General features: G+C 32.7%; 2 protein-coding genes across 2 annotated transcripts; one reads left to right on the top strand and one right to left on the bottom strand.

The window, feature by feature from the left end:
• Window positions 1-40,969: 40,969 nt before the first annotated feature.
• Window positions 40,970-41,440, bottom strand: LOC126883782 (uncharacterized). The gene has a single exon (XM_050649449.1). It carries the CDS (start codon window positions 41,438-41,440, stop codon window positions 40,970-40,972), a length of 471 nt encoding a protein of 156 aa, XP_050505406.1.
• A 20,846-nt stretch (window positions 41,441-62,286) lies between these two features.
• On the top strand, window positions 62,287-87,765 carry LOC126884055 (KH domain-containing protein 3-like). Its single transcript, XM_050649842.1, has 4 exons — window positions 62,287-62,451; window positions 67,777-67,867; window positions 71,975-72,306; window positions 87,423-87,765. The coding sequence occupies exons 1-4, from the start codon at window positions 62,437-62,439 to the stop codon at window positions 87,594-87,596; spliced, it is 612 nt and encodes a 203-aa protein (XP_050505799.1). The 5' UTR covers window positions 62,287-62,436; the 3' UTR covers window positions 87,597-87,765.
• Window positions 87,766-144,179: the final 56,414 nt, after the last annotated feature.

The raw sequence follows: 144,179 nt of genomic DNA, 5'->3' as shown, positions 1-144,179 counted from the left end.
TTCCAAATTGTTTTTGGTATAGAGTAAGATTGAATAATTAAATCACTTTGAACGTTTTTTTAGTATTTATTGAGGTATATAGACCCAGTTGAAGCAGAGTTGTAGATAATGAAAAGTAGGTTCTTCTTCATCAAATTCCAAATCGAATATTTCACTGTGAAATAACCCAAAAACGAAGCTCTTTTCGGGAAAAATTCATTTCAAGGTTTTTAAAGTGTTTAAAAAAAGGTTTATTTTTGTTTTTTAAAATAACTTGTTACATTAAAAGTAAGTGAGTTGCGCTCAAAATATTGTGGGTCCCTTTTATTTTTGGTAAAAAAATCGCGCAAATCACTTCCTAATTAGCATCACAAATAAATTTTACCATTACCACTTTACAAGTTACTTTACTTATGTATTATTTATATGATCTGTAAATTTTATTTGTTCAAAGTGCTCATTTTTGAAAAAGCTGTAGTTAAAATGGCTTGAACGAGTAACTAATCACAGAGTTTAGGCAAATTTTGAACAGCCATAGCATAACCAATTTTTGTCTGACAAGAAAACAAAACTGCAAAAATATTCAGAAAAGCAAAACGTACATTTTATTACTCCTTAAGATTTTTGGTATTACTAATAATTTTTAGGTTAATTCCATGAAAAATTCCATTTTTTTTCAAATTAAAAAAAAATGTTTTATTTTAAACTTATAGATAATAGGCTATTGATTATGTATTTTGGAAAGGAACTACAACGTTAATGGGATTTTATTGTTTCATATGCTCAATGGACCTCTAAATAATAAAAACCCGTGGAGTGCTACCATTTAAAGGAGTGCGTTTTTGAGAAAGGGGTGAATTAGTCCATAGGCACAGGGCGGATTAGGGTGAGTTCTATGCACTTTTGGTACAAACCTGTCTACAGGAAAATTGTTCAAGGTTAAATTTACTATCGAGGCATCACCTTTTAGAGTCAAAAATATTTTTTTTTACAAAAATATATTCAAAAGAAAAGCAAGAAAAAACACAAATGATAGCAATTTTGGTTTTTGCCCCATAACTTTTTTCCACGGGGTGTGGGTATAGGCATTGCTTCACGGAAAAAAATATTCCATCCTTTTTCTTTAAAATGGCGTTTGGTAGAAGTCTCTATGATTTATATTTTCCAAAATATTATTTTTCAAATTTCGCCACTCACAGCTATTTTGGCCCATTTTGCTTGTTACTTATCAAACATTGTTCTGTAACTTTTTTCTACGTAGCTTTAGGTATATGCATTGTTACATTTAATAGGAAGAAAAATTAATTACCCTTAAAATGATCTCCTATAGAAGGCTCTATGGCTATTTTTAGGCAAGATATAGTTGTTCAAAATTTTATACTTTTAATGAGTTTTGATATATTTTACGATTATTTCTAAATTTCTTATTATAACGTTTTTTATGGTATATTTAGGTATATACATTGTACAATAAAAAAGAAAGCTTATTTTCTTTACTTTAAAATGATGTATCGTAAAAAATTCTAGGGCTATTTTTAAAAAAGATATGCCTTTTCAAATTGTGACATATACACATGCAAGAGGTCCCACTAAGTCGAGACCACATGGAAAACTTTTTTATTATTAACTTTATAAAAAAATATTGTTTATAAAATGCTCTGCATAGTCTAAAACCTAAGATGCAATCATCAGATATAAAATTGTTTTAATAGAATATGAGGTATATTAAAAAATATGAATTTCGTTCAAGAGTAAAGTACCTTTATATTGCACAATATCGAAAAGTGTTATTAAGAAAAGTTATTTGGGATTAAAAATTATGTTATAATATGCAATTATATTCTTTTAATTGAAAAAAATAAAAAAAACTTAAAATTTTTCTCTAATTACGGATACCCTTGGATATCCTACGAAGATCTTGTTTAAAATAGTCCTAGAATTTTTTGCAATACACCATTTTAAAGTAAAGAAAACAAGCTTTACAATGTACATACCTAAATTTACAAGGACAATAATCATTAAAAATATCAAAAATTATTAAAAGTAAAAAACCTTGAAAAAGCATAGCTTGCTTATAAAGAGCCGTGTAACCTTATACAATAGACCATTTTAAAAGTAATTGACTTCTCTTTCTACTAAATGTACCATTGCATATACCTAGAAATGCGTAGAAAAAAGTTACAGAACAATGTTTCCGAAATAATTGGGAAAATGTCCCAAAAATGATGTTAGCGGCGAAAAATCCTATTGCAGAAACTATAAATCCCAGAGACTTTTACCAAACTTTATTTAAAAGAAAAAGACTAGAAGTTATTTTTCACTAAAGCAATGCCTATACCTATATTCCTGTGAAAAAAAGTTATGGGGCAAAAACCAAATTGCTGCCTTTCTTGTTTTTTCCTTGCTTTTCTTTGAATATATTTTTGTAAAATAAAATATTTTTGACTTTAAGAGGTGACGTTTCGATAGTAAATTTAATCTGGAACAATTTTTCTGTAGACATATTTGTACCAAAATTGCATAGAACTTACCCTAATGCACCCTGTGCCTAGGGACTAATTCACCCCTTTCTCAAAAACGCAACCATTTAAATGGTATCACTCAGCGGTTTTTTCAAATTTAGAGATCCATTAACCATATGAGACAATAAAATCCCGTTAACGCTGTAGTTCCTTTTAGCTCTCTTATTTTGAACATTATCAATAGCCTATCATATAAACAATAGATAAGTAAAGTAAGTTGTGAAGCGGTAACGATAAATTTTATTTTGGGAAGCTAATAAGGGGGCGATTTTCGCGATTTTTGTACCAAAAAATGAAAGAGACCAACAATATTTTGAGCGTAACTCACTTATTTTTATTGTTAAAAGTTTTTTTTAAAAACAAAAATAAACCTTTTTTAAACACTAAAAAAAAGTTGCAATGAATTCTCCCCGAAAAATGCTCTGTTTTTTTATTATTTCACATTGAAATATTCGATTTGGAATATGACGAAGAAGAACCTACTTTTCATTAGCTACAACTCTGCTTCTACTGGGTCTGCAGACCTCACGCGTACACTATTTTTTTCAATTTTTTATAAGCTATATTTTTACTAGGAATATTTTTTCGCTAGAATACTTACTTTTTGAGTTATCTGAGAAAAACCGATCAAAAACATGTTTTTTTTTTGTTAAAAATGAACATATTCACTCGCAAATAACTCGACAAGTATTGACTTAGTGAAAAAACTATAGAACAAAATTTGCTTAGAATTAGTAATATTATCCAATTCCGGGCCTATTTTGAACGTATATTATTTCACTTCTGAGAAAATATTTTCCACCCCGTATTTCCCAATTTTTGTAAAATGGAGGGGATGTAGAATTGTAAACCTTTTCTTATATAATAATAGACAATTTCAACTACCTTTTCCCAAATTTTCATCCTTCCTTTATTTTTTTGGAGGTTTTCGTAAAATTTTGTGTTCCCTAATCGGGCTAAACGTGTTGTGCAGCTCCAAATTTTATAATGTGAGAATCGAAACAAATTTTTTATTTTAATTACGGTAAGTGGCGATATACCCGCAATACCTAAAAACAAAAGTCTTCAATCAATGTATACTCCCTGTTTTAATATATGGCTCTCAGACATGGACGTTTACAAAAGAGAATATGGAAAAAATAGCAAAGACAGAAAGAGCCATGGAAAGACAAATGCTGAACATTAAATTATCAGACAGGAAAAGAAACGAATGGATCCGTAACAAAACAATAGTAAAAGATGTCTCTACCCAAGTAGCAAAGCTTAAATGGAAGTTCGCCGGACACACCCTACGGCAGAAGGATGAAAGATGGACTAAGATGGTAATACATTGGAGACCATGGAACCACAAACGAAAAAGGGGAAGGCCACAGATGCGATGGTCAGATGACCTGAAGAAACACACTGGGTCAAAATGGATGCAAATTGCCCAAGATAGAGAGGCATGGAAGAAGGAAGAGGAGGCCTATATCCAAGGATGGATGTTTAGGGCTGATTAGATAGATATAAGTGGCGATAAGTGACGATAAGTGGCTCGACAATCCGTTGTAGATCTTGGCCTGCTCACAAAGAAGTCGCCACTCCTGTCGATTCCTGGCAACTTCGCTCAATATTCTGACCTCTAGAATCTTTAAGTCCTCTTCCACATCATCAATCCATCTTCTTCGTGGTCGTTCTCTACTTTTTGTGCCCTCTGGTTTTGAAAAAACATAAACATAAAAACAAATTGATAAAAACAATAATCATTAAAATTAACAAATGACGTTTTATTAAGTCCAATCTATCAAATTATTATAGTTTAATAGGGGAGTGCATATAGATTTTCACTTCGGAAAAAATCAAACAAGATAGAACTTTTTGTAATTTCATTAAGGTGAAACAGTAGCGATCAACAGGTAGCCAAAACGCGTTCCAAGATTGCGGCTGTAATTTTGAATATTTTTTCGAGATATTTGGCACACGTATTCGCAATATAATAAAGAATGGCGGTAGAGAGCCCAATTTGAAAAATATATTAAAATGTGGAAATTACTCTGTAATTAAATACAATATTAAAAAAACGAGCCTGTACCGCCATTAAAACCCTTTCAGCACCAGTGGACGTACGACGTACGTCCACTTACTATACTTCAGGACGTACGACGTACGTCAAATTTATTTTATTACGTTTGAACTGTTTTTATTTGGATTTTTTGCTTACACTGAAAAAAACGTTTCAAAATAAATAAATAAATACTGTGGAACCTCGATAAGTCGGATTAATCGGGACCGCGGCCGATCCGGGTTATTGAAAATCCGGGTTAGCCGGAGAATATGGTAAAAATTAATAAAATACGGTACTCTTACAGATAAACTTAATTATAATTGCCAAAAAAATGAAATACTTATGTCCAGTACATCTAAATTACGTACAGTTGTATACATTATTGTTTATTTCTTGGTAAAAAAACTCAGTCAAAGTGAAAACATTTTTATTTTATCTGATAAAAATCGATCCAGGTTAGCCGGACTTCCGGGTTATCGGAGGCCGACTTATCGGGGTTCCACTGTAAATAAATATTGAAAATTAGTATCTGTCTTCAATTATTTAGTTCAGTCACAGTTTAGTATATCGTGGGTCGCCCCCTTTTCAAACAAACAATAATTTTGTCCAAAGATTAGACAGGTAGAAAAGACCGTTATATTTAGTAATAGTTAACCAGAATTAGTAAGTACATTTTGGGAAAACCTATTTTATGATTGATAAATACTGTGTCATTAGATTTCAGGTATATTTATCCAAAATTTAAATAAAATTAAATAAACTTTCCAACAGGTAAACACTGAATTAGTTCCAGATAAGAATGTATATTTTGCAGGTACACAGTTTCTTGAGGATTAAATTAATAATCCGGAGGAAAGTTTATGTTAATTTATGAAAATTTTTATAAAATCAGGGTTTCCAGAGTTACGGAGGGTGAAAAGTGGAGGTTTTCGATACTTTTTATATTTTTTGGGCAATTTATAATATTACTAATGAAAGGAATTTTCTTTAACACGATTTTGTTTTGTAAATAAAATTTGCTATTTCAGTGGCCGATGGTGATAAGCCCTTGAAGAAACGTCAACATCACCACCTAAAATCATCATCAATTGCCAAAAAAATATAAAAAGTGTCGAAAACCTCCACTTTTCACCCTCCGTAACTCTGGAACCGTTGATTTTATAACAATTATGCATAGGATCTTTTTTGTTTTAAAATTTATGTAGAACATTTTTGTATAGAACATTGTTTACGCTAAAGCGTAGTTTTAGAAATATTGACGAAAACGTAAAAAACTACTAATTTAACGACTTCTCCCCCATCTTCCCCCCCCCTAAACCGGACGCTCAAAATGGTGTAACTTTATACTGAACAATATGTGGACCATATAGAACAATTTGGTGTTGGAGGAAAAAATTTTACTTTGGATGTCTGGGTTTGGCCTCTTTTTGGACCAATAATTATACCATACTACCTCCGTAACTTTGGAACTGTTCATTTTAGAAGGATTATGCATAGAGCCTTTTTTATTTCAAATTTAATGTGGAACATTTTTGTAAAGAAGGTTGTTCATGCTAAACCGCATAGTTATAGAAATATTAACGAAAAACGTAAAAAACTACGAATTTACCGATTTCTCCCTCCTCTCCCCCCCCCCCAACCCGACGCTCAAAATGGTGTGACTTTTTCCTGAAAATTATATGGACCATATAGAACAATTTGGTGTTGGAGGATAACTTTCACTTTGGATGTCTGCGGGTTATGCCATCTTTTGAATCAATTGTATCATACTATTATAAAACAATACGCCACTGAATCTCTAATCCAAATAAGTAAAAAGTGTGGGAAATCCTGGAGAATCCTGTACAGGTGCCATCTATCCGTGAGAAAAGTTTGGCACAAATTAGTACATTTGGTTGCGTCTCTTTATACTTTTCACTCAACGGTATCATGATAGAAAATATCTTTTTTTGTACAAGTTAATACATTTTTCAGTGTAGGTTCGTTCCTATGACGTACAACGTACGGTCGTTGGTATATAAGCATGGAAACTTATGCCGTTTGTCCAAACTTAAAATCGCTGGGATTATTGACCTCAAAAAAATTAGTAGCTGGGGGTGAAAGGGTTAAGAAGAACAAAAAAATACACTTTCTTCAAATAAACTTTTTTATCCGATGCCTAGATTTTGTGTCATTTTGGAACTACTAATGAAATAAAAAATTTTAGTAGTTCCAAAATGACACAAAATCTAGGCATCGGATAAAAAAGTTTATTTGAAGAAAGTGTATTTTTTTGTTCTTCTTAATGGCGGTACAGGCTCGTTTTTTTAATATTGTATTTAATTACAGAGTAATTTCCACATATTAATATATTTTTTAAATTGGGCTCTGTACCGCCATTCTTTATTATATTGCGAATACGTGTGCCAAATATCTCGAAAAAATATTCAAAATTACAACCGCAATCTTGGAACGCGTTTTTGCTACCTGTTGATCGTTACTGTTTCCTCTTAAGAAATATTTAATAAACAACATATCAAAAAGTTCCACTCGAGAAGTGGGTGCTTCCTTTTTTAATAAACAAATGAACTGCGAAATTAGAGGTTTTTTTAATAACTCCGAAAATATAAATTTTAGAAAAAAACTGACTTGACCATTGTAAAATTCAGAAAATTAAAAAAAAACCTTACATAAAGATTTTTATAAAATTAAATCTGTAGCTTCTATAATTTTATATTTATAACGCTAAAGTCACCCTTCTCACAAACATTGGCGCACTGTAAACTAGCGTATGGCGAAGTGCACGGTTGAGATATTTTATTGTAACTCCTTAACTGACCGATCAAATAAAATTTTAGAAATGGACATGAAAGAAGAGTACTTAAGCTATCTTATGGTTGTAATAATAACAAATAAAATATATGGGCATAAGTACGGTGTGGGCTGAAAGTGAGATTTACATAAATTTTGTTTAAAAATGATTCAAAAATGTGTAATTAATACAATTTTTCTTATAAAACTTTCAATTTTGCACAAATTTCCTTTCAAACATCTTACTAAACGATGTTTTATTCAAATAAATTCTCAAAAATTTAATTCAAATGATACGACGTCTCAAAAAATGTAATTTTTGAAAATTTAATTGTTTTACAGAATTAACAACAATTTAAGATGGTATTACTCAAGTTTGAATAGGTCTATCACAGTTTTATAAGTGATTTTTTAAAGCTTAGGATGTAGTCTTTAAAATGCATTATTTATTTTACTTTAGAAATGAAATACACTATTTCTTTTTGAGAAAATTAAGAAAGATAACAAATATGTAATACAAAAACCGAAAATTACCAGCTAAAAAAATGTTTATACAAAGTGATCAAAACTTTTTTCTGTAAAACTTACCTAAAATACATTTAATAATAAGCTTCAACAATAATAAATGTTCAACAAAATAATTTTTTTTTAGCTCTTATACAGTATGTCCATGTAACTTGGAACCTATTGATAACTTTTTTATTATCAGTCGTACGAAAAAAAGTTATTCTTTATAAAATACTCTGCATCATATATAATCTAAGATTCAACCATCAAATATAAAATTTTATTAATTTTATTCGTGGTATGTCAAAATGAATTTTACTCAAGAGTAAAGTACTATTATAATTCACAATATCGAAAATTCTTTTAAAGAAAAGTTGTTTGGAATTAAAAAATATGTTTAAGTGTTCAATTACATCCTTCCTATTAAAATATTGTGAATAATAAAGGCACTTAACTCTTAAGAAAAATTCATAGTTTTTACATACCTCGTATAAAACTGAAAAAGTTTGATATCTGATGGTTGTATCTTAGATTTTAGACAAGGTGGAGCATTTTATGAAGAATAACTTTTTTTCGTAAAATTGATAATAAAATAGTTACAAAAATTGTAATAAAATGATGATGGGTATTCGTAATGCGAGAAAAAAATGAATTTTTTTTTCGATTAGAATGATGTAATTGTATATTCAAATATAGTTTTTAATTTCAAACAATTTTTCATAATAGCATTTTTTTAAATTCTGGAATATAAAGGTAACTCTTAAAGTTAAACTCTTAAATCTGGTACTCTTTAAAGAAATTCATATTTTTGATATAACTCTTATAAAATTGATAAAATTTAGTATCTGATGGTTTAGTTTTAGATTTTTGACTATTCAGAGTATTTTATGAAGAATAACTTTTTTTCCGTAAAATTGATAATAAAAAAGTTTTCCATGTGGTTCCTAGCTACGCAAACATACTGTATAAGAGCTTCTGTATAAGAGCTTCTGTATAAGAATTTTCTTCAAATTGTAATGCCATATTCGGATTCAGCATAACCAAAAACAAAATATAAACATATTTGGTCAAAGTGAAATGATAAATTCAACGATATTTTTAAAATAATTTATACAAAATAATTGTTATTGTTTAAACAACTAATAAATAATTAGCCAAATCTGCGAGTAGAACTTTTTACTTTAACATGTATATAAACTAACAAAAAAAGTTTTAGAAAAATATAAGCTTGTTTGAATTATTCCGAAACAATGCATATTTTTGTTCTAATTGCACTCCCCTATAATACCTAATCGGAGTTTGACTGGTCAAAGCCCGATTTCATGAAATTAAGTTTCGACGTTTGCCTGACCGAATTAGTCTCTCCTAGGTTTGACTAGTCAAAGGCTGAAAATGGAATTTTTTTTGGTTTTTTTCTAAGCCCATTAGTTAGACCTGAGGATTGACTGGTCAAACCTAGGAGTGCCTGAATTTCGGGGTTTGACTATAACATATACATAGAATATATATTTGCAACTTTAAGGGTTGTTGACCTGTTTGCTAGTCCAATAGCGATAACTTTGTAGATGACAAATACTTGTCCCCTTAGCCGGATACAGGCTAGTTGTGTTACCACTAAGAATCTGGTTTTTGAATTTATTACTTTAATTTATTGGTGGAATTTTTAATCTGTATCTGATACCTATGGTTTTAGAGAATACCATAGACGTGCTCATAAATTGGCAATTTTTTGTGTTTTACACTCAGATGCAAAAAGGAGAAAATTTTGGTTAAATTCAACATATTCCCGTTTTTTATTTTTAGCCCTATTTTTATTATTTTTTTAGCACACTATGTAAAAATTTATAAATTTTAATTTGCTATAGCGAGTTTTTTTAATAAAATTCTGTATTTGACTTATTATACGGGGTTAATCGAAAGGTGGTTTTTTATTCTAATTTTAAAACATCCTGTGGAATAATTCCGTTAGCGTATTTTCGTAAAACATTATTTTTAGGTTGCAACTATGTCTCTTAAGTATTATGTTTTTTGTTTCATGTGAAAATACGGATTGGTTCATTTTTTAGGAGCGAAATGACTTTGCCACCCACAATTTACGACTTTTCCTATTATTACCATTATCTTTTGTATTAATTTGTAATACGAAGATGGGGCTTTGATGATGATATCGAAGGAATGTCATATCGACATCCCAGAAGCACTATATTTAAATAATGATTAAAAGCAACGACAGGACCTTGGGTTTAATGAACAGTAATAACAATAACAAAACATAACAAACAACTTAAATGTAACTTAACCTAAGTACGCAAACAACAAAGAAAAACTACTAAAATATAACTTAATACTTTTTATTGCCTCCCCTAGCCTCTATAACTGCCTGTAGACGTCGGCTCATGATGTCTATGAGGTTGCGAATATCATTTTTTTTGGATGTTTTGCCATTCCTCTTTTAGAGCCATGCGAAGTTCGTTAATTGAGGCTGGTGCGACTTCGCGACCTCTAATATTTCTACCAAGCCGGTCCCAAACGTGCTCTATTGGGTTCAGATCTGGCGAACACGCTGGCCAGTTCATTTTATTAATTCCAAATTCCTCTAAATATTGCGTTACACACATTGCAGAGTGGGGTCGCGCATTATCTTGCATTAATAGAAAATAATTTTTGCGCTTTCTGCCACTTCCTGCTTTACGCTTATTTGTTCCAGTTCATATAAAACGTTCCACTATCCTTTGAATGGTAGAGCGATGAGTGTGACTCTAGCCACATATTCATAATTTCGCCCATCTTCAACCAGAGCAACGGCTTTCGCACAATCTTCGACACTAAGAACCATGATCAAGCATAGGTAAACAAAATGTAAGTGTTAATATGACATAATGACAATAGTCACTAAAACCACCATTATCACAAAATAACTCCAAAATAATCATAATTAAAAAAGTCCAAAATTGTGGGTAGCAAATTGATTTGGCTTTAAAAAGTGAACCAAGGCATATTTTGGCATGAAACAAAAAGTACAATGTTTGGAAGACATGGTTGCAACTGAAAAATAAGGTTTTACGAAAATTCGCAAACGAAATTATTCTACAGGATGTTTAAAACTTAGGATAAAAAAGCACCTTCTGATTAACCCCGTATAATAAGTCAAATAAAAAAGTTTATTAAAAAACTCACTATATCAACTTAAAATTTATAAATTTTTACATAGTGTGCTAAAAAAATTATCAAAATAGGGCTAAAAATAAAAAACTGAAATACTTTGAATTTTACCAAAATTTTCTCCGTTGCGTTTTTTTGCATCTGAGTGTAGTTTACTAAATTAGTTCTTCAATTAGTATATATTTGGGATTTTCTATTTAACACTTTGACTTTTATACTGGAGATCGTTTTTGGTTGTGTAAGTGGAAACGGTAAATATAAATATATTTATAATTATATTCTCGAAGTTATTTTTTGATTAATAAACGACTAAAACGTAAAATACTTACACAAACGCCAAAACAGAGATACACACATAATATATTACAACCATTATTTCTATGTGGTGGCACCCAAAATCCCGACAGCCAAAATCTCGACACCCAAAATCCCGACATGACACAATCCCTGCATAAGTATAAATCCCGACCACTATATTTTGAATATTTATTGTTTTCTTTTCAAATGCAGTACCAAATCACATATAGAGTATTGAAATTGAAAAATTAATTACTTACTTACTAATGAGTACGGGTACTAATTATTATGTATTTTAAAAGGGAAAATTATTAGATTCTTCACGAATTAATAAGTTTTATCTTATTTCCAAGTAGATGATGAATATTAGTTAAATATAAATATAAATAAAACTATAGTTCTGAAAATCTGGCGGGATTTTTTATTTGTCGGGATTTTGGCATGTCGAGATTTTAGCGTTTCAGGATTCTGGCGTGTCGGGATTTTTGCCGTCGGAATTTTGGCTACCGGAATTTTGGGGTAGACCCATTCCTATGATTTGCGTGAGTGATGATTGATGCCAGACTTAGTTTCAAGCAGCAGGTGAGGCATGTCAGTGCTAAACTTAGTAGTGCTTAGTAGTATGGGCAGCCCTATCACGTCATGTAGATGGTCCAAAACGAAGCAAAAAGCTGATGCTATCGTCAGTAGTCAGTCCAGTATTAACATACGGAATATCCATGACACTCTCGGAAGCCAGGACCAAGATAGTCTGGATGCTACCCATTGAAGTGCCAGCTGAAGAAAGCAACCCTTTCATCTTCTTCTTTTGGTGCCTATTCGTTTTGGATAGTGGCGATCATTCTGACTATAATTATTTTATTAACTGATTATTTTATTATTTATCGTATTTTATTATCTTTAAATAGATTAGTTGTTGTTGTTGTGGAGAACCATTTCCTCAGGATCTTTAACCATGATATTCTTTTTCTCTCAATTCCTCGCTTTCCGATTTCTTTGCCTTGAAGTATTATTTTTATAAAGACTAGTTTGGCCTAGGTCAAACTAGTTCATCCTAACGGGGTCAGGACAAACTAGTTTGGCGTAGGCCAAACTAGTTTATCCTAAAATCGGGTTTGGACGTTAACATATATACTAAGCGGCAAAATTAGCGGAACACCTTAAAATGGGACATGTTTCATGCCTCGAATTTTCTAAACCGGTTGTCCGATTTTAGTGATGTTTTTAGTATGTCATAGCATTATTGCTTGAAAAATCGATGTAGGTAATAATATTGTTACTAGAAAGGTAAATTTAATTTTATACCGGGGGTAACAGTCATACTGTGTTTTTTCCTTAAAGTTCAGAACAGCCCGTGGAATATCCTAGCATATATAAAATATTAAAACTAAAACTCAAATGTAGCTTTAGGCTTTCTTAACATTTTGTTTTTTGATTCATTCGCTTAGGTTCGATAATAAAAGAGAGAATATTATACTTTTATATTACAATTGATGTATGCTGATTTTGGTCTTGATCAATATCATTCCAAATCTCGAGAGCTACTGTTTCTACCTCTTGTAAGGTTCTAGGAGGTGGCAAACGCTGTCGTAGTCTTCTGCCAATTATATCTCACATATGTTCGATCGGGTTAAGATCTGGACTATGCGATGGTCAATTCAAACTCAGGAGATTTATCTGTTGTAAATATTAGGTTACACATTATTCGGTTATTTGCTCGTGAACGTGAGCTGTTGCATTATCGTGCATTAGAAAGAATTGTTACCAATATGAGGAGCCGATAGCATGGTAGCTATTACTAAGTCCTTTGCTATGTAAGATCACTGCTTGAACACACTTATTGCGGATCAAATTCCTTGTAGTGCGTTCCATTTTCATCAAAAAATATACGGACTTAATTGAAACTTTAAATAATAAATCTACTAATTTTCACAGCTAACCAGACACTTTTTGAGTGTTAACATTTTGACATCTATTAAATTGTTAATTTTTCATAGCCTACTTTAGCTTTGTTTATTAAACTAAGCAAAAAATGAGGATTTATTGGTGAAAAATATTGCTAGTTGTTAACGTACCTAACTTTTCATTATCCATTACAAGCAAATGAATCAACAAAAGAAATGTTAATAAAACTTATATATGCTACAATATTTCACAGGGTATTCCGAATATTAAGGAAAAAACACAGTATGATTGTGAGACTCGGTATAAAATGAAATTTACCTGTTTAGCAACAATATTATTACACAGATTTCCTTAAATAAGAAAACATACTAAAAAAATCGTTCAAATCGGACAACAGGCTTAGGAAATTCGAGACTTCTTACATGTCCCATTTTTAAGGTGTTCCGTTAATTTTGCCGCTTAATGTAATTAGAAGAAAGTACATGGACACTAGCTATAAGACTCTATCCCATAGATCCAACTCTGATTACATAATCTGTGACAAATTTTAATGCAGTTTATTGTTTAAAAAAATTTAAAGCAATCATGGGAGTGCCGACAGAATTGAAAACTTGTTATAGTAGGTATATAAATTACGAGCTCAATTCTTTTTCCCCATCCAAAAAGAAGTGCTATACCTATATTATATACGCGTTTCGTACGTTCTATGCTACTTATATATACATACATAATATGATAATATAAATAAGCAGATATCTTATTAGTTTTATTTTAAATCGTAAGCATTTATTATTAATATTATTAAGTTTAGAATTTATTGTAATTGCTTTATATATTCAATTTTTTTTTATTTAAGAAATTTAAATTATGAATATTTTTTTCTATAATTCTCTATACTCTATACCGTACCCTGTAACGGAAATACAGGTCATAAATTAAATCACATATTTTGAGACCAAAAATAGTTCGAATGAACCTAATTTACCTTAGTACAAATATACACATAAAAAAAGTTACAGCCCTTTGAAATTACAAAATGAAAATCGATTTTTTCGAATATATCGAAAACTATTATAGATTTTTTAGTGAAAATGGACATGTGGCATTCTTATGGCAGGAACATCTTAAAGAAGAATTATAGTGAAATTTGTCCACCCCATAAAAATTTTATGGGGGTTTTGTTCCCTTAAACCCCCCCAAACTTTTGTGTACGTTCCAATTAAATTATTATTGTGTTACCATTAGTTAAACTCAATATTTCTAAAACTTTTTTGACTCTTAGTATTTTTTCGATAAGGCAGTTTTTATCGTGTTACGGCTTCTTTTTTAATATGTTTACATAAACATTTTATTGGGGTTTTGTTCCTTTAAACCCCCCGAATGTTTGTGTATGTTTCAATTAAACTTTTACTGCGGTGCCATTAGTTAAACACAGTGTTTTTAAAACTTTTTTGCCCCTTTGTATTTTTTCGAGAAGGCACTTTTTATCGAGATATTTCTTATTATTTAATATGGTTCAAAATATACCTAAAAATGTAAATCATAAATAAATTTTCATATTATTACAAAGTCTCCATAATCGTACTTAGCCATATACAAAATGTGGTGGATTTGACAAATATTCAAAATATCTCGATAAAAACTGACTTTATGAAAAAGTACTAAGAGGTAAAAAAGTGTTTAAAATATTGTGTTTAACTAATGGTACTAAAATAATAATTAAATTGGAACGTACCCAAAAGTTTGGGGGGTTTAAAGGAACAAAACCCCCATAAATTTTTTATGGGGTGCCCAAATTTCACTATAATTTTTTCTTAAGATACTACTACCATAAGAATGCCACATGTCTATTTTCAATAAAAGATCTCTAATAGTTTTCGATATATTGGAAAAGATCGATTTTAATTTTGTAACTTCAAAGGGCTGTAACTTTTTTTATGTGCACATTTGTACTAAGCTAAGTTAGGTTCAATCGAACTATTTTTAGTTCCAGAATATGTGATTAAATTTATGACCTGTATTTTTGTTACACGCTGTATATATTGCGCATCCTGAAGGGAGGGGGAGTTGTGACGCAACTGGAGACCGGCACGTTCGTAATGGTTCGTAACGTCCGATTAGTTTGAATCGTCCGCGGTTGTAAGACAAGTGTATTTTATATTTTATTTTTGTAAAATGAGATGTCTTTTATAAACCGATAACACAAATAAGTCGTTTAATATTATTTTGCTAATTGAATAATTTCATGACAAAATACATACAAATCCCATTTACCTTTAACAAGAATTCAAATTCAAATTGGTATAAATTTTCATATTATTACAAAGTCTCCATAATCGTACTTAGCCATATACAAAATGTGGTGGATTTGACAAATATTCAAAATATCTCGATAAAAACTGACTTTATGAAAAAGTACTAAGAGGTAAAAAAGTGTTTAAAATATTGTGTTTAACTAATGGTACTAAAATAATAATTAAATTGGAACGTACCCAAAAGTTTGGGGGGTTTAAAGGAACAAAACCCCCATAAATTTTTTATGGGGTGCCCAAATTTCACTATAATTTTTTCTTAAGATACTACTACCATAAGAATGCCACATGTCTATTTTCAATAAAAGATCTCTAATAGTTTTCGATATATTGGAAAAGATCGATTTTAATTTTGTAACTTCAAAGGGCTGTAACTTTTTATATGTGCACATTTGTACTAAGCTAAGTTAGGTTCAATCGAACTATTTTTAGTTCCAGAATATGTGATTAAATTTATGACCTGTATTTTTGTTACACGCTGTATATATTGCGCATCCTGAAGGGAGGGGGAGTTGTGACGCAACTGGAGACCGGCACGTTCGTAATGGTTCGTAACGTCCGATTAGTTTGAATCGTCCGCGGTTGTAAAACAAGTGTATTTTATATTTTATTTTTGTAAAATGAGATGTCTTTTATAAACCGATAACACAAATAAGTCGTTTAATATTATTTTGCTAATTGAATAATTTCATGACAAAATGCATACAAATCCCATTTACCTTTAACAAGAATTCAAATTCAAATTGGTCTCCAGTTACGTCATCATGCGCGAATTCGGACGTATTTGGGCTACGAGAAGATAGGTACATCTGGTTATTTTTAATATCATGTACATACACATAATATATATACGTACGAAATTTAGTTCGGCAAAGTTATGACGGTCGCAAACTCAATACTATTTCCCCATCTAAAAAGTGCACAACGTCCGTAAAGAAGTTTTTACTTCAAAAATTTATTTCGCCGAAGCGATGACGGTCGCTAAATAAATATTTTTTCCCCATCCAAAAAGTGCACAAAGTTCCTCAAGAAATTTTCATTTGAAAAATTTATTTCGACGAAGCGATGACGGTCGCTTATTCAACACTTTTTCCCATCTAAAAAGTGTATAAGGTCCCTAAGAAAGTTTCGCTTCAAAAATTAATTTCGTGGAATCAATGACGGTCGCTAATTCAATACTTTTTCTCCATCTAAAAAGGGCACAGCGTCGCTAAAGAAGTTTTCACTTCAAAAATTTATTTCGTTAAAGCAATGACGGTCGCTTATTTAATACTTTTTCCCCATCGAAAAAGTGCAAATCGTCTCTAAAGAAGTTTTCACTTCAAAATTTTATTTCGCCGAAGCGATGACGGTCGGTAATTTAATATTTTCCCCCATCCAAAAAGTGCACAACGTCCCTAAAGAAGTTTTCACTTCAAACATTTATTTTTGTCGAAGCAATGACGGTCGCGATGACGGTCGCTAATTAAATACTTTTTCCCCATCTAAAAAGAGCAAAGCGTCCCTAAAGAAGTTTTCACTTCAAAACATTATTTCGTCGAAGCAATGCCGGTCGCGATAACGGTCGCTAATTCAATACTTTTTCAATATCCGCACAAAATTTATTTCGCCGAATAGATGACGATCGCGATGACGGTCGCGAAATAAATCCAATTTATATATACATACGCATAATATACCTATATATTATGTACAAAATTTATTTCGCCGAAGCGACGACGGTCACGATGATGGTCGCGAAATCAATCCTTTTTCTCCATCCTAAAATAGGTTTTACATTTATTTAAAATTTAAATACATCTCTCTCTCTTCTGTCGTTTCCCCATTACTGAGGATCTTGATTTCTTCTAATATTTCTAACAATGTTTCTCCATTGGTCCCTATCTTCAGCTGCTCTAAGAGCTTCGCAGAATGAGTTTCCAGCTGAATGCTTTATTTGGTCAGACCATCTAGTTGGGGATCGTCCTCTTGATCTTCTCCCCGGAACGTTTCCATAAACAATTAATCTCTCCAAACTGTCGTCACCTCTGCGAACCACGTGACCAAATAATTGCAGAATTCGTTGCAGACATATTGTGGACAGCCTTTTTTTAATATTGAGTTGGTTTAGAATGGAAACGTTTGTCCTATGAGCTGTCCAAGGTATGCGCAGCATTCTTCTCCAGCACCATATCTCAAAGGCATCAATTTTTTGGCGCTCGCATGCGCGAAGAGTCCAAGTCTCTGCTCCGTATAGAAATATTGAGAATACAAGGGTATTCACCAGTCTCATCTTGATATTTTGAGAGAGAGATCTGTCTTTCCAAAGTTTAGTTAAACGACTCATCGCATTTTTTGCCATACCAATACGTCTCCGAACTTCTGCTTCACAGTTACCGTCGTTAGTTATACTAGACCCGAGATAGACAAAGGTGTTTACTATCTGGTATTCCTGTAATATGTTAGTCAGTTGAATAGTGTCAAATCTGTCGACCACCATTATTTTTGTCTTAGCTTTATTGATTTTCAGACCAACTTTATTGCTTTCGTACTCAACTCTTCGCAGAAGATCAAACATTTCTTGCTCATTTGCTGCTATAAGTGTAGTGTTATCAGCAAATCTTAAATTGGAGATTTTTCTACCAGCTACTGTCACTCCACCGGCCCATCCTTCTAAAACCATCCTCATGACGTGTTCACCATAAATGTTAAATAAGTCAGGTGACAACACGCATCCTTGTCTAACACCTCTTTCGGTCTTGAATTGGTTTGAGAACTTCTGATCTAGTCGTACTGTCGGTATATTAGACTGGTACATATTTTTAATAAGTGTCACCAGGTGCATTGGTGCGCCCATTTCTATTAAAATTGACCACATATTGATCCAGCTTACACAATCAAATGCCTTTTGGTAGTCAACGAAGCATATAATCATGGGTACTTGAAATTCTCTAGACTTTTCAATGAGTTGTCTCAAGTTCAGGATTTGTTCCCTTGTACCTTTACCCTTTACAAACCCCGCTTGTTCCTGAGGTAATGTAGATAGGTTTTTAATCTGTTTTTGATGATATGCAACAAGATTTTACTAGCATGTGTTATTAGTGACAGTGTGCGGTAGTTTTCACATCTGGTAGTAGTTCCTTTTTTGTGTAGTGGGATATAAATTGAGGTACACCAATCAGATGGCCATTTTCCTGAATTTCAAACAGCGACACAGATAGAATGAATGATATGTAATCCTTTATATGGATGGATGATATGTAATTTAAATACATACACATAATATATTATAGCCTCAGCGATGACGGTCGCAATAACGGTCGCGAATTTAATGCTTTTTCCCCTATCCAAAAATCGCACAACGTCCCTAAAGAAGTTTTCACTTCAAAAAAAAAAGAATTATTATTTTTATTTCTTTAGTCAAACCCGACACTGCTTTAAGTGATGTTCCACAAAAGCGTTATATTTTTGTAGTTGATATAAATTTTTAATATAAAAAACTAGTTTTTATTATGAAATTGTCTTAAAATTTAAGGATATAGATTAACATTAGCATAAGCAATATTATATAAAATGCCATCAAGTATTATCGAAAACATGAATGTAAACTAACACATTTTGTTTGTTTACCTGAAAATAACTTTACGGTGATGTAATAATACCATGACAAGGTCACAACACCAATATTGACCGGTCAAGATATTTATGGAAAACACACTAGGAAATCTATTTGCAAATAAACAAGAGTAGATATTTGTTAATTCCAGGATCTGATATAAAGTTTCATTTTAAACCAATCAGGTTTAATAAATTATATTCAATAATTTGCGAAACGATTAGAAAATAAATTGAAATTTTATCAGTTTATAGAACAGGCGGGCTTATGAAAAATGGACGGAGCATAATAAACCACTAGTTTTAATATTTGTGGACTATGAAAAGGCCTTTGACACCATGAATCAACAAAAAATGTTGGAAGCCTTCACAGAATGCCGAATAGACTATCGGTATATAAATACAAGAATAAAAAACCGCTAAACGCCGTAAAAATGAATGGCGCATACAATATTCCAGCTACAAAAGAGCTGATGTGAATATTAGGTGGCGCAAAAATGTAGTTTCATTTTGATGCAAAATAAAATTCTAGTTTTATTTGAAAGATTTTTTCCAAAATATTTGCTCAATTTGAAGTAAAACGCGCCAAAAAAGAGCAACTTTGATACAGTTTGCATTTTGAGGCTCTTTTTTGGCGCGTTTTACTTCAAATTCAGCAAATATTATGGAAAAAATCTTTCAAAATAAAGCAAGAATTTTATTTTCCATCAAAATGAAAATACATTTTCGCGCCACGTAATACTCATATCAGTTCTTTTGTAGCTTGAATATTGTATGCGCCACTCATTTTTACGGCGTTTCGCGGTTTTTTATTCTTGTATCAGGAGTTTTTTAAGTTTTTTAATAATTTAATTATATGAAGATGAATGTAATGTTTCTAGGTTACACCTTAAGCGTTATAAATGGTCGCCTTTGTCGCATTCTCTCCCAAATGATCTAGTAGTTAAGACACCAAACTTGTGATAAGACAATCCGAGTTCATATCTCAGCCATCCTAATAATTATGGCCGGCAAATGAACTCGCATTGCACGATCAATCTTAGGCGTCGTAACTATTACAACTACATAAACCATTTCAGCGATAATGGTTAAATGGAGTATACATTTGGAGCTCGATTACTTCTGAACGGCTTAACCGATTTTGATCATTAAACATGAGTTTGAAACGTATTGCCAAGTAGTATCTGACGTATCCAAGGTCAAGTATGATAACTGAAGGTATTCCAGGAATTATTGAACTTGAAAAACCGTTTTCCCCATAACAAATAGATTTGATCATACTTATGAAGCCTATAACTTCAAAATTCGAATTTTACCAGATATGAGGTATACACCGTTAGATGCGTCTAGAGTCCTCCTATAAACGCTCAGTTATTGGCGAAATTCGTAGGTTGAAATTTTGAGTAATTGTCAAAAAACCAAAATTTTCAAAGATTGGTTTTTAAGATTTTCTGCTATAATCAGCCGTGTGTATGTCTGATCCTAACCGCTTAGGCACCATTTGAAAGCTTAACTCAGCGCTATTGCCATGGTGTACCTGCGGTTTTCTTGTCTATTCTTGAAGCTAAGATATATACGCCCAAAAATATGCCATTTTGTATCTACCAACCCTATAGCTGGCTTATGGGTGGTCAAAAGTCACAAACTACACCGGTTCTGAATCGGCCCTGACCGCCTCTTAAAACACAGAAAAAAACTTCAGATCGGTATAACTTTTCCACACACATACATACATATCCACAAACATTTTTCCCTTTTTAAATAAAAATTGAGTCATACTTCTGAGCTCGGTAACTTTTGAATCGGATAACCGATCGAAATTAGACATGCGCTGGAAAGGTAATGATCAGTACTATCAGAATCCCTAAAGGACGGACTTATATTATTGAAATTTTGGGTAGTTTTGGGGACGAGAACGAAAAACAGACCCTAAATGGGAAGGGCCGTAAAATGCACACCCTTGGACCAAAATGGAGAGTTGACATATGGATGGACGAGTCTTTTCCTAAACTTTAAGATGGGATTTGGTCCGATTTTCAATTCAGTCAGATTTAGAAAATCGAAAATTTCGTGTATATATAGTGTCGCATGACGGAACTGCCGTTCTCTGGTGTTAATTAAAGACATATACCAAAACGGAATAGCCAGTGTTAGGGTGGGTGATCGTCAAACCCAGAAATTCCCGATACAACGTGGAGTACGTCAGGGGGACACCATATCGCCGAAACTCTTCACTACGCTTTTGGAATATCATCATCATCAACAGCTTTTCCATCCATCGTCGGATGTAAGCCTCCCTTAGGTGTGTCCATTCATATCTGTTTGCTGTTTTTTGCATCCATTCGTGGCCAGCCATTCGCTTGATGTAATCAATCCATCGTGTTTGAGGTCTGCCTTTACTTCTTTTACTTATCCTTGGTCGCCATTCGAGAATTCGCTTTGTCCTGCGATTGTCTTCTATTCTTCCTATGTGTCCTGCCCAGTTCCATTTTAACATGGCAACCTTCTGGATCACATCTGTTACTTTTGATCGCCTTCTTATCTCTTCATTGGACTTGCGATCACTGAGCTTAAGCTGGAGCATTCTCCGTTCCGTAGCTCTCTGAATCACTTGAAGTTTGTGGACTATGCTGTTGTTAAAAGCCCAAGTTTCGGTTCCGTATGTCAGAACTGACAACATGTACTGACCGATTGTTTTTGCCTTTAAAAGTGTTTGGAAAGTTTAATTTAAATACTGTTTGTAGTCGACCAAATGCTGCCAATGATAAGTAATATCTTAATAGCATAGCAAGTAATATAAAATAGCATATTTTTTGGGCGTATATATCTTAGGTTCAAGGAGAGATAGGAAAACCGCAAATACACCAAATCAATAGGGTTGAGTTAAGCTTTCAAATGGTGCTTAAGCGATCAACCTGAGACATACACACTGCTCACCATAGCCGAAAAACTGAAAAATTAAACTTTGAAAATTTTGGTTTTTCGACAATTACTCAAAATTTTAACCTACGAATTGCGCCAATAACTGAGCGTTTGTAGGAGGACTCAGGATGCGTCTAACGGTGTATATCTGATATCTGTAAAGATTCGAATTTTTTAGTTATAGGCTTCATAAGTATGATCAAATCTATTTCTTATGGGAAAACCCGTTTTTCAAGCTCAATAATTCCTGTAATACGTTCAGTTATCATACTTGATCTTGGATGTATCAGATACTACTTGTCAATACGTTTTAAACTCATGTTTAGTGATCAACATCAGTTCAGCCGCTCAGAAGTTATAGAGCCCCAAAAGTATAATTAGGCCAGGAACTGAAACTTTTCACTTCGCAATTTTTACAGAATGGATCGATTTGCTTGAAAATTTGACAATAAGTAGTGGATAGTCCAAGGATCAAAATCTATATGATACCGAAAGACGCTTTTACCATGGGGTGGTTGCCACCCCATCTCGAGGGTGGAAATTTTTTATTATATTTTGACCGCAAATGTTGGTAAAAACATTAATTGTAAGCAAAAAATGTTTTATATTTTTTTGATAAAATTAATAGTTTTCGATTTATTGGTTATCGAAACTTAGTTTATATCGAAAAAATCAATGTTATTAATCAATCATGCATTAATCAATCACACCTAAATTTAAAAATTACCAGAGAACGGCAGTTCTCGCCAGTGGCGCACAACACCCCTACATGCGACACTATATTATACACGAAATTTTCTATTTTCTAAACCTGACTGAATTGAAAATTGAGCCAAATCTCATCTTAAAATTTAGGAAAAGACTTGTCCATCCATATATTAATTCTTCATTTTGGCCTAAGGCTGCGGATTTTACGGCCCTTCCCATTTAGGGTCTGTTTTTCGTTCTCGTCCCCAAAACTCCCAAAAATTTCAAAAACTTAAGTTCGATCTTTGCGGCTTCTGATAGCACAGATTATTACCTTTCCAACGCATGTTTAATTTTGAAAATCGGTTATACGGTTCAAAAGTTACCGAGCTCAGAATTAGAACTCAATTTTTATTTAAAAAGGGAAAAATGTTTGTGGATATGTATATGTATGTATTGTTATATTTCTATTTGATATGAAAATTAAATTTTGATAATTATAAACAAAATTCACTTTAATATAAAATATTTTTAATTTTCTCAACCTCGGGCATATAAATTTAGAACAACCTGTATACAACAAATTGTTATATTTAATTTTAAGAAGTGATTAGAATAAGCGTACGAAACTCGGAACAATGTGCTTAGATAAACAAAGTGAATGACGCGTACCATTATCGTTTCTTCGCGGAAGGTCGATCATTAGCCTATGCTAAATAAAACTCAGTGAAATAGATGATAGTTCATTATCGTTTTTCGCGGAAGGTTTCGATCATTAGCCTATGCTAAATAAGACTCATTTGAAAGAGAGAATAGGTCATTAAAATTTGTAAATAGTTAGAAAGTATTTTAGAATGGGAATTAAATATTTTCTTTTGAAATCCATTAAGCATATTTAGAAAGATTAAAAATTGGTTTTGAGGAATATTACGAATGAGAGTTGGTGGTGGAAGATTGATTTGTGAATCTGGAAGGGATATTTAGAAAGTAGGGGAATGGATGAGAAAGTGAGATCAGAATGTTTTGAGCTGTCGAGAAGTGAAGTCGAGTAGTAGACGGTAGTGTACGGAGAGTGAGAAAGCCGATGTAGTTCCGTGAGTGTGGAGTATCTATCGTGGAACGAGAAGTAGGCCAGGTCGAGAGTAAAAGAACCTCCTTGAGCCAAGAGTGTCCCGGTAGCTGATAGCAGTTTCGAGAAAGGTAGAACACAGCATCACGACAGACGCAGGAACGAGAGCTATACGAGCTAGTTTTTCAAAGGAGAACATTACTGGAAGCCAGGACGAGGTTTGATCGCAGCCAAGGATAGCAGGAAACGGGTCTTGTGTGAGGACATTTTCAGTTCACCAGGAAAAGGTCAGTCTCATTTGTTTGGACATGAATGTATGGGTTTTTCGTATTAAATTCCACATAAAAAATTGAATAACATAATCAATAATATCAGAAAAGCTTCATCAAACTTAAATAGAGTTGTTCCTAATAACTCCTAATAGTTAAATGTTAATAAAAACTTTCAATTGAAAACCAAAAGGAAATAAGATTCCCATTTGTAAATGTTATGTTTAAGAATAATAAGAAATAGCAAATATTAAGCATTGATTGCCTTTTAAATAAAATAAAAAATATTTTGATTATAATTGTAACCCATATGTGTATTTTTTTTACTCTTTTCTTTTCTATCCCGATTAGGAACCATTAAGAAATATTTAGAAGCCACGAAAGTAAGTAATTAATTTATAATTCGCCCTGAGATTGAAAACATATTGATATGTGATCTGGTTAATTAATTAGATTAGTATTAATACATTGATTAAATTAAGTGACATATAAGAATATTATCTCATATCAATAATCAAGATCACATCAACTGTCGTCCAACGTAGAAAGCATTGTAAAGTATTTCTAGTGGCAAATTTGAAGGATAGAAAGAGTAAAGCCGGTATTTGAAAATTTATATGCCTGTGGTAAAAAGGGAGATACTTACATTTGATAACATAAAATTTTAGATCTCTTTAGGTACAAATTTTACATAACTGATTTAATATTTTATTTTACGATATTTACATTTGATATATTTATTGACAATTTATAATATTTGGGTGAGAAAAAGGCGTCTTGGTAACATACTAGTAAAATTTCATATTTGGCGGGGACAGTACTTCTTGAAAACAAATGTCTGTGACAAGAAGCCAAAGCAAAGACAACAAAAAACAAAAAGAACATTCAAATCAAGAGAATAATTCAGACCAAGAAGATATTTTAGACAAGACAATCATGGCATCAGAACAGCAAGAATTATCAGGAATAGATAAATTATTACAAATGATGCAACTCCAGTCACAAAGAATGGAACAGAAAATGGATGAAACACAACAAAAACTGGATGACAATCAAGGAGAAAACCGAAACAGATCCGACAGACCAAGAGAAAATAGAAGAGAAGTAAATAATACCCAGACAGATGAATATGACGGAGAGAGACATTATGACGAAAATATAAACAACGATGAGCAACCGGCGTCTTTTCACGACGGCGCTCACTAAAAACCAAAAAGCAAACAGGAATCTTTTGTCACCCCAAGGAGTTTATTAAATTGGCAGGAAACAACGAAAAGAAAAATGGAATTAATTTAAAATTTGTGGATGGATTTATCAACGAGAAACCAATTAAAATTATGATAGACACTGGATCTGAAATAACATTGGTCAACAGAAAACTAATAGAAGAAGTTAACTTAACAAATTTAATTTATAAAATACCTAGGGTAAATTTAGTGGGCGCAAACAAACGGACATTGGCAACTATAAATGAAGGCATACGAGTAATGGTACGACTGGGCAAGAATATGTATGCACTACAATGTGTAATAATGCCAAACATGTCACATGACATGATAGTAGGAGTGGACGAATTGGCAGAAAAACATGTAGTGATAGATTTTAAAAATAATACGATGAAACTAACAGAAGAAAAAGAAAAAGAACAGGACAAGGAACATGAGAAACAAAATACGGACGAATCAGGTAAAGAACAAACAGTGGAAATGAATTTGGCAGCGAAGCAAGGACAAAGAAGAAAAAGGAGAAAAGGTCAGAAAAAGATAAAAGAAAATGAAACCTGTGGCTCCTCAAAAGAAGAGTTGAGCCCAGAAGAAGAAAATTTGAGAGTATCAGAAACAAAGGAAACCTGGGATTCCTCAAAAGAAGAGACGGGCTCAGGAGAAGAAGAAATAAAGCTAAAAAATGAAAGTGAAAAGAATATGATTGAAACAGTGGTATTTGAAGAGGAGGTATATGCAAACGAGGATGCAGAATGCACGGTAAACTTGTGTGAAGAATCTGAGAAAAAAGACAGAAAATTGATATGTGGAGAAGGGAAAGAAAAAGAATTGCGGTTGATGTTAAGAAACTACGAAAATTTGATCAATGAGGAAAACAGAGTGGCTAAAAAGTACGAACATTCATTTGAGGTGAAAAACTTGGGAAATTTTCGATCAAAGACTTACCGATTCCATACAAGTATCGACAAGAGGTGAAAGAAGAAATAAATAAAATGTTGGAAGATCAAATCATCGAAAGATGTGATTCACCGTATGTTAACCCGATTGTGATAGTAAAGAAAAGCAGTGGAGAATTGAGATTATGTTTAGATGCCAGGAATATCAACCAGCACACAGTATCACAATATGAATCACCTCTAAACATCGAGGCCATTTTTGGAAGAATCACCGGGTCACACATATTTTCGAAAATTGACTTAAAACACAGTTTTTGGTTGATACCGTTAGCTGAAAAGTGTAGAAACTACACCGCTTTTTCTATTGATGGTATTGTCTACCGGTTTAAGGTAGTGCCGTTTGGATTGCAGAGTGCTTGTGCTGCACTCGTCCGAGCTCTACATACCATTTTGAATCGCCACGAAGATTTCATAGTTCATTATATCGATGATTTATTAATTTTTTCACAAGATACTCAGAGTCATCTGAAACACATAGAAATAATTCTGGAAGAATTGGACACAGCGGGATTGAAATTAAACATTGAAAAATGTCAATTTTTTCAAAAAGAAGTCATTTATTTGGGTTTTCAATTGGACACCAAAACAGTAAGATTATCCGAAGACAGAGTCAAGCTCATAGATGAATACCCAAGACCAACGAATTTGAAAACATTGAGAGGTTTTCTTGGCACGATTAATTATTTTAAAAAACTGATTCCCGATTTGAGCCAAAAGGAAATCCCTCTGATAAAGTTGCTTAAAAAAGGAATAAAATGGAATTGGAAAGAAGAACAGGAGGAAGCTTTCGAAACATTAAAACGAGAATTCGCAAAAGGAACGAAAATATACCACCCCATTTACAATTTACCTTTTATACTCCGAACTGATGCGTCCATACAAAAATTTGCAGGAGTTCTGTCTCAAATACAAAACGACCAAGAAGTGCCGATATGTTTTATATCTCGAGTGACTAAAACACATGAGAGAAAATATAGTGTTACAGAATTGGTGTTTGCCAGTGTACTATATTGCGTAAACAAATTGAGGTTTTACTTATTGGGAGCAAAATTCACAATCGAAACAGACCATGCAGCTTTAGTACATATCATGAAGAATAGATTAGTAAATAATAGAATACATAGAGGCATTCTATTATTACAGGAGTATGATTTTGAGTTCCGATATATAAAAGGAAAAGACAACATAATAGCCGACGCTCTAACACGGGATGAGGACACCGGAAAAAAGGAAACAATTACTCTACAGGTGGGACTAAATAGATTAATACAAGAAGAAGGGATATATTCGTTAAATGAGATAAGGACAAACCAAGAAGACCTAGAGGAAAGAGAGAAAAGAAGAGCGGAAATAGAAAATGACATATATTTTAAGAGAATAGACGGAAAGGAACTATATTTAGTGACACAGACATTGGCCGAAAAGATAATAAAGAAATTACATGAGGACAATGGGCATATCGGTAGCAGAAAAGTTTGGCTCGTTTTTAGGGAAAATTACATCAGCCGACAGGATTACCGCATTGCAAAGGAAATTACCCAGAAGTGCGATGTATGTCAAAAATATAAGAGTCGGAATTTCAAAAACGAAAATGTTGCCAAAAATATTGAAGCCCGAAACAAACTAGACATTGTAGCAATAGATATGTTAAGCGATCTAATTATGACCACTAAAAGGAACAAACATATTCTGGTAATGGTGGATGTGTTGTCAAAATACGTAAAATTATATAGTTGCCGCACCACAAAGGGGCAGGAAATATTAAGAAAAATCGACAATTTTATAGCCATAGTAGGAACACCAAAAAAGATTCTACTGGACAATGCAACGTATTTCCGAAATGATCGTTTCAAGGGACAACTTCGAGAACGAGGAATAGAGACAAATTTTGTCAGCATCAGGCATCCACAGAGTAATCCTTCGGAACGATTCATACAGGAAGTGACGAAATTTCTTCGCATTGCAACAGATGGTCAACATCGCCACTGGGACAGGAAAATGGTGGAAATAGAAAGGTATCTAAATACAATTCCGAGCACAGTAACAAAAGAGACCCCAGAATACATCATGAAGGGTGTACTGCCGATAAGGCCATGGGAAGACCAAGAGCCAAAAGAATATCAACAGGTGATTGAAACCGTACAGAGAAGATTACGGCGAAGCAACGAAAAATATATCCAAAGACAGGAGCAAAATAGAAAAAGAAGACCAGTGACTTTCCAAAAGGGTGAAAAAGTACTCGTGAGGGCATTACGAGTATCAAATCTTCCTGGGGGCATTTGCGCAAAGTTGATGCCTGTTTTCGAAGGCCCGTACATCGTGAATAATGAAAATGGGATAAATAGTTATGAGTTGAGGCACAGGAACTCGGAAAAGATCCGAGGAATTTATAATATTCACGATGTATACAAATATCACGAATAAAAGACAGACTTACATGAAGTAGATAGTAAGTTAGGATATAAGACGTAGATTAAAGTAAGGAAATATACAGGGAGTTGGTTTTGCCTCGAGAAAATTTATTTAAAAATGCAGATAAATTTTATCGAATACAAGGCGGGGATTTGTTACATTTCTATTTGATATGAAAATTAAATTTTGATAATTATAAACAAAATTCACTTTAATATAAAATATTTTTAATTTTCTCAACCTCGGGCATATAAATTTAGAACAACCTGTATACAACAAATTGTTATATTTAATTTTAAGAAGTGATTAGAATAAGCGTACGAAACTCGGAACAATGTGCTTAGATAAACAAAGTGAATGACGCGTACCATTATCGTTTCTTCGCGGAAGGTCGATCATTAGCCTATGCTAAATAAAACTCAGTGAAATAGATGATAGTTCATTATCGTTTTTCGCGGAAGGTTTCGATCATTAGCCTATGCTAAATAAGACTCATTTGAAAGAGAGAATAGGTCATTAAAATTTGTAAATAGTTAGAAAGTATTTTAGAATGGGAATTAAATATTTTCTTTTGAAATCCATTAAGCATATTTAGAAAGATTAAAAATTGGTTTTGAGGAATATTACGAATGAGAGTTGGTGGTGGAAGATTGATTTGTGAATCTGGAAGGGATATTTAGAAAGTAGGGGAATGGATGAGAAAGTGAGATCGGAATGTTTTGAGCTGTCGAGAAGTGAAGTCGAGTAGTAGACGGTAGTGTACGGAGAGTGAGAAAGCCGATGTAGTTCCGTGAGTGTGGAGTATCTATCGTGGAACGAGAAGTAGGCCAGGTCGAGAGTAAAAGAACCTCCTTGAGCCAAGAGTGTCCCGGTAGCTGATAGCAGTTTCGAGAAAGGTAGAACACAGCATCACGACAGACGCAGGAACGAGAGCTATACGAGCTAGTTTTTCAAAGGAGAACATTACTGGAAGCCAGGACGAGGTTTGATCGCAGCCAAGGATAGCAGGAAACGGGTCTTGTGTGAGGACATTTTCAGTTCACCAGGAAAAGGTCAGTCTCATTTGTTTGGACATGAATGTATGGGTTTTTCGTATTAAATTCCACATAAAAAATTGAATAACATAATCAATAATATCAGAAAAGCTTCATCAAACTTAAATAGAGTTGTTCCTAATAACTCCTAATAGTTAAATGTTAATAAAAACTTTCAATTGAAAACCAAAAGGAAATAAGATTCCCATTTGTAAATGTTATGCTTAAGAATAATAAGAAATAGCAAATATTAAGCATTGATTGCCTTTTAAATAAAATACAAAATATTTTGATTATAATTGTAACCCATATGTGTATTTTTTTTACTCTTTTCTTTTCTATCCCGATTAGGAACCATTAAGAAATATTTAGAAGCCACGAAAGTAAGTAATTAATTTATAATTCGCCCTGAGATTGAAAACATATTGATATGTGATCTGGTTAATTAATTAGATTAGTATTAATACATTGATTAAATTAAGTGACATATAAGAATATTATCTCATATCAATAATCAAGATCACATCAGTATATATGTGGAAAAGTTACACCGATCTGAATTTTTTTTCTGTGCTTCAAGAGAGCGTGAGGGTCGATTCAGAACTGGTGCAATTTTTGACTTCTGACTACCCGTAAGCCAGCTATAGGGCTAGGTAGATATAAAATGGCAAATTTTTTGGGCGTATAAGTTTCAAGGAGAGACAGGAAAATCGCAAATACACCACATCAATAGGGTTGAGTTAAGCTTTCAAATGGTGCCTAAGCGATCAAGCTCAGACATACACACGGCTCAGTATAGCCGAAAAATTGAAAAACTAAACTTTGAAAATTTTGGTTTTTCGACAATTACTCAAAATTTCAACCTACAGATTGCGCCAATAACTGAGCGTTTGTAGAAGGACTCTAGGCGAATCTAACGTTGTTTATCTCATATCTGGGAAAGTTGGAAATTTTAAGTTATACGCTTCATAAGTATGATCAAATCTATGTCCTATGGGGAAAAACGGTTTTTCAAGCTCAATAATTTCTATAACAGCTTTAGTTTTCATACTTGACCTCAGATGCATCAGATACTACTTGTCAATACGTTTCAAACTCATGTTTAGTGATCAAAATCGGTTAAGCCGTTTAGAAGTTATTAAGCTACAAAAGTATAATCCAATTAACGATAATTCCCGAAATAGTTTATGTAGTTGTAGTGGTTACGACACTAAATTTGATCTGCAACGGGCAATCCGAGTTCATTTACCGGCCATCCCAATATTTTTATTCAATCTATTTCGACTAGAAAAAAATCTAGTGTACATTCGATAGACACTAGACCCTTTGGGAGATAATGCGACAAAGGTGACCATTTATAAAGCTTAACGTGTAATCGAGAAACATTGCATTCAACTTCATACATTTAATTTGTATATAACTTGAAAAACTCCTGATACAAGAATAAAAAACCGCTAAACGCCGTAAAAATGAGTGGCGCATACAATATTCCAGCTACAAAAGATCTGATATGAAAATGACGTGGCGCGAAAATGTATTTTCATTTTGATGCAAAACCAAATTCTAGTTTTATTTTAAAAGATTTTTCCATAATCTTTGCTAAATTTGAAGTAAACGCGCCACAAAAGAGTTTCAAAATTCAAACTGTATCAAATTTACTCTTTCGTGGCGTTTACTTCAAATTTAGCAAATATTATGGAAAAATCTTTTAAAATAAAACTAGAATTTTGTTTTGCATCAAAATGAAAATACATTTTTGCGCCACGTAATTTTCATATCAGATCTTTTGTAGCTGGAATATTGTATTCGCCACTCATTTTTACGGCGTTTAGCGGTTTTTTATTCTTGTTGTTGCTTATACAGTATGGTGCAAATGAAAGGAAAAAATTCGTTATTTCGTAAACCGGCGACTTTACGGAAAAATCCCAAATCAAGTAAATTTTTATTTTTAACTTATGATATTTTGGCATATATATCACACAAGTGACGTCATCCATCTGGGCGTGATGACGTAATCGATAATTTTTTAAATGAGAATAGGGGTCGTGTGCTAGCTCATTTGAAAAGTTATTCGATTCTCTATTCAAGTGTTTAATATAAACACTAACACTGTTATTTATACAGGGTGTCCCAAAACATTTTTTTTATATTAAATTAATTGACAAAAAAGAAGAATGTATGTAATTTATTTAATTCAAAATACATTTACTACTATCAGAAAAAAGGACAAAATGTTTATTCGAAAAATTAACATTGCTTTTCGCTTAAATTAATTGTTTAAAATTCCAAAAAGCAGGTGCCTATCGGGAGCTGGCTTGAACATTGCATTTAAGCGAAAAGCAATATTTATTTTTCAAATAGACTTTTTTTCTGTTTTATGATAATATTCAAAAGTATTTCTTATTAAACAAATTACATACATTCTTCTTTTTTTGTCAATTAATTTAATTTAAGAAATTGTTTTTGGACACGCTCTATAAAAATTATGTTAGTGTTTATATTACTAAATAGAGAATTGAATAACCTTTTAAATGAGCTACCAGACGACCGGTACTCTCATTTAAAAAATTATCGTTTACGTCATCACGCCCAGATAGATGACGTCATGCGTGTGGTAGATATTGTTATATTTCTATTTGATCTGAAAATTAAATTTTGATAATTATAAGCAGAATTCAATTTAATATAAAATATTTTCAATTTTCTCAACCACAGGCATATAAATTTAGAACAACCTGTATACAACAAATTGGTATATTTAATTTTAAGAAGTGATTAAACGAAACTCGGGACAATGCGCTTAGAATAAACAAAGTGAATGGCGCGTACCATTATCGTTGTTCGCGGAAGGTTCGATCATTAGCCTATGCTAAATAAAACTCAAGTGAAATCGACAATAGGTCATTATCGTTGTTCGTGGAAGGTTCGATCATTAGCCTATGCTAAATAAGACTCATTTGAAGTAGATAATAGGTCATTAAATTTTGTAAATAGTAGAAAGTAATTTTAGAATGGGAATTAACTATTTTTTTTGGAAATCCATTAAGCATATTTAGAAAGATTAAAAATTGGTTTTGAGGAATACTGCGAATGAGAGTTGGTGGTGGAAGGTTGATTTGTGAATCTGGAAGGGATATTTAGAAAGTAGGGGAATGAATGGAAAAGATAGATCAGAATGTTTTGAGCTGTCGAGAAGTGAAGTCCAGTAGTAGACGGTAGTGTAGGGAGAGTGAGAAAGCCGGTGTAGTTCCGTGAGTGTGGAGTATCTATCGTGGAACGAGAGGTAGGCCAGGTTGAGAGTAAAAGAACCTCCTTGAGCCAAGAGTGTCCCGGTAGCTGATTGCAGTTTCGAAAAAGGTAGAATACAGCATCACGACAGAAGCAGGAGCGAGAGCTATACGAGCTAGTTTTCAAAGGAGAACATTACTGAAAACCAGGACGAGGTTTTGATTGCAGCCAAGGATAGCAGGAAACGGGTCTTGTGTGAAGACATTCTCAGTTCACCAGAAAAAGGTCAGTCTCATTTGTTTGGACATGAATGTATGGGTTTTTTCGTATTAAATACCACATTATAAATTGAAGAACATAATAAATAATATCAGAAAAGCTTCATCAAACTTAAATAGAATTGTTGCTAATAAATCCTAATAGTTAAATGTTAATAAAAACTTTCAATTGGAAACCAAAAGGAAATAAGATTCCCATTTGTAAATGTTATGTTTAAGAAAAATAAGATATAGCAAATATTAAGCAGTGATTGCCATTTAAATAAAATAAACAATATTTTGATTATAATTGTAACCCATATGTGTGTATTATTTTACTCTTTTCTTTCCTATCCCGATTAGGAACCATTGAGAAATACTTAGAAGCCACGTAAGTAAGTAATTAATTTTATAAAAAGCCCTGAGATTGAAAACATATTGATATGTGATCTGGTAAATTAATTATATTATTATAAATGCATTGATTAAATTAAATGACATATAAGAATATTATCTCATATCAATATTCAAGATCACATCAATATATATGCTAAAATATCATAATCTTAAAATAAAAATCGAACTGTTTCGGGATTTTTCCTTAATGTCGGCGGTTTACGAAATAACGAATTTATTCCTTTCATTTGCACTATACTGTATATTAAGGCATTAAGGATTGCCCAAATTTCTATTGAGTCAAATGCCTTCTCGTAATTTACCATAGCTATCCAGAGTGTTATGTTGTATTCGTTTGATTTTTCGATTGGTGTTCTTATTACTTGTAAATTGTCTATGGTGCTATAACCTTTTCTGAATCCTGCCTCTTCCCGAGGGTAATAACTATCCAGTTAAGTTGTTAGACGCAATGTAATTATCTTCACAAACAGCTTATACAAGACTGATAAGAGGCTAATGGGTCTATAGTTTTCTAATTATATTTCCATTTTTAAACGTGAGTATTATAAGAGCGTTTAACCAAGCTGTGGGTGCTTCACATATTTCTATACATTTGTTAAATATAATTTTTAGCATTTTTACGATGTGTTGTCCTCTATACTGTATCATCTCCAATACTATTCCGTCTTCACCTGGAGCTCTTTTATTCTGCATTGCACTCATTGCGTTTCTTATTTCGTCCTCTGTTATATCTGGTATATCTTCAGATCTGACATTTATTACTATTTTTCGGTGTTCTTCTTTAGGAATATACACATATGTAAAAGGGCAAAACTGACAGACAAGTGCATAAACATAAACGGAGAAAAGCTTAGCCATCTGAGGTTTGCAGATGATATTGTACTAATAGCTGATGGGATAGATGAGCCCAAAGAACTTTTAAATCAGCTCTACCTTTCCTCGTTAGAAGGGGGATTAAAAATAAATATATCTAAAACCCAGATGATAACAAATCTTGTAGTCACCGAAGATATATGCATAGGAACAAGATCCATATACCAGGTAACGGCCTATAAACATATACCTAGGTCATGATATTCGCGTAGGGAAAGACAACCAAATCGTTGAGCTTCGCCGTCGTATAAGACTGCCTTGGGCAGCTTTCGGCAAGCTGAACCATATTTTCAAATCGTTTGACATATCAATATGCCTTAAAAGAAAGACTACAATCAGTGTGTTTTGCCACTGTTGACTTACGGAGCGAAAACGTTGACTATGACAAGGAGAACAAACGACAAAGATCAGGAGTGACTGATGCAGTAGAGAGAATAGAGAGATATTGCAGAGCCTTTTTTGCATTTGCTGTATTACAGCAGGCGTTATTTTGACAGTAGAGCATGCGCAGATGTGATATCTGGCTTACGCTGCGTTATTGGAAATACGGCCTGCCGTTATTAGGGGAGTCGTTACGCTGTGCGGTATTCGTTGCGCTATTTTCTTTTCAGGTTATGTTTGTTGTTGATCTTTCATTTAAATCAAATTTATTCGTAATAATTTGCTAAAATGGGTACCTCAGACAGTAGCAAACGAATTAGATTTACGTCTGATGACGATTTGTGTTTATTAAAACAAGTTTTATGTCAAAATCCATATTGACTTCTCCAGAAAATTGGACGTTAGTTCAGGAAAACATGAAGAGTGCAACAGGAAAATGTTTTATTTGTAAGAACATTCAAGGATCATTTATTTCTCTTGCTCGATATTTGGAAGAAAATACAAACCTGCTTTCTTTCATCTACAATACTTTCTTCAATTTTGAGTACAAATTAGATAAACAACTAATCTTAATCGAGCCGTAAAATACCGCAACCAAAATGTTGAGCAATATCTGCATTTATGAAACGTCTGAGAAATGTCAATTCTGTCAAAATTACGCGGTGTAAATAGCGCAACGTAGGCTGGGTTAAATTTGCAATATCTCTCTAATAGCAACACTGAAATGGAACTGGGCAAGTCACGTAGCTCGAATGACAGATAACAGATGGACAAAGCGGATACTGGAATGGAAACCAAGAGATGATGCCTACGGAAGCAGAGGTGGTTGTCATAGTGAAGTGAACTTTTAAACTCCCCGTGTCTTCTTTCATTCATCGTTTGTTTGGTTTTCAAGTAATAAAAACCACGAATAAAAGTTCGACTTGAGAAAAAAATAATATAATTTGTACAATTTGCAATCCAAACCAAATGAGATACTACAATAAATATTTTTATAAAAGTAAAGATACCAACATTAAGAAGTCTAACAATCTAAAATCAGTTATTTTAAAGGCATATGCGCAGAATTTCTCGCCAATGTGTTTTAAATGCATGCATGTTTTTCGAATCCTAAGAGAACTAATAAGTCATCATCATTCTCTATGCCTTGTCCCTATGCGGGATCGGCTTCCCTAATTGCATTTCTCCACACAATTCTATCTTGGGTCATATCAATGGTAATACCCTTTACCAACATGTCCTGCCTTATGGTCTCCCCCAGGTCTTCTTTGGTCTTCCTCTCCTGCTCCTTCCTGGAAACTGCACTTCAGCTATTCTTCGTATTGGGTGATTAGCGTCTCACGTTGAACATGACCAAACCATCTTAACCTATGCTCTCTCATTTTGGCATCAATTGGTGCCACACCTAGAGTTCCCCTAATATACTCATTTCTTATTTTATCCTTCTTTGTCACTCATCCATCTAAGCATTCTCATTTCCGCCACATGCATTCGTTGTTCCTCTTTCTTTTTCACTGCCCAACATTCAGTTCCGTACTAGGGATGGGAAAAACCTACCGGTTTTAACGTGAAACCGGTTTTTTTACTTCGCAATAACCGGTTTTACCGGTTGTTTTTTTGTTCTGGTTATAACCGGTTTTTTCGTTTTAAAGTAAAAACCGGTTATTAGGTTTCTACGGTGATTAGGATTAGGTTAGGTATTATTTTGGATCCCAATCATAATTATTATTCTCAAGTAATTGTTCCAAACAAAACCATAATTCAAATTTTATTTTATAAATACAGAAGCAAACTGAAAGTGCAAACTCACATCAGCCAGAAATAATTAAGTTTTATTACAATATTTCGTTGAAAAGGTATTTGTAATCATACTATTTACATAAGAAGTGATCTGCTTGAAGTAGACGCAAACATTCATCTATTTTTCACACTTGACTCTTGACATTGAAGGTAGGTGAATGACTTTTTCTGATTACCAAGAGTAATGTTTTGACTATGAATATCGAATTACCGATTACGAATACGAATCTCCAAGGATTTTCCTACGTTTTCAAAACGATACACCCATACAGGAAGTAAATTAAATGAGTTAAAATGTGCCTATTACATGTAGTAAAAATAAAAGATAAAGTGCATATCCAATCTATTTTTAAGTAAAATATTTATGTTGATATTTTTTTTAAATCCCATTTGAAAGAGTCTGGGAAATTTTTTATAAGTTGAAATGGTTGGGTTAAATTTTATATTATTGCAAGATGTATATATTAATCTTAGGCTATATTATATTTAATAATAATCAATAAAGATATAATATTAATAAAATAATAAATAAGTATAATAATTAATAGAATAAAATGGTTTTATTAAAAATTGTGTTTTATTTATATTAATTTTGATGTTCTTTCGATAGTAAATACTAATTTTGATCATATTGATATCGAGTATCGAGTCGAGTGGAGTATCGCAAACTAAAGTGCATTGTAAATGTAACATTGTAACCTATTGGATTAAAAAAACCCGAAAACCGTTTGTTGGAAAAACCGTTTGTTTTTGACCGGTTATAACCACCAGGTTAAACCGTATGCAAAAAACCGGTATAACCGAAAACCGGTGTTTTGTCAAAAACCGCTATTCCTATTCCGTACATCATAGCCAGTCTTATGGCTGTTTTATAGAATTTTCCCTTCAGCTTCATTGGAATTTTTCTGTCACACAATACACCACTCGCTTCTTTCCACTTCATCCATCCAACCCTAATTCTGCATGCATCTTCATCTATTTCTCCATTACTCTGTAATACCGATCCTAAGTACTTAAAACTATTGCTTTTCACAATCTGTTACGTTGGGATGTCCACGAGTTACTTTACGCAAAGATCCCTAGGTTCGAAATTAAATTATAGAAAATAACTTCCGATTACAGAAAATTACCCCTATTAAAAATACGCAAGGGTAGCATAAAACAAAGTTTTTAATTGGATGTTATCGGATGAATGTTACAAACTCGACTGCCTTTAAAAACATATTACAATATCTACACATTCCTTAAAGCGGCAATATATTCTTATCAAAGGTTTCAATCTCAAGTGGGCTAGTAAGCCCAACCATCCCTTCACCTTAAAACAACGAAAACCAAGCCATATGGCCCGCCGTATGTATAAAGCAGAAATATCTTTTAAACACGGACACTGCAATATAATGACTCGACATTCTCCCACCTTGGGTAATTTGACAAAATTTCTCAAAAAATACAGAGAGTCACGAAAAATTACAACAAAATATCAAATAAAGTGAAAGGTAAAATATCAAAAAACAACAGGGTCATGAAAAAATCAAGTCAAGAAAATGTCACTTGAATCTTACAGGGGTTTTAACTACCCGGCCACTTCGCGTACATCTCTCATTTAAATCGAGTGCTCTGCTTTTTGTCACTCCCGCACTTATTTCACTTGATTCTTCCTCAGCCTGGAGCTGACAACCGTTCTATTGAGGCACTGTGTCTGGAGCCGCATCCCGTAGGGTGATACCCTGGATATTCTCGCCAGCAGTAACTGCCTCCACGACTTCCACTGGGTAAAGCTTTTGCAACGGTCTCAGAAGTTGGCCTTGTGCCGTCGCAAGACGAACTAACCGCACCTGATTATCTCTACCGGGTAAAAGTTCAATAACTTTTCCTAAAGGCCACTGAAGACGCTTGATGTTATCTTTGCCTACTAAAACGACATACCCGATAGACACTTTAGACACTTTCGTCTTCTTCGTTCGTGCTTTGAGTTGAGCCAGATATTCAGCACGAAATCTTTTTCGCAAATGATTTCTCAGCTCTTGCAAACGGCGTATTTTGCGTGTGAGAGAATTCTGCTCTACAAATCACAATCCGGCAACTAGTAACTGACTTGCTCACGTAAAAACATACCTGGCGTCAACGCTGCTAACTCAGTAGGATCATCTGAAATATACGTCAACGGCTGCGAGTTGACTATACTCTCAAAATCACACAACAATGTAAATAAGTCTTCATAATTGAGAGACGCTCGACCCAAAACTTTTCGCAAAAGTCCTTTCACAATACCTATTAATCGCTCCCAAAATCCACCCCACCATGCAGCTGTAGGGGGGTTGAAACGCCACTTAATACGTTGTGTGGAACTATATTCCGCGATCATGTTCCAGTCCAATTGCTTAAGCGCGTTCTCAAGTCCCGTAAAATTCGTTCCATTGTCACTATAAACCGTTCTCGGGCGTCCACGCCTTGAAATAAAGCGACGGAAAGCTTGAATAAATGCATTTGCGGACAAGAAGGTAACAAGTTTTAGATGAACTGAGCGATAAACGGCACAAGTGAACAAACAAAGCCATGCCTTCTCGCCCGATTTCAAGTAAAGAGGCCCAGCTAAGTCCACCCCGGAAATCTCAAACACTGCAGCATCTCGAACTCTATCGGCCGGCAATGAAGGCGTCTGTACTTCGAACGATTTCCCATATTGTCTCTTGCACACACCACATTCTTTTAAAATGGACCGCACAATCCGTCTACCCCCTAAAGTCCAATATTTTTCGCGGAGCAAACTAAGCAGTCCCTGTGTAACAACGTGACAAGAGTTTTTGTGTAAGCTCAAAATCAACTTGCGCACTATAAAATGTTCACCCGGAAGTAAGATAGGCAGACGAAAATCTTCCGTATCAATTATCTCGGTCACGCGAGTTTTTAAACGTATAAGTCCAAATTCATCGACAAACGTGTTTAGCGAGGAAATTTGTTTGGTATCTGAACCGAACGCTTCGTTCTGCACTAACTTCAACACAAACATTTCGGCTTTGTCGATTTCCTGCGCGACCAATTCGCCTGTAAGTTTTCCATTTGAATTTCTCATATTGTAACAAAATCGTAGCGTCCAAGCCATCATTCCTAACAGTTTTATGTACTGAGAAAAGTAACGCAGGTGCCAATCGTCGGACGTCATATTCAATAGTGACGGAATGGCTTTTTTCTTTTTCTCAGTGCCGACTTCTTCTTCATCAACCTCTACTTTTTGTTGGGTCCAATAATTTTCGTTTCTGTACAACCATTTCGGGCCTTCTCACCATCGAGATTCGAACAATTGTCGAACACCACAGCCTCTTGATGGAAGATCGGCAGGGTTGAGAGAACCAGGCACATATTTCCAACACTCAGCATTGGCTAAATTTCTAATCTCCTGGACTCTATTAAAAACAAAAACAGACCAGTCATCCTTACGTTGCATCCAAGAAAGAACCGTAGTGGAATCACTTCAAAAATAAGACTCAACATGCTGAGAAAATTGTCTTTTGACTGACTGATAAAATCTAGCACCAATAGTGGCTGCCAACTGTTCCAATCTAGGTATAGAAATCTTCTTCAAAGGAGCCACACGACTCTTAGCTGCTACAAGAAAAATCGAAACACCATCATTCCGAAGAACTCTCAAAAACACTACGGCTGCATAAGCTTTCTTACTTGCATCTGAAAAGGTGTGCAAACTCCAATGGTCAGCTTCAATGGGCCCCGCCTGGATCCAACGTGGAATCTCAATATTCGACAGTTCAGGAAGATGAGTAACCCATTGACAAAATTCCTCAGCCATGTCATTCTCGACTGGTGCACCCCATTCCTGGCGCTTTTCCCAAAGTTTCTGCAGCAACAGTTTAGGAAACAGAGATACTGGACAGGTAAAACCAATAGGGTCAAATATACTCTGAGCTACAGAAAGCATCAGTCTCTTAATTATGGGTTCTTTTCCGACCACTCCCTGAAAAATTTCACCATTGATTTTTAGGGTGTCTCTTAGGAGTTCCAGAGAAGATCAAGAACAGGGACAACTGTTTTTGTACTACCAGAAGATTCCCACCCTCTCAAATCCATCTTAGCTTCCTCCATGATGGCAGTTGCTTCTGATACGAACTTTCTCAACTCATTCTCATCGGTAACACTAGTCACACAATTATCTACATAGAACCCAATCATAAGCCTTTCAATTGTATTTTTAGAGTACGGCATATCATAAAAACATTTCTCCAGCGCCTTTATTAAATGAAATTCTATAGTAGCACCCAGAAGAAATGGACTAGAGTTGACTCCAAAAACAACTCTCCTATGTCGAAATACAAATTATTTTCCTTCATTGTTTACCCATAGGAACTTCAAAAAATCTCTGTCCTTCGAATGTACAGAAGTTCGAAGAAAAGCCTTTCGAATATCCGGCACAACACCTATTTTTTGTTGTCTGAACCGTAATAACACAGAAGGACTAAGTTCAATAAGATTAGGCCCTACCTCTAAAGACTGGTTCAAAGAAGGACGACTCTGTTCATGAGATGATGCATCAAAGACTGGCCTAATTTTCTTGGTTTCGCTAGTATTTTTAATAACGGGCCTGTGAGGCAAATAGTGCACACAATTATTCTCTTCGGGATTATTTACTATTTCGATCACACCCTCGTTCAACCACTCATTGAATATTAAATTATACGATTCAAACAAATTGGAATTTTTCAACTTATTTAAAGTAGTATCTAACCTTCTTCTAGCGACAACTAAATTATCTGAAATTAAAGGATGCTTGTTCAACCAAGGTAACATAACCTCATACCTACCTTCGTTTTCACATCGGATAGTCCCATAGAAAAAATTCTTAGCCTCCTTGGCCGCCACCTCTCGTGTCACTTTTCTACAGGATCGGTTATCCCAATAATATCAAGCTCCCGGAGTTTCGCCACAGAAAAACTATCAACAAACAACGAAATCGACATCATATATATGTGCTGAAATTAGAAGCAACTGCCGGCACCTTGCCCATAAGAGTCCAACCTAACAAAGTTTCAACTGCTACAAGACCACACTGTAACTGATATTTCCTCCCTGTATACAATTTGCCTACAACATCAGCTCCAAACAAAATCTCAATTGGTGCTATATGTCCGACATCTCTGAGCGAAATATTCATGTCACTAAGTTCCTCAACCCAAGGGCCGTGATAAACAGGAGAGAAATCTGCACAAATTTTTGGTTGATCTAAGGCATCAAATGAACAAGAGTAAGCTCCTTCACTCGCAGTTACCTTGTATAATTTATGTCGTTGTTCAGAAGTACTTTTACCGCCAAATAACGTATGTACCATATTTTCCGTTCCTTTAGCAGAAAAACCCATTTATTGTGCGGTACGCTGTAAAATATATCAGGAGCTTGGAGGAGTAAGGGCGAACTGCAAAAACGATGTTTCGGGAAAACTGAGTTAAAGTTTACAAACATGTTAGAATAGTAAGGGCGAACAAGTGATGCTACTAGATTATGCGGTTTATCGTCGCATCTCTACTATAGCGTGCGGTCTACCGAGGGATACGGTGTATAATCTGTATTATTACAATGCCGACAAAAAATCTTCAAAGTGAATAAAACGTGTAAATCTTATGAATTATTATTTTAGTTTTACGGCTTGTTCCCAACTAAAATGGTAAATTGATGTAATAAAGTATTAACTTGTAAAATTACTATAATAATCCTTATTTATGCCTTATATTCACTTTCTAAATAGTTTTTGTCGGTGTCACGTTCGATCGGTACATCGGCTCATCACTACAATATTGCTTTGAATAGAATAATGAAAGGCGCCTTTGAAAGCGGAAAGTTTATCTCCAAGTACTAATAAAAGTTACAATATACAATAAACTTTATGCAAATTTAGTTTCTCTACTGTTATGCACATTACACCCTAATCTTTTCCTAGGGTATGGTAATCCTTCAGGTAGATCTTAAAAACTTAAGGATTTTGCAAGATTTTTATGAAATAAAAAAAATGAGGTTTAATACTTTTTATTCTATAAAAGTAAACATCCCTAGTGTTTTTAATAAAATTCACAAAGAAAGCTTTAATTGAATTCAATTTGATTTTCATCGTCTACGGTTTCTTCGTCTTCATTTATACCAATTCCTCCACTTATAGCTTCTTGTAAAGTACACTTGTGTGGCATGGGTACATAATCAAGAAGATCTAGTAAGTCCTTTTTCTTTTCTTCTGTAAGCTTGAGAGCACCCTGGTATTTGAGAGGAAGTTCTATATTATCTAAATTAAAATTTGTGGTATCATAAAGTCTCTTTCGCCCCTTTTGGAGTATCACACTTGTAGAAATATCCGTGTTGTATGCGATTTGAATTTTAAAGCCCATCTTAAAATCTGTTGAAAATTCGAATATTCTGCCATCCTTGAAGTTAGCTCCCAATATTTGAGATTTAGTTGCTGCTTTTTGAAGAACGCTGAAATCCTTAACCATTTCCCTCGTCACATTAACAACTTGGAATTTGTTCTTCTTTTTCGTGTGTTCAATGAAATGGATATAGTGTTGTTTTGAAAATACCTCACACTCCTTGATCTTTAATTTAATTGAACCAAAATCTCGATCACAACCCATCATTGAATGCCCCGACATTAAAAAAACGTGCTTAATAAGATCAAAGCGATTTGCATGAATGTGGCGGAGGTTAGACAAAACAACGTTTATGTTCTTATTTTGACCGGCACAGTTATCACTAAATATTATAACTTTTCGCACTTGCTCGTTAACAAAGTTCTCCAAATAGTGACTGAGGAAACTGGCTATTTCACACGATCCGCGCTTGGCGATGGTTTCATCCCATACATACATCATGGCTGTTCCTGTTTTAATGTTGTGGATTCCTAAGTTGTAAGTCCACATTTTTCTTTTGTAATATTGCACGTTGCAGGTAAGTTTAGGCGTGGGTAATGCTTGTTGTAAATCAACACATACAACTTCAATATTTTCATCCTGGTTGTTTTCGTAGCTTTTCATCATTTGCTGAGCAGCTTTCTGCTTTGCTAAGTGAACCTTCAGGTCCGTATCCAATTTAATTATTCTGGGAGAATTCAAGTTACTAGTTTTTAACCCATCAAGTTCAATTTTAATCTTAGAGCAAGTATTACACTCATCAACAGAAGGAGGCTGAACACCTATATTGAATTCGTTTACAAAAATATTTCGATAGTAGGACTCTGTCACAGGCAGTGCTTCAGGAGATGTGTTTCTTAGCCATTCCGTGTAAGCTCCATATGCCCCAGTAATTGATGAGCCCGGTGGCATATATTTTCTAAAGGGACTTTTGGCTCTGTTGTAGTGACTGGAAACAGTAACAAGAGAATCAATGTGATCTCTGACCAACTGAGTTCTATACTCACCCATTTTATTGCCTGGACTTAACTTCCCTCTGTTATCACTCAGCACAGTTCCTGTGGTGGTCTGCTTGTTTAAACCAACGCGAACTCTTTTTTCACTTATGCCATGGATGCTGATAAAAGTATGACGACAAACACATTTTCTTTCACCATTGATTGAAACACTATATCCGATGGTCCGAAGCTTCCTACTTGCTCTGCCAGTAATTAAAGAATTTTTACAGTTACTGAAACTTAGCGCGTTTGAAAGATATTGGTTTTGACTATCGTAGTTGCCAATTTGCCAAAAATTATTGAAAATCATATTGATATTGTCCATGCCCAACATTTCAAAACACGTTTTACGACACTTACAAGGCAGTCCGATTGTGCGCGCAGATACAGGTTTCTTTGTATTTCTTGAAACGTATGCTTCACCACAGTTTCGTTTGGTTTTACATACGTTAACGACCCATTGTTCTGTGTTTTTTTGCTTCCGCCTTGTCGTATTCTCGGCGTTCATTTTGAAAATAAATCAGAAAAATCTAAGCAAGTTAAACGCTAATGCACCTTGGTTTTTCCTTAAAATACGATTAAAAACTACAAGCACAGGATCGTAAAGAAAAACTCAAGAACAATGCATCTGCATACAACGCAATCTGCATACAATGCAAGACTGTATCTCACCAACTAAAGCCACTAAGCTACAGAATTACAGAAACACCGGCGCCTTATACACGATCGTACAGGAAAACTCAAGAACAATGCATCTGCATTCAACGCAATCTGCATACAATTCAATCTGCATGCAACGCAATCTGCATACAATGCAATCTGCATACAACACAAGACTGTATCTCACCAATTAAAGCTACTAAGCTACAGAATTGCAGAAACACTGGCGCGTTAACAGAGGAGAAGGGCGAACGAAACGCAACGAAAGCCTGTGGATTCGCCCTTACTCTTCTAGACGATTATGCAGTTCAGCTTCTGACAGGAATGGATTGGAATATTATTTCTTACGAAATTTTAGGAGTCTGAAGGGCGAAACATGCTGTTATAATATACAGACGCATTCTTTAAAAGTATGTGAAAAATATGAGACTGTTTTTGAAATGACCATTTTTCGGGTTCGCCCTTACTCCTCCAAGCTCCTGATATGTTCTCTGCGATCCAGTGTCAATAAGTGCCCTTACTTGTTTAGTACCATGTGCACTTCTTATGTTTACTCGCAGAGCTTGTAAAAAACCTGTGTATTATTCAAATTCGCAAGCGTCTGATCCTTAGTCCTATTTTCTTCCGAGCGGCTAATACTTGAGGTCGATGTATCAATTTTGTTAACAGGTAAATCAGGACACATCAAAACAACATGGGATTTACAACACCAAATACAATTCAAACGTCCTCTACATTTCTTCGAAGAATGTCCCACCTTCAAAAATCGAAAACAGGCTTTCTTTTCTGATAATGTTCGTCGCTTCTGTTCCATAGACAATTTTTGTGCTTTAAAACAATTGATACTGTCATGCTGTCCTTCACAAAAAATACACCTGCCAACCTCATAATTTATCAACCCAACAGCGGTCGCTGATGGCTGATCAGTTCCTTGCTTTGGTAACTTTATATCCTTTTTTCAACCAGGTTATTGGATTTATATTTATTTTCAGTCGATAAACCAAAACCTTCCGTTGCTAAATTAATTTTTTGTTCATTTTGAACTTCATTTTGCAGAAAACTCTTTAGCCCACTTAATCTTGTCTCCAAAGTTAAAACTTCTGCAGATTCTTCGACATTGTGCATGGATACGGAACCAGAAGGCATTCAAAACTGTGAAGATCTATGCCATAGTCTGATCATATCCTCCGGTAAACGTGACTCAATAAGGGGATACAATATTGCCGCATATTTGTCAGCAGTTATGTCTAAGGTCTCAAGTGAACGAAGTTGACTTTCTATCATATCATATAGTGCAGAAACATTACAAGAAATACTAGAAACTCGACTCAAAATTAACTTTAAGAGCTCCCTAATATATACTTCAATCTGGAGATCCTCTCTGCCAAACCTAGACTTCGAACTCTTTATAATTTTTGAGTAATTATCGGCTACTGCAGGAAAACTCTTCACTAAACGTCTGGCCTTACTACCGTCTACAGTGGCTTGTCTCAAATAAGCTATTTTGTCGTTTAAATCAATTGATGGATCATCATGCACTACTTTGAACTGCGACCAAAATGGAAGCCAATCTATCAAGTCCCTAGAATATTTCTTGAATTAGATTGGAGGTAATTTAAAACTGCGCTTACCTTTTATTGCTGACTCTGAACTTACTAAACTGGGTCTGTCATCACCTTTGTACTTAAGTTCATAGTAGCGTGTGCTGTATCTATCCTTTGCCTCCATCTCACTACTTAATTCTGCTTCGGAAGCCTTTTCGACCATAGCTTCAAACACCGCACTTTCTACGACACAAAGCTCATTGTACTTCACTTGTAAAAGTTCCCACTGTACACTAATTTGTTGCCAGGGTCGAGTGTCCACCGTTTCAGATGACAAATTGTCCAAAACATTAGCAGTTATCGTAAAAGCAGTACGAAGCACTGTTCGGCGTTTTGTTTCTAATTCTAATGCCATATTTTCTCGCTTAAAAAGGTAATAGCTTCGGCCGAGCCTCACGACAAACGAATTTATTCGCCGGAAAAAAGTTTACCCTAAAATAAGCGGAAACAACTAACTTTTAAGCACACCCGTATAAAAGTCCTTATCGCGGTAGCCAAATGTTAAGTTGGGATGTACACGAGTTACCCCTATTAAAAATACGCAAGTGCAGCTTAAAACAAAGTTTTTATTTGGATGTTATCGGATGAATGTTACAAACTCGACTGCCTTTAAAAACATATTACAATATCTACACATTCCTTAAAACGGCAATATATTCTTATCAAAGGTTTCAATATCAAGTGGGCTAGTAAGCCCAACCATCCCTTCACCTCAAAACAACGAAAAACAAGCCATATGACCCGCCGTATGTATAAAGCAGAAATATCTTTTAAACACGGACACTGCCATATAACGACTCGACGCAATCATTTCACCATCCAAAGATACCATTTTATTTTTAGTAACTCCATCTTTAAATGAACATTCCAAATACTCTGTTTTTGTCCTACTCAGCTTTAAACCTTTTTCCTCCAGAGCTTGTCTTCACTGTTCCAGTTTGTGTTCTAAGTCTCTTTTACTATTTCCTACTAACACTACATCATCAGCATACATTAGGCACCATGGAAGCCTACCCTGTAGTTTTGCTGTTATCTGGTCCAAAACTTATGAGAATAAATAAGGACTAAGCACCGAGCCTTGGTGCAATCCTACTTTCACCTGAAATTTATCAGTCTCTCCCACACCTGTCCTAACACTAGTCGTTACGTCCTCATACATATCTCTCACAATGTTTACATATTCGCCAGGGACTCCTTTCTTGTTGAGTGCTCACCACAGAATCTCGTCATCATATCGTCGCCTCAAAGCAACAGTAGGATATGTAAAATAATGTAGTTTCGAGAAAAACGCAATTGAAAATTTTACGAAACTTCAGTAATTAATAACTTTTATATATTTGAATGGATTGACATGGAATTTTGTTTGAGTACCTAACTTTACATGCGTCACATAATAATTTATATTAATTGATAAAAAAGTCAAAAATAATTGGAAAAAAAGTTAGTTGGCCTACTGTTGCCCTCAAAGATAATCTGTTTTTTAACGATATCCGTAAATTTCTGTTATATAAACTTATATTGCACTAAAGTTTTGTTTAAAATTTTACACATTTCAATACAAAAAACAAAACAATTTTGTTGTTCAAACACGTTATTACATAAATTATAACATGAACATACTTGTTTTCCAAAAATTTAAAAATTTGACAAGATAATAAAGAAAATAAAATGAAAAAATCATCAGAATCAGTTTTGGTAATAGCGGATGCTGAAAGGTGTGAAAGTAAAAACTTATTGCATCTTCTTAAATCAGCCCGAAATTTGCAAAGGGGAATTTATCATGAATTTAACTTACTTAGCTTTTCCTGTGCTTGATAAATTCCAGATAACAACTCAGAATCAGTATTATTTTTGTTCGCTAAATACACTAAATGCTGACTTCTACATACACATAATTTTTACAATTTAAATTGACTGAATTATTCATTTTTACTACTCCTTTTAACATCAATGTAATAGAACTATTGTTTAAATTACTGAACTGAAGATAAAATTGTAACCGCGAGCTAGATGATAATATAAACACAGACATAATCGCAACTCAGCAATAACTACATGCAACAGTAGGATATGTACATAAGATAACTTAGTGTTGCATTAATATTGGTGACCAAAATTAGGTAAACGACAAAATATAATGGTATGATTAGTATATGTATGTTGTCTTAGTGTTACATTATAGAATTTGGGCTAAAAGGAATTAAGCTACACAAGGATATATGTAACATTATGAAAAAAGTATTATACTTTTTATTTATCTTAGTGTTACACTCAACAGAAGGGTTTATTTCGAATCATTTGTCATGGATATCACAAAACTCATTTTTCTTACATATCCTACTGTTGCTTTGAGGCGACGATATGCTTTCTCAAGATCAATGAATACCATATGATTTTAGTTTTGCAAATTGAAAATGAAAGGTACAGTACACTTATATAAGCAAAAAAGATTTCAACTTGCTATCTGCTTTATTTTCGGTCCTGTAACATTTTGAAAACATGCATTTTTTTTGCGAAAGCTGGATTGCAAATTTTATTTTGCAAAATATATTGAACCGATCTTAATGAAATTTACAGTATTGTTTTACTGTATCATAAAGTATTTCTGGGTGAAATATTAAGGTCCTAAGTGTAGCATAAATGGTTGAAAAACGTAAAATGCGAATACTTGTTTTTGTATGATTTTTTCGCAATTATTGCTATTTTGCAACAATAGTCACCATTTTTTATACTTTTAACCAACTCTATATTGTAGGAAATTTATTTACGCAACTTTTATGTTAGTACAACTTTTCTCGGAAATGAAGACTTTTAAAGTTATAATCAAAAACCAAGAAAAAATCGAATTTTTCCTTCATTTTTTGATATTTTGATTATTTAAACAATGTTCCGGACCTTTTTGAGAGGGAGGATAACTCAAATATTATTATTTCAGTTATTTTAAAACAGTTTCTGCAAAAAAATTTGAGTCACCTCTCAACGTCCAAATGTACTAATATTTTTACAGATGCGCCCTGGTCTATATCGACTTAAAGCAAGAATACCTTTTAGTACTAGAATACCTCACAATTTAATAATCCATAGTCAAAAATGCTTAAAAATTAAAGATAAAAAAGTTATGCGATAAAATAACCGTTTCCCTACCCAAAACGGTAGCTTATGACCGGTACTAGAAATTCGTAATGGATGGAATCGATTTATCTCTGAAAAATAAATACGCGTACCAATTTTCGTTTTTTTTTTAAATAGAAACGTTCTGGCGGTATTTAAGAAAACCTAACTAATTACAAGACGCCATCTTAAAATAGCTCTAGCCAGCATAGGAAGCATTTTAGGGCCAGGTGAATTGGGTTAAATTGTCTTGGAATTATCTGAGGAACCTCATCGGTAGAGTTTCTGGACACCCTGTATAAAACAGCAATCAGTTCTGTCATAACTTACGAGTTGAAGACAGTGAGAATTACAAATCGAAGAGCTGTATAATAAAGATGAAGAGAAGTTAAGGATAATAGAATAATAGGATCCTTAGAAAAATTCTTGTACCAAAAAAATTTAAGACAGAAAATTTTTAGATGAATATTTAAGATAAAAATAACCACATAAATGTACAAGATATAGTCAGACATATAATACACACATCAGAATAATCTAAGGGACACCCCTACTATTAGTTTTAAATCAATGTTAGCTGCAAATACAAAAATAAATTTATGTTTTAATCTTCTTTGTTGTTTTGTCGATTGTTGTATTAACTTGGACAGTAATGCTGATAATAATGGCTACAAAAAATTTAACAAATCTTCAGTAAGCGTTTTTTGTCTATACGATAAAAAATAATTCTTAAAATCCTTAAAATTTATCAAGGTGGAAGTGGAAAATGTACAAATTGTTTTCTGGTCACACTGACCATCATCAGTGTAAACGTCCAGTATACAAGTAATATTAGTTGAAACTAGCCACTTCAATAGGCGTAAAACCCTCTAAATTACATTATTGTTACATTAGACATTAAAAAGCTGTCGACATTAAATCGATATCTTAAGATTTTTAAGTTAACATGTGGATGTACTTCATCCTTGCTCGAAAATTACACAAGGTAATGCTAAAGTGAGAGTTTAACGACCAATTCTGGTTGGTTGGTTTTTTACAAATTTTACTAGCCATAAAACGAAAAATTAATAGATTTTGTCTATTATCAAGTTCTTCTCTTCATTAGCTATAAACTGTTAAATTTTTGCTCCAATTAAAATTCAAAATAAAATTTATTACTTGTTCCAGACAACGCCTATAAATAAATTTCGAAATTGATGTTCATAGCTCACCTCCAAATAAAAAAATACACTATTATGGAGTTGTTTAACCGTTTGTTGAAACCTGTCTATGTTAATCTATTTCTAACCAAGCGACTTTTAGTTTTACCTTAATAAATAATACAGGACCGGCTTTTATTTACACTAATTAAAATACTTGTTTTATTAACCTATTGGAATCATATTAGTTCCTTATGGATATATTACGTGGACGAATTTATTAAAACTATAAAAAAAAACAACTCACCAGTATACTTCTTAGATGTTTTGATAAATTAAGACAATATTGAATATAGAAAACTAGTACAGATCAAAAATATTTATTTTTTGAATTAGTACAAAAATCATTAACCCGGCACCTGCCACGTGGCTTGGCTAGACGTCAACTGCTAAGTGGGGTGCTCATAACACCCCTTAAAATTTTATCAGAATAATGTTAAAGAGTAATTCAAAAATATAAAAAACAAGTTTTATCAACTTATTAAAAACTAATATTATAAAAGTTAAAAAATAAAATTTAAAACTTATGTATAAGCAAATTACCAAGTACTACCAAGCCATAATAAAAGAAGTAAAGTAAAATATCTCACAAAATTAACCTTTCTGGAGTATACAGTATATATAAATAATTTAAATTAGTTATTGTAATAAAATAATGTAAATTTCACCTGTTTGTCGAAAACACAAAAAAAGATTAAAACTTAAACTGCCAGATGATGACCCCCAAGTCAACTTTATAGCTATAAGTCCAGAATTTCACTAAATAACCACTTCAAACACAAATAGATCTATGTTATACGCGAGTTCTAGACGCGTTACAAGTGACATGAAAACCGTCCTTCGTACTGCCCTCGTCATGCGCATTATAAAAAATGCGTTCCAAGCGAACATGAACGATGATTCGTATCGTACACCGTGTTGTTCCAAGCGATCCATGTACCGTTTTGAAATCGGTAACTGAACGGTCCTTTTGATACATGCCTTCAAGCAGAAACTATTTGTACTGACTTGCGCAGTTAGGATTGTTTTCATTTTTACTGGTCGCTGCTATGAGATCAGCTGATGATTCAATAATAGAATAATCCACAATCCATGCTATTAATAGGGCTTTTCATTCACAGTCATTTGTTTCGAGCTTCTGTCATGTGTCACATCTCTCTCTCGTTCCATCCCTCCTTGTGGAGTATTGGGCGCTTGTGCGTTTCTTGGCCAAAAGTGTAAGATTGCTGTCTGGCCGGGACAGCGCATCTTTTTTTTGTTTTTATTCTCTGGATAAATTGTGAACTAATTCCCTCCACTCTCTTCTATCTTTTGCTCTCTTTTTGACTTCGCCCCATCTTATTTTTTCGAGTTCTCTCATTGTTGTTCTTTTCCAGCTATTGTCTGGTCTGTCCCTCTTTCTGTTCCCCTCTGGTTGGTATTCAAGTGCTTGTCTTGCTATGCTGCTTTGGCCTTTCCTCAAAGTATGGCCGATCCATTTCCATTTTTTTCCTTGACTGTAGTAGATATGTTAGTTTGCTTTGTCCTTTCCCATAGTTCTGTATTAGTTATTTTGTTTGGCCAGTATATTTTCAGGATTTTTCTTAGAGATTTGTTTACAATTGTTTGTAGTTTTTTAGTTGTATTTTCGTCCTGTTTCCATCTTTCTGCTCCATAGAGCAGTATACTTTTCATGCAACTATTAAAGATTTTAATTTTTGTTGTTTCCAATATTTCGTTTGTTTGCCAAATTCTATTTAAAGCGTTGAATGCATGTTGCGCCTTTGTTATTCTCGTCTGTATATCCTTTGTGCACCCCCCGCTCCTTTCCAAGACAGATCCCAGATATGTATGTGAACTTGTCTACCTCTTCTACTTCTTTACCGTTTATCATTATTTTATTATTTGGATGGTTATTATTTTTTAGAAGTTTAGTTTTTTCTTTGTTTATTCGAAGTCCGATCGTGTCGGAGTACTGTGCCAATTTGTCAATTTTTACTTGCATATGATTTCGGTGTTCAGTTATCAGGCAGATGTCATCTGCAAATTCTAGATCTTCTAACTGTTTGAAAAGGTTCCACCTGATGCCTGTTCGATCGTCGATTACTTTTCTCATTACCCAATCTATCATAATAAGGATAGTACACAACCCTGTTTGACTCCACTTTCTATGGATATTTCTTCTGTTACTTCACCTGTATGTTCTAGTTTGGCTTTGTATCCTTCGTAGAAGAGTTTAATAAAGTTTATGGTTTTTAGTGGTATCCCATATAATCTAAGGATTTTCCACATCTGTGCCCTATTTACACGGTCAAAGGCCTTTTCGAAGTCGATAAAACTCACATATATATCTTTATTCTATTCATTTGTTGGTTCCAAGATAATTCTAAGAGTGCATATGTGATCAATAGTGGAATTGTTGGAACGGAAGCCTGCTTGGTTGTTTCTCAGTTTTTTATCAAGTTCCGGCTTCAATCTTTCCAATATGACTTTGGTCAGCACTTTGGATGTGGCACTTAGTACTGTTATTGCACGCCAATTATTGCATTTGCTCAGGTCTCCTTTTTTGGGTATTTTTATAATCAATCCCTTTTTCCACTCCTTTGGCAATTCTTCGTCCGTCCATATTTTAATCAAAAGTGTATGTAGCATCTCTACTGACTGCTCGGTGTATGCTTTTATTATGTCAATGGGTATATTGTCGATTCCTGCGGCTTTGCCATCTTTTAGTAGTTTTAGGGTGTTTCCAATTTCATCACTTGTAATTTCTCCAGTATTCACTACTAGCTCTGGTGCTTCTACTTCATCTTGTATGATTTGGGTTATTTCATGCTTAGCATATATCTCTTCGAAGTATTCCTTCCATCTTTGTATTATTTCTTTCTCATTTTTTATTCTATTTCCTTGTTTATTCTTTACTTCTCGTATATTTCGTTGTGCTTTTCCTGTTAAGTTTCGTATGATTGTATATTGTGTTCGTAAGTTGTTTTCTTTCGCTGCTTCTTCTGATATATTTAGCATCTCATTTATGTAGTTTCTTTTATATTTTCTGGCTTGTTTTTTTACTTCTGCGTTTTTTGCCTTGTATTTCCTTTCAAGTGCCCTCTCTTCTTCCGATCTTTCCTTTTGTAGAATTTCTTCTTTGATTTTTTTTCTTTCTTCCATCAGTAGTAGAGTATCTTTGGTAATCCATTTTTTATTTTGTCTTCTTTTTAGTCCGATTGTTTCTTTTGCTGTATTCATCATCACTTCTTTAAAATATTTCCATGTTTCTTCGACTGACTCTCCAGTTTGTTGTTTATTGGTATATAACAATGATACAAACCAAAGACGTATGGCGTAGATATATTAATATTATGTGACACATGACAGAAGCTCGAAACAAATGACAATCGATGAAAAGCCCTATACCTGTGAATCTTGATTTTCGTTTAAATAGTTATCAATTAATTTTTTTAATTAATCTTAAAAATATGGATAATTTATTATTTTTTTTTTTCATAGAAGACAGCGATTTTATGTCAGATATCGATTCTGAGGAAGATTTTGAAGTTGAAGTGATATTTAATGAACATGTTAGAAATGATCATTTCTAACCATCTAGCAAACTACTAGTGGTACTGTGGTACTTGTACTGAAAATGGCTTAGGCGCAACTTGAACTAGAAATGGTACACAAATACGTTCCAAGAGGGTTACGAACCGGTAATCGGTTCGGGATCGAAAGAAAACCGTTCAAGGGCGATTCTGCGCATTAACACAGTCCAATCGATTTCGTGACGGTTCAAGGGATCGTACAAATGTGTCGTCTTGGAACGAACCTACTGTTGCCAAATTTGAAAGACGAAATATTTGATGAAAATATGTTATTGGTTGCTGGTAGTGCCCCATCTGACAGATGCCGGGTTAAAAATGTTGTTTGAGGACATGCCGGGTTAAAAAGATTTTTTTCTTGGTATTTTTTTAGACAGTAACTTTAAATGGTCCCTCCATATCGATTTTTTAAGAAAGAAACTATCTTCAGCTTGCTATGCTCTAAGATCTGTTTCGAATGAACTCAATCTAGCATCTTCCAAAATAACATATTTTTTTGTTCGAGTCACATCTTCGTTATGGTCTTCCTTTTTGGGGTTCTGGTACAGCTGCCCAATTCGATGTTATTTTCACATTACAAAAAAAAAGAGCAATAAGATATCTGGTTGCCTCAGCCTGAGCCTCAGAAGAAAAACACATTGTGCTTTTTTTTTTCGATGGAAAAGTAATACTTCACAAAAGTTGCCCAATCAACTGTTAAGTATTTTGGTAAAATTTCTTTGAAATTGGAAAATATCTTCTGCCCCCCCCCCCAAGACAATTAAAAATTTTGAAAAAATGTTAACAGACGAAAAAAAAATTTATTTCGAAACGAAAATGTAATAGCTTTCAAAAGTTGCCTAACACACTATTTAGTATTTTAGTAAAATTGCGTTGAAATAAAAAAATATTTTCTGCACCCCACGGCAACTAAAAATTCGAAAAAATACATTAATATGCAAATTTCTTTTGTAAGGGAAATGTAATACCTTATAGAACTTGAATAAATAAATTCGGTTTAAATTGGAAAACATTTTCTGGTTTCACAAGGCAATTAAAAATTATACTTAAGAAAAGTATACTAAAATATTCTTTTTATAACAAAATAGCCTAACTTATCCGTCTCCCTGAGGTCACCCAAGTTTTTTAATACTAAAATAAATATAAAGCAAAGTACAAAATTAGGTATATAAACATTACAAAAGAAATATGGTAAAAGCATTCTATTCGAAGATGCCTTCCGATTTAGTATTAAAGTGAGGCATAGTTTTTCTGGAATCAATTCGAGTTTTTATAAATCCATCCCTCGAATACGCTCCACAAACTGCTAGAGGAGCTTGTGTCACAAGTTTGACACATCGTTCTACACATTGTTTGTGGCAGTGATATTTCTCAATCTTAATGTTACACGGGTCTAAGTTAAAAATTCTTAATAAAATCTCGCAGATTTTCACTCGAAAATCTAGAAAATATAGGTGGTTCTGTAAGGTGATATTCTTGTTAGTTAATTAATTCAAAGTAGTCGTTTGAACCAAATTTTTATAGGAGAAAGCTTGAAGACCCAAACGTTTTTTGATTTGGTCACTGGCAAACTTCTTTTGATGTCCAAGGGGTAGATCATTAGAATGTCGCAGACATAAATAAAAACCACTGAAGCGGTTTCTTAAGATGTTCTTCAGACAGCCGTATTACATCACCATTAACGCCAGTATTTACGACTGTTTCGTCACATGCAACAGCTGGATTTGATACTTTCTGATATACCAGACAGCGGATACCCATATCCGAAATATTTGCACCCTGGCTCATGCACAAGTGTTATGTATTCTTCCACGATCGATTAACCATAAAACTTGGTACTGTTTTTTACTTGAGCAAAAGTTTTTTCTTTGCGTCGGTAACTTTCTTCTTTTACCGTTGTTCTCTCTGATTATATTTGTTTTTGTTTTCCCTATCAAACGAGCTTATCACCATTTTTCTGGGACCTCTTTGATTTAATAGAAATTCGCGGTCATCCAGAGGCACTTTTTGAGATTTGCTACAAAGACAATAAATCAGAGTGTCACATTCGCCTGCTGCAAGCTTTACTTTTGTTCTTAAAGCATTGAATTTTATTTTTGTAAAATTTACTGCTTTGCATGTTCTTAAATGGTTTCATAAGTTTCATATATTTGTCATGATAGGCTTTTAAAAGCTGAATAATCCTTGTATATTAAATTATTGGAATTAAAGCCTTTTCCATATTTCCTCCAATTTAATTGAAACCTGTTCGGCAATACCAGAAAATTCTGGCTCTTTCTTGATGAGTTTTTTATCCTCAATCAACCAGAAAACTTCATCACTTGTTTATATTTCGGTAAAACATTTTCAGGTATATTTGGTGGTACCAAATATATTTTGTGGACCGCCCCAAAAATAAGGCGGTCCACAGCACATCATGATTTTACACCCCAAGGTCCTGGTTTATCTATTTTAAAAATCTTTAATTTACAAACAATAATAATAACAAAGTAATCCACCGCACCAAACATAAGCGAAAATTACACGCACGGACTCACAAAGCGGGAAATTTCAAAGGGGTTGGGGAGACTGAAAAAACAAATAAAACTTTAAATATCGTTTAAATTTGCAATTGACAATATTTTATGTTTTCTTTACTTGATCTTAGATCGAGTTAGCACATATTTTATTCCAAATAAAATAAATTGAAAGTTCCGTAAAAATCAGATATTTAATAAAATTCAAGGTCGTTGGGGGGCAGAAGATTCGTTTAGAAAAAAAATTTAAAAATACTTGTATGCTAAAAAATAACACTAGCAACTTTTTCACGCTATTACATATAACATTTCCAACTTTTATTTTTTCGATGCACCCTATTGATCATGTCGGTTTTCGATGGTAATCCGTAAATAATATAATATTATTTAGGTATTTATTTATTTATTACCTATTTATTTATTTATTATACTAATACGTCGCTAAAAAGTTCTAAAAGCAACTGTTTTTTTAAATAAACCTAGACTAATAAAAATGTAAAATTAAAGAAATATGACAGAAAATACAAAAAATCGCCGATATCGCTTAATTAACCTATGAATTTTAAATGTCATTAGTGTCAAAATTTTATAAATGTCAATAGTGACAAATTTTTATAATCTAGTGGTGTAAACTTGCCTGTGGTTGGACCAATTACAGATAAGCATTATGGCGCGGTAAATTTGAATTACTCCTCCTATTTAAAAAACAAGGATTAGTTATTTTATAGTCAATAGCGTAACAACATTCAATGTAAAACGAATAATGTTTAAATTGTTTTTATTTTTTTTTTGTTTTTTTGGTAGTCAGTGTTATCAGCTCTGGTCAGGATCATCCCGGCGAGCTTTAATTGATCTTTTGAGTATATCCCACAAATACTCTATAGGGTTAAACTCGGGTGAGCAAGCAGGCCACTGCAAAGAAGGGATATCTTCTGCTTCAATGATGTCTCTACTCAATCTAATGGTATGTGGAGGTCCATTATCATGCACGAAAATTAAATTTTCTCCTGTTGCACCTCTCCAAAGCCTAACTACAGGATTTCAATATAGCTGTGAGTAGTTAAAGTTGATTGGACGAAAATTAAAGGAGTTTTTGTATGGATCACAATGCCTCTCCAAAACATTACACTTCCCTTTTTATATGTGAACAGATCTGACAGTTTTCGTTCTTGATTGTCTTCCTCGGCCTGTAGGAACACGATATCGTGGGTCATCTGATTTTACACAAATCCTGTTTTTATCTGAAAATAGCACATTTTGTCAATAGGGATGTTCACTAATTTTTAAATATAGTTAAATTCAATAGATTACAAGGTATATAAAAACGTAACAATCATAAAACTGTTTAAAAATATATATTTTTTAAGATAAATGAGTTCATAATGTTGATTTTCTTGGAGGCTAGAAAAACGGTACCCTGCAGCGAGGCTACGGTCTGTGACGTCAGCAGTCGTAACTCTTTGATCGACGACTAGTTTTATATACTTATTTATTCAGTGTATTTGAATGTGCGCAGTTTTTTACATATTTAATTATTAAAAATAAAGCCAAATAAGTGGTGTTTTGTTCCTGGGTGTGTAAATACATCAAAAAACAGTTCTGACAAGATTTTTATTACCGTTCCAGCCAATTTAAAACAGAAAAAGAAATGGTTTGTTGCAGCTAGAACTTAAAATAACTAACTTAAAGAACTAGCTTAATAAAATAAACATTATAGAAGTTTTCCAGAGACTTTCGGCCCTTGGTAATAATGTAATTGTTCTTTCTGCATTTACATTTTTCAAAAATACTTATTAGTTTTCTCAGGATTCGAAAAAAATGAATGAATTTAAATAGCATTGGACCAAGATTTAGCACCTACCCCCTTAAAGAGTAAATGAAAAAGTTTCGGGACCTCAAATTTGTATTCCTTAAACTGGGATATTCCTAAAAACGGGATTCTAATAATACATACAGTAAAAGTAAACCTTGAAATAACTACATGTGGATGTAAGTATGACTTTATATTATATTAAAATAATTAATAATTTAGTGAAAAGATAGGTTGAAATGAAAATGTATAATACCCAAGTTCAAAAATATTTTTTACCTTGGAACAGTTGTCAACTCGAAATACGAAACAACCAAAATAAGATCTAGAGTTGAAAAGGACATAGCAACATTTAACAACATGCGACATAATATCTCTCCCACTAAAAATGCGTCTGCTAAAATGTTATTATTTCCGGTCTTGCTATATGGCGCAGAGGCCTGGACAATAATGGAAATATTAATGAAAAAGCTAGAGGCATGGGTGTACCCACGTATCCTCAAAATATCCTGGGCGACCCACACCAACGTACAGGTATTGCGTCGAATGGGAAAACAAAAAGAAATCTCTTTTACAATTAAGAAACGAAATCTTAAATATTTCGGTCATATCATGAGGCATGATAAATATCGTATACTCCAACTGATAACGCAAGGTAAAATAGAGAGCAAACGCGGACCCGGAAGAAAAGACACTCATGACTTAAAAACTTACGCCAATGATTTGGACAAAAATCGATCGAGTTATTCAGAAACGCCTCAAATGAAATTAAAATTGCCATGATGATAGCCAACGTCCACAACGGACAAGGCACATGAAGAAGAATAAAAATATTTTTAATACACCTAACCAAGGTAAATAATAACCAGCCAATGTATGTATACAATATGCATGCGTACAATGCATGTATACAACTTTCTCTATTTTTTTTTGTGGAGTATTAAGCATTTATTTTTTTAGCTTAAAGAAGACATGGAAAATTATATGGAATATACACTCAGTAAATCTGTGGTAGATTTATTTTTTTACAAGATGCCAATAAATCATACACCATTGTTACATCTACACTACAGTCGGTAGTTTATACGAATCGGCTTTCTAAAAACCTTCTTCAAAATATGTCCTTACAAACAGTCTATCCACTTTAAACTAAACAAATTCACTATAATACTCCACTTTAACCCTGATAAAACAAGAAGAGAACAAAATAAAATGACCTGAAACGTCAAACAGGTAAACAGTAACACTATGAGAATGGCGCGCGCTTGGGGTATGCAACTAGTGACGTCAGGCCAATAGAGAAGCGTTCTTGAAATTTAAAATAATGCTAGATTTCCAATAAAGATTTTTTATAGAAAGGCTTTTTCAATTTTGTTGAAATTTTGGACAATTATTCCTAGGGTGTTTCTTAATCGTTTTACATGTTTGAAATGACTTTTTAATTTTTTGTGAACATCCCTATTCCCAATGTTCCAGTTTTGGTGGTGAAGACACCAATTTAGGCGATCAATCCTGTGCTGTCTGGATAACTCGGGAACCCATAACTGTCTCCTGCTGTATACTTCTTGGCACGAATCTTTCTTCTTATCGTTTCAACTGAAGCAGTTGCACCTGTAGGTTTCAAAAGCTGCCTTTGAAGCTGGAGGTGAGAAATGGTTGGGTGCCTTCCAGCTGATTGGACAATTAAACGATCGTGGCGAGCCGTTATTACTATTTGGCGACTTTCCCTTTCTTTATTTTTGAACTTTCCTAATTTCTCTTACCTAGCGTAGGTTTTGGACAGTACGGTCTGTGTTACTCCTAGCTCTGCATCTATGTCCCTCTGAGAACATAACTTGCTCCACAAGACCAATAATATTTCCCCGTTGTAAGTCCTATAACCCCAAATAAGGCTAACGCAAAAGTTAGTTTATTTATTTTCCTTCAATTTGCAACTCATGCAAATAACCTATACCTTATCGAGCTGTACTATCTAATTGTCTTATCGATTTGTTTATTTTCAATAAAAACCTTTATTCTTCGCAACAATAACAAGTTTTTTCAAAATAAATAAATATTGCTTTGAAATACATGGCGATTCGGTATAAGTTTGGTTGTATATACACACCGGCAAAATTAGCCGAACAACTTAAAAATGGGACATGTTTGATGTCTCGAATCTCCTAATCTTGTTGTCCGATTTGAGTGATTCTTTTAGTATTTTATAGCCTTATTAGTTAAGAATATCGGTGTAATAATATTGTTGCTAGACAGGTAAATGTCATTTTATACCGGGTGTTACAATCATACTGTGTTTTTTTCTTAAAGTTCGGAACATCCTGTGGAATATTCTAGCATGTGTAAAATATTAAAATTAAAACTTGATTGTAGACTTAGGCTTTCTTAACATTTTTTTTTTGATTCATTTGCTTATGTTGGAAAATAAAAAAGTTATGTGCTTTAACAAATAGCCATGCCTCTTATCAATAAATCCTCATAGTAGGGGAGGAAAGTATGCTAAATTTTCAGTTACTCGAGCGTTATGGGGACCTATTGGATTGTGAAGAGTGGGTGCTAAAACCAAAAAAAGTTAAGTTTTCCATAAAGTGTGGGACTCTCCATTTTTTAATTTAATTTTCCATTTCCACCAATCGTTTTTTCCGATTATAGGAAATATAGGCTATAATCCATAATTGGAAAAAAAGTTGCGTATTTATACGTCAAGGATCCAAATCTGCAATAAAAATTGGGGGCTCCTATTTAAGATTTTAAAGTAACTCTCCACCCCACCTCCGTTGGGGGTCGTGTTTGGTGCCATTCGGTAGATTTTTGAAAAATATTGAATAGGTGTATTTTGTAGTTTTACGATCTGATGTTCATTTCTCGAAATATCGCAGGGTTCGTATTTAAAATTATTAATTTACTTCCCACCCCTCTCCATGGGGTGTCACGAGCCCCCACGGAGGTGGGGTGGGGGATTTAATTTAAAATCTTAAATAGGAGCCCCAATTTTTATTTCAGATTTGGATTCTTTACGTACAACTAAGCAACTTTTATTCGACACATTTTTTCGAATTATGGATAAATAGCGCTATAATCGGAGAAAAATGATTGTTTCAAATGGAAAATTAAATTAAAAAATGAAAAGTCCCCCACTTTATGGAAAACTTAACTTAAGCTTTTTCTGATTTTAGCACATACTCTTCAAAATCTAATAGCTCCCCATTACTCTCGAGTAACTGCAAATTTAGTATAATTTCCTCCCCTATTATGAGGATTTATTGATGAAAAACATGGATAGATGTTAACGCCTATAACTTTTTTATTGTCTTACATAAGTAAATGAATCAAAAAGGAAAATGTTAATAAAGCCTACAAAGCCTAAAGTCTACAATCGAATATTGATTTTAATATTTTAAATATGCTAGAATATCCCACAGGGTGTTCCAAACTTTAAGAAAAAAACACAGTATGTTTGGTACACCCGGTATATAATGATATTTACCTGTCTAGCAACAATATTATTACAACGATATTCTTAAATTATAAGGCTATAACATACTAAAATATTCACTCAAATCGGACCAGTGGTTTAGGAAATTAAAGACTTCAAACATGTCCAATTTTTAAGGTGTTCGGCTAATTTTGCCAGTGTGTGTATATTATACATCATCATATTATTATGGCAAAATAATCAGTAACCACTAATATTATGTTACACCGGTCCTGTCGATCCGGACCAGCGCAAAAAATTCCAGGCTCGGCGAGATAGTTAATTTTAACCCGTTTTCTTATCAAAATTCCAAATTAAATCAAAATTTGAATAAAAAATAATTAAAAAAATATTTAGAACGGCTAACCGGTCCGCCAAAAATCCGCAATACTGGACTTTTATAAGGAACGAATTTTTGACCAGCGTCGTCAGTAGTGAATTCTGCTTAGCAAAATGAAGTTCCTTTTGGTAAGTATTGTTACATTCATTATTTATACAAATCTATATTTTCTATTTTTTTTTGTACACTATTATATACACTTTGTTTTCTTTAAATAAATTCCCAAACCAAAAATTTTATAATAAGAAACAAAAGATTTTTAAAAAAATATGTCTTGTATATTTCTTTCATATTTAGGTTCTGTGAAAATTAATTTAATATAGGTGGATACTGATTTTAAATTACTATAGTGTTCTTACATTCATTATATACAAATCTATATTTTCTACAATTTTCTTACACTATTACATCTTCTTCTTTCTGTGAAAATTAATTTAATATAGGTGGATACTGATTTTAAATTACTATAGTGTTCTTACATTCATTATATACAAATCTATATTTTCTCCAATTTTTTTACACTATTACATCTTCTTCTTCTTCTTAAAGTGCCTATTCGTTCCGGATGTTGGCGATCATCGTGGCTATCTTGACTTTGTTTAACGCAGCGCGGACAGTTCAGTGATATTCGTGTTATACCACTTTCGTAAATTTTGAAGCCAGGAAATGCGTCTTCTTTCCGGTCCTTTTTTACCATTTACCTTCCCTTGGAGAATCAGTTGGAGAAGGCCGTAACCTTCTTGATTCCATTAAAACGTTCGTTTATATCGGCTCTCCGTTTAGACAAGGCGAAAACGGCGGGTTCGAAGGGAAAAATATTCCCATGAGATTTTGTTGCATAATTACATTCGTGAGATATCCCAGAATAAGGTTCAAGAAGTCGCCCAAGTGAAAAGTGGGCCAATTTTTTTTAACATTTTTTTTTAATCAAATTGCAAGAATCAATATTCTTGGCCCGAACAATTTTTTCTTTAATTTTATGGACCATTCTGGACAAAAAAGGTCTCTTATAATTTTTCTCTAAAGTTGATCGTTTTCGACTTATAAGCAATTTAAAATTGAAAAAAACGAAAAATGGCGATTTTCAAGGTTTAATAACTCGGATAAAAGTTATTATTATGAAAGTCAATATAGGACTAAAACAAAGTTTGAAGCCCCCCTACAAGATCCTGAAGAAATTTTTGTCATTATTTTATTACTAAGCTGTCATTTTTAAGTAATAATAATAAGCGTTATGCACGTGTGCGGGGCTGTAAATGCTGAGTGCGAGAGAGAAGCTATTCCAGCAGTCCAATTGTGCATCTTACTCGCACTCACATTTACTGCAGCGTCAATAGGATACAACCACTCATTGTTATTAATTAAAAATAACAGCTTAGTAGTAAATTAATGACACAGATTTCTTCAGGATCATGTAACGGCGACTTTAAACTTTGATTTAGTCACTTTCTGACTTTCAAAATAATAATTTTTGACCGAGTTATTAAGCCTTAAAAATGGCCATTTTCGCGTTTTTCAAATTTTAACTTGCTTATAACTCGAAAAAGATCACCTTTAGAGAAAAATTATAAGAGACCTTTTTTGTCCAGAATGGTCCAAAAAACCTAAAAAAAATTAGTCCCGGCCAAAATATTGATTTTTGCAATTTGATTAAAAAAAAAATTGGCCCACTTTTCTCGTGGGCGACTTCTTGAACCTTATTCTGGGATGTCTCACGAATGTGATTATGCAAAAATATCTCATGGGAATATTTTTCCCAACGAACCCGCCGTTTCCGCCTTGTCTAGTTATGGAGTTGTTATTTGTTTATGTTATCTCAGTTTTAACATTAGTGGCTTTTTAGCACTATCCACGGCTTATCTAGATGCATGGTTTCATAACCTTCTGTGTATCAGCAAATAGAAGATAAAGTTCATTTTATGCTAGCTAATGTCCTATTAGTTGATTAGTTGAGTAATTATATTTAAATCAATCGGCTCTTGCTCATTTTCCACTTATAAAACTAACTGGTTCCTTAGGTGTTCTAGTATCCATTTTCAGTTTTAGTTTCAAGAATATTTCCAGATACTCTACTTATTCCATTAGTGACGATAACGTCCTTATTTATCAAGTAAGCGAATAGCTTGTCGCTTTCATCCTTTACTAATTGTCCGTAGAGGTTTCCAAGCCCCAGCGCTCTATTGGCTTTTAGAAAACTGTATTACTTTTTTACTTTATCTCGTTATTGGTATTAGCGATCCTACTCTTATTACATTTTGCATACAGTGGGCACGTAAAGGTTGGAATAACTTCATTTCTTGGTGAATGGGCGATTTTGGAAATAAATCCCGAAACAGATTGATTTTTATTTTAAAATTATGATTTTTTGGCATATGTATCATACCAGTGACGTCACCCGTCTGTCCTTAATGACATATGATGATTTTCTTTAAAGATAATAGTTGTCGTGTGCTAGCTCATTTGAACGGATATTCAATTCTCTCTTAAGTAATATAACTATTAATAATTATTTATACAGAGTCCAAAAAATGTGTTTTTAATTAAATTAATTGACACAAAAAGAGGAAAGTATGCCATTTATTTAATTTAAAATACATTTTACTGCTGTCAACAAAGAAGCAAAAAATATTTATTTAGGAAATAAACATTACTATTAGCTTAAATTCAATGTTCAAGCTGCCACCCACCTGCCTCTTGGTAGTTTGAATATTTAATTTAAGCGAAAAGTAATGTTTTAATGTTTTTTTAAAATAAAACTTTTTTCTACTTTTTGAGAGCAGCAATGTGTATATTGAGTTAAATCAATGACATAAATGACACAATTATGATAATGTTTGAATTACTGAATAGAAAATTTAATAAGATTTCAAATGAGCTAGCACACGATTCCTATTCTTTTTAAAAAAATCATCGATTACGTCTTTACGCCCAGATGGATGACGTCACTAGGATGATACATATGCCAATAAATCATAATTTAAAAATAAAAATCGACCTGTTTCGGGATTTATTTAAAAAATTTCCCATTAATGAAAAAATTAATTTATTCCAACCTTTACGTGCTAACTATATAAGGACCCCGCAGAAACCTTATGGGAAATGGCTCTCTGTCAAATGCTCTGAAACTTTGGATTATGGTAGTCCTTGATGTGTAGAACAAAAGACTCAATGGGCACATAGCTCCAAAAAATAATTTTTTTAAGTTATAATAAGCCTCTGAAGTTATAAATATGTACAATGAATACGTTTGAGTTGGAATAAATTCTCGAGATTGGACGACTCTGGAGATAAATCCCGAATCAGGTCAATTTTTATTTTTAAATTATAATTTTTTGGCATAAATATCATACTAGTGACGTCATCCATCTGCGCGTGATAACGCAATCTATGATTTTTTAAAATAAGAATAGGGGTCGTGTGATATCTCATTCAAAAGGTTATTCAATTCTCTATTCACTACTATAAACTTTAACATAATTATATAAATATATACGTTGACCGAAAGCGTTTTTATCTATAATATCCGTGGTGCCTTCAACGTTTAATGTCCGACTAAATTCTTCTTTATATGCAAAAAATTTGAATGAATTTTGAATTAATTAGTTTTCAAATAAGTACATTTAGCAGCAATAGTCGTAACATAATTCTGGTAACCATGGTAACTGACTTCGAAATCATGTCCTCATTTTTGTCAAATAATATACCAGTCGGACATTAAATAATATCTAAAATTAAATAATTTAATACATGCTATACATATTGTTCATTATAAGTTATCTTTAATCTCTAATTCGTCTCCAAAACTATTCTATTAACTACCATTAATGAAACTTAAGAATTCTCTTAACTTTCGTATCATTTATATATTTAACATCAGAAATATATTTTTTCAAAAATCGGACAGGATTTAGACATTTTTGACAATATTTTTTAAAGAAACCTTCGATATTTCCTTCGCCGTTGCCTGGAAACGAAAAATAAATGTACGGAGTAGTATATTGTACAAGTGAGAAAAAATACATATTTCTCACGAGCGCAGAAGTTTGTTGGCACGAAGCGAGTCAATTGGGGCACGAGGCGAGTCAATTGGGGCACGAAGCGACAATTTGTCCACAGTATCCGCGAACGCAACTAATATGTCTATTTGAAAATTTAAACATGTTTATTTTAATATAATTGAAGTGTTCGATTTTCGGAAAAATAGTATGTATACCTTGTAGGAAAAGCTACATTCCCAGACTCTGTATTGCCTTGTCTCGGCTTGCGCCTCGACGGCAATCTTTATATCGTCCGGGAATGTGAAACTTTTCCTACTAGGTACACAATGTACTATACGCTCTGAGCTTCGCTGGTGTCGCTCCTAGCGGATTAGTAATGCAACTTCACCCTTAATTTTTTAATTTATTATTTCATTGTTATCGCTTAATATTCACAACGCAAAAAAGTAATTAAATTGTAATCGATTTTTTCTTACTTCTGATACTTTCACAATTATCCTGCAGATGGCGCTACGATTAATAGATTAATTTATAATTACATATTACGGAACATTAAAAAAACTTAAATTTAGTATTTAAAACGTAATTATATTTAAGGTAAAAATATATACCACAGCTTTGACCAACTAATATTTTTTAAAATAGGTCTGGATCCCGCGTATGAAAAAAAAGTTGATTAATAGCAAGCTGAAAATTTGTTAATAGCTTAAGGGTGTCTAGTCGGATAAACTTTGATATATGGGAACACTGGAACAGGGGCAGTTTTAATTGTGGAACAGGTTAAAAATTTGGAACGGTTACACCACGAAAACGGCACATTTATTTTGTCCGACAGAACAGACTTAAACTCTCGGAACAGAGATTAAACTCTCATGCAAAAATCAGACTGCTATTTATCACCTGTCATAATTCCTGTCATTTGACATATTCTACATGTTTCACTCATTAAAACGCCCATTTGGTGATAAATAGCAGTCTGATTTTTGCATGAGAGTTTAATCTCTGTTTGAAGAGTTTAAGTTTGTTCTGTCGGACAAAATACATGTGCCGTTTTCGTGGTGTGACCGTTCCAAATTTTTAACCTGTTCCACAATTAAAACTGCCCCTGTTCCAGTGTTCCCATATATTGAAGTTTATCCCACTAGACACCCTTAAGCTATTAACAAATTTTCAGCTTGCTATTAATCAACTTTTTTTTCATACGCGGGATCCAGACCTATAATTAATGTATTTATTTTTAATTTTATATTAATCACTTTGACATTTATGTCAAATTTCCAGTAAACGTTTAGAGACTTGTCACTACTGGCGCTCGCGAATTTTTAAATATCCCCTTTATGTACGAGCTCACAGCGTATACCCTATATCTGTGTAAAAAATTAATGCATGAAACAAATAAATACCGTTATCGTCTTTAAAGTAAATATGAAGTAAAATTTAGTTCCTCTATTTTAGTGCCTCGCTTTTGTAGCTGTAGCCTATGCAGCAAACGATGCAAAACCAAAACGTAGTCTTTTGTATGATACATCTTACTTAGCTCCTGGTCGTAAGTATATTTAAATTTTTTACAAAATTATAACTTTGCTTTAATACCAAACTCAATCTACTTAATGTTTATTTTCATAAATGTAATTTACCAAATGGATTAATTTGTATGAGCCATTGATAAAATGTTTTGTTTAATACTTCCATTTGTAATAAAGGAATATTATATATTATATTTTATTTCATTTTGCCAGCATTTGCAGCTTGCTGCATCTATTTCTCTAGAATCATCATCTGCACCATCTCCTTCCAATTTTTGACCTAACTATTCATGTACTGACTGGCGGTGACATATTCTACATTGACCGTCTTTGTATCGTATTTTTATGAGAAATATTACCTCTTTGAAGCTATAAATCTGTGTGTATTTGTGATACATCTCATTGTTGTACCTCCTTTTCTAAATACTGTTTTCATAGATCCCATCGAATGTTTATCTTAGAACTCTTCATTCAAATATAAGGAAGAGGTTTTCATCTGTCTTAGAGATATTCCATCCATCCCATCCATATGTTAGGGCTTGGATATTACTGGCAGTATAAGGGCTTGGTATGTTGTCAATTTGGTTTTCTGGCTTGTTTTTACTTTTCATGTGTTACGCAACCCAAAATAACACTTTTTTGCTATAGGTATTCCTCGTTTCATTTCTTTCGTTATGGAGTTGCCATTGAATCAGGTAGCCTAAGTATGTAAATTTGTCTACCACTTCAAAGGTAGAGTAGCTAACAATGAATTTTGTTTGCTTTTTGATGTTTTTGGCTCTACTGTTTGGTGTAAATGGTATAAATGGTAATTTTGGCGTTTTTCTTTATTTATTTCTAGGTCCATATTTTTGTGGTATTTGAGAAAGTAATACATTTCTTTTCGCTTGCCTGTTGTACGGCTAATTATGTCTAGATCATCTGTGTAGACCATTATATGTGAGGATTTTTAAGAATATTCAATATTCTCACATATATTTTCTATAGGTCTCAGAGGCAATGAAAATTACCCTATTTTTTTTAGCAATTTTGACATATTAATTATGATAGGGGAGCAAAGTATGTCAAATGTGCAGTCACTCGTGTGTTATGGGGACCCATTGGGTTGTGAAGAGTAGGTCCTAAAACCAAAAAAAGTTAAGTAAAGTTTTCCATTTTAGTGGGGACTCTCCATTTTTAATTTAATTTTCCATTTCCAACATTTGATTTTTTTAGATTATAGCGCCATCTATCCATAATTCGAAAAAATGTCTCAATTAAATATACCTATTTTTACAATCAATTATTTTCAATGGGAAATAAGTCAAAATTTTACCAAAACAATGATTTTATTAACGTTTTGACGCCCAAGTCAGGTGTCGTTGTCAAAATACAAAATAATACTAAATTAAACAAAAATGTTGTTACTTAGTAAAAAATTCTTCTAATAATTTATTTAATCTGACTCATTCATGTGCCGATATAATGTGCCTTATGCGGGTCTAGGACGTTTCATCGCCGCCGTTTCGATGCCGCCAGTTCGATGCCGATGCCGGCCGATTCATCGCCAGTCAATTAATCGCTATCTGATATATTTCCGAATTTTCGACAGTTACAATATTAGTTATTTTTAGTATTAATTAGGAATTCTAGGAAATTCGAGATACGACGGCGATGAAATGGACTGGCGATGAACCGGCGGCATCGAAACGGCCGGCGATGAACCGGCGGCATCGAAACGTCCCATTCCGGCCTTATGCACCCCCCTATGTAACGTATATAATTTTTAATATTACAAAAATTTAATTATTCGTATATTTTTCTATGTTAATTTATTATATTAATTTAGTGAAATTCTTGTACTTGATACTTGGTGCACAGAGAGTTCATATTAGGTTCCAATTTGGTTAGTTTCGGTCTCAAGCCTTGACGTTACATTCAGCCGATTTCTTTTTTTTTACTATCATTTACAGCACTTATTTCACATTAAGTTAAATATGAAGATGGAATTGGTAGCAATAGCTTTTTTGCTTTTTTGCACATTTGGTTGAATTTGGATATTTATTTCTGTTTCCTCTCTTTTTTATTAAACACACTTTTACCTGACTCACTATTTTACAATTCTGTGACTTCTTCTTGATACTGAATATTTGACATATCACGCGAATCCTCTAACATTGGCTGCATCATTCATGTTCAAATTTAATTTGTTATATATCAAAAAATATTTCTTTTAAATCAGCCGATAGAATATTCACATGATTGTCAATAACAAGTAAAGCGGTATCAGTTACTTCACATTTTTTGAGTCAATGAAACTGTTCAAACTTTTTCAAAAAGTATAAAACTGAGTCACAAATTTTTTCAAGCATCTTAGGTAGCCATTTTACTTCATTATGAAGTAAAAGTCACATTGGGTCTTCATTTTGTTCATCGCAAAATAGTTTGAAGGGACGCTCACATTTGGCATTAGTTTTAATAGTATTAACACACTTTATTACTGAATGAAGTACTTCATTTAGAACAGTCGAGGTGTTTTTAGCTACCAAGTTTTTCCTATGGATAACACAATGCACAATAATCATTTCTGGATTCGCATCTTTCATCAATTTTAAGCAGCCATTTGTCTTGCCTGTCATATTAGGAGCACCATCTGCAATAAAAATGTTACAATTTTTATTGGTATATCATTGACATCAACCAGTTTTTTTAGCTTATTGTAATATCTTTAACATTAGTGGTGCTTTCTAGTCTTTCACACAACAATTTTTCAACAAACTGCCCTTTATTTATCAGTATGTTTTACGTAATCCATTTTCACTGTCAAAGTTCTTGTTATCAACTGTTCAACAAGTTGTTTTTCAATATCTTCACTCATTTCGTCTATTTTTCTGCTAACAGTATTGTTAGTGAGTTGCACAGCTTTTAAATATTTGTCATCTTTTCAAGAACCGTTAAGAAATGCTGCTATTGATGGGATGATGGTGTTATTAAATTCTCTCCTATGTTATGATTTTTCCTGTTTAAGCGATTAATAAAGGATTTGGATGACTATCCTCAAGAACGATTATTAGTTGAAGTATGAATGGTACATAGAGACTTTAATGTTGTTCTATTTTCAAAATTTTAAGTTTACTTGAGGCGCCAAAGATCCAGTTGAAATTTTGGTCTAGCGAAATTATACCTAATAATTATTTACGGCAGTTATTTAAGAATTTGCATTTTTCGTTTTTGGTACCGAAACCTAGCATTGCATTTGAATGGCCAGTAGCGAAAGGATTTAACCCGTGTTGAGTCCATTTTCGAATTGCCCCACTTAAAAATCAAATTGCCCCCCTGTTGGGCGTGGGCCCCACGTTGGCAAACACTGATCTAATCTTTATAATGTCCTTAACTGTTATCAACTGCTCATAGTTGAAACCATAGCTTTGATTCTTCATAATGGCTCATTGTTTTTGTTGTTGTCTGATACGTGTTGTTGTCTGCTTTAATGCAGTTATCTGTTTTCAGTGAATATGGTTCTTTATGATAGTTTTAAAACAGTCCGTAAATTCTGCGAGTGTTCGTATTGTTAATAATTTTGTATACCTCCTTAAGTTATTAGTGTAGTTTTATGAGCTATTGGTGTCTGTTGTACTGTTTTTATGTCATTATCCATTGACGTACTTTTTCTAATCTCTAATTTTTTCATTTCTGTCATTATGCTCTTGTCGCATAACCATTTTACACTATGCTCACGCTCAGGTAGTAATATGTCTTACAAACTTTAAGGTAGGTATATATATATATATATATATATATATATATATATATATATATATATATATATATATATATATATATATATATATATATATATGCCAATTGTTGATATTACTAAAAAATAGTCTGTTTGTTGTTGTTGAAAATGAGTCCATTTTCTTGGCTTCTCTATACCTACTTTTGTCTGTTACATGTCCAATTTTGTAGTTTGCAATTGCCAATTACAAAATCAATTACGGATCTTAGTCCATATAAGGAAGGAAACGTAATGAAATAACAGTGTTAGTCAATGCCAAAATTATATTAAACAAGCTTCATGTTCAAATGTTGAAATGTCAAAAAGATTAAAAAATCCTTTGCATAATTTTAATCCAATAATTTTTTAGTTAGCACTTACGTAAGCCCAGCTCAGGCTCAGACTCATGAATACCGCACCATCAACCAACACGTAGGAGTAATCGTACCTCAACCTTACCCAGTAACAATCGAGAAGAAAGTTGCTCAACCAGTTCCATATGCAGTTGAAGTACCAAAACCATACGCCGTACCCGTTCAAGTGAATGTTCCGGTTGAAGTGCCAAGGGCAGTACCAATTAATGTAATCCAACCAGTACCTGTCCACGTAAAAGAACATGTACCTGTAGAAGTACCAAAGCCTTACGCTGTCGAAGTTACAAAGGCTGTACCTGTCGAAGTAGTGAAGCCTATTTTAGTTAAGGTAAATGAATATATAGAATTTATTTTCATTTTAAAACCTTTTTAACGTCTCAACACTTTTTAAGTTCCTGACAACACAAATGTTGTCTCCTTCACTCTCAGTACTTAAGATTTTAAGCTTCTTAATACCGATCTTAATAAAACGATCTATAATCTCGAGACAAGGATGCGTTTTGTCGCCAGTTCTTTTTAATGCCTACTTGGAAGAGATCCTACTTGAGGTGAAACAGCTGGAATAAAGGTAAATGGAGTTTCCATTAACCACATTAGATATGCGGATGGCACTCTTCCGCATATACGGAAGCAATGTCGAACGAGTAGATCAATATGTATATGTATTTTGGAACAATGATCAACTCCACGAATGATTACTTTTAGTACGGGATCCGAATAGGAGGTCGAAATGTACCCGTCTGCTTGCCGGATGAAACATTTTTTTTTATTAAATTTCAATAATAGACAAACACGACCAGCATGGGTTGCCTATCAAAATCGTGTCACAGCTATCCTTAAGGGGGGCCGTAGTGGTTGAAATCAATATCCCAAGCATATTTTTTTTGAAAGTATGGTAGAATTTTTTTATTTTTGAATTAAATAGGCATATATACACATTAATTATACACATCAGAACTCTTCACTGGATCATGGTAAAAAAAAATCAAAAAGATTTTATTAGCTTATGAGTTACTCGAGGTAATGTTATCGAGTATTTTTAGTTTTATCTAATTTTGACTTTTTGATATCACTCAGAATTCAAAACAACGAATTTTTTTACAAAAAAGGGTGAAAATTAACATATTTATTATTGTTAAACAAAAAATAAGCATAGAGCAAAAAATATCTCGACAGCGTTACCTCAAGGAATGTCGTAAAGACAATATACAGGGTGTCCAGAAACTCTACCGACAAACGAAGACAGGAGATTCTTCAGATAATTTTAAGACAATTTAGCTCAATTATCCTAGTCCGAAAATGCTTCCTAAAGGAGCTAGAGCTCTTTGAAGATGGCTTCTTGTAATTAGTTTTTCTTAAATACCTCCTGAACGATTCAATTTAGAAAAACGAAAATCGGTACGTATATTTATCTTTCAGAGATAAATCGATTCCATCCATTGCCAATTTCTAGTACCGATCATAGGCGTCCGTTTTGGGTAGGGCAACGGTTATTTTATGACATAACTTTTTTGTCTTTAACTTTTGAGCATTTTTGATACTGGATTATTAAATTGTGAGGTATTCTAGTACTAAAAGGTACTCTTGGTTTAAGTCCGTAGGACACACGGTTTTCTAGAAAAATCGAATTGAAAATTTTTCATTTTTTAAATTTGAATAAAAATTGAAAAAAAAAACGGTGTATTTTATCAACTTATAGCAAGAGTAACTTTTAGTATTAGAATACCTCATAACTTAATAATATAGAGTCAAAAATGCTTAAAAATTAAGGACAAAAGTATTATGCGATAAAATAACTGTTGACCTACCCAAAACGGACGCATATGACCCGTACTAGAAATTCGCAGTTACTGAAATCGATTCATCTCTGAAATATAAATAAACGTACCAGTTTTCAGATTTCTAAATAGTTTTTTTTGAATTTTTTTTTGGAAATTCAAAAGAAAAATTTTTCAAATCGATTTTTCTAGAAAACGGTGTATCCTATCGACCTTAAAAAAGAGTACCTTCTAGTTGTAGAATATCTCACAATTTAATAATCCAGAGTCAAAAATGCTCAAAAGTTAAAGATAAAAAAGTTATGCGATAAAATATTTGCTTCCCTACCCAAAACGGACGCCTATGATCGGTAATAGAAATTCGCAATGCATGGAGTCGATTTATCTCTGGAAGATAAATGTGTGTACCAATTTTCGTTTTTCTCAATATAAGCGTTCTGGAGTTATTTAAGAAAAACTACTTACACGACGCCATCTTCAAAGAGCTCTAGCTCCTTTAGGAAGCATTTTCGGACTAGGTGAATTAGGTTAAAATATCTTAAAATTATCTGAATAATCTCCTGTCTTCGTTTGTCGGTAGAGTTTCTGGACACCCTGTATATACAAAATTTCAGGTGGGTCGGACAAGTAGTTTTTGAGTTACAATGTCTACAGCCTTTGAAAAAAGCAGTTTTGAGGAAAACGTATTTAAAATAAAGTCGAACCCGCTTATTAGAATACCTGTTATAAGAATATCCCGGTTTTAGGAATAGAAATTTGAGGTCCCGAAACCTCTCTACTAGCCATTAATGATCGGTTATTAGAATATTCCGGTTATAGGAATATTTTTGCTTGGCACAAAGGCTTTTCCAATAAGCGAGTCCGACTGTATTGTCAACTTTTATTTTCAATTTCTTTTTTGTTTTTCAAATCGTAAAATGAGGCACACTGGAATAGCTTTTTGAATCGCTGAGTAATTTACTAAAGAAAATGAGAACAGCTGTTAACCGTTGTTCACTACCTTCAAGCGTGCTGGCGCGAACCTGCTGCAAATCGAGTCGAATGTAGGGCTATTCAACACTATGCGCTGTTTCACATTATAAGAATTTCGACCGTGCTATGGTTAAAATCTACATAGTGGCTCGAGAATCTTTCTCCCTTCACCGCTTGAAACATTCGGTGAAGGGAGAAAGATTCCATATGATTGCTCGAGCCACTATGTAGATTTTAACCATCGCACGGTCGAAATTCTTTTAATGTGAAACAGCGCTATCTCCCTACCTCCGTACCTTCGACTCGCTTTGCAGCAAGTTCTTGCCAGCACGCTTGAGCGTAGTGAGAAACGGTCAAGAGCTGTTCTTATTTTCTTGTGTAAATTACTCCGCAATTTAAAAACGAATTCCGGTGTATTCAACTTTACCATTTGGCAGACAAAAAAGAAATTGAAAATAAAAGTTGACAATACTTTAAACGCGTTTTTCTTAAAACTGTTTTTTCAGGCTGTAGACATTGTAGCCCAAAAACTACTTGACCAACTCACCTGGAATTTTGTATATATTTTCTTTAGACATTCCTTGAGGTAACGATGTCGAGATATTTTTTATTTTATGCTATTTATTTGTTTTCCAATAATAAAAATATCGTCGCTGATAGGTACGAAAGTTCTACCTATTCTGTACAAAGGGGTCAAGTGTATTACTTATTAGCGTTGAGATAGTCTCATAATTTTTTGGGGCCTAGTAACATTTTTTTTAAACTGGTTTTGTAAAAAGGAGCTTAGTAGATCCACTTAATTAAAAATATAAAAATGTTACTTGGCATCTTTTTGCAAATCACCGACAATATGTTGATTTTCACCCTTTTTTTTCAAAAAAATTCTTTGTTTAGATTTCTGAGTGATATCAAAAAGTCAAAATTAGATAAAACTAAAAAAATGACAGCGTTAAATTTTTTGTTTACTATGATCCAATGATGAGTTCTGATGTCCAATGCAAAATTCATTATATTTTGAGGTGTCTTTTAAAAATTTGCCACCGTTGGCTTATTTTTCAGTATTTTTCCTTAAATTTTTTTCTGAGTAATCTACGAATTGTATTGAATATGACTGATATATTGATTTCAACCTCTTGGTCCCCCCTTAAGGATAGCTAATACACGATTTTGATAGGTAACCCATGCTAGAAATATTTGTCTATGTATGAAATAAAAAAAAAATGTTTTATCTGGCAACTGGAGGGTACATTTTGACCTCCTATTCGGATCTTAGACTATTTCAGGAGATTAAAATTAGAATCGAAAGGCTAAACCTAATTTTAACAAAATAAGAAAAGTGATCTGGACAAGAGTTCTGAAGTTCTAAGGGTAATGATGGCTAAGTCCTAGGTTTTCTCGACTATGTTTTATGGAATGGAGCTTGGACCTTGACTGCGGCACTAATGGTAAAACTTGAATCATTCGTGTTGTGGGTTAGAAGAATTCTGACAAAATCATGGACAGAACACGCCACAAACAAAGAGGTTCTGAGAAAGATGAATAAAGTAATGGAAGTCTTAAATACAATCAAAACCAAAAAATTGGAATATCTTGGATATCTTACACGTGGAGAGAGATACAGCTTGCTCCAACTTAATATGCAGGGAGAGATCCATGGAAAGAGAAGCATAGGGAGATAAAAAGAAGCATAGGGAGACGTAGAATATCATGGCTGCACAACCTCAGAGAATGGTACGGATGTACATCAAATGAACTTTTCAGATCAGCCGTTTCTAAAGTCCGAATAGCTATGATGATTGCCGACCTCCGTCACGGAGATGGCAATTGAAGAAGAAGATAATCTAAAAAAGCATTGTATTATTTTATCGTTTTAATTCAGAAGAACAGCAACGTATATTCTGAAAAAAATCTTTACAAACGGCTTCCCTGATGGACCGAAAAGTATAACAGTCAATGAAAAAGATCTACAAACTTTGATAGAATCGTGCCAGAAGGAGACACATGTATTATCAGAGTCAATAAAAATAAAACAAAAATAATAATCATTTTTAGAAATATTGTTATATAGCCATAACTTTCTTGGCCGTTCCATTAATAACAGTAAGCTATTGTTCGTTGTATTGACTCGTTGTATTTAATTATATTTGTTTCATTTTAACTGCATTATTGAGATTTCCAAGTACATCTAAAGGACCCATGTGAGTAATCGCTAAGTATACTCTACCCTTTCTAATAAATTTGAATTTTCCTGATTATTATTAAAGTCCGCTCTTTCCGATTCATCTTTATTCAGGTGGAACTATTCCACTACCTCCTGCACCCTTCGTGCGACCTACTACAGGTCCCATTACAGAGCCGTGCGGTACATCTTTTCAATATGATGCAAGTCTTCGAAATGCCGCCCCCTAAATATTATTGAAACTTAATACTAGTAGGTATTTATTTTTATTAAAGGAAATTACACAAAATGAACGAAAATTTAATTTTAAAAACAAAACATACTTTAAATTAAATGAAATAATATGTACATATTAACATTAAATAACATTTATGAATATTACAATGTTATCCTTTTGATTTTAATTTTGACAAACTCATCAATCAGATTGGTGTAGTCTAAAGTAGCAGCTAGTGAGGACTCTATTGAAATAAGTGCTAATTTTTTTTAGTTTTGTTTGTCTTATGGAGCTTCGTAAATAGTTTTTAATCATTTTTAATTTTGAAAAACTTCTTTCCCCAGCTACCGAGACAGAAAGTGTTAATAAAATTATTAGGGCCGGTACTTTCTGCACCTCGCATGACAAAATTCCTCTAACCGGGTTTTAATCGGAACAGATAATACCGGCCCTTAGTGATACAACTATATTTGGGTATAAAGAAATTAGGTTATTTTGGTACAAATCAAAACCTCTAAAGGTTTTATGGAGTATGGTATCATTTGGGATAAATCATGCAATAAATCTTCTAGAAAATTATTTGCCTCTATATCCGATTCTTTTTCTATGAAAAGTATTGAATGAGTATTTTCTAGTATTTTTATAGTATTTTATCATCTTTCCCTTTTCTTATATTTACCTCAATTTAAAAATATATAAAAATTTAAAATTTTTATTATGAGTTTCTAAAAGCGAAAATCGATCAATAAAATAATTAAAGGCAATGTTTAAAATGTAGATGAAAAAATTTACTTTAAATTTATCTTTCTCTGTTGAGAGCTAATCCACAGATCAAATTGACGCATTTTTCACTTGCCTCAATATTCGTTTTCGGCAAGAAATTTGGAACTTATTTACAAGATTTTGTGCAATTTCATTATCAGTAATTTTCATTTGGTCATAGCCAAATTGTCAGTAAATTTTCATTTTTTCCATCGCTTTTGACATTTTTGCACAATCTGACAAATTTATAGTTACATATTGCAACATCTCCGAGACTGAATTTATATAAAATTAAATATCATGCCAAAAGAATTACACCGCATATAAATTTATAATTTTTAATATTTTTTACTAATCCTCGTGCTTTAACATTAGTTTCTGAATTATTGTTGACGTCTTCTATTATTTCGAATAAGGCATTATGTATTTCACAAAATTGAAATCTTAGAGGTTTCAATACATCTATTCGACTTACTATCTAATCATCTAGTAGTACTCAGCGGTTTTAGTGTTAGTTGTGAAACATGTTTTTTTCAGAATTTCCCAACGCTTTGTAAAACCAGAAAAAAAGTGTACAGTTCCTGTATAATACAAAAAAAAGTTTGTTGTTTCTGTAGAAGAAGACGCTGCGTCATTTATGACTAAGGTCGCATGCACAGGGCACGTAAAACGCCCTCGGATATTTTTCAAATATTCTGTTTTGCACACCCTTTCTTATTCCTTTTATATTAACCCCGTTATCATAACCTTGTCCTATGAGCCGTTTTAAATCAAGAACTATTTTTTCCAAATTTGTCAAAATAAGTTCTGCTAAACCTTCACCAGTTAAATATTTTCGGCTAACACTTGGTCCTATATACACTTTTAATTATTGAATGGCTCAATCTGTATTTTGATTTTACTGATTATGCCGCCCCCTTGTGATGCCGCCTGATGCGGCTGCCTCACCGCATCATAGCACCACACGGCCCTGTCCCATTACATAATATGTGTCTCCTAAATTAACAAGTATGTTTTTAATAATATAATTTTCTTGACTATCAGCCAGAAATATTACTTCCAATATACAAATTACTTGGTATTTCACACCAATCTATCATCAAACTTATAAACTTTGAATGAAGTAAAAGACAGACAGACATACCCTAAATCATTTATGCAGGAATACCATGTTAGAATAAATGATTTAGAGTACGTCGGTCTTGTCTGTCTTTTACTTCATTCAAAATGAACTCTCACCTGCAACCCATTCAATATTATAAACTTTGCTATACATTTTGTGTTAGTAACCTCTTCTTACACTATCGTACACTTATTAATTTTTGTTTCTACCTATCTATAAGCGAGGTTCCTACAGCCTCTGCCGCTTCTCGCATTTCGACCGCCATCGTTTTCTGTCCATCAATTCGTCTTCTTTGATGACTCTGTCTCTCATTATGCGCCGTACATTTTCTTCCCAGGCAACTGAAAGACTTTCCCTTCTTCTTATTTGGTGTGGTATGTAATTTAATGCTTTATTTGGCCATCTACCTTTATTCATTCGTTTCATGTGACCATACTACACTAGCTGTCTAGTTTCAATTCTATCTACACTGGAAAGAACAGTATGTGTCCTCCTTCTAATATCTTCATTCCTGGTGTGATCTTTTCTAGATATACCACACATTTTCATTAGATAATCCATTTATACTACTTCTATTCTTTTTCTATCTTTTTTCGTCATCTGCCAAACTTCTGCCCCATAAGTCATAATAGGCTCTACCAAGGTACGATAGATTGTCAATTTCGTTTTTTGTCTTATATCTTTAGACCACAGTAGAGAGCTTAGAACGTTTACCGCATGTTTTGCCCTGCAGCGTTCTTTTTTCGATGACTCTTTTGGTAGTGCCTTCTTTAGATATTATAGATCCGAGATATTTATATTCATTACATGATTTTGTGGTTTTAATTTCTAAGTCTGGATCTTCTTCATCATCCTCTATTTTAAGATACTCTGTTTTTGACACATTCATATTTTTATATCCTTTCTTTAGTTTTCTAAACATGTAGTCCATGTCTTCCTCATCATTCGCTACGACTACCTGATCATCTGCAAAAAACAAAGTTGTTAGGTATTTACCACATTCATTAGACATTCATTTTTTTTTCTTTTGATTTTTGTATAGACATGACTGTCTGTTTTTTTAATGTGCTTCTAGTAATTAGTGGTTCCATCGTTTTCGTGGTCTTCCCACTGATCATTTTCTTATTGGGGAATCGTCCCTCGCCGTCCCGAATACTCTATAATGTTGTAATTCGACTAATGTAGTCATTCTATTTTACTCTTCTGTTTTTTACCCAGTTTTAATGTCCTCCACCTTGCACCTCCGTCGTATATCTGTACTTCTAGCTCTGTCCCATAGTGTCTTATTATCGATTTTTCGAACGGTTTTCATCTCCGTTGTTTCGAGCAATATTTTTGTCCTCTCTGTGTCAGGTCGTGTTTCTGCCATGCATGTCATTATTGGTCTGAGTAATTAAAAAAATAGTTGGAAAACAGTGATTTGGCGACCATAGTAGTTTTTCAAGATTATAAGAATGATTTTGAACATATAATGGAGAACAAAGTGTCATCATAATCAGCATCTAGCCGTTATCGTACACCGTTATCGAACATAGAACTCTTCTAAGTTTCTCGATATCTCCCTGTCTGTGAGCTACTATTCTCCAGTTCCCGGCAGTTTTCTTTATATCTTCACTCCAGCGCGTTTATGGTAGACCTCTGCTTCGTTTGTCCTCCCGTAGTCGCCATTCTCTTAATCTTCTATTTCACCCGTCGTTCGGTATTTTTGCCACATTAGCTGCCCATATACATTTCTTATTCTTCTTCGTCTCCTTTTTGTATGGACATGACTCTGTCTGTTTTTTAATATTTCTCCAATGGCTACCATTTCTTTTTAGCTATGTACTCTACTGTGTTTTTGATCTCAGTCTTTGCCTGATTGTATTATTTGGTATTCTATCTCTCTTTGTGATTTCTAGCATGGCTTCCTCCATGGCCCGCTGGGTCACTCTTAGATTTTCGGCTGACCTTTTCATTAATGTTAGAGTCTCTAACATTAGTTCTTCTATTAGGATCACCGGCACACTGTTTATGTCAACAATTAGACCAGGACTAATCTGTAAAAAAACGTCAATTTTTGGATGTGAGAGGTGGCATTTGGATTTTTGCAGATAAAGTTATGTGACACCTTCAATAATAATAATTGACTTATGCTCCCTCTCAAATATGCCCGGAACATTACTAAAAAAATTAAAATATTTAAAAATTACGAAAACCATCGATTTTTTTCTGCTTTCTTTGCTTATAACTTTAAAACGGTTCGTTTTGGAACAAAGTTGTACAGAAATAAAATAAACATAATTGAACTTTGTGTGATATACGACTGATCAAAAATGTCTTAAGGTATTACCTTTTTTTGCAATATAGCAATAAATATAAAATAAGGGGGCAAAATACGCCTGTTGTTATTCAATGTTTCTTAACCACTGTGGAGGCACTTAGAACCTTAGCAATTCGCTTAGAAAATTCTTATAACTTACCTTAATGGTCTACCAAATTTTATTAAAATCGACCTAATAGATTTTGTATAATAAATTTGCAATGTAAATGTTTTCAAAAAATAAAAATATATACTATTTTTATTCAGTTGCAATGCGAAGGCAAAATAATCCTATTTTTCACTCAGAATACGGAGCGCAGTCCAACACTCTGAATCGACGATTTTTGACTCTTATTGGAGTCTCATCGGAAAAAGGTAGGCCTGCTGCTCCATACTCTGAGTGACTGACAACGAGATTTGATACCCCATACCGCAACTGACGTGAATGAGTCAGTTGACTAGCGTCATCTGGCAATTGAAAGGTAAGGTAAAGTTTTCAATCCTAATAGCGACATTAATAGTAGGGTGGTTCGAAAAAAACCTTTTTTCTTATTTCAGATAGCTATAGTGCGCAAAAGTTGCCATTGGTATAGACTTGAAAAAAGCACTAATTATTATTTTTTTATTAATTTGTCTTCCGGTCGCGCAATGCCATCGAAGTTAGCGAAAATTGTGAAAAACCTTGATTTTTCATATTTTTTTTTAAACATGCCAGATGGTTTTTATTGCGTTCCTATACCATGAATTAACTACTAAAGGTATGTAAAATCAATATAAATGCACTTAATATACATTTGTTTCATATCCTCCGTGGCGCAACATAATTCAAAATGAGTAAAATTAGTATTGCAAAATTTGCAAAAGTTTGACTGTTTAGTACAATTTAATCATAAGACTTTTAGAGATGCTATTATATTATATAATTTAATTCAATTACAATAATATATTTAAAATCCAAGCATATAAGATACATTTTGATATTCAAGTGGAATTCGGTCGCGCAGCTTCGTCAAAAACAGCAGACTACTGAGAGGCGAGGCGAAAATGACGAATGCCAGCGAAGCTCGCGCAAACACAAATAGAGATAAATGTGGGAAGACCTCCACAATGGAGTATTTGTCTTTTCCATTACAACGAACTGCTATTCCGCCACCTTTTCCAACACTTAGATGGAAATTCAACAGGCACTATAGAATATCCGGACCGATTGGAAAGACCCTACCTGATTGTGAAAGACTACCAGTTTTTGTTGATTTTAATCGTTGGCATAGCTGAGCGATGCAATAATGTGGTTCTAATATAGCCGTCTCTGGAACTGTGTCCACACACTTTACTTGAAGCTTCAGTCACTAGCTTAACGCATCTTTCAACTGCCTGTGTATGGCATGGCAAATTAAATATATATCTATACTCATAACAAGCTTGAAGTCATTGCTCACGTACTGTTTTTTCTCTTCATTAGTCAATGTTCTTAGCAGTAGAGGGGAGTCAGTGTACTGGTGTTCCATTTGATAATTTCATAATACTATTTAAATTCAAAGTTTAAGTTTGGTGGTGTAAAGATTCTGATAGAGTCACTTTCAGATATTGCTTGATTTTCCTTGATGATACACCCAAAGCCCAGCTCTTGGACATGGTTTTTTTCATCAGTTACCATACCCAAAAGTAAATTTTCGGCATGGGTAAAGTAAGCATTCCGTTGTAAAACGGGATCAACAACTTGAAGCAGCTCCTCTGGTTAGTACTTGAAAATTCAATGATTTTGTAATCATATCTAGGCCCATCTGTGAATTTGTGGTTTATTTTTGTGGCAAACCACATAGGCATATTATAACGTTTGAGAATGAATATGACAATCTCTCTCAGATTTTCAGAAGGGTTGGACACACTGATGTAGAAACGCAAAACTCGGTTTGCAGTAGTAAGCCATCTTGAATGTGACGTTGGGCTAGGATCACGTACCCACTACAAATTCTTCTGAACAATGTCCTGACTTGATGACTTCTGATATCTCAAGCAAGTACAATTGTTGGTGCTTTCTAAGAATACGCTTGTCAACTTTTGGAATTTCACAATCAATAGGATTAAAATCAATAAGTGATAGTCTTTCACAATCAGGTAGGGCCTTTCCAATTGGTCCGGAATATCCTATTGGGCCTGTTGTGTTTTCATCTAAGTGTTGGAAAAGGTGGTGGAATGGCAGTTCGTTGTAATGGAGAAGACAAATACTCCATTGTAGAGGTATTCCCACATGTATCTTTACTTGTGGCTGCGCGCGCTTCGCTGGTATTCGTCATTTTCGCCTCGCCTCTCGGTAGTCAGATGCTTTTGACGAAGCTGCGCGACCGAATAACAATTGAATATCAAAATTTATCGTATATGCTTGGATTTTAAATATATTATTGTAATTTAATTAAACTATACCATCTCTAAAAGTCGTATGATTAAATTGCACCAAATAGTCAAAATTCGAAATTTTGCAAAAACTACTAATTTTACTCATTTTGTATTATGTTGCGCGACCGGAAGATATGAAATAAAGGTATAATAAGTGCATTTATATTGATTTTTTATACTTTTAGTAGTTAATTCATGGTATAGGAACGCAAATAAAACCATCTGGCCTGTTTAAAAAAATATATGAAAAATTAAGATTTTTCAAAATTTTTGCTAATTTCGATGGCATTGCGCGACCGGAAGACAAATTAATAAAAAAATAATAATTAGTGCTTTTTTCAAGTCTATACCAATGGCAACTTTTGCGCACTGTAGCGATCTGAAATAAGAAAAAAATTTTTTCGAACCACCCTAATTAATAGTAGTGAAAAATATTAAAAATATTACTAAAAGATTTTTAAATTGAATACTTATTGGTCCATTTTCCTGGTAACACCTCCAAGGCTTCTACAATATGCAAGCCAAATGGATGCTGCAGTGAAGATAAAAGATTCTACACTATGAAATTCACAACCTCCGTCTGCAGCTTGGTAAAGTTCAAACGGAAAATGGACCTAGTTACTCTATAGGAGTAATACTAATATAAAAATAAAAATGTATACCATTTTTATTCAGTTGAAATACGAAGGCAAAACAATCTTTTGTCACTCAGAATACGGAGCGCAGTCCAGCACTCTGAATCGACGATTTTGGACTATTATTGGAGTCTCATCGGAGAGACGTAGGCTTGCTGCTCCATACTCTGAGTGACCAACAACGAGAGTTCATCCCCCACACCACCACTGACGTGAATGGATCGATATTTAATATTATTAATGTCGATATTAGGATTGAAAACTTTACCTTGCCCTTCAATTGCCAGATGACGCAAGTCACCTGATTCATTCACCTCAGTTGCGGTGTGGGCGATGAACTCTCGTTGTTGGTCACTCCAAGTATGAAGCAACAGGTCTACGTCTCTCCGATGAGACTCCAATAAGAGTCGAAAATCGTCGATTCAGAGTGCTGGACTGCGCTCCGTATTCTGAGTGAAAAATAAGATTTTTTGCCTTCTCATTGCAACTAAATAAAAATGGTATACATTTTTATTTTATAGTAGTATTACTCCGTTGAGTAACTAGGTACATTTCCCGTTGGAACTTTACCAAGCTGCAGACGGGGGTTGTGAATTGCATAGTGTAGAATTCCTTCCCTTTTGTCTTCACTGAAGCATCCATTTGGCTTGCATATTGTAGAAGCCTTGGAGGTGTTACCAGGGAAATGGGCCAATAAGTTTTCAATTTAAAAATACAAAGAAAGTTGAAAAAAAAACAAATTTTTTTAAATTTTTAAATATTTTATTTTTTTTATTAATGTTCCGGGCATATTTGAGAAGGAGCATAAGTCAGTTATTATTAACGAAGTTATCACCTAACTTTATTACCAAAAATCCGAATGCCACCTTTCACATCCACCTAAAAACAGATCCCTTCTTGTTTTAGTGGTATTGGACAACAAAGGGTATTGTATACAAATATAAACTTTCTTTCTTCTTTCTTTCTCCCCTTCCTTATACCCTTTCAGGTGTCGGATTTGGGTTTAATTTAGCTACATATTCACCCATCTCTTCCATTCTTTTCGGTCCTGTGCTATTAGTTTCATTTCTTCTAGCGTTTTCTGTTTGATTTTTCCTGCTTCTACTATTTGCTGTATCCATTTTTTCTTCGGCCTGCCTTTTTTCTTTTTTGTAATATTCCTTGTTTCGTGAATTTTCCTTGCTAGTCTACTAGGTTTCATTCTCATCAGATGTCCATACCAGTTTAATTGCCTCTTTCTTTTTTTTTTCTATTTTTCTGCCTTTTTCTATTTTTCCTGTTTAGTTATCCCTCTTATTGTCTCATTTCTTATTCTATACCATTTGGTCTTTCCGGCTATAGCACGTAAATGTCTCATCTCAATTGCATTTATCCTACTATTATGCTTTTTCTGTAAAGTCCAATTTTCGCTTGTATACAGTATCGTCGGTATCACAATCGTATTATATATTTTAATTTTTGTTTCGTGGGACAATTTTTTTTCCTCAGAATTGGCGCTAGTGCGTAGTACAGTTTATTTGATTTTTTAGTTCTGTTTGTTGTTTCGAGGTCTATTTTCCCATCATTGGTAATAATACTTCCAAGATAATCATATGCTGTAACTATTTCCAGTTGAGTATTTTTGCATTTTATAATTACTTCATTTTCTTCCTTTTCGCCGATGACCATTATTTTACTTTTCTCGATGTTTATTTCCATTTTTAATTTCTCTATTTCTTCTGTCCATATATTTATGAGTTTTTGCATTTTTGTCACGGAATCTGCTATAAGGACTATGTCATCCGCATACAATAGGGCTTCTATTTTTATTGGCTGTAATCTTTGGTATCCTATTGTTGTCTGTATTTGGTTCGTTCTTTCTCCAGTATTTCTAGTCAATTCATTCATGACTATTATGAATAGTAGCGGACTAAGACTGTCTCCTTGCTTAATACCTCTTTCCCAATTGAATTCTTCAGATCTTTCTCCTGCTATCTGTACACGTCCTTTTACTACTCCGTATATATTTTCAATTATTTTTATCAGTGTACTTGGTACTTTCATGTTCTGCAAGCATTTCCATATAATTTGTCTTTCTATAGAGTCGAATGCTGCCCTTAGATCTATGAATGCTAGAATGAGCTTTCCCCCCGAGTCAATACTTCTTTCTATTATATTTCTAATGATGTAAATGTTATCGTTTGTCTGTCTTTCTGGTCTAAACGCTGCTTGTTCTTCTCCCAGTTCTTTTTCTACCTCTTGTCTTAGCCTCTTCTCTACTATTTTCGTATATATTTTAAAACATACCGATGATAAACATATTGCTCTATAATTTTCGCAGTTGACGTGTTCTCCCTTTTTGTATATTGGCACTATAAGGTTACTTTGCCGGTCTTTTGGGATTTGCTGCTTTTCCCATGCCTCTTTGTATATTTTCAACAACCAGTTTATCCCTTCTTCTCCCATGTACTTGACCATTTCCGGGTCTATGTCATCATCCCCTCCAGCTTTACCTATTTTTACGTTTGATACTTCCAATATTACTTCTTCTCTATTTATTTGCTCTAATTCTTTGTTCTCGTTATCTTGATATATTTCATTTCTATCATCTATTATTGCATTTCTAAATTTGTTTTCATAGTATTCTTTTCATACTTTAGCTATTTGTTCTGGAGTTGTTTGGATTTGCTTTGTTGTATCCCTTACGGCTGTTATTTCTTTATGTTTTTCTTTCTTCATATGTCTGATTGTTGTCCAGAAGCTTCTATTATTTGTTACATAGTTTTGTTGTAATTCTTCTCCAAACTCTTCCCACGTTTTTGTTTTTACTTGTTTTATGGTGTTTTTCGCTAATCGTCTCAGCCTTTTGTATTCTTCTTTATCTTCTTCCAGTTCGGTCTCAATGTATTTTTTCCATGCTATTTTCTTTTTCTTCACTGCTGTTTTAACTTCATTGTTCCACCATCTCGTTCTTTTATGGAGTTTGTTATGTTTTCTGATTCCACATATTTCTGTTGCTTTATACAAATATAAACAAACACATAAATCTGTCAATTTTAATTATTACAATACAATTACTTATGTCACTTTATTTGTGTTTCAGGATAAACAACACGTCGCTGTAAATGTTCCAGTCCCATACGCCGTTGAAGTAAATACTCCCGTAAAAGTAAAAGTACCAACTCCAGTCTATGTAAAAGAACCTCATTACGTTCACACATACCATACTTATTCTTCTCTTCCTCAAGAGTGGAACTATCTTGCTCCAGCCTTCTAAATTATGGATAAATGTGTATTATAAATGAAGTGTTCAAAAGAAAAAATGTTTGGATGAAATTAATTTATTTGTATTAGGTTTGCATGAGATTTTCGGTAATACCACTGTTTTATAGAAAGTCTCATGCAATGTTTGATGTACATTTCAATAAAACAAAAAATGATACAAATTTTCTTGTTTTAATTAAAAATATTTTATTAGTTTACTACTTTATTATATCTGGTAACCTATTGTTCTATATTGAAGTTATAAACTTATAGACAGATTTTTTCTTTGCTGAAATGGATTCAATTCCCCTGTCTACTGTCACTGTTTCCTTCATCTTCTTTTCCATCATTTCATATTTTCTTCGAAAGCCAAAATATCGGCAGAAACTTGTTTTTTACGACGATATTTTTAAAAATATACCAAAAATAGCAGTAACGAAAATATGGGACACATCGTCTACAATCGTACACAAACATATATAATAAATATGCAACACACAGTATCTACATAAACACAATGCACGAACACTCACGTATAGAAACACAGATTAACTAGAATTTGATGTTCTGTAGGAGAAAAGTCTCTACTGGAATCAGACAGCCAGGGTAAAAGTCGGTAATGCGTCCACAGAGATCATTGATATCAAGAAAGGTGTGCGACAGGGATTTGTTCTCTCCCCTCTCCTTTTTAATATCTACTCCGAACAAATTAAAAAAAAGAATGGATGAAGCAATCGAAGGCATAACAATCAAGGGAGATTTGATAAAATAACATCCGACATGCGGACGGTACAGTCGAACTTGCAAGTAGCATGGATAAACTTCAGTACCTTATGGACAGGGAACAAAGAGCGAGTAAATAAAGAGGGTGAAACCTCAACATAAATAAAACAAAATGGATGCTGTCCAGCAAAACTGAAAAACCTGCCAGACAATTGAAAATAAAAAACCAATTAATTGAACACGTTGACTCGTATATATACCTTGGAACAGTCGTCAACTCGAAATGGGATCAAACAACCGAAATATGATCAAGAATTTAAAAGACCAGAGCAAGATTTAACAACCGGAGAAATATATTCACCCATTCCAACATATCTCTCCCACTAAAAATACAGCTGCTAAAATGCTATGTTCAACTATTTTTAATGGGAATAAGCCACAATTTAAAAAAAAAATGATTTTATTAACGTTTCGAAGTCCAAATCGGGTTTCGTTGTCAAAATACAAAATACTACTAAAATAAACAAACATGTTGTTGCTAAGTAAAAAATTCTTCTAATAATTTATTTAATCTGACTCATTTATATTGGCAATTCAGACGTATATTATAATACATTTTAAAGTAGAAGACTTTAAAATGATATCGCCAATATTTATGAGTTACGTTCCTGGGACGACTTTACTAAAAGATAGTTCATTCGAGTACATGAAATCAATCCCAACTCAAGAATATCCGTCACAAAAAAAAAAAGAAAATCATAGCATGTGATCTGTCTTTAAAAAGACAACCAAATGCAACGATGACAGTAAAATTCTCGCGTTAGCGATTCCATAGTAAAGAATTAATTTAAATTAGAAGAATTTTTTACTTAGCAACAACATGTTTGTTTATTTTAGTAGTATTTTGTATTTTGACAACGAAACCCAATTTGGGCTTCGAAACGTTAATAAAATCATTTTTTTGGTAAAATTATGGCTTATTCCCATTAAAAATAGTTGACTATAAAAATGCCACAAGGAAATAGCTTCAGAACAACACTAAAATGCTATGTATTTCCTGTCTTGCTGTATGGCGCAGAGGCATGGACATTAACAGAAACGTTAATGAGGAAGCTGAAGGCATTCGAAATGTGGGTGTATCGACGTATCCTCAAAATATCCTGGACGACTCACACCACCAACGTAGAGGTATTGCACCGAATGGGAAAACAAAATGAAATCTCTTTCACAATTAAGAAACGGAATCTTGAATACCTCGGTCATCTTATGAGACATGAAAAATATTATATACTCCAACTAATAATACAGGGTAAAATCGAAAGCAAACGCGACCCGGAAGAAGAAGACACTTATGGCTTCAAAACTTACGGCAATGATTTGGACTAACATCGATCAAGTTATTCAGAAACATCGCAAACAAAATTAAAATTGCTGTGATGATAGCCAACGTTTGCAACCGACAAGGCACACGAAGAAAAAGAAGCAGGAAAAAAATCCACCCATAGGTCTTAACAGCCATAGCATAGCTGTTGCCCATAATACCGCGCCCAGTAAGTCATCCTCAATCTTGAAAAAACATAACCTCTTTAACGACTTAGCGGATATACACCTTTTTAGCACAATTTTAGATAATCTTTTGTTGAAAATGATTCCCGGAGTGTAAATCGAAACATCATTTTTAGTTCCAAATGTAATTTTCATAACAATAATTAATTGTGGCTTAATAGTATATAAACACAATGGTAGGGGAGCCCAAGCGGGAATTTTTGCAGTTACTCGAGCGCGTCAGATTATCATATGGGGAGAAACCTGGTGCAGATGTACCTCTACCATATATTGGCTCTTAACACAGGGGAGTTCGTTAAAGGGGGCCCGGAAAAAAATATATCCTTAGAAAATCTCGAAACTGTCAGATTAAGATAAGGTAAGTTAAGTAGATACAAAAGAGTGTTAAGTAGATACAAAAAAATTTTGACAATTTGAGCGGGACAAGAAAATGGGTGAGTCAAAAAAAAGCGAATATTTCGCGAAATGAACGTCAGGTCGAAAAAGTAAAAAATATGTTTCCAATATTTTATAAAAATCCATCGAATGATACCAAATACGACCCCCTACGGAGTGGGGTGGGGGGTAAATTTAAAATTTTAAACATGAAACCCGCGATATTTCCGATCGAAAAACTGCAAAATACACTTATTCAATATTTTTGAAAAATCTATCGAAAAGTACAAAACTCGACCCCTCAAGACGGTGGGGTGGGGAGTTACTTTAAAACCTTAAATGGGAGCCACGAGCAATCGTAAATGGGAGATATAATCTTTTTCGCAGATTTAGATTCTTTACGTAAAAACATTTGTTGTATATGCTCCTACCGATGATTCAAACCAGGATGTAAAAGATAAATTTGAGGAAAGCCTAGCGGACACCATCTCAAAAATCAGCAACCGAAAAGAGATTATCATGATGGGCGACTTCAATGCCAGAACTGGGTGAAAGATAAATGACGAAATTGTGGGAAGATTTGGCGAAGAAACTGTTAACAACAATGGAACAAGACTTGTGGGACTATGTGAAGCGTATTCCTTACGGATAACGAATGGATTTTTTCAACACAGATCCATCCATAAATACACATGGACGCAGCCAAACCGACAATTGAAATAGATTATAGATTACGTCATCATGAAGCAGAAATCATCAATTGTGACGAAAGATGTACGAGTCTATAGAGGTGCAGAATGTGGAACTGACCACTTTTTACTCATAGCAGATCTATACTTTCCATATATCTTGAACAACAAAATTGAAGAAACCCAGGAAGAGATTACAGAAGATTCCGCCTCAGTACACATACAACATCGACGCACTGAAAGATAATTAAATCTCCTTTCTTTTTAAATTAAGGCTGAGCCAAAAGATAACCAATACACAGTTTAGTACAAGAACAGCATATGAAAAATATTATCGGCTAAAAAAGTGCTTACATGAAGCTGCATTCGAAGCGTTAGGGGAAAAATCCTCAAATAGCACTCATCACCCTTGGTTTACAGATTCTTTAAAAGAAAAGACGAGGGAAAAAAAAAGCATATCAAAAATGGCTCAGTACCAATTGCTCAGAAGACCGAAAAACCTACGCAAGAATAAGAATGGAAACAAAAAAAGAAGTAATTAAAACCAAAGAAAATATGTGGCTAAAGAAATGTGAAGAAATAGACACTCTTATGGGAGGAACAAAAAGCAGAGAAGCTTGGAGAACAATATCAAATACAAGACAAAACGTACAAGAAAGATGCCAGATATCCCTTATAAGTATAAACGAGTGGGAAACATACTTTAGAAACCTATTGCAAGAGAATAGACAGGAATATGTAAGGCAAATCATCATCGCCCCAAACAACCTGGAACAACTAGAAGATATAACTATTCAAGAACTAGAACTAACGTTAAGAAAAATTAAAAACAATAAAGCTCCTGGTCCCGGAGGTATTCCAATTGAACTCATTAAGCACAGCACGACACAGGCAAAAGAAATTTTAGTTGAAATATTCAACGGATGCCTTTCAGGCAATAGTGGCGTGCCCTCTGAGTGGAAAAACTCCATAACTACCCCTATATACAAAAAGGGTGGTAGAAAAAATTGTAATAATTACAGAGGCATTAGTGTGACCAGCTCAGTTGGAAGACTGTACGGACGAATAATAAAGAAACGGATAGAAAAGGAGTGGCAAGATTCCGAAGAACAAAGTGGATTTAGGGCAGGTAGATCATGCACAGATAACATTTTCTGCATAAGGCAATTACAAGAAAAACGTTCTGCTAGAAATCTAGAAACTCACATGGTATTTGTAGACTTAAAAAAAGCATACGATACCGTTCCCAGAGAAAAAATATTTGAGGTATTACATCAAACCACTTTAAATAGAAAATACATCCAAACAATAAAAGATCTCTATGCTAATGCAACAACAGCAATTAAAATTGGAACGAAACTTTCAAATACCTTTGAAACTTCGAAAGGCCTTTTGCAGGGATGCTGTCTGTCGCCCACTTTATTTAAAATTTACCTTACACATGTGTTAAAATATTGGACTAGGAAATGCCAAACAATGGGATTACCAGTAGGAGATTCTTATTTGTATACGTTGCTATTTGCTGACGACCAAGTTGTGATTGCTGCTGATAAAGATGACGCCAGTTACATGATTAGAAAATTGAAAGAGGAGTACCGAAAATGGGGCTTGGAAATGAGCATAAAGAAAACTGAATACCTTGTAATCGAAGGTGATACTGAAGACTTAGAATTAGAAGGAGAATACATAAAAGGATGTGATGAATTTAAATATCTAGGTTCTATTTTTGACAAAAACTCCACATGCGATCAAAATATAGAATATCGAATAAGTCAAGGAAGAAAAGCTATAAAACAGCTGAATGGCATTTGGTGGAGTACAGGATTGCAAAATCAGACAAAGAAAAAAATCTACCAAACTATCGTGGAAGGAATTGTCCTGTACAACTCGGAAGTGTGGGAAGTAAAAGACCGACAAAATAAACGACTACAAGCTTTAGAAATGAACGCGCTTAGAAGAAGCTGCAGAATATCTAAACTGCAGCATATCCCAAACGAAGAAATAAAAGAAAGAATGGAAGTAGAAAATGATATTATAGACAGAATAGAACAAAAAAGATTGATACGGTACGGGCACGTCCAGAGAATGGGAACAACAAGATGGCCCAAGAAAATGATCCAGTATGCACTACCCGAGAGAAGAAGAAGAGGTAGACCGAAGAGAACTGCAACCGCAGAGAACCGAAGAGAAGAGTGACTGCAAATTTAGCATCCTTCCCTCCCCTACTATAATATTTTTAACTATTAGTCTAGGCGTCAGTTAGATCACCGTAGCCTTTTCAATTCTGATGGTCAAATCTAAGTATTTCTCATCTATTTTTGGCTGCTGATTACGAATCTAGAGGGTATATTTCGATCCGAGTAATTAAAAAATTGTTATAAACAATGCCAGTGTTTATCAATTGTTTATAAGGCTCTAGCTTGTAAACTGAAAGAAATAGAAGATAAGTTTTTCAAATAAAATTTGTTCCTTAATAACAAACAAAGAAAATGGCATTTACTAAACTTAAATCCAATACTTAATTATAACTCAAGATATTAAAAATTGGTTTTTTTTATTAGAAAAAGATGTCGCATCCACCAAAAGGTTATTAGCGATGGAACAAAATATAAATAACAAAATTAAACAATTACAGATTGTACAAAATATTTCTGAAGCTGAGATAATTAACTATATTATTGTCACATGAACAGTTTTGACCTAGAGCCTGTGGTAGAGCGTTTGGGATCTTGTAGCGCTGTCTTTCTTGGTCATATTTACTACATATTGTTAAAAAGTGTTTGACTGTTAATCGGACGTTACACTGATCACATATAGGTGGATTTTTCTTTGTGAATAGGTAAGAGTGCGTTAATCTGGTATGACCTAGACGTAAACGCGTAACCGCAATTTGTTCTCGTCTATTGCGCGACGATGGGAGCCACTGAGACACATTATTTTTAATTTTATCTAGCTTGGAATTAGTTTGAGACCACTTGTGTCGCCACAAAACCAACACTTTATTTTTAAAATAAGCTTTTAAGTCACTGGAAACACACTTGTCTATCGGCTCTGAAAAACCACTTAAAATTGCCTCTCGTGCGGGCCTGTCACCCTCTTCATTTCCTGTTATTCCGACGTGTGAGGGAACCCATAAAAATTGGACGCTTCTTCCATGTTCATCAGCTTGGGAAAGCTGGTATTTTAGCAACTTTTCAAAAGGATGTTTCGGAAAAATATGTATTAATGAGTTTAGAGAGCTAAGGGAATCTGTTATGATCAGGGCTTTTGTGAGTATAAGCTCGTTAAGAAGTTTCACAGCGCGGTATATGGCGTAGATTTCAGCTGAATATGTGCTACATGCTGGGGGTAAACAAGTGAAATGTTCTGAATTGTACAACTGATTGGTCTTTAAGTTTGTCTCCTGTAGACAAATAATATCTGGAGAATATTCAGATAAAAGAAGCTCTAAAATAGGGATACGATGGAAAAATCCATCAATGTTCCATTGAAGTATCGCGTTGAATGTTGTTAACAGATTCGGAGTTAGATGATACTGAACAATTGTCTACAGAAGAGTCACTGTCTAAATCAGAAATCTCATTCCCTAAATAGTTGTGTAGTTTTTTTTGAAGTTTTGTAAACATATTGATAGCTGCTTCGTAAAAGATAGAGTAAACCAGCCATATCAGTTGTAAATTCTTTAACGACGCTAATAGTGTCGGGGGAGCCTTGGACATTATCAATAAGTAAAGACAATTGTTGCTAATTTAAAATGAATGGTGGGGTAAGATTATCAATAAAATTTTCAAGAGTTTCCCGTGTAGATGGGACTTTAGATGAGCGCGGTTTTTTGGTTTAGATGATTTGGGTTTTGCAAACAGATTTTGTGATGAAATTGCTGAGTCTGAAGGAGGCGTATCGATCTCACCAATACTGCGTTTTATGGAAAAACTTGCGTTTTCGCAAGTGCTATTAGAGTTTTCACTTAGCTGCTGTGGATTTATTACATTTGGAGGTACTGGAGCAAACTCATTGGTAGTGGCAGAAGTCGAGCTTGAGGTTTTATTTGTAAGATTGGTTGAAATGGTTGTTTCAGAAAATTGTGGTGATATATCAGTTTTATTAGAGTTTTCTGCAGTTGTATCTAATGGAAAAGGTGCTGATAGATTGGAGGATATTGCCTCCGAAGTTTGTGAAAACGGTATTGCCGCTGAATGAGGTTGATTGAAGGTGTTGCTATGAGTAGGAGTATTAGTAATTTTTTGGTCATGGAGATTTGTAGGTGTAGGTGATATGCTCGGATTAGATAATGGATAACTTGATGACTGCTGAGTGTTTGGTACCTTGTGTAATATACTTGTTGGATCTGTTGGATTTGGTACTTCATTGTTTGACTCAATATGAGTTGATTCCGTTACTGAACTGTTATTGCATTGGGATGATATGTGTCCTGTATTTTTGCAAATAAAGCAGGTGAGTGTAGCTTGTGACAAAAATATGCGGTGAGGTGTTTGGTCGAAATTTATTAGAATAGAATCTGGAATTGCTGATGTTATAGGGCTTACATAAACTTGCCTCCGAAAGCTCAGTATGTGACTATATTCGGGAAGAGTGGAGCTAATTTTCAGAAATGTTATTGGGAAATAAGCTTTAAACCGATATTCTGTAATTCTTCAACTAATACTTGATAAGGAATTGACGGGCATACACCAGACAAGACTAGTCTTTCTGCTGGAGAGACAAGTCTCCGTGCTGTTACAACTTCGCCGAGTACTTTTATAGAGCCATGTTGTGTCATGAAATTATCTACTACGGTTTTGTTTGCTAAATACATGCAGATTATATTATGAGATAATCTAGATGAAAAAATAATATTTTTTGGGTTGATGATTGTGCCCAAAAGAATTAACTAAATCCTGCAGTTTAGCATTATCGATACAACTAAATACAATTGCTTGGGTCTTACTCGGAAAAGACTGTGAAGCGGCTGAAGCATAACTGTTTGTGATATTTGAACATTGATTTACTGGACTGGTTAGATCGGAAGGTGTGTTTACATTGTGTGAAGTCATTTTAAGCTGCGGTGGCGAAAGCTTCAGTCCGACTCTGGTAAGTGACAAACAACCGCATGCTAGCTAACCTCACAAGATGATTGTACGGTGGTGTATTTTTCTTATTTGACGTTTTCTTTTCACAATAATAAACTAATAATTACGTATAGATGACTTACGTAGTAGTATCTAGTAGATAAACACTTTAGTTTTAAAAAATTATTTAATAATACCACTTGTTTTTAGTAAAAACTAGGAGTATAATATCAGTACAACTTGACCATACCTTGCCAGGGCCGGTCTCCATTAAAAATTAGTGTATAATGCAAAATTGCAAAATAAGTATTTTTCGAAGTTTTCTCGATCGTAACTTGGCTTCTACGCATGCAAATGAGTTTTACAAAATCTCATTTTAAATCTTAAACATTCCTCTAAACAAAGTTTATTATATTACTTTATCTTTATTTGTGTTAAAGTTATATCCATTTGAATTTATAAGTTTCTTAAAACATTTTACATTAAATTATCTAAAGGGTTTTAAGCCAATGTGAGCAATAAATAATTTCTACTTTAATTAACAGTAATGATAGAAGAATAATTCAAACATTACTATACTATACATACTATACAATAGAAGGAACATTTTGAGCTTAACAAGATGTTCGTAGGTTTATTTTTGACTAAGATATAGATATATTAATAGCGCGATCTGAGGCGCAATATCGGCTGACAGCAAAAAGGTTGGCGCATGAACCTCTCAATACAAGTGATATTTTATACAGTGTGTCTTGGATCCATATGGGAAACTTTTTTAATATCAATTTTACGAAAAAAAGTTATTCTTCATAAAGTCCTCTGTATATTCTAAAACCTAAGGTGCAATCATCAGATATAAAATTTTATCAATAATATACGAGGTATGTCCAAAAATATGAATTTCGCTCAAGAGTAAAGTGCCTTTACAGTTCACAATATTTCAACTAGAAGGATGAAATTGCATATTAAAACATAGTTTCTAATTCTGAACAACTTTTATAATAACAAATTTCAATATTGTGAAAAATAAAGGTACTTTACTCTTCAGCGAAATTCATATTTTTTGACATACCTCGTGCAAAATTGACAAAATTTAATATCCTATAATTTTATCTTAGCTGTTGACTATGCAGAACGTTTTATAATAAAGAATAACTTTTTTTCGTAAAATTAATAATAACGGAGCTATCATAAATGAAAATGATGTTGGGGGTCCGTGATTTGAGGAAAATTTACAAATTATTTCAATTAGAAGATTGTAAATTCATATTAAACCATAATTTTTAATTTCAAACAACTTTCTCAATGACAATTTTGGATATTGTGAAATATAAAGGCACTTTACTCTTGAGCGAAATTCATATTTTTTGACATACCTCGTATACTGTTGATAAAATTTGATATCTGATGATTGCGTCTTAGGTTTTAGACTATGCAGAATACTTTATGAAGAATAACTTTTTTTCGTAAAATTGATATTAAAAAAGTTTCCCATATGGTTCCAAGTTACGCAGACACACTGTATACGTATAAGTTATCTTCGTTTTTCATTTTTGAAGATCCTAATACAATTCAGTTTTATCATATAACTCTTATAATTAAATCATCATAAAATATCTCGTATCACCTTTCATTCTGTTTACTTGTTCTTCGATTTTTTGTACCAAATGAGAAAAAAAAAACATGAAAAACTAAGATTTCAGAAATATAACTTAAAAATGGAAGTTGTTCTTATTTATTAATACTATTTTTACAAACATTTTCTTTCATGCATCTGTAGCTAAATATAAGTACAGGAAATCTCAGCTTTTTTATATTTATATAAGTTTTTAGAGAAGTTTTAACAGCTACATGGTGGTACTAAGTCTGTTCTCGGAGGCAATAAAATTAAAACTTTTTGGGGCTTCAGAGTCTCATTATCTATATGATATCTGTATAACCTCCTCAGTCCATACGTCCAGTCAGCTGGACAATGTTTACCAATTTATTACACGGTGACTATTCGGGTTGGGCATCGCTGCATCCTATATTGCAGCATGTTGGACTTCCTATATATCAGTAAAATTTACTCGTTTGAAAAATTTGAGAACAGCGGCAGCGCCTACTTCGGTAGTTTGTTGTTACATGTGGTGAAACTTTTTAAGTTATGATGGTGGCTCCACAAAAATACAGTAAATTGTAGTGTTTTTCTGTACTTTAAAGTATTGATTGTTTTTAATGTATGTTACTTGAGGTTTGGACGTATTTGTGGTAAATATATATTTGAAAATAATTACAAATTGACAGGTCAGGGGTCCTGTAAACTTTTTGTCCAGCATTTTGGACATTGGGACTTAGTTAGCAAAATATGTTACCATACTCACGTCTTTTAAGTTTAGTTACAGATAGTAAAAGGATATTGATAGAGCTTGCATTGGAGGCTATTTTGGCAGATAACGATTTTTTCGTCAGTAAAGATAGCGATAATGATCAAAGAAAATGGATTTACAGGAATTTAAGCTGTATATTGGAAGGTAACTAGCTCTAGGTGGTATGCCTATAAACGGGAGACATGCTAGTGCGTCTATTTCAAGAGAACCGGAGACATCTGAAGATGAAGTGCCCATAATTCCTGTAAAAAGGTCTACAGTTGTCCAGTTACCGCCTATAGATGTAAGAAAAAACAGTAATGTCTATTTGCTAATATGCTCTGTCAGCAATAGAAATTCTTACCGCGTTGCCTAAACCTCTAGGATGCACTAAGAAGACGAGATTCTTTTGTACAAAATGCAAAATGTACCTGTGTATTCCTCCTGAACGAGGTTGTATTTTAGTTTCATACTTAAATTATATGAAAGCTAAGTCCTGATGACCATTATGCTGGACCTGTCATATTATGTCTGTCAACTATTTTTTTAGAGTTTTAGAGTCTAGAACTAAAATCTGAAGACTCTGAAGCCCAAAAACTTTTAATTCTAGTGCCTCCCAGAGCAGTCTTTGTACGACCATGTAACTGTAAAAATTGGTCTAAAAACTTATGTAGATGTAAAAAGCTAAGATATTTACAATATCTCGCGTTTTAATTACTGGATTTAAGTTTAATAAACGCCAGTTTCTTTGTATTTCATTAAGGAACAAATTTTATTTGAATTTTTTTTATTTTCTTTTAGTTTACAAGATAGAGCCTTATAAAGAATTTATACCCAATTAAATTGTTTATAACAATTTCTTGACCACACGGATCGAAATCCACCCTCGAAATTCGTAATCAGCAGCCAAAAATCCATAAGAAACCGTCGAGTTTGTCCATCAGAATTGAAAAGGACACGGTGACCTTTATTTGGCGCCGAGATTATAATATGATAGCTTAATGGTAGGGGAGCCCAAGTGGGGATTTTTGAAGTTACTTGAGCGCGTCAGATTATCATATGGGGAGAAACGTGGTACCCTGCAGATGTACCTCTACCATATATTGGCTCTTAACACAGGGGAGTTCGTTCAGGGGGCCCGAAAAAAAATATCCTTAAAAATACTCGAAATCGTCAGATTAACATAAGGTAAGTTAAGTACATGCAAAAGAGTGTTCAAAAATCTGGCGATATGAGCGGGGCGTACGAAAATGAGTGAGCCAAAAAGTAAAAAAAAAGCGAATATTTCGCGAAATGAACGTCAGATCGGAAAACTAAAAGGGGGGTAAAGGGGGTATTTACCCCCACACCACGGAGAGGGGTGAGGGTAAATTTAAAATTTTAAAAATCCCCGATATTTCGCAAAATAAACATCAGATCGAAAAATTATATATGTACACTTATTCAATATTTTTGAAAAAGCTATCGAATGGTATCAAACACGACCCCCACGGAAGTGGAGTGAGGGTTACTTTAAAATCTTAAATGGGAGCCCCCATTTTTTGTTGCAGATTTGGATTCTTTGCGTAAAAATAAGCAACTTTTATTCCAAATATTTTTTCGAATGATATATTATATCGGAATAAATGATTGTTGGAAATGGAAAATTAAATTAAAAAATGGAAAGCGCCCACTAAATTGGAAAATTTTACTTAACTTTTTTTTGTTTTAGGACCTAATAATCATAACCCAATAGGTTCCCAAAGCGCTCGAGTGACTGCACATTTAGCATACTTTGCTCCCCTAAAATAAAAAATTAATATAATTTATGTCATAGTCCTGTCGCCAAGGGGGGTACAACGGCCTCCTTAATTCAGATAGACTTACCCAAGTTTTTTTATGTATTTTGACCCGTAGAATACGAATTCTTTGGGTAACAGTTGATCCGGATGTCGATAAGTTTGTTATAAACAAAGAACTTGAGGAATTACATAACAGCGATTTTTCGCAAAACAAAACATCTTTTTGTATTTTTTGGGTGATTCTCAGTAAAAAATGGTCTTACAAGTTTTTTAGTAGGATGCATAGTTTTAGAGATAAATGCGGTTGAACTTTCAAAAAATCGAAAAAGTGCAATTTTTTAACCCGAATAACTTTTGATTAAAAAATATAATAGCAATTCTGCCTACTGTATTTGAAAGTTCAAGTCAAATTTTATCGGTTTTGATTACAGTCAAACCCGCTTATTAGAATACCTCTTAAAGGAATATCCCGGTTTAAGGAATAGAGATTTGAGGTCCCGAAACGTTTCTACTAGCGACCAATGGAGAATATCCCGGTTATAGGAATACTTTTGATTGGCACGAAAGCTATTCCAATAAGCGGGTTCGAGTGTATTTGCATTGCTAAAAATTAAGTTTTTATTTGTTAAATAAAGCCATACACACATAGTGTTTCCCGTGCCCAATGCATGCGTTTTAATGTACGTAATCTACGTAGAAATTGTCTGTATGCGCACCACATACTCGTTCGATTTCAAATGGGAAATGCATTGAAAACGTCATTCAATCACTATGTGTTTATAGCTTTGTTTATCAATAAAAAAAATGAATTTTTAGCAATGAAGGTAATCAAAACCGATAGAATTTGACTTGAACTTTCAAATGCGGTAAGCAGAATTGCCATTGTATTTTTCAATCAAAAGTTATTCGGGTTCAAAAATTGCAATTTTTCGATTTTTTGAAAGTTCAACCGCGTTTATGTCGAAAACTACGCATCCTATGCTTCTTTTCATGAGGATTTTTCAGTGCGTCACAAATGATAGAAAAAAAAGGTAAGTCCGTGATAATATACATTTATAACATTTATTCTAACATTTTAGTTAAATCTGACAGTTGTCAAATTTTATTTGCAATTGGGCATAAAAACAAATCAATTGTCTTTATTGCATTTATAAAATGGTATTTTCTTTGATTTGTATAGTCTTATAAATGGTACAGATTTTATTCCTAGATATAATATATAATTAGTAAATAATTTTTTTTCTATTATAGCGCCATATATTGACAACTAGAATAATCACCGAATTAGAATAATTACCAAAGTAATCACCGACGTGCCTTTTTTTCTGTCATATACAATTTAATGCGTTAGAAAGAAATCGAAAAACTGTGACGCACTGAAAAATGCTCATGAGAAAAATCTATGAAAAAGCTTGTAAAAACATTTTTTGCTTATAGTCTAAGAGCTAGTGAACCCTCCGACTAACGGTCGTCCTATAAGGCTAGAAATTTGTCTAGTGATAATTCATAGCACACCAAGGCTAAAAACCATGACCTGGCAGGCATCAGCCGTGCACGTGTATCTACCAGGTGAATCGAAAAGTGCATAGTTTAGGGTTAAAATAAACTTTCTCCTGTAAGGTTTAAATTTAAGTATGTGTTTGAGTAAGTCGTTTAGAAAAATTTGTACAATGACAGGCGATTCTGAAGAGCATAAAACCTTGCCAGGCGAGCGGAAAGATTAGGGGTTTTTCCTAAAATAATTTTTTTGCATCGAACAAATTTTTTTTAGGTTTTTTAAATTCCAAACAGAAAAGGTCTTTAGTGATTTTTCTCTTAAGTTAATAGTTTTTGTTATATAAGCGATTAAAAATTTTGAAAATTGCGAAATCGGTTATTTTTAACTCTAAATCGGACATTTGTTTAAAAATTTCAATGTTGCCAAGGTACGTACAGTCGGAAAAATAAAAGAATACCCATGAACGAACATATAAAACATGCTGTATTTTCCTGTCACCGTGTCACAAAGAAAATTGTCTAGTGCAAGTACATGTAACAATAATTATTACATGTACTTGCGCTGGCCAATTTTTTGTGTGACACGGTGACAAGAAAATACAGCGTGTTTTATATGTTCGTTCATGGGTATTCTTTCATTTTTCCTACTGTAGATATTCTTTAAACATTGATTGGTGAAATCTCTAAGAGCTTTTTGCAATCAAATATCGAAAACCCCTTTGTTTTTTGAATTACTAATCAAGCGGGCGCGACACTGCAGTATAAGTGAGGACTCATTATCTCAAGAATGGGCAAATTTCAAGAAAAATCTTCAGACAGGTCGATTTTTATTTTTAAATTAGGACTTTTTGGCATATATATAGTACTAGTGACGTCATCCATCTGAGCGTGATGACGTAATCGATAATTTTTTAAATGAGAGTAGGGGTTGTGTGATAGCTCATTTGAAATGTTATTTAATTCTCTATTCAGTAATATAAACATTAACATAATTATTTATCAAATCAAATTTTCAATCATTATATAATCAAAAAAACTAAAAAAAATAATTTAAGGAAAAACCCCAAATCTTTTCCCTCGCCTGGCAAGGTCTTATGCTCTTCAGAATCGCCTGTCATTGTACACATTTCTTCTAAATGATTTACTCAAACACATACTTAAATTTAAACCTTACAGGAGAAAGTTTATTTTTCCCCTAAACTATGCACTTTTCGATTCACCTGGTAGATACACGTGCACGGCTGATGTCTGCCAGGTCATGGTTTTTAGCCTTGGTGTGCTATGAATTATCACCAGACAAATTTCTAGCCTTACAGGACGACCGTTAGTCGGAGGGTTCACTAGCTCTTAGACTATTAGAATGACCCAAAAAATACAAAACAATGTTTTGTTTTGCGAAAAATCGCTGTTATGTGATTCCTCAAGTTTTTTGTTTATAACAATCTTATCGACGTCCGGATTGACTGTTACCCAAAAATTTCGTGTTCTACGGGTCAAAATACATAAAAAACTTAAGTAAGTCCATCTGAATTAAGGAGGCCGTTGTACCCCCACTGGCGACAGGACTATCAGGCCAGACTAGAAAAAAATAGAACAACTAAGAAAAAATAATGCCTAGATCAAAGCAGAAGTAGACGACGAATGTAATATTAATTAGTTCACTATTAATGCATGCAAGGAGCTAAGCTCGTTCAGGCACAGTAGGCCAGTACGGTATACAGTGATGAGCGCGCTAATAACCGCTAAAGTAACGCAAAGATGGAAAACATAATACGTTGTGAAATAAATAAAGATGAAACTAGTAGAGGTGGAAGTTATCGATATAAATGTATAGTTTAAAATTACAATACATAGTTTCCTACCTTTAGACGCACCGGAGGAGTATGACAACTGTCTATGTGCCAGGAGAATTTTATAAAATACTCCTGTCACAGATGTCTAAAGGTGGAAAACAATGCAAGTTAATGATATATCGTTTATACGTTTATATCGATAATTTCCACCTCTACTAGTTTCATCTCTTTTTACTTCACAATGTACTATGTTTTTCATCTTTTGCGTTATTTTACCGGTTATTAACGCGCTCTTCACTGTATTACATTAAAACTTGGTAGTAAGTAAACCTTTGCTGATATTTCTTAAATAATAAGCGAGATCCAGCAATGAAGTTATGACACAGTAGTAGAGTAAGTTGTTTATTTCCAAACCGTCCAGAATTTCTATGTACAAACCGCATGTTTGAGTCGAATTAGCATCACAAAGACAGAATTAGATAACTTATGGCAGAGAATGTTAGTTTGAGAGTAGTTATAATATATTATAAATTTATCTACAACACGGATGAAATAGTCCCTCAAACTTACATGATTTTAAACTTTACACAAATTAAATTAATAAATTACATATACTGCAAATTAATAAATTTAAATTATACCGTTTTCATTAAAAAGGAATAACGTAATCGGGAACTCACTAGAGATTTGACTCCGGAAAAATCAAACAAGATAGAACTTTTTGTACTCCAGAAGTGGGTGCTTCATTTTTTATTAAACAAATGAACTACGAAAAGAAATAAAATTTATGAAGATCAGTACGGTGTGAGCGGAAAGGGAGACTTACATGAATTTTGATTAAAAATGATTTAAAAATGTGAAACTAATCCAATAATTTTACCTGTAAAACCCTCAAATTTGCACAACTTACCTTTCAAACCACTTAGTAAACGATGTTTCATTTAAAAAAATCTCAAAAATTTAATTCGAATGATACCTACGTCTCAAAAAATATAATTTTTAACAACTTCGTAGTTTTACGGAATTACTACAAATTTAAGACGATATTACTCAAGTTTGAACAGATTTATTACAATTTTATAGGTGTTTTTATAAAGCTTAGGATGTAATTTTTAATGCACTGAATTATATAATTTTAGAAATGAAATAAACAATTTCTTTTTGAGAAAATTAAGAAAGATAAAAAAATGTTTATACAAAGTGATTTAAACTTTTTCTTTAAAAAATATCTAAAATACATTTAATAATAAGCTTCAACAATAACAAATGTTCAACCAAAATTTTATTTTGTGCTTTTATACAGCATATCGGCGTAAATTTGAACCTATTGATAACTTTTTTATTATTAAAATATTTATTTTTTGTACAATACTCTGCATCCTATAGAATCTAAGATGCAACGATGAGGTATCAATATTTGACGGAATGATAAAAAAGTTTCCCATATTGTTCCTAGCTACGCAGATATACTGAATAAGAGCTTCTGTATACGAATTTTCAAATTGTAATGCCATATTCGGATTCAGCATAATCAACAACAAAATAGAAACATATTTGATCAAAGTAAAATGATGAATTTAACGATATATTTAAAATTATTTATATTATTATTGTTATTGTTTAACCAATTAATAAACACTTAGCGGCAAAATCTGTGAGTAGAACTTTTTATTTTAACATGTATATAAACTAACAAAAAGTTCTAGATATAAGCTTCTTTGAATTATTCCGAAACAATGCATGTTTTGGTTACCTCTTGACTCCCCTAATTGCAAACTAAATAAATTTAAATTATTATCCTGTTTTCATTAAAAATAAATGCAAATGTACGTGATCCTGTAAAATATTAAAATGATTATTTCATTATATAATGTATAAAACTGTCAAAGTGTCACTCGGGAAAAATTCAATAATTTCAGAGCTCTTGTTCAATTACTACTGATTATTTCATTCATAGGAGATTCTGACCAATAGAAAGCTACAGAAATCTGAATTAAATCGATAATTTTTGATAATCTCCCGTCGTTAAGTATATTACGTCAGATGCCCTTCGTTGCTACGAAAAGATACATTCAGTGACATTAATGACAATTATTGTTTTAAAAATTATAAAAGTGATGACTTTCAATCGTAAAATATTTATGAAAACTGTGTGTTTTATGGTACTTACATAAATAAATTACAATAAAATTTTGGTTCTGAACAGTTTTATTCATGAAATAATCGCAACAAATTGCACTCGATCTCTGAAATTAATATATAATTTTTGCTCTCGTGACACCTTGACATAATTTAAACAACTGTCAAATTAAAACTGTCAAACTGTCACTCGGGACAAATTCAATAATTTCAGAGCTCTTGTGCAATTACTACTGATTATTTCAGTCATAGAGATTCTGACCAATAGACGCCTACAAAAATAAGAATTTCAGTGATTATTTCTTCTTCTTCTTCTTCAAATGCAAATCCACTAATGGATGTTGGCGATCACATTTTCCATTAACTCTCTGTCTCTTGCAATGTGTGTCAGAGATTGTATGTCGTTAATCCCTGTCCACTGTCTTATGTTTCGGAGCCAGGACATTTTCTTGCGTCCTATTCCTCTCTTGCCTTCAATTTTACCCTGGATTATAAGTTGAAGGAACTGGTATTTTTCGTTTCGCACGATGTGACCCAAATACGCCGTTTTTCTTTTCTTGATGTTTTCGAAAAGCTGACGTTCTTGGTTGATTCTTTTAAGGACCTCCACATTTGTGACTTTCGCCGTCCATGATATCTTTAGGATACGGCGATAAAGCCACATTTCGAAGGCTTCTAATCTGTTTATATCCCTCGTTTTAAGTGTCCAGCCCTCTATGCCATATAGCAGCACCGACCACACGTAGCATTTAGTAAACCTTAGTCTCAGTGTAAAGTCGAACTCTGAGCAGGTCAGTACCTTCCTGAATTTTACGAAAGCTTGTCGAGCTTGCTCAATGCGACATTTTACTTCCCTGTCCGATGCCCAGTTTTTAAAAAGCCACGTTATAGAATAGAATAGAAATATGCTTTATTGTCACTGAAAATTATACAATTTTATGGACAAAGCTTAACATAGATTCACGAAAAAGATATACATAACAATAACAATAACAAATACAATTTTATAAAATTAGATAAATCGTCAATAAAAAAAATATATAAACAAGTTAAAAAAAAGTGAAGTAAAAAAACAAAAACCAATATATTGCAAAATTACTATAAATTGCAAAATTGAACCTACAACATAATATAATAAAACACAAACAAAGGAACTAATAAGTTTAAGCTGCTGTATGTGACACCCAAATATAGATAAATACACTTTAGTTACTTGTACATTACTGTGATTTCTTAGTTAGTCATTAAGAAACTCTTCTACTGAATAATATGGTCTTTTAGATAAATGAGCTTTTGTCATTTTACGGAACTTGAGAAAGGATGTTGCAGATTTAAGTTGTAAAGGGAGATGGTTGTATAGTTTTTTTGCGGAATATAGTATAGATTTCTTTACTAACTCAGAAGACGGGATCGGTAAATAGACATCAAAAGTTGAATTTCTGGTGGAGTAGTCATGATGAGGCCTTGCTGGAAAGACATGCATGTGTTTACGAATTAAGCAAACAGTTTCTAAAATATACAAAGATGGAAGGGTTAAAATTTCGTGATCTTTAAAGTAACTTCTGCAATGGGTTGTTCTTCTGAGGCCAAACAGATATCTTATTGCTCTTTTTTGTAATTTGAAAATAACATCAAATTGGGCAGCTGTACTAGACCCCCAAAAAGGAAGACCATATATATCGAAGATGAGACTCGAATAAAGAAAAATATGTTATTTTAGAAGATGCTAAATTGAGTTCCTTCGAAACAGATCTTATGGCATAGCAGGCCGAGGCGAGTTTCTTACTTAACAAATCGATATGAAGGGACCATTTGAGGTTGCTGTCTAAAAGAATACCAAGAAATTTTACAGAATCAACGGTAGAGATCTGGCTGCTATTTACAAGCAGGGGTTGAAGAGCACCTTTATATGATAATGCTACCGTTTTATCCACGTTAAAGGAGAGTAAATTAGAGTCAGACCAGGTTTTTATCGTAAGAAGATCAGAAGTTATAGTTGCATGAAGAGTTGCAATAGTTGAGTTGCTCCAAGTGATACTGGTATCATCAGCAAAAAGAAAAATTTTTCCATCGATTTTTAAATTAGTGATGTCATTTATAAACATCAGGAAAAGTAGAGGACCCAATACTGAACCTTGTGGTACTCCACATATAATGTTTTTGAGACTAGAGTCAGTATCATTTGCTCTAACCAATTGTTTCCTATTATCTAAGTAAGATTTAAACCAATTCAAAGAAATACGTCGAATTCCATAGTAATTAAGTTTTTTTATTCAAAATGTTGTGATTTACATAATCAAAAGCTTTGGAATAGTCACAGAAAACAGTGGCAGTATAAAGATTATTGTTTAGTGCTTGGTAAACCTCGTGAAGTACAGAAAACATGGCATCAGTTGTACATTTATTAGTTAAGAAGCCGAACTAATTTTGTGATAAAATATTGTTATCAAAGAGAAAGGACATAAGTCGGGTTTTTATGAGCCTCTCAATAATTTTGGAGAGTACCGGTAGTAGGGCAATAGGTCTATAGTTGCAGGCATTAGATTTTTCGCCACCTTTATGAAGAGGAATAATAATGGCTGTCTTTAGGCACTCTGGAAATTTACCGTTTTCAAAGGAATCATTAATTAGTGACACGAGGAGTTCTAACACATTATCTGTGAGATTTGAGAAGATTTTTATAGATAGTCCATCAGTACTACAAGATGATTTGCTTTTGATACTATTGATCGTTTGGATCAATTCAGATTTATAGATTGGTCTTATAAAGAATGAATTCGAGACAATTTCTGAATTAGGGAGATAGGAAATGGGATCTTGTTGAGTCTGAATAGTGGATGTTATATTTTTACTCACGTTAATGAAGTATTCGTTTAGATTTTCAGGGTTTGGAAGGGCAAATGTTTGAGCTGCGTGGGTTTTGTTTCGAACATCGTTTATTATGGACCAAGTTTCTTTTGCAACACTTTTGGAGCTTGCCAGACGATTTTGATAGTAGGCTTTTTTAGCTGATTTGATGAGTTTTAAGTATGTGACTCTGTAATTGGTGATATATTGAGTGACAGAGACGTTGGTAGTAAATTTCTTGATATAAAGTAGTGAACGCATATTTTTTGCTGATATGCGGATACCTTTGGTAGTCCAGGGTTTGCGACGTTTTGGCTTAATCGTAATTAAAGGAAATGCCTTATTGAAGATACAGACAAGCTTCTCCAAAAAATCACTGAAATTATAGTCCACGTCCGTAGAAGGAAAATGCCAGTCAGAAGTTAAACATAAATTTTGAAATTTATGAAAATTCCGAGCGGAAAAAAATCCTACCTAAACGTCGGGTTTTCGAGGAGGGTTTGCTGAAGATGTTAAATTTCGTATATACTGCTTCATGATCCGATAGTTCCGCATTAATAACTGTAGAGCAAACATCAAGGGGTGAGAAATCGGAGACAATATAATCAATTATGGTAGATGTAGTTTTTGTAATCCTTGTAGGAGAATTAACGTGCATGGAGAGACCATATGATTCAAATATGTTGACCAAGAACATTTGGGTAGCACAAGCAGCAGCATAATTTATGTTGAAGTCTCCGCATATAATTTTTCTGCTTTTGTGAGGCAAGTCATCTAACAAATTTAGCAGGTTCTGAAAAAATAGTTCCACGGAAGAGTCAGGTGATCTATAGATGCAAATAATGTAAAGATTAAGATTTTTATTAAAAACTAAGGAAAATTCAAAGAAGCCTTCATTCAACAAAAAGTCATATTTTGTTATCAGAGAAAAATCATTGTTTGCAGAAAGAATTAGGGTGCCTCCATGAGCTGAGTTTGGACGATCATACCTAGCAATTGTGGTATAATTCTCTACAAAAAAAGGCTCGTTGACTGCAAGCCAGTGTTCTGTAACAGCAACTATCTGGGGAAATCCTAATTCCTCTAGAAACAAAAACAATTCGTCAGTTTTATTTCTTATAGAACGAATATTAATCAGAACCATACTAAAGTTGTCATCACTAAAATTATTCGAGGTTTCTAGTTCCTCAGAACACGTCGTATTATTTAAAAATTTCGTCTTGGAGAGCTAGTGGAATAATAATTTCGGTGACATTCCCTTGATTTTTGCAGGTGAATAATTCTTTCCGAAGTGAGAAAAGACCTAAAAGCAGCAAGATCAGCGTCTACTTCCTCTGCACCGATTCCATAAGCATCGTTGAATTCTAGAAGAATTTTTCTTAGATCTTCATTCTTAGTCGGAAGTCCTTCGGAAGCCAGAAAGAGTTTAACACTTGTGTTGGTATACCCATCATAAAAGTTCCGTTCCGTACCCGTTCCTAGGTATTTGAATTTGCTCACTCTCTCAATGGACTTAGTATTCAGTGTTATGGTGGAGTTTTCAAATGCATCCAAGTTTCTGGAGATGATCATGAATTTGGTCTTTTTGGTATTAATCTCTAATCCCATTCGCTTAGTGTATTCTCCGATTATAGTGACAAGTTGTTGAAGATCTGCTATGTTGTCGCAAAATAAGACAGCATCATCAGCATATCGTATGTTGTTGATCAATACTCCATTCACTTTGATTCCCATCTCTGCATCTTCAAAAGACTCTTGAAATATGGCTTCCGAATAAATGTTAAATAAAAGAGGGGAAAGCACACATCCCTGCCGAACACCCCTTCTTATATGTATGGATTTGGATATAGAATTGTCCATTTTTAATTGTGCTGCCTGATACCAGCACAAGTTTTCAATGCATCTTATGTCTTTTTGGTCTATATCAAGCTTCTTCAGGATCTGCATTAACTTGTGATGTTGGACACGATCAAACGCTTTCTTGTAGTCTAAAAAGCACAGGAATACGTCCTTCCTCTGATCGTAACAATTTTGGACCAACACCTGTGTTGCTACTATTGCTTCTCTTGTTCCCAAACCTTGCCTAAACCCAAACTGAGAATCACTGATGTCCCATTCACATTTTTTATATAATCTTTGATGTAGTATTTTTAAGAATATTTTTAAAGTGTGACTCATCAGGCTAATGAGTCTGTGATCCTCACATCTTTTTGCATTCACTTTTTTGGGTAGGGGAATAAATGTAGAGAGCAACCACTGCTGAGGATAGCAACCAGTTTCATAAATAAAATTAAATATTTTATGTAGTGCTGAAATTCCCCTTTCATCTAGTAGTTTGAGTATTTCTGAAGGGATTTCATCAGGTCCAGGTGCCTTATTGTTTTTTGAATATAATATTGGCTTTTCTATTTCCTCTTTAGTGATTGAAGGGCCAGTCAGCTGGTCGTCTGTATAAACTTCACTCATGGGTCTTTTGTCATGAAAGAGCTTCTGGATATAGTTTTCCCATATATGAATTTTCTCTTTTTCACCTAGCACTACCTGGTTATCCTGATTAACTATAATAGTTGGTCTTCATTTTCTGTATATTCCAGCAGTCTCCTTAAGCTTTTTATGTAAATTCCGTTCGTCGTGCTGTCGTTGTAAATGTTCTAGATCGATACATTGTTGCTTAAACTATTCATTTTTTGCTATTCTTATCTTTGCTTTTATTTGCCTGTTAATGTTTTTATACATATTGCTGCCATCTGGGTCATTCTTGTGTCGTCCTCGTTCATCCATTAGTAACAGTATTTCTTCTGTCATCCATTTTTGCTTCTTGTTCTTTGGTTTGTACCCCAAGTTGCTTTTCATGATGTCTGTTACAGCACTTGTAATCGTATTCCATGTTGGTGTTAGATCTTCGGTAATGTTTGTCGTCAATATTTGAATTTGTGTGTTTATTTCATTACTTATTTCTGCTTGTATCATTGGATCTTTCAGTTTATCCAATGCGATCTGTTGTTGAGTTTCAGGCTTGTTTTTGCATGAAAGAGCGATCTTTATGACGGCCACTAATAGTATATGGTCAGAAGGCACATCTGCTCCAGGATATGTGCAAGCTCTTTTGACAGTTGTGCTGAATCTACCGTTGATGAGAATGAAGTCTATCTGATTTCTTATTATGTTGTGAGCTCTATCAGCTGGAGATTTTCAAGTATAAAGGCGACGGGGGTGGAGTTGGAACCATGTGTTGGTAACTCTCATGTTTTCTTCCTGACAAAATTGTACAAGTCGGTCACCCCTTTCATTCCTTGTTCCAAGACCATAAGGTCCAACTACGTCTTCAAAGCTGCCTTTCCCTATTTTGGAATTAAAATCTCCCATAATTATGTTAAAATCATGTTTCTTTGTCAATTTAAGCAATTCTTTGATTTCACTATAAAAGTTTTCCACCTCTTCATCTGCTGCATCTGCAGTTGGTGCATAGACCTGTATGATGTTGAGATTATTTGGCTTCGCTTCAAGTTTTACCAAGGCTGTGCGGTCGGAATATGGTGCAAACGTTGTGACAGCTCTCATCAATTTTTTACTTATCATAATCCCGACGCCTTTTCTATGATCGCGGTCGTCATTGCCTGAGTAAAAGAATGTTCCGCTCTTTGTGGTGCATTTACCGGATCCAGGCCACCAGGTTTCTGAGATCCCCAGGATATCTAGTTCGATTCTGCACATTTCTTGAGTTAGGTTAGCCAGCTTCCCGGCTTCAAATAAGCTGCGTGTATTCCAGGTACCTATATTTAATGTCTTTCTTAAGTTTGCTCGTACATTTCTAACATTCAAGACCGTTCCCCCCGGAGATCCGATTGGGGAACCATTTATACCTCCGGATATTTTTGAGTTCAATGTATTCATGTTATTATTTCATTCATAGGATATTCTGGCCAATAGAAAGCTACAGAAATAAAAATTACAGCGATTATTTTTTAATGATTTTAACTTCCACTCGTGTAATAAGATTTTTTATCACGTAGATTAAGTTCAATAAGATTAATATTATATCGGTAATTTTCTATTGTACAAAATTCAGTGGGAATTTTTAAGAAGATTGTTTCTGTTTAACTGCAACCAGTTTCCTAATTTTGACAACTGTTGCATTTAAAAAAATATCCATAATAAACTTAAGTTCTGCATCTAATGTCAAATTGTCACGAGGAGGACAATAATCTGCAAATTTAAGCCCTTGAGTTTACTTTGAAAGTTTACCCTAACAATAAAAAAAAATAAAATCAGGTTTTTCTTAAAATTAAAAGTTGCACCATTTTTTTTCTTTACAATATTTTGATCTAAAACTTTCTAAAAAATTTCTCTGCACTCAAAAAATTGTAACATAAACATGATTAAAAAGTCAAAGATTAAATTTCGTCACTCAAATGCGATTAAATTTTGCAGTTCATTAATCTGCACCTTTTACGTTAAAAAATTCCAAACTTTTATTAAAATAAGACTAAAAGCTTAAGACAGGTTCCTTTGGCTTAAGATAAGTAAACATATTATACAGTGCATTGGAATAAGTGTTACCCCCCACCCCTTATTACCTTATTTAATTTTAGCACACAAGCAAAACACTCGCAGAGGTCGATTTTTAAAATAATGATACTATATTATAGCATCAATGTTTCGAACTTTACACGATCCATCTTCAGGTGACAGGCATAACTTTTATTTTCTTAAATGGAAAAGTACATCATGTGTCAACTCATTAAAAAGGTTTTGAAATACTGATTATAAAAATGTATAATACTATAATCACCAATAACAAAAGGGGGTGAAATTCACCCCTAGGGCAAAAGCACACATCGGCACAATATCACTTTTTTTCTTTGACTTATTAGCTATGTGTATACCAGATTTCATGTCAATCCAAGCGGTTCTTTAAAATTTAGAGGTTTTGCAATATTTTACCTTTAAAGAATGTACTATTGCACATTTTTTCATTTCACAATAATGTTTAGTTTTGTTTAAAAATATGATTTCCAAAATTTCACGCATCAGAAACTCATAACTTTGAAGTACAAATTTAAAATCTTCTGTGTATTTAAACCATTTCAAAACACCCAGAAAGCGCTCGAACACTTGTGGCGTTACATCATTATATTTTATAATGACTTTTATCGTATGTCATTGTAATAATATATAGCAGTTTATATAAAACACTTAAATATTAGTCAGAAATAGCAATTATCAAAATGTTGTTCTGAAGCTATTTCATTGTGGCATTTTTACAATCAACTATTTTTAATGGGAATAAGCCACAATTTTACCAAAAAAATGACTTTATTAACGTTTCGAAGCCCAAATCGGGTTTCGTTGTCAAAATACAAAATACTACTAAAATAAACAAAAATGTTGTTGCTAAGTAACAAAATTCTTTTAATAATTTATTTAATCTGACTCATTCATATTGGCAATTCAGACGTATAATATATATTTTAAAGTAGAAGACTTTAAAATGATATCGCCAATATTTATGAATTGCGTTCCTGGGACGACTTTACTAAAAGATAGTTCATTCGAATACATGGCTACCCATACTGAAAGAGGAACTCAATAGAAAGAAAATACCACGATTAGTAAGTCAATAACATATCGAAGTTAGTAGAAATTTTATATTTTAGTATTACTTTTTCTTTTTCTTGGACTATGGTCATTAGTATTACTTATTGTATATCTATGTATTATTAATATTATTTATAATTTAAACATATTAAAGTCAGAATTTGGTATTCGTTTTTTGAAGGTAAATTAAATGTAAGACTAAATACTTACGATGATGGGATAGTATCACGAGGTTTTTTTTCCTGGTTTTCCCTCGTGATTTACTATGGAATCTCTAACGCGAGAATTTTACCGTCATCGTTGCATTTGGTTGTATTTTTAAAGACCGATCACATGCTATTATTTTTTTTTGTGACGGATATTCTTGAGTTGGGATTGATTTCATGTAATCGACTGAACTATCTTTTAGTAAAGTCGTCCCAGGGACGCAATTCATAAATATTGGCGATATCATTTTAAAGTCTTCTACTTTAAAATATATAATATACGTCTGAATTGCCAATCTAAATGAGGCAGATTAAATAAATTATTAGAAGAATTTTGTTACTTAGCAACAACATTTTTGTTTGAGTACGGTCCTGACAATGATAATATACATCACGTTGTAAACCGCTGCGAAATTTATCAGTTTTTAAATGATAAAAACACAGTTTAAAATTATTTTGTTAGTTCCTCCACATTGTTATAGTGGAAACACCATGTAAACCTCGCAAACCTGACGTGAGTAGCAAAAACCACATCATATTATATTTATATTAACAATAATATAACCTATAAAATATCCAAGAAATATAAATAAGACCAGTTTTGGGCCAAGATCCACACCGGTTTTTGAACCGGCGACAGGGCCGGCCTTGCAACGTCTCCAAAATTAATCAAACATGACTTCGAATAACACCATGAACACTACCCAAACTACATCTCACATCTCATATTCCAGTGTTGTTAACACGGTTAAACAACCAACAAAAGACGAAGCCATAGTTCTTTCTAGTATTGAAGGAACCAAAGTTCAAGAGTACATCATAGCCGTCGGTTCAATAGTTGGTCCACGTAACGTATCTTTCGCTTCCAGAATAGCCAATAATAGAATATGTATATATCTCTCTTCTAAACATATGGTTGATTCATTGCTGCATTCTCACAAATACGTCAATATAAAAGAAACTCAAGTAGAAATAAGAAGACTTATCACTCCAGCTCAAAGATTGATAATATCAAACGCTGGTCCTTCTGTTCCAACCACGTTAATTGAACAAGAACTACGTAAAATGGGTATAAACGCCGTCTCTAAAATGACTTTTCTTAGGGTAGGAATGACTGAAAGCGAATACAGCCATGTCTTGAGTTTTAGAAGGCAAACATTTATCACACTTTTAGAAAATATGTCCATTCCCGATTCTTTCATGATCTCTCATGATAATACCACTTACAGACTATACCTTTCTATAGAAGGATTCAACTGTTCAAAATGCAAGACTATTGGTCACGAGGAAACAGAATGTCCTGACAATGCTAATACAATCACTTCTAATGCAACCACTTCTAATACAACCAATCTTGACTCAACCAATTCTAATCTACCCACTTCTCATACAACAAATCCTGACCCAACTAATTCTAATCCAACCACTTCTAAAGCTCTTCCAGAAACCTCCCAAAACGCACAATATATAACAAATCTACCTTATAACCAAACAGAACAAAAACCTTCTGACAAAGCCTTAATATCCACCTCTAACGATCACCCAGCATCTTCCCAAAACATATTAGATCAGATCCCAGACGTACAGGTCTCTAATAACCAATTAGAATCTACCATAGAAACTGGCGACATGTCAAGACCTACAAATAATACAAATGAAACAAACACTTTAAAAATCCCAACATCATCAACTTCCAACAAGATCAGCAATCTTACTCCATTAGAAATAACACAACCTAAAATTATTCCAAACGTCACAAAACATCTAAAAAGGCTCATCTCATCGTCTCCAGAAATCAACGAAAATACCACACAGACCGATTCTCATATCTTCACTTCTCCAGTAACAAGGAAATCAAAGAAAAAAACAAAAACGTCTAAAAGAAATTCTCGAGATGAACTTTTACTTTCCCTAGAGACAATTAAAGACAAAATCGCAAACAGATCACCACCATTTGTCCTTAACTTCGACGAAATATGTGACTTTCTCGAAAACACATTAAACGCAAAACATCCCGAAATAACCTCAAAAAACTATTCGAACGAAACAGCCGAATTAATTCAGATCCTTAATTTTGTTCACGCTTATACCCACAATTCAAAATTAAAAAATAATATAACTCGATTAAGAAAGAAACTAAGCCCCAATAATTTCTCTTCCACAGAAGAGACCGATGAAACACATTCTCAGTCAGAACTCGAAAATGTCTAACCCCTATATATTACAGTGGAATATCAATGGGTTCTACACCCATTTAAAACAATTAAAACTTCTAATAAATGAAACATGCCCTACGATCTATGTCTTCAAGAAACTCATTTTAAGCAATCCAATATTAATCTTCAAAACTACCAATGTCTTCCAAAAAACAGAATAGCACAACAGGCAAGTGGCGGAGTAGCCATCTTTGTAAGAACAGACCTAGAAGCTAAGCCAATCACATTAAGAGTGTCCTCAATTTCAAAAAGAAAGAAGATCCCATAGAATCACAGACGATGACCTCAAGACAATACTCACCAAAAAAGTTTCATCAGTGTTAACATATTTAAAAGACATCAAATTGTATAACTCTATGTAATGTAATACTTTGTATTGTTATATCCACTAATAACCCTGCGCAGTTGATGTGGTTTTGTGTTTTAAATAAAAAAAAAAGAAAAAACATTTTTGTTTATTTTAGTAGTGTTTTGTATTTTGGCAACGAAACCCGATTTGGGCTTCGAAACGTTAATAAAATCATTTTTTGGTAAAATTGTGGCTTATTCCCATTAAAAATAGTTAACTATCAAAATATTTATAAAACTAAGTGTCAAATCGTGCCAAACCTAATGAAATAATGACGAGGACTGTAAATACTATAATGAAGTGTCGTCACGACCAATGAGGGCGCGTTTTGAGCTGCCTGCTATAATTTGAATTTTCTCTTGATTTTAATCGTCTTTAGGGTCCAAACGAAAGACAAAATATTCTTTTTTTCTTTGATATATATTTTAAATTATGCTCAGTTGTGATTTATAGCATTTTTTTCGAATTTAAAATTTTATGCAAGATCCCTATTACAGCTGTTTGCTTTAAAGCTAATTTTTTTACGTACATTTTCCCTGTATAAAACGATTCTTGTTATTTACTATTAGGTGAATGATTTAAGGCAACTATATTGTAAATAATTGGTATCTCTAAAGACTTATTGGATTACTCTGATTAATTGTTACTGAGGATTAATAGGTGTGTCTTGATTGGAATTAAATCGTCTTAGATCGACAGAAATCTAACCATACTTAACAGGTAAACAGGCTGTACGGATATCTATCGACTCACCAATAGCAACGCCCTTATGCCAGATTACATGAATACAATATAATTCACGTTAAATTTTAGTAAGTTTATTGATAGGAGATATAACACGTACAATTATTGGAGAGCAAATAGCTTTAAACAAAAATACAAAGGCAAATGTAATATCAAATATTAATTTTTTATCAAAAATGAATAACCATGTTCAATTTCGTTGCAATAGTCCGTTCTTTAACGGTAAAATATCGCAAAACCTCTAGATTTTAAAGAACCGCTTGGATTGGCATGAAATTTGGCATACACATAGCTAAGAAGTCAAAGAAAAAAAGTGATATTGTGCCGATATGTGCTTTTGCCCTGGGGGTGAAAAAATATTCGTCCAAAGAAAGTCAGGAAATGGATAAACTGGCTAATTTTAAGTAACTTTGGTTCTATAGAGTTTTTTCACTAAGTCAATACTTTTCGAGTTATTTGGCAGTGAATATGTTCATTTTTTCAACAAAATAACCACGCTTTTAGACGGTTTCTCGCAAATAACTCAAATAGTAAGTATTTTGTCGAAAAAACATTCTTAACAAAGATATAGCCTGTAAAATTTTTTAAAAAATGGTGTCTATATCACGTCTCTACACCTAGTAGAAGCAGAGTTATAGCTAATGAAAAACATGTTCATATTCGTCAAATTCCAAATGGAATAATTTAACGTGAAATAACCAAAAATGAAGCACATTTCGGGGAAAACTCATTACAACTTATTTAAAGCGTTTAAAAAAAGCTTCATTTTTGTTTTATAAAAAAAATTTCTAGCATCAAAATTAAACAAGTTACGCTCAAAATAAAGTTAGTCCCCTTTGGTTTTGGTAAAAAAATCGAGAAAATCACCCCCTAATTAGTATCTTAAATGAACTTAATCGTTACGACTTCACAAGTTTCTTGACTCGAGTATATATTGTTTATATGATCTGTAAGTTTCATCGGTTCAAAGTCCTTATTATTGAAAGGGCTGTAGTTAAAAGGGGTTGAACGAGTCGCTGATCACGAATGTATGCAAATTTAGAAACACCAACTCTTAATCAATTTTTGTCTAACAGAAAAATAAAAAAACACATGATATTCAGAAAAGCAAATCTGACTTTTTTTGTTTTTCGAGATTTTTGGTATCTCTAACATTTTTTAAATTATTTTGAATAAAAGCATATTTTTCAAAATTTAAATTTTTAAAAATTTTATTTTGAAACCAAATTTTTTCAAAATTAAGCACTTTGAATCGATGAAACTTACAGATCATATAAACACAACATAAGTAAAATAATTTGTGGAGCGGTAACGATTAATTTATTTTAAGTTGCTAATTAGGGGGTGGTCTTCCCGATTTGTTTTTGCAAAAACAAAAGGGACTAACTTTATTTTGAGCGTAACTTGCTTAAATTTAATGCTAGAAACTTTTTGTAAAAACAGAAATAAAGCTTTTTTTAAGCACTTTAAAAAATTTAAAAAAGTGCTTAATTTTTTGGATATTTCACGTCGAATTATTCTATTTGAAATTTGGTGAATATGAATCTATTTTTCATTGGCTATAAGCTATAACTCTGGTTCTGCGAGATCCAGGGACCTAACGCGTACACCATTTTTTTTACTTTTTTATAGGCTATATTTTTTCTAAGAACGTTTTTTTCGACAAAATACTTACTTTTTGAGTTATTTGCGAAAAACCGTCTAAAAATGTGGTCGTTTTGTTGAAAAATGAACATATTCACTTGCAAATAACTCTAAAAGTGTTGACTTAGCAAAAAAGCACTATAGAACAAAAGTTACTTAAAATTAGTCAGTTTACCCATTTCCGGACTTAGTTTGGATATATATTTTTTCACCCACTAGAGGGGGTGAAAGTCACCTCCAGGGCAAAAGCACACATCGGCACAATATCACTTTTTTTCTTTGACATGTAAGCTATACGTGTACCAAATTTCATGTCAATCCAAGCGGTTTTTTAAAATTTAGAGCAAGAACCGTGAAAGAATGGACTACAACACGACATTACATACAGCCGCATTATATTGAAAATGTTTTCTATTAATTTTTTAGTTATACCGGCATTAAATCGAGATCGAGAGTTTTAATAGAGAAGTAGTGATAAATAGTAAAAAAAATGAGATGTGGGATCGAATATGTGTAGAAGTGGATAAGTATATGAGTGGAACTAGTATTGGACAAGCGTGGAAGGTTATAAAGTCTCTCCAGATGGAAGGAAAAGAAAAAACTAACATAAAGTTAATAGATCTGAAACAGTGGAAACACCATTGTGAGGTCTTACTGACAGAAGATAGTGATGTAACTTTCAAGAGATCGAAATGGAAGAACTATCCGAGCATAATATACAAATAGTTGAGATAATAATCTAAGAGTTAAAGGAGGCCTTCAAAAGATCGAAAAACCGTATGCAAGCAGCAAGAACTGGAGACATCCCAATTGAGTTGGTACAGTACGGACCAAAAATATTACATGAGATGTTGGTACAAATATTTAATAAATAATGCTTAAAAGCATTATCATTAGCGATAAAATAATCCTGATGATTGGAATGTTGGATACATCAGCTCAATATACAAGAAAGGGGATAAGCGCATATATGCTGTAATTATAGGGGAATAACAGTTACCAGCTTAGTGAGGAGATTGTACGGTCGAATAATACAAGAAAGAATAGAATCAGAATACGAGGACATGGAAGAACAAAGCGGATTTCGTACAGGAAGATCGTACACCGACAGTATATTCGTTCTGCAGCAGGTAGTGGAAGGCAAGGAATCTATCTACTCACCTATTCTTTATAGATTTAGAGAAGGCATATGATACGGTACCTTTGAAAAAACTGTTTCAAACTGTTTCAAGACGAAAGTAGATCTATTAGAGAGTATGTGGATGTGTCATTAAAGAAGGAAACTTTATATCTGAATCATTTCCAACAACAAGGGGGCTTAAACAAGGATGTTGTCTGTCTCCAACCTTATTTAAAATATCTTCCATCATGTTTAGAGCAGTGGAGGAAACAGTATCCAGAATGGGAATAGATGTGGGCGGTGGTAAATGTCTAACAACTTTGTTTTTCGCAATTGATCAGGTAGTCGTAACGAATGATGAGGAAGACATGGACTACATGTTTAGAAATCTAAAGAAAAGATATGAACAATATGTGCCTCAGTATGAATATGTCAGAGACAGAGTATCTTAAAATAGGGGATGATGAAGGAAATCAAAAGATAGAAATTAGAACTACAAAATCATGTTATAGAACTGTATCTGTAAAAATATTAGTACATTTGGACGTTGAGAGGTGACTCAAATTTTTTTGCACAAATTGCTTGAAAATAGCTCAAATAATAATATTTGAGTTATCCTCCCTCTCAAAAAGGTCCGGAACATTGTTTAAATAATCAAAATGTCAAAAAATTAAGGAAAAATTCGATTTTTTTCTTCGTTTTTTAACTATAACTTTAAAAGTATTTATTTCCGAGAAAAGTTGTAATGACATAAAAGTTGCGTAATAAAATTTCCTATAATATAGAATTAGTTAAAAATTTAAAAAATAGTCACCCTTGTTGCAAAATAGCAATAATTGCGAAAAAAACATACAAAAACAAGTATTCGCATTTTACACCATTGTGGTTTTTCGACCATTTATGCTACACTTAGGACCTTCATATTTCCCCAGAAAAACTTTATGATACAGTAAAACAATACTGTAAATTTCATTAAGATCGGTTTAATAGATTTGGCAAAATAAATTTTGCATTCCAGCTTTCGCAAAAAAATTCATTTTTTCAAAATCTTACAGAACTGAAAAAAAGCAGATAGCAAGTTGAAATTTTTTTGCTTATAGAAGTGTACTGTATCTTTCATTTACAATTTGCAAAACTAAAATCGATTAACTACCACGGGGTCAGGAATTTTTTTAAATAAACATTAATTATTGGTGCTACGCGCAGGACAGCAGATAGTTTGCTCTGATTGGGCATTCCAATGACCTTTGATAATGATTGATACATTTTAATTTTTATTACATTTCGATATAAATAAATAAATTTGTTTATTGCAAAATAAAAACACATACTCAATCCTTTGAAATAACACTTTTTTTAGCAAAAACTTTCTTTGTTCATATATTTTAACTTAGAGGGTAAAAGTTTACTATTTTTAAACATTTGCAATTGTTTAAACAATATTTCACAAACAATAATAAACTTAGTTTGATTTTTGTGGAATTAAAATATTAAAATACAACAAAATATAGAGTAAGAAGATAATATATTAGATAACGACTGGAAGAAATTTTGGTGGAAATCAATTTGTGTGAATCGAACACCGCTGTCCTGCGCGTAGCACCAAAAGTTAATGTTTATTTAAAAAATTTCCTTACGCCGTGGTAATTAATCGAATTTAATTTTGAAAAATTGAAAATAAAAGGTACAGTACACTTCTATAAGCAAAAAAAAATTCAACTTGCTATCTGCTTTATTTTCAGTCCTGCAACATTTAAAAAAAATGAATTTTTTTTGCGAAAGCTGGATTGCAAAATTTATTTTGCAAAATGTGTAAAACCGATCTTAATGAAATTTACACGGTTGTTTGACTATGTCATACAGTTTTTCTGGGTAAAATATGAAGGTCCTAAGTGTAGCATAAATGGTTGAAAAACGTAAAATGCAAATACTTGTTTTTGTATGGTTTTTTCGCAATTATTGCTATTTTGCAACAAAAGTGACTATTTTTTAAATTTATTACTAATTCTATATTGTAGGAAATTTAATTACGCAACTTTTATGTTAGTTTAACTTTTCTCAGAAATGAACAGTTTTAAAGTTATTAACAAAAAACCAATAAAAAAATTGAATTTTTTCTTCATATTTTGACATTTTGATTATTTAAACAATGTTCCGGACCTTTTTGAGTGGGAGGATAACTCAAATATTATTATTTAAGTTATTTTCAAGCAATTTCTGCAAAAAAATTGAGTCACCTCTCAACGTCCATCTCAAAACAGATGCGCCCTGGACTATTAAGAATATAAATATCTCGGATCTATAATATCTAAAGAAGGCACTACCAAAAGAGACATTGAACGCAGCAAAGCAAAAAAGCGATAAACATTTTAAGCTCTCTACTGTGGTCTAAAGATATCGGTGCCGCCCAAAATCCCGACAGCCAAAATCCCGACGGCCAAAACACCGACACGCCAGAATCTCGACACGCCAGAATCCCGACAGACCAAAATCCCGACATGCAACAATCCTCGCATAAGTAAAAATTCCGACTTTTGTTTAATACAAAATACTTTTGTTTAGTAACCAAAAATTAAAAAACAGATCGCCATAAACAAAAAACAAGAAATAAATGTAATTCTATGTTAAAAAGAAACATCAAACCTGTCGGGATTCTGGCCTGTCGGGATTTTGGCCTGACGGGATTCTGGCGTGTCGGGATTTTGGCTGTCGGGATTGTGGCTGTCGGGATTTTGGCTGTCGGGATTTTGAGGTAGACCCCAAAGATATATCTAAAACACAAAACGAAATTGACAATTTATCGCACCTTGGAAGAGCCTATTATGACTTATGGGGCCGAAGTTTCGCAGAACACGAAAAAATATAGAAAAAGAATAGAAGTAGTAGAAATTTATTATCTAAGGAGAGCGTCAAAAAGGATCACATCAGGAATGAAGATATTAGAAGGAGGACAAATACTGTATATTCCAGTGTAGATAGAATTGAAACAATTAGTGTGGTATGTGTTATGTTGGCATTGTTACGTTGGTAGATTGCCATGATAATCTTGCGGGGTTGAATGTCGAGCTGAAACATTGACTCTAACTTTATAACTTTATTTACGATTTACAACATCAATCAACATAAGGTTACGAAGATGTTGTTTCGCGGGGTGGTCCTTTAGGACACCCTTCTCACAGGACGGCTCACTAGCATAGTAACGATCTGAATAATAACAATACTATAATAATAATTATTCTATCAATCCCTCTCTGGGCTATTTATATCTCCTTATTATTTGGACTTTGAAAAGTAAAACTATACGTGAGTCTCTACGAGGTTACACAAACAAAACTGCATTAATCAACCTTTGTTTTGTTTGCATATTTAGAAACAATATCTTTTATAACAACTGAAATTATTTAAAATTATATACATCTTTGATACATATTATATTATACAGTAAGGAGTTTTTTCCCTTACTGTACATATGGTTACATGAAACGAATGAATGAAGATAGATGGCCAAAGAAAGCTTTAAATTACATACCACAACAATGAAGAAGAAGGGGAAAGCCTTCGGTGCCTGAGAAGAAAATGTACAGCACATAATAAGAGACAGAGCTATCAAAGAAGACGAATGAATGGACAGAAAACGATGGCGGTCGAAATGCGAGAAGCGGCAGATGCTATAAGAACCTCGCTTATAGAAAGATAGAGTTATACTGGGTGGTGAATCGTCAAACGGGCAATAGGAAACTCAATGGGAAATTCTAATTTGTTGAATTGTTTCTTACCTAATTATTTTACATCAAAAGTCATGCAAAATTGTTTATAGAGAACTGAAAACTCTATTTAGAATAAATGTTAGATTTGTTTTACGAATTAATTACATTTCGAAATTTTGCAAATACATATTAGGGGAGTGCAATTAGAACGAAAATATGCATTGTTTCGGAATAATTCAAACAAGCTTATATTTTCCTTAAACTATTTTGTTAGTTTATATACTTGTAAAAGTAAAAAGTTCTACTAGCAGATTTGGCCGCTAATTGTTTATTAATTGTTTAAACAATAACAATTATTTTGTTTAAATAATTATAAAAATATCGTTGAATTCATCATTTTACTTTGATCAAATATGTTTCTATTTTGTTTTTGGATATGCTGAATCCGAATATGGCATTAAAATTTGAAAATTCTCATACAGAAGCTCTTATACCGTATGTTTGCGTAGCTAGGAACCACATGGAAAACTTTTTCATTATCAATTTTATGAAAAAAAGTAATTCTTCATAAAATACTCTGGATAGTAAAAAATCTAAAACTCAACCACCAGATATCAAATTTTATCAATTTTATACGAGTTATGTAAAAAATATGAATTTCTTTAAAGAGTAAAGTACCTTTTTATTCCAGAATATTAAGAAATGCGATTATGAAAAGTTGTTTGAAATTAAAAACTATGTTTTAATATACAATTAAATTATTCTAATCGAAAAATTTCTTCTTCTGAAATTACGGATACCCATCATCATTTAATTACAATTATTGTAACTATATTATTATCAATTTTACGAAAAAAAGTTATTCTTAATAAAATGCTCTACCTGGTCTAAAATCTATGATACAACTATCAGATATCAAACTTTTTCAGTTTTATACGAGGTATGGAAAAAATAGGAATTTTTCTTAAGAGTCAAGTGCCTTTATTATTCACAAAATTTTAATTAGAAGGATGTAGTTGAACACTCAAACATATTTTTAAATTCCAAACAACTTTCCTTTATAACAATTTTCGATATTGTGAAATATAAAGGTACTTTACTCTTGAGTGAAATTCATATTTTTTGACATACCTCCTAAAAAATTAATAAAATTTTATATTTGATGGTTGCATCTTAGATCATATACGATGCAGAGTATTTTATAAGGAATAACTTCTTTTCGTAAGACTGATAATAAAAAAGTTATCAATAGGTTCCAAGTTACGCAGACATACTGTATAAGAGCTAAAAAAATTTGTGTTGAACATTTATTATTGTTAAAGCTTATTATTAAATGTATTTTAGATAAGTTTTACAGAAAAAAGTTTTGATCACTTTGTATAAACATTTTTTTAGCTGATAATTTTCGGTTTTTGTATTACATTTTAGTATCTTTCTTAATTTTACCAAAAAGAAATAGTTTATTTTATTTCTAAAGTAAAATAATTAAGTGCATTTTAAATATTACATCCTGAGCTTTAAAAAAAAACAACTACTATAAAACTGTAATAGATCTGTTGAAAATTTAGTAATACGGTCTTAAAATGGTGTGAATTCTGCAAAACTATTACAGTTTTCAAAAATTACATTTTTTGAGAGGTCGTCGTATCATTTGAATTAAATTTTTGAGATTTTTTGAATAAAACATCGTTGAGTAAGATGATTGAAAGGTAAGTTGTGCAAAATGAAGAGTTTTATAAGAAAAATTGTATTAGTTACACATTTTTAAATCATTTTTAAACAATATGCATGTAAGTTTCATTTTCAGCCCACACCGTACTTATGCCCATACATTTTGTTTATTTTTATTATAACTCTAAGATAGATTAATTATTCTTCTTTCATGTTCAATTTGTAAAATTTCATTTGATCGATTAGTTAAAGAATTACATTAAAATAACTCAACCGTGCGCTTCGCCATACGCTAGTTTAAAGTGCGCCAATGTTTGTGAGAAGGGTGACTTTAGCGTTATAAATAAAAAATTATAGAAGATACAGATTTAGTTTAAGAAAATTCTATATAAAGTTTGTTTTGTAAAATTTTCTAAATTTTTCAACGGTAAAGTCAGTTTTCTTCTACAATTTATATTTTCGGAGTTATTTAAAAAACATCTAATTTCGCAGTTCATTTGTTTAATAAAAAATGAAGCACCCACTTTTTGAGTAGAACTTTTTGACATGTTGTTTATTAAACATTTCTTAATGAAATTGCAAAAAGTTCTATCTTGTTTGATTTTTTCTGAAGTGAAAATCTATATGCACTCCCTATATGTAATATCAGAGTAATATTAGTCCAATCGTGAGAGATTTAACCTCTAAAAATCATACAATAAAGCTTAATTTTGCCGAGAATATCAATTTTGAGACCCCAAAAAGATGCAAAGAAGTTTGCCACTCATACACCTCCCGCTTCCGACTAAAAGCCTTTATGAGAATCGTAAAAATTACCTAAATCGCGCAAAATACACAAGTGATTACCTGCTATTTAAAAGTTAGCCAACAATTCTTAACAGAACATTTGATATTGAAAATTTCAAAAAAGCAAGCTGTTTTGTATTCAAAAAATACATCTACTTGAATTTTTTCAGATTTTTTAAAGCAAAAATGGCGATGACAAAAAACAAAGTCTAAAAAGCTATTTTTTTCTATTTTAGATGTTTATGGCCTCTGTGAAGTAAAAAAGTCGTATGAAGGTATGTTTTTATATGCTGTATCAAAATCACAAGGCGCGGTGTTGATCGTTGCGGCGGCAATTTTGACCATCTTATCCCGCTATAGCCGTTATGCCTTTCTTTTGAGAAACCATTCCTTACTCCAAAATTTTTTTTTGATTTTAACTCATTGATATTCTTTTATTTTTGCACAAAATAAGTCAGGCTATCCCAAGCTTGTCGTCGTCTTCTATCACGGAGGACATCTTTATAATCTGAGCTTCGGCAGGTTATACGTCCGCTAACGGTGAAATATTGCACAACCCCTAAATTTTAAAGAACAGCTTGCATTGACATGAAATTTGGCACACATAGCTAGAAAGTCAACGAAAAAAAGTAATAATGTGCCGCTCTGTGCTTTTACCCTGGGGGTGAGTTTTACCCCTTCTTGTGGATGAAAAAATATACGTCCAAAATAAGTGCGGAAATGGATAAACTGACTAATCTTAAGCAACCTTTGTTCTATGGATTATTGAAATCCACCCTATTTTTTATTATTTTTTATAGGTACATACTTCTTAAAGTGTAGTCGCTGAAGATTTTCACCTCCGATTTCGGTGAACCTCCATCGATTATTATGAAAATTGGTGAATGGTTAGAGTGTTAGAGGATACCTGATGAAATAAAAGTGTTATGGTGCCAACTTACGCTTTTTGCATTTTAAGGGTAAAATCCACCCATTTTAATTTTTTTTTATATACTTCTGAAAGTGCAGCCACTGAAGGTTTCTACCTCTGATTTCGATGAACTTGCAACGATTTTCGTGAAAATTGCTGAGTCGTTAGGGGTACCTCACGATCCAAAGTGATATGATGCCAACTTACGCTTTTTGCATTTTAGAGGTGAAATCCACCCTTTCTTTTTTAATTATTTTTATATTCCTGAAAGTGCAGTCACTGAAGATTTTTACCTCCGATTTAGTTGAACCTTCATCGATTATCATGAAACTTGGTATCTGGTTAGAGAATGCCTCAAGAATCAAAAGTTATATGGAGTCGACTTGCAATTTTTGCATTTTAGGGATGAAATTCACCCTTTTTTATTGATAAAAATGCAGAATTCGGCGTTCTCCCGGAATTTTTTTAATTGAATAAAATAAATAAATGTCTTTTAACATTTATATGCATCATTTATAATTTTAGTTCATTTTTCAGAGCTTTTAGCAACCACCCGTGTAATCGAAAATTATGAAAAAAATATTATTGATTGAATATTTTCGCGGGCAAACTAATAAAATTTCACGTAAATGATGGTTGTTGCAATTAATGTTTGGCAAGAATCCACAACAACTCACAAATAAAAGCAGTTAGTTATGTGGAACACTTGGAATACAGGGTGTGACTATTGATACGAAATAACAAAAACAAAACGTGATACTTTAAGCAATTTAGTATAACTTTGCAAAACCTTATATTTTAAGAAAGAAAATATCGAAGAGAATACAAAAATGTGAAAACATTGAGAGAGTTCCATCAAAAAAATAAATTTATTTCAACCTCTCAATACGGGTGGCCCTGTATATTTGGAAATATTTTTAAAATATGATTCTACATATGCCCCAATCGTATCTAAATACATTTTTTTCGTATCTCTTACTACAAGCGAGCAATTGGATTCTCCACAACCTTTTATACATACAAAATCTCTGTTACAAAAATTCTTCCAAAAAAATGTTATGGGTTTTTTTGGAATAACTCCGTTAATTTTTACGATATTAGGTTAATTCGACAACCATTTCAAAGATAATTGAAAGGGCTATAACTTTGTATTAAACATAATGTTTTAAATCGATTATTTTTTAAAAGACACAAAGTTAAAAAGTCCCGGTTGCATGGTACTCACAGTAAAATTTAGGCTTTAAACGTTTGTATCTCGGTTACTTTTCATCATACAAAAATCAAAAGATAAGTACCCACATAACAATTTCATGTTCTTAGTAGATTCATATAACATACTTTTCAGAAAAAGTATATACTGGAGAATATGAGTAATTACCATTGCGAATGTGCAGAGCAGATACTGAGTATATACTACATTACAGTACTTAAACGTTCTATATATACACTTAGAATGTACTACCACACTTCTTTTCAGTATATACCAAGAATGTTCTTTTTAGAACATTCCAAGGAAGTGCTATAAACCTTCTATGTGTATACTTAGAACGTACTACCCCACATCTTTTTAGTTTATACCAAGAAGGTACTTTTTATAATATTCCAAGGAAGTGCTATAAACCTTCTATTTATATACTTAGAACGTACTACCGCACATCTTTGTATGGGAAGAATATTATATTTTTAAGAATATTCTAAGAAAGTGCTATCAAGTGCTATATTGCTTAGAAGTATGTTTTCAGCATCACCTAATCTCATCTTAGGTTCTACTGGTTCTATCAAATACCAATTATATTTACATATTTTAATTGCAAATGAGAATGTAGTTAGTACCTACGTTCTGCAATATTACTTAAAAGGTAAGTACATATATATATATATATATATATATATATATATATATATATATATATATATATATATATATATATATATATATATATATATATATATATATATATATATATATATATAATTTTAAGTTTCTGTGGGTTGGAGTCAATAAAAAAGGGCTTTTAGAAAACTATTTTATATCTCTCAAGCTTTCGAATGTTAATTACATTCCTTTTCAAGAGCTAAAATACAGAGTTGCTAATAAAGTGGAAACAAAAATGATGTAAAAAATATAACTCACCAGATAAATTTAGGTTGGTTATTAAACTGCTAACTTAAGTAACATCAAATATAAATTATTATCAAAATGTATATTTCCCAGACTGTAAGGAAAATTTATGAATTTTTATTTAATTTTGAATTTAAAATTATCGATAAAATAAATTTTTTTTTTTATAAAATTCAAAGTCAATGTCAAATAAAAAGTCATCCTACATAGACAAGTAAATGAAAGTGGGGTATATTTAAGTATATTACCAAATGATAATTTATTAAAAAGAAAGAAAAAGAAGATTTAAATAAGTAGAAAAATATTTTGTTTTTATATTATAGTTTACAGAAGTGCAAATTTTTTTTATAAAAAAGGATATAAAAAATAGAATAAAAAAAAAAAATTTTTTTGGAATCAATGTGTCTTATGGTTTTATGGTGAAATATTTGAATTATAAAGAGATGATGTAGTTATAAATTTTACTTAAATTTTGAATTTCTGATCTTTTATTTAAACTATTATCACTTTTACTAATAGATACCATTTCCAAAAAGGTCCTTTTGAATTTATTACCTTCACTGCACAAAATTTTAGTATTATCGAAATCCATTATATGGTTTTTGTCAATTACATGCTCTGCCAAAGCACAAGAAGGTTTTTTTATTCTACAATCGCTTTTATGCGAAATAATACGATTAGACAAATTCCTTCCAGTTTCACCAATATATACAGCCTCACACTGAGTACAATTAATGCTGTATACTACATTAATTTTTTCTAACATATCTATAGGATATTTGGTCTTAGAATACAGAGATGTAATGGTTTTGATGTTTTTTGTTGCTATTTTTATACTGTCAATAACCTTTAAAATTTTTATTAATTTAGGTGTTAATGATGGTATGTAGGGGAGTGAATGGTAATATATGTTTTGATTACCAGAAGCATTGTTTTGAGATCTCACTAAAGATGGTGTTAGATTATTAACATGAACTATGTTAGAAAACAGCATCCTGTGTAGCATATGTGGAGGATAAGAGTTTTCAATCAAAATATTTTTTAATAATATAAGATCTTCTTTTAGAAAATCTGGATGAGATAGTCTTGTGACACGTTTTTTTAAACCTGTTATTAGGTTCATTTTCATTTTGTTAGGATGATGTGAGTAATAGCTTATAAACCTATTACTGCAAATGGGTTTTCTGAACCATCTAGTTTTTAAAACATTGTTTGTAGTTCTAACAATTCTCATGTCAAGAAATGGTAGAGAATTCTCAACCTCTTCTTCCACTGTGAATTGTATATGTTGATTTTGGTTGTTAAAAATGTTGACGGTTTCAAAAATTTTATCTTTAGGAAGTGCCAAAACCAAATCATCCACATATCTCTTAATGAAAGGAATAAAAAAATCACAATTTGTAACGCAATCATTAATGATATCATCCATTACATAGCTACTCAGAATGGGCGAAAGACTAGAACCCATAGGGCTACCAAAAATTTGTTTATAGAAAACACCATTAAAAATGAAAATATTTGAATCAAAAACAAAATTGATAAGCGTTTTGAAATGTAATAAGTCAGTGGTAGTATGCTGTGAAATCTCATTCCAATGTTTTTCTACACTGTTTATGATTAAGTCCAAAGGCAAATTGGTGAAAAGCGATGTTACATCAAAACTAACTAACAAATAATCAGGTGGTAATTGAAAATTATTGATGAAAGAACTGAAGTCAAATGAATCTTTAATGTGCATATTGTTATTAACATTATAAGAATTAGTTAAGACATCAGTGAGGAGCTGCGCTATTGGTCCATTGGGAGTGTCTATAGATGATATAATCGGCCTCATAGATAAAGTGGGTTTATGTATTTTAGGTAGAGCATAGAAACGTGGAGCAATAGAATTATATATTTTAAGCTCCTTTGCTTTTTTGTTATCTATAAACTTCTTTTTATGCAATTCAGATACTAAACTATTGGCTTTTTGTTGCAGTGTACAAACAGGACTTCTACTAAGTTTAGTGTAATATTTAGAATCATTTAATAGTTCTCCAGTTTTTTGGAGGTAATCCTCTTTCCACATCGCAACAGTTACGTTACCTTTATCACTTTTGACAATATAAATTTCAGGATGGTTCTTAAGAAATAGTTTGGTTTGTACATAATATTTATTTAAAAAATGATCTGTTATTTCTTTATGTAAGAATTTGGTAATAACATTTGTACATTTAGATCTGACAATATCCTTTTGATCATTATTGAGTGGTCTCATGATTGACTCAATATCAGCAAGTAAATATGGAACTCTAATATCTGATTTAGAAGGACATAATGAAAATTTAGGTCCAAGAGCTAGAAGTTTTTTTATTTCAAAAGGAAACTCAACAGAAGTTAAATTCTTAAACCATTTTTCCTGAAATTTTATCTTATCAAAAGCTTCAATTTTCAGTTTGTTGAATTTATTAATCTGTGTTCTTTTAATTTGATGAAAATGTGTGTTATATCTAATTCTTTGTCTGCGATTAAATTCATTGAAAGTGTGAAAATTTAAAACATTATAGGCCTTAGAACGTAATTCATTTAGTTGTTTTTCAAAAAAGTAAATATCAGTAAAAGTGATTTTAATTTCCATATTAATAATATTCCTTGAAAACCTGTTACATAATCTTTGGGCATCATGGTGAATATTCCCAGTACGATGATGTAGGATGGAATTAACATTAACAAGGCTATCTGTAACGTGTCTTGGGAAACATCCATTGGATTTACATTTCAACAAAAAAGTTCTTTGATTGTGTAAAGCAGCAAGTTTGATGGTAATTCTGGTCCACTCCTTCAGAACTCTGACTGTGGATTGCCCATAATCGTTTCGGATGTCATCGAAAAAACCCATATTCTTTTACTCAAAGTAAAGAAAAAGAAGTACTATGTTGACTTATTTAAAAAAACAATTTTAAGTTTCTGTGGGTTGGAGTCAATAAAAAAGGGCTTTTAGAAAACTATTTTATATCTCTCAAGCTTTCGAATGTTAATTACATTCCTTTTCAAGAGCTAAAATACAGAGTTGCTAATAAAGTGGAAACAAAAATGATGTAAAAAATATAACTCACCAGATAAATTTAGGTTGGTTATTAAACTGCTAACTTAAGTAACATCAAATATAAATTATTATCAAAATATATATATATATATATATATATATATATATATATATATATATATATATATATATATATATATACAAATATATATATCAAAAATTCATAAATTTTCCTTACAGTCTGGGAAATATACATTTTGATAATAATTTATATTTGATGTTACTTAAGTTAGCAGTTTAATAACCAACCTAAATTTATCTGGTGAGTTATATTTTTTACATCATTTTTGTTTCCACTTTATTAGCAACTCTGTATTTTAGCTCTTGAAAAGGAATGTAATTAACATTCGAAAGCTTGAGAGATATAAAATAGTTTTCTAAAAGCCCTTTTTTATTGACTCCAACCCACAGAAACTTAAAATTGTTTTTTAAATAAGTCAACATAGTACTTCTTTTTCTTTACTTTGAGTAAAAGAATATGGGTTTTTTCGATGACATCCGAAACGATTATGGGCAATCCACAGTCAGAGTTCTGAAGGAGTGGACCAGAATTACCATCAAACTTGCTGCTTTACACAATCAAAGAACTTTTTTGTTGAAATGTAAATCCAATGGATGTTTCCCAAGACACGTTACAGATAGCCTTGTTAATGTTAATTCCATCCTACATCATCGTACTGGGAATATTCACCATGATGCCCAAAGATTATGTAACAGGTTTTCAAGGAATATTATTAATATGGAAATTAAAATCACTTTTACTGATATTTACTTTTTTGAAAAACAACTAAATGAATTACGTTCTAAGGCCTATAATGTTTTAAATTTTCACACTTTCAATGAATTTAATCGCAGACAAAGAATTAGATATAACACACATTTTCATCAAATTAAAAGAACACAGATTAATAAATTCAACAAACTGAAAATTGAAGCTTTTGATAAGATAAAATTTCAGGAAAAATGGTTTAAGAATTTAACTTCTGTTGAGTTTCCTTTTGAAATAAAAAAACTTCTAGCTCTTGGACCTAAATTTTCATTATGTCCTTCTAAATCAGATATTAGAGTTCCATATTTACTTGCTGATATTGAGTCAATCATGAGACCACTCAATAATGATCAAAAGGATATTGTCAGATCTAAATGTACAAATGTTATTACCAACTTCTTACATAAAGAAATAACAGATCATTTTTTAAATAAATATTATGTACAAACCAAACTATTTCTTAAGAACCATCCTGAAATTTATATTGTCAAAAGTGATAAAGGTAACGTAACTGTTGCGATGTGGAAAGAGGATTACCTCCAAAAAACTGGAGAAATATTAAATGATTCTAAATATTACACTAAACTTAGTAGAAGTCCTGTTTGTACACTGCAACAAAAAGCCAATAGTTTAGTATCTGAATTGCATAAAAAGAAGTTTATAGATAACAAAAAAGCAAAGGAGCTTAAAATATATAATTCTATTGCTCCACGTTTCTATGCTCTACCTAAAATACATAAACCCACTTTATCTATGAGGCCGATTATATCATCTATAGACACTCCCAATGGACCAATAGCGCAGCTCCTCACTGATGTCTTAACTAATTCTTATAATGTTAATAACAATATGCACATTAAAGATTCATTTGACTTCAGTTCTTTCATCAATAATTTTCAATTACCACCTGATTATTTGTTAGTTAGTTTTGATGTAACATCGCTTTTCACCAATTTGCCTTTGGACTTAATCATAAACAGTGTAGAAAAACATTGGAATGAGATTTCACAGCATACTACCACTGACTTATTACATTTCAAAACGCTTATCAATTTTGTTTTTGATTCAAATATTTTCATTTTTAATGGTGTTTTCTATAAACAAATTTTTGGTAGCCCTATGGGTTCTAGTCTTTCGCCCATTCTGAGTAGCTATGTAATGGATGATATCATTAATGATTGCGTTACAAATTGTGATTTTTTTATTCCTTTCATTAAGAGATATGTGGATGATTTGGTTTTGGCACTTCCTAAAGATAGAATTTTTGAAACCGTCAACATTTTTAACAACCAAAATCAACATATACAATTCACAGTGGAAGAAGAGGTTGAGAATTCTCTACCATTTCTTGACATGAGAATTGTTAGAACTACAAACAATGTTTTAAAAACTAGATGGTTCAGAAAACCCATTTGCAGTAATAGGTTTATAAGCTATTACTCACATCATCCTAACAAAATGAAAATGAACCTAATAACAGGTTTAAAAAAACGTGTCACAAGACTATCTCATCCAGATTTTCTAAAAGAAGATCTTATATTATTAAAAAATATTTTGATTGAAAACTCTTATCCTCCACATATGCTACACAGGATGCTGTTTTCTAACATAGTTCATGTTAATAATCTAACACCATCTTTAGTGAGATCTCAAAACAATGCTTCTGGTAATCAAAACATATATTACCATTCACTCCCCTACATACCATCATTAACACCTAAATTAATAAAAATTTTAAAGGTTATTGACAGTATAAAAATAGCAACAAAAAACATCAAAACCATTACATCTCTGTATTCTAAGACCAAATATCCTATAGATATGTTAGAAAAAATTAATGTAGTATACAGCATTAATTGTACTCAGTGTGAGGCTGTATATATTGGTGAAACTGGAAGGAATTTGTCTAATCGTATTATTTCGCATAAAAGCGATTGTAGAATAAAAAAACCTTCTTGTGCTTTGGCAGAGCATGTAATTGACAAAAACCATATAATGGATTTCGATAATACTAAAATTTTGTGCAGTGAAGGTAATAAATTCAAAAGGACCTTTTTGGAAATGGTATCTATTAGTAAAAGTGATAATAGTTTAAATAAAAGATCAGAAATTCAAAATTTAAGTAAAATTTATAACTACATCATCTCTTTATAATTCAAATATTTCACCATAAAACCATAAGACACATTGATTCCAAAAAAATTTTTTTTTTTATTCTATTTTTTATATCCTTTTTTATAAAAAAAATTTGCACTTCTGTAAACTATAATATAAAAACAAAATATTTTTCTACTTATTTAAATCTTCTTTTTCTTTCTTTTTAATAAATTATCATTTGGTAATATACTTAAATATACCCCACTTTCATTTACTTGTCTATGTAGGATGACTTTTTATTTGACATTGACTTTGAATTTTATAAAAAAAAAATTTATTTTATCGATAATTTTAAATTCAAAATTAAATAAAAATTCATAAATTTTCCTTACAGTCTGGGAAATATACATTTTGATAATAATTTATATTTGATGTTACTTAAGTTAGCAGTTTAATAACCAACCTAAATTTATCTGGTGAGTTATATTTTTTACATCATTTTTGTTTCCACTTTATTAGCAACTCTGTATTTTAGCTCTTGAAAAGGAATGTAATTAACATTCGAAAGCTTGAGAGATATAAAATAGTTTTCTAAAAGCCCTTTTTTATTGACTCCAACCCACAGAAACTTAAAATTGTTTTTTAAATAAGTCAACATAGTACTTCTTTTTTATATATATATATATATATATATATATATATATATATATATATATATATATATATATATATATATATATATATATATATATATATATATATATATATATAAATTGTAGTTATTTATATAAATTATTATATAATATTTAGCTAAACTAAACTATGCATACAGTCCCTGGCCATATTATTATGACCACCTATGAATTTTATAAAATTCATATATTCCACTAGGTAAGTTTTGTTTAAAATATTAATTTTAAATTTAGTTTGGTTATGCAATGTTAATGTTATGCATTAACTATAATATATTTAATAATAAACAACAATAAGATATTTGAAAATATTACATATTTATATTTTTTTAATATCTTGTTGAACTTCTGATCTTAATCAGAAAGAAAATATTTGGGAGCTTTTAAAACGAGAAATTTTCGATGAAAAGGTCACTAGCGAAGTTGTTTTGATTAAAGAACTAATATATCATTGAAATCATAATGACAAATTAAAGCAAAAAAATTTTTAACTGCATTCAAAATATTCCAAGACGGGTACTAGCGGTAATCAAAGTTAGAGGGGGTTCAGCAAAATATTTAAAAAATGCAAATATGTGATATTTTCAAATGGTTTATTGCTGTTTAATATTGAATGTATTATATTTGATAATAAACACCAATAAAACATTTAAAAATATCACATATTTTTATTTTTTCAATATTTTGTTGAGCCCCCTTTAACTTTGATTAGCGCTAGCATCCGTCTTGACATACTCTGAATGTAGCTATTTTTTTGCTTTAATTTGTCATTGTGGTTTCAATGGTATATTAGTTCTTTAATCAAAACAATTTCGTTAGTGACCTTTTCATCGGGAAATACTCGTTTTAAAAGCTCCCAAATATTTTCCATCTGATTAAGGTCAGAAGTTCAACACAATATTAAATAGTATATAAATATGTAATATTTTCAAATGTTTTATTGGTGTTTATTATTAAATATAATATAGTTAATGTATAACATTAACATTATATCACAAAATTTAATTTAAAAATCATATTTTAAACAAAACGTACCTAGTGGAATAGTTGATTTTTGTAAAAATTCATAGGTGGTCATAATAATATAGCCAGGGACTGTAAGTAATTAAATTTATATACTTATACAATATGTACTTACCTAGATATATACTATTTTAGTAATATTGAGTTACCAAAATAGACTATATTATTTTGAAGCACCGCAAACAAAATAAAGAGATTATGTATGTTCTTTAGTCCTAGTACTACATCATTCGTCTTCATATCCTCAACACTGCATATACAGGGTGTTTCATTAATAATTGTCCATATAGTAACTGGAGAAACCTTAGCACAAAATACGAAGATTTAACCTAAAACACTTAAATAAAATGTGGTTCTTTACTAAGTTACAGGGTGTTTTATCTAAAAATTTAAAAACTATTTTTGCTCAGTATTTTAAAACTATACGACGTATCCTTTTTCTACTTGGCAGAAAGTGCGACTGCTAGACACCCTACTAAATACTGATAAACAAACGTTTCTAGCTGCTACCAGAGGCGTACCACAGGGGATGGTGAATGGTTAACCCTTCTCAAATTCTACGCCACTGGAGGAATTACTATTTTAGTGCCATTTTTAGATTTTCCAATACTTTCTACGTAAATAATATACTATTCATTGGTAACGATAAAGTCATCAGTTTTCGAGATATTTTAAGTTAAATATGAAACGGTACAGTTATTTTGATTAATTTATGATATGATTCATAATGATTAAAAATTAAAAAATTATTTGTACCCAGTACTTTAAAACTATTTGGCGTATCCTTATCATACTTAGCAGAAAGTGTAGGTACTGTACACTCTACTAAATTAAGATAAATAAACGTTTCTAGCAACGACCAGAGGCGTACGACAGGGGATAGTGGCTGGTTGACCCTTCCCAAATTCTACGCCACTGACAAAATTGCTATTTTAGTGTAATTTTTTGATTTTGCAATACTTTTTATTTAAATAATATACCCTTCACTCGTAACGATAAAATGATTAGTTTTCGAGATATTTGAAATTAAAAATGAAGCGACACAATACATTAATCAAAATAACCGTGTCGTTTCATTTTTAACTTCAAAGATCTCGAAAACTAATGACTTTATCGTTACAAATGAAGAGTATATTATTTTCATAGAAAGTATTGGAGAATCCAAAAATTGAACTAAAATAGCAATTTCGCCAGTGGCGTAGAATTTGGAAAGGGTCAACCATTCACTTTCCCCCGTCGTACGCCTCTGGTAATAGCCAGAAACGTTTGTTTAACATAATCTAATAGTTTGTACAGTACCTATACTTTCTGCCAAGTATGAGAAGGATACGGTAAATAGTTTTAAAATTCTGAGCAAAAATATTTTTTTAATTTTTAGATAAAACACCCTGTAACTTAGTAAGGAACCACATTTTATTTAAGTGTTTTAGGTTAAATCTTCGTATTTTGTGCTAAGGTTTCTCCAGTTACCATATGGACAATTATTAATGAAACACCCTGTATACAGATACAAATAATGCCTGTTTTCGTTTTCATATTTTGCGGTTGTTTCCTATCCCTGATCCATTCAGGTAAGAAATGGTCAGAATAAGATGGGGATGTATTGTGGAATAACAACATCGGTGGTTAGTGTTGCCAAAAAGAGGGAAATTTCCCTTTTTGCGGGAATTTTCAATATAAAAGGTGATCAAGGGAAAAAGTTAACTCAAAAGGGAATTTTTGTTCCAGTCCAAATTGTAAAATATTAAGAAAAAATCAAAATATTTGAAAATAATTAAATCTTCTCAGATTTTGTAAACAGGAGGGAAGTTTTTTTTATAAAAGTGGGAATTTTTAAGGTAATTTGACGGAAAAAGCTTACTCGACGGTTGACAACACTAAAGCCTTTGGTTGTGGGGTTTGGCACGTTTTGGTTCTGCGAAATGGCCCATATTGAATTGAATGTACCTAAATTCAAATTACAAGGATGTAAAAATACCCATGATTCATGATAAACTCGAAATGGTAAAGTCATTTCAATTATGAAAACGAATTTTTAATAGTATGTAAACGTTAATACAAATAATGTTTAAACTTTTTTTACCACACAACAATTTTGAAATGAAATTCGTCCAATAATACCTACATAGGTACATAAATTTTATTAATTATTCTAAAAAATAACGAAGTTGGTTATTTCATTCATAGGAGATTCTGATCAATACAAGAAAGCTACAGAAATCTAAATTAGACTGATAATTTTTGATAATTTCCTGTCGTCAAGTATATTACGTCAGATGCCCTTCGTTGCTATGAAAATATACATTCAGTGACATTAATGACAATTTATGTTTTAAAAATTATAAAAGTGATGACTTTCAACCGTAAAATATTTATAATAACTGTGTGTTTATTTGTACTAATTTGTACTTACATAAATAAATTACAATAAAATTTTCGTTTTGAACAGATTTATTCATGAAATAATCGCAACAAATTGCACTCGATCTCTAAAATTAATATAGAAATTTTGCCCTCGTGGCACTTTGATATAATTTCACTCGCCTTCGGCTCGTGAAATTAAAACTGTCAAAGTGTCACTCGGGAAAAATTCAATAATTTTAGAGCTCTTGTGCAATTACTACTGATAATGTATGGCTAATGTAAGGCTAGTATTATACTTCCTATATACATATTATTTTGAAGATATTTTAAAAGTAGCTACTTATAAGTATGTGTTAAGAATATTCGATAAAGGTATATTCTAAGAATAAACTTTTACGAATAGGGCTTTTCATTCACAGTCATTTGTTTTGAGCTTCTGTCATGTGTCACATAATATTAATATATCTACGTCATACGTTATTGGTATTGCCAATGATACAAACCAAAGACATATGACGTAGATATATTAATATTATGTGACACATGACCGAAGCTCGAAACAAATGAGAATCGATGAAAAACCCTATATTCTGAGATTCTACGTACACGAATGTACTTAGTGTATTCGGTACGAGAATATACTTTGAAGTATATGCAAAGAACATGAAATTTAGAATGTTTTTTAAGGTACATGCTATGCTTGTACTACGCATATACTAAAAAGAATATACTCCGACGAATGTTGGTAGTATATACTTTGAACATGATGCGAACATCATTGTTATGAGGGTAGCAGCTTTAACAAACGATATAAAACTAAAATTTAGTTATGCATCATTTATTTTTCAAAAATATGCATTCTAAACAAGTAAAAATTTGAAATCATTACACGTGTTAAAATAAAGAAAGTTTTATAGAGATTTTAATTTTTGTTGAAATGACGTATGTTTTATTTTTCATTCTTTCCTAAAAAATTCGAAAGGGCTCTCTTATTTTCATCATAATTTGCTTAATTTTAATGCTATCGAATTCTTCTCTAGCTTTTTTTAAAAGGTATTTCTAAGTACTTTAATATACCTATGTTTAGTAGCTATATTTAATAAAATACATCGTTTTCCTGTTGTTTGAGCTTGAATGCTTTGATTTAAGTACCGGGTGTCCCAATTGGAATGGCTCTCGGCCATATCTCAGGAACCGTTTATAGTACAGCTTTGGGAAAAAAAATTATAAGAAAAGTTACCTCGAAAAAAGCCTGGAAATTATTTTTATATTTGTAAGTCCACCGCTAGAGGGCGTAATTAAATGTCAAAAATTTAAAAATCAAAATTTTACAAAATTTACATAATGAAAGGGCACTGAAAATCCAATCATCGTATTCTTCCCAAAATTCTGCGAATATTTGATTTCACAAGTGTAACTCTACCTTTGCAAATAAGAGGTGGGGCTGAGTGGGAACCTTGTTATGAAAAATGGCTGTAAGTCCGGTTCTACTTAATCGATTTTTGCAAACTTGGTCTCGTTGAAAACAGATCTTTCTAGTTAATGTAAGAGTTATAATTACGAAACAGCCTAATAAGTAATATGCCAGCTAGGGGGCGCTATTTTATGTTTTTCAGAAATCTAGTTTTCTTTGGAAAATACTAAATACAAGTATGCACTTTTAACTCTGTATTACAAAATTAGACCAAATTATCAACAGAATATCGAAAACCGCATGTCGATACCTTTTTTATATCTCGAGATATCTTAAGAAACGTGTTAATTTTTAAACATAACTGATGATGTCTCCTGTAAACGAAGTTACGGAAATCAAAGTGGAAACAAGTAGTGTGTTGTGGAAAAAAATTAAAGCGTGACTCTTGCGGAATGCCGACAGAAGTGAATACTTATTACAGATTCGATTATATTCGTTTGATTCAATTAGATTCCATTCGATTAGATTTAATTTTATTTAATATATATTATATCTATAATTTAATATAAATATATAATATAAACCTAATTTAATACATAATATTTTATACTAGTGATTTTACCCGTTAAAATTAGGATTAATAAGGTATAAAGATACGTAAAGCTTTAAATTATTATTTTTCTTAATAATGTAACTGATATTTTTTAATTTAAAAATTTAATTACTGATGAAGTATAGTAAATACTTCGTGTAAATTTTAATCGTAAATAATGCATGGAGGAAGAGTTCATTTATTTTTAGATACTCTCATTAAAGGGGAGGCCGTTATACAAAAGTGACTTTTTTAAATTTGTTGATTACATTATTCCTTTCAACCTACTTATCCTCAAATTGTATTTTTAAATATCCCATTCTTACAAGAATACATCCCATTACATACAAGAAGTAAAACTTCTTTTGAAAGTTTGCTAATTCTAAAATTAATGGGTAAAATCACTAGTACAGTTTGTCAAAAGTAGAAAAAGTATAAAAATTTCGGCGATTGTAAGATTTTCAAACTCTTTCCTACGTTTGACAAACCATATATATTATGTATTAAATTGGGTATATTTTAAATATATTAAATTATAAGCATAGTTATAATAAATAAAATTAAATCCAATTAAATGGAATCCAATTGAATCGAACCGAATATAATTGAATCTATGAGAAATGTTCACTTCTGTCGGCACTCCGCAAGTGTTCCGCTCTAATTTGTTTCCATAGCACACTACCTGTTTTCACTTTGATTTCCTTAACTTCGTTTACCGGTGATATTATCAGTTTGTTTAAATTTATACGTTTCTTAAAATATCTCGAGATAGAAAAAAGGCTATCGACATGCGGTTTTCGATGTTCTGTTAATAATTTGGTCTAATTTTGTAATACAGGGTTAAAAGTGCATACTTGTATTTAATATTTTCCAAAGAAAACTATATTTCTGAAAAACATAAAATAGCGCCCCCTAGCTGGCATATTACTTATTAGGAGGTTTCGTAATTATAACTCTTACATTAAAGAAAAAGATCTGTTTTCAACGAGACCACGTTTGCAAAAATCGATTAAGCAGAACCGGACTTACAGCCATTTTTCATAACAAGGTTCCCACTCACCCCCACCTCTTATTTGCAAAGGTACAGTTACACTTATGAAATCAAATATTCGCAGAATTTTGCGAAGAATACGATGATCGGATTTTCAGTGCCTCTAATTATGTATGTTTTGTAAAATTTTGATTTTTAAATTTTTGATATTCAATTACGCCCTCTAGCGGTGGACTTACAAATATGAAAATAATTTCCAGGCTTTTCTCGAGGCAAATTTTGTTACAAAATTTTTTTCCCGAAGCTGTACTATAAGCGGTTCCTGAGATATGGCCGAGGGCCATTCTTATTGGGACACCCGGTACTGGGCGAAAAAGAAGTATTTATATATATATATATATATATATATATATATATATATATATATATATATTATTACAAAGGAGCACTCGTAAGTGTAGGGTTTTATCGGTCAAGTGGGTGAAAAAAGAGACAAAGAATTCAGCTACTTCATCTATTTATTGAAGACGTTTCGTCTACTGCTCAGTAGACATCATCAGTTCATCTACAAAAAGAGTGGTATAAGAAACAACATCCAAAAGAGAGGTAAAAAAGCACTAGCGTTACCTTAAAAAGACATGTAGCAAAAGATAAGATGTACATAGTAAAAAAACCTTATCCATGAACCAACGTAATGTAAAAGTATATAACATTTAAGTGTATAGTTAATATTTAAAAAACTTTAGTACAGCCAAAGACAAGACCATGTGGTAACAGTCACATATAATAAACAAGTGTAAAATAGCCGGCTTGCTTTTTTTAAAGTCAAGAATGAACCAAGAAAAAACCAGATTCACACTTCCAAAAACTTAGTAGTATTTAAGCATACTTCATTTTAACTTTAGGTAACATCATTAAATAAGTAGAATGCTAATATGCTACTTTGAAAATTTAAAGTTAAATAGTTACCAGCAGGTCATCCGAGCCCAACGGACACACAAAAGAAAATGGAGTTTGAATTATCAGGTGTAAACTGACATCTCGCCAAGAGGCAGGCAACCTTTAAAAGATTTATAACAAAGAGTGACTGACAACTGCAGTGCAGCGCGGTAAAATTTAAATTGATGTAATTAAAACAGTTATAAAAGTGTTTAAAAAGTGAAAGTAATATCAAGAAGTAATCAAGGGATGTACCTTATACCTCGTAGACAAGAATCACAGTTTATTTTAAACAAGTGAGGGCACTTCACACAATTATATGGAAAAGTGCCTACGTTAGTACTGGTAATCCAGTTAACCAGTACTAACGTAGGCACTTTTCCATATAATTGTGTGAAGTGCCCTCACTTGTTTAAAATAAACTGTGATTCTTGTCTACGAGGTATAAGGTACATCCCTTGATTACTTCTGGATATTACTTTCACTTTTTAAACACTTTTATAACTGTTTTAATTTCATCAATTTAAATTTTACCGCGCTGCACTGCAGTTGTCAGTCACTCTTTGTTATAAATCTTTTAAAGGTTGCCTGCCTCTTGGCGAGATATCAGTTTACACCTGATAATTCAAACTCCATTTTCTTTTGTGTGTCCGTTGGGCTCGGATGACCTGCTGGTAACTATTTAACTTTAAATTTTCAAAGTTGCATATTAGCATTCTACTTATTTAAT

Source organism: Diabrotica virgifera, chromosome 4 (genome assembly GCF_917563875.1).
Source record: "Diabrotica virgifera virgifera chromosome 4, PGI_DIABVI_V3a".
NCBI classification, from domain to species: domain Eukaryota; kingdom Metazoa; phylum Arthropoda; class Insecta; order Coleoptera; family Chrysomelidae; genus Diabrotica; species Diabrotica virgifera.
The sequence above is the reverse complement of the archived record's forward strand: the minus strand, read 5'-3'. Positions and strand labels throughout refer to the sequence as shown.

What these genes read in the sequence shown, in the direction of transcription:
- LOC126884055 (XM_050649842.1), top strand. An exon ending in ATCTTACTTAGCTCCTGGTC is followed by an intron (nt 67,868 to 71,974) that starts GTAAGTATATTT and finishes ATAATTTTTTAG; the next exon opens with TTAGCACTTACGTAAGCCCA. An exon ending in TGAAGCCTATTTTAGTTAAG is followed by an intron (nt 72,307 to 87,422) that starts GTAAATGAATAT and finishes TTTGTGTTTCAG; the next exon opens with GATAAACAACACGTCGCTGT.
- LOC126883782 (XM_050649449.1), bottom strand. Translation starts at nt 41,440, where the DNA reads ATGTTACCTTGGTTGAACAAGCATCCTTTAATTTCAGATAATTTAGTT.